This window comes from Miscanthus floridulus, chromosome 11 (genome assembly GCF_019320115.1).
Source record: "Miscanthus floridulus cultivar M001 chromosome 11, ASM1932011v1, whole genome shotgun sequence".
Lineage (NCBI taxonomy): Eukaryota > Viridiplantae > Streptophyta > Magnoliopsida > Poales > Poaceae > Miscanthus > Miscanthus floridulus.
In genome coordinates this window covers 64,802,076-64,946,254 of record NC_089590.1, presented here as the reverse complement: position 1 = coordinate 64,946,254, position 144,179 = coordinate 64,802,076, and the positions used below count along the sequence as shown (strand labels likewise).

The window sequence follows — 144,179 nt, the reverse complement described above, 5'->3', positions numbered from 1 at the left end:
AGAACTTGGTGGCCGTGAAGGACTTGGAGGCCATGAAGAAAGAGTGCAATGGTATTGAGGGTTATTTTTGTTTCTTTTTGTATTCAAACTTTTCCTTTTTGCTGACTTGTTGTCTGCTGCTTCGTCTAGCTCTCTGGGTCAAAAAGCAGAAACTCTCAGAGGGCGTTGAAGAAATGAAAACTCTTGTTCGTACAAGTCACAACAAGGCTGAGGAGGTAATTACTCATGCTGAAGAGGAACTTGCGCTTGCTAAGTTGATGAGGCATGGAGCTGATAGAGATCTTGTGCTGGCTCAAAAAACCATTGAATACTTGTCTGGTAGGTTGGCGACGGCTACTGAGAACTAGAAGGCTTTGTGGAAATCCTTTCGTTCAGTAGCCGACGTTCTTCGAACTCCAGCGGATGACGGGCAATCTTGGGCTCAGTTGATTCCTCGAATTCTGACTCGTTTCCAAGAGTTTATGAAGAGGTGCGCTCAACTGTGTACCAAGAATGTTTTGGCCCAAGTCTGGGTTCTTGCTCTAGCGGTTCCTTTGTTCAAGATAGCAGAGGAATCTGATAGTCAAGAATACATCGATGCTATTGAGAGGATGGAGCCTAAAGTTGAAGATTTAACTAGTAGGATAGTAGATAATCTTAATATCGTCCTCCCTTCTCCTGATAATGAGGCTTGATGTATTTTGACTTTTATGCCCGTGCCTTGTAATATGACATTATACTTCTTTTTTGAACGGAAGTCCTTTTTGCTGATGTCTTCTTTACCTGAATGCCCTGCTTGTTCCTCGAACAATTTGTCGAGTACTTTTCTGTTTAAGTAAACAACTCGTGTTGACGACCTCTCTTGATCTGTCGAGTGCTTGTCTGGCCTTCTCTTATGCCCTGTAAACAACTCGTTCTATGTAGATCTTTTGTGTTGACGATCTTTCTTGACCCGTCGAGTTGTAAACAACTCGTTATATGTAGATCTTTGTGTTCTTGGTTATCTCTAGTGTAGCCCCCGAGCCTCTTGGTATTTGGTACAAGTAGCTGGAGGGTCTTGCTTTTGATATTGCTCTGGTCTTATGCCCAGGCTTAGTTTCAGTCTTTTTGATTTTATTTTGGGTGTTAGCTTGTTAGCTACCCTCATCGGCGGGCTCAAGTGTCTTTTCAACTATTTTGCTCTCGGCCAGGATGCTCATGCGTCTTTTTAGCCATTTTGCATTTTATTTTGGGTGTTAGCTTGTTAGCTACCCTCATCGGCGGGCTCAAGTGTTTTTTCAACTATTTTGCTCTCGGCTGGGATGCTCAGGTGTCTTTTCAGCCATTTTGCATTTTATTTCGGGTGTTAGCTTGTTAGCTACCCTCATCGGCGGGATCAAGTGTTTTTCAACTATTTTGCTCTCAGCCGGGATGCTCAGGCATCTTTTCAGCCATTTTGCATTTTATTTCGGGTGTTAGTTTGTTAGCTACCCTCATCGGCGGGCTCAAGTGTTTTTTCAACTATTTTGCTCTCGGCCGGGATGCTCAGGCGTATTTTCAGCCATTTTGCATTTTATTTCGAGTGTCAGCTTGTTAGCTACCCTCATCGGCGGGCTCAAGCGTTTTTTCAGCTATTTTGCTCTCGGCCGGGATGCTCAGGCGTCTTTTCAGCCATTTTGCTTTTAGGAGACAACTCGGATAGAGCCATGACATATATGTTTGTCGAGAAATAATCATCTTTATTGATCATGAATATTGGTGTGTTACAATGGTACACTGCGGTATCTTTGTTGATCATGAAAGTTAATCTCTTGTGTCTTGTATACATATTCTCCCTTGAGTTGTTTTTATGCATAGAATCTTCGTAGCTGACTGATGTGCCATGTATTGTTGACTTCGTTTTCATCTTTAGTTATGAGCTTGTATGTGCCTGGTCCGATGACTTTTGCGATGATAAAAGGACCTTCCCATGTACTGAGTAGTTTGTGGCATCCATTGGTTTTTTGTATTCTTCTTAGTGCTAAGTCTCCGACTTGTAATGATCGAGACTGAGTATTCTTGTTGTAGTGGCGCCTTAGTCCTTGGAGGTATTTCGCTGATTGCAGGGTAGCGTTTACTCTGACTTCTTCTGTGCTGTCAAGTTCTAATCTTCGGGTGTGTTCAGCTTCTCCTTCGTCGTACTGTTCTGTCCTTGGTGACGTCCAGATCAGGTCTGTGGGTAGTACAGCTTCTGATCCGTATACCAGGAAGAAAGGTGAGTATCCGATGGCTCTGCTTATTTGAGTTTGTAGTCCCCATACAACTTTGGGTAATTCTTTGATCCATTTTGATCCATAGTCTACTAGTTCTTCATACAGTCTTAGTTTTAATTTGGCTAGTATGAGTCCATTATCCCTTTCTACCTATCCGTTGGCTTCTAGATGTGCGACTGATGCGTAATCTATACTAAAACCACAATCCTATGCCCAACTTTTGAATTCTGTAGCTATAAAGGGAGAACCCAAATCTATGATGATTCGATTAGGCATGCCGAAGCGGTGCATAATATCTTGGATGAACTCGAACACTTTGGCTGCGCTGTATTTTGCGAGTGGTTTGTATTCGATCCACTTGGTGAACTTGTCGATTGCTACAAAGATGTACTCAAAACCGCCCTTTGCTTTCTTGAGAGGTCCCACTTGATCTAGCCCCCAGCAGGAGAAAGGCCAAGTAGGTGGAATGCAGATGAGGTTGTGGGCTGGCACATGAGCTTGTCTTGCAAACATCTGATAACTTTTGCATCTTCTAATGAGTTCTTCCGCATCTTTTAAAGCGGTTGGCTAGTAGAAACCAGTGCTGAATGCTTTGTCGACTAGTGTTCTTGAAGTGGCATGATTTCCGCAGCAGCCTGAGTGTATTTTGTCTAGGATTTGTTTGCCTTCTTCAAATGAGACGCATTTTAGGAGTACTCCTGATGATGTGGCTCTTCTGTATAGCTTGTCTCCTACTAGGACGTAATTCTTGCTTCTGCGGATGACTTGTGTGGCTTGCTATTTTTCTGCTGGCAACTTATTCTCTTTGATGTAATCAATAAAAACCTGTGTCCATGATGTGTTGATCACCAGAATCTGGTTGCCTTTTGTTGTGAGTTCTGTGGTTGTCTCACCGGGTTGTTTGATAGAAGGAGCTGATAACTCCTCTATGAATACGTCAGGTGGGACTTCTGCCCTATCGGATCCAAGCTTGGCAAGAACATCTACTGCAATGTTGGAGTCCCGCAGGACATATAGAATTTCTAGTCCTTGGAAGTGTTTTTCGAGTTTTCAGATTTCAGCACAGTAGGCACCCATGTTCTCTTTGGTGCAATCCCAATCTTTGTTAACTTGGTTGATGACTACTGCTGAATCACCGTGTATGAGTAGTCGCTTGATTCCGAGTGTAATAGCCACTCTTAGCCTATGTATGAGAGCTTCATATTCTGCTTCGTTGTTGGTGGCTTGCCATAATATCTGAAGGACATACTTTAGTTGTCTTCTGTTTGGTGAAATTAGGAGGACGCCTACACCCGCTCTGCCTAGCTTAAGTGATCCATCAAAGTACATCTTCCAATGATCAAGGACGGTGCTTGATATGGGTTGTTGAATTTCTGTCCATTCGGCAACAAAATTAGCAAGGGATTGAGATTTAATTGCTTTCCGCAGGGTGAAATCGATGTTGAGAGCACCGAGTTCAACTGCCCACTTGGATATGTGTCCTGTTGCGTCTTTGTTGCGTAAGATGTCTCCTAGTGGGAAATCTGTCACCACGGTAATCTTGTGGCTCTTAAAATAGTGACGAAGCTTGCGTGAAGTGATCAGTAGGGCGTAGAGTAGTTTTTGTACATGTGGATACTGGATTTTTGATTCTGATAGCACTTTGCTGATATAGTATACTAGGTATTGTACTTTATATACGCGCCCTTCTTCTTCTCTTTCCACTACTATTGCCGTGCTGACTACAGTAGTAGTTGCTGCATGTATAGCATCTTGTCTTTGTCTTTCTTTGGAGGTGTGAGGACTGGTGAGGAGGTGAGGTATGCTTTAAGTTTCTTGAAAGCTTCATTGGCTTCTTCTGTCCACTCGAACTTGTCTGTCTTCTTTAGTAGTTTAAAGAAAGGCAGCCCTTTTTCACTGAGTCTTGATATGAAATGGTTGAGTGCCGCCATGCAGCCTATTAGTTTTTGTACTTCTTTGATGTTTCGAGGAGGTCCCATCTCTGTTATTGCTCAAATTTGCTTGGTGCTTGCTTCGATTCTGCGATGACTAACCAAGAATCTGAGTAGTTGTCCTGAGGGAACTCTAAATACGTACTTGTTTGGGTTCAATTTCCACCTCCACCTCTTTAGGTTCTCAAAGGTTTGTTTTAAGTCTTCAATCAGTGTATCCGGGTTCTTTGTTTTTACAACCACGTCATCCACGTATGCTTCTATGTTTTCACCGATTTGATCACCGAGGCATGTTTGGATGGCTCTTTGGTAATTGGCTCTAGCATTCTTGAGTCCAAACGACATTGTCTTATAGCAGTAGGCGCCGAACGGAGTGATGAAAGATGTCTTGCTTTGGTCTTTTTCTTTTAATACGATCTGGTGATACCCGGAATAGCAATCGAGAAAAGATTATAGGGTAGATCCTGCTGTTGAATCAACTATATGATCAATGCGTGGTAGTCCGAATGGATCTTTTGGGCAGTGTTTGTTGAGATCTGTGTAGTCAACACACATGCGCCACTCGTCTGTGTTCTTTTTCTGTACCAAAACTAGATTTGCTAGCCAATCCAGATGGAGAATTTCCCTGATGAATACAACTGCCATTAGTTTTACAATTTCCTTTTTAATTGCTGCCTTCTTGTTGGGAGAGAATCGTTGTAGTCGTTGTTTTATAGGCTTGGAGCCTTCATTGATCTCAATTCCGTGCTCAGCCAACTCTCTTGGGACCCCTAGCATGTCGGCCGGCTTCCAAGCAAAAATGTCCTTGTTGTCCCGAAGAAAGTTGGTGAGCGCGAGTTCCTATTTTGCCGATAGGTAGGCACTGATTGTTGCTATTTTTATAGGATCACCGGTGCCCATGTCGATTTGCTTCACGTTGGCTTCTTTTGGTGGTGCTAGGATGCTTGGTCTCTTAGCTGGTATCTCTAGTTCTTCTTGGCTTGTTTCTACGGCGATAGTGACTATTTCTTTTCTTCCATCGTTTGCCTATGCCTTTGCTGTAATTTGGATCGCTTGTACGTCGCAGTCAAATGCGTGCTTTAAATCGCTCCAAAGAGAAAGAACTCTGTTAGGTCCTGGCATTTTAAGCAATAGGTACGGATAATGCGATATTGCCATGAATTTTGCTAGTGCTGGGCGCCCAAGAATTGCATGATATGAGGAATCGAAATCTGCGACTTCAAATTTGATGAACTCTGTGTGGTAATTTGAGGGAGTCCCAAAGGTAACCGGTAGAGTGATTTGTCCAAGTGGCATCGCTGCCTTGCTGGGTACTATGCCATAAAAAGGTGTGCTTGTTGGTGTGATCATCCTGGCGAGTTGTAGTCCCATCTTCCTTAGAGTTTCTGAAAAGATGATGTTGAGTCCTGCTCCTCCGTCAATTAGTACTTTTGTGATAGTCATGCCGGCAATGGTTGGATCTAGAACCAATGGGTAATGGCCTGCGTTTCCTATGCTGCTCCACTGGTCTTCTCTTGTGAATTGGATTGGGTACTCTGACCAGTTGAGATATCTTGGTGTAGCGGGTTCTGCGGCCATAATTGTTCGTAGCGCTAACTTTTCTTGATGTTTGCTTCTGGAGTCTGGAATCTCGGCAAAGATTACTGCTACTGTCCCTCTGGATTTTTGGAATCCCTTATCATCATGGTTGTCTCCTTCTTTTTTCTGATTGTCTTCTTTATTGTTTCCCTTGCTATCTTTTCTAGTGTACCTTTCGTTGAAGGTGTAGCAATTTCCGATGGTGTGTCTCCCATTGGGGTGCAAAGGGCAACACATGTTCTCGATGTCGTCATATCTTCTAGGCTTAGTAAATTTCTTTGATTTGTTAGCCATCGCTACTGTGTTGTCTGGACCTCGCTTTCTCTCTTGATGTCTGTTGTTTCGAGGATTTTGCCTGTCCGGGTTGTCTCTGTTGTTCCTTTATGAGAATCTTTCTTTTGTTTTTTCTTTTGCAGTAATCATCTTTTCTACTGTTCTTCTAAATTCTTCGTTATTTCTTGGGTTTTCTTTGCAGAAGTCTTGGAATTGCCACCTAGCCACGATTCCGTGAGAGAAAGCTTCGATTACTTCTTGTTGTGTGATGTCATGTACTTGAGCTCATAGTTTGCCAAATCATCGATAGTAATTTATGAGACTTTCACCTCCTTTCTGCTTGAGTCCTTTTAATTCTGCATGGGTGATTGGATGTGTAATGATTCTCGCAAAATTTTCACAGAAAGCTCTTTGTAAGTCTTCCCAATTTCTGATTGATCTAGGATTTAATTTGTCAAACCATTGAAGCGACATGGTTTCTAGGGCCATGGGGAAGAATAAGGTTTTGATGTCATCGTCTCCTCCGGCTAATTCAATCGATTGAGAGTAGATCCTGAGCCATTGCTTTGGTTCGGTCTTGCCATCGTATTTGGAGTGGTTGGATGGTTTGAACTTGTGAGGTAGTCGAATCGAAGCAAGTCTGTTTGCAAAATAGGGAAATCTATCGTGCGTTCTGGCTTCTGTATATTCTGACTCTACGCCCCCTTCTTGCCAACTGTCGTCTTGGCAAGAGTAGCTTTGTGTGGCTGTCCGAGTAGGTGCTCTGCTTCTTTCCTTTCTTGGTTGCTCTACTCGGTTATTTTGACTGTGATTTCTTCGGCTTCCTCCATTGTGACTTCCACTTGGTCCTAGTCTATCGAAAGCAGACTTCCTTTGATTTTGATCTTCCTGTTCATGAGATGTTGCCTTTCCATCGTTTGTTCTAAAGATTGTTGATCAGAGGAAATCTCAGAGCTGTTCTTGTTTTTCATTGGGATGTGAGGTCACCTTGAGTTCTTCTAGTGCTTCCTGGATCTTGTCGTAGGGAGTATTCGCTGCTCGTCCTTCTTTGATTTCTCGTTCTAATTTTCTTCTATTGTACTCTGCCAGGTCTGATTCGTATTTGATCCATGTGTCTTTCCACTATTTTGCGTGGCGTTGTCGTCCTTGTTTCAATTTGTTCTGTCTTTCCCTTGCTTGCCTCTGGCTCTCAGTCTCACCATCGTATCCCTAGATAAATGGTGATATATTGGACTCGGATTCGTCTGAAGATCTTACGTCGGGTGCTTCTAGGGGGATCAGCGGTGATCGAGGATGGCAAATCATGAGCACCCCTCTAGCGTGAGTTGTTCTATGATCATCGTTGATTTCTGTACCGGTAGAGCTATTGATGACCTCAGTAGAGGTCTCAAAGTCATAGATGGAATCTCCTTCTTGGTAGGGTAGAATTACTGTTGTCGTGTCATCGACTAGTTGGGCGTCGTTATCCTTAGGAACGGTTTTTGGCCAGTGAATGATGCAGTCTTGAGATGTTATGGTTAAAATGAGACCTTCCTGGGCTCCCTTCAGTGGCATTCTAAGCATGGGATAAGTGGATCCTTTGTGCCATGACTGATAGGATGTTGCCATGTTGTGGAGTCCAAACAGAAAAAGACCTGACTTCTTTGAAGTATTTTGGGCGTACTTCGAGTAGTATTCTTGACAGGTTGACATCATGTCTTGGAGCTTTGTTAGAAAAGAACTCGGTCTTCCGAAAGAACTCGGATAAGACTTCCTTTCGGAAGCGGAACTTGAGTTTGAATCGAATATGTAATCTTGCGAGAACTGAGTCGGATTGAGCTGTGCGAATCTTCTAGCAAGCAGATCTATCGTTATCGTCGAAATAGGATGATCCTGATGATGATCTGATTCTTCAAGGAGATGGCCCTGGAGCTTGCCATCGTCACCTGCCTTGTAGATCCATGAACCGAAGATAAAGGTCGATTCCTTTGAGAAGATCATGTTGTCGCGGTCCATCAAGCTCTTGGTTGCAAAGTCGCTGAAGTCTCCTACCTAGTGCGCCAGCTGTCGATGTTTGACCACCGATAGCCTACCATGGGGGTACCCAAGGCAGTATGTTCGGGCTTAAGCGTATGCAGAACTTGATGCTTAACACAAAAGATAGTTGGTTTATCCTGGTTCAGGCCCTCGATCATAGATTGAGTAATAGCCCTACGTCCAGTCGGTGTTACCTTTTGCGTCGGATCAATTCTGAAGTGTTGTGTCGTACAATTGCTCTGTTGAACTCTCGATCCAAGGTACCCTGCCCTCCTTTATATAGTTAGGAGGCTAGAATCCTAGTCGGTTTACAATGAGAGTTCCTAGTAGGATTACCGAGTAATACTACTACTAAGATGTGGCAGAACCTCCTAAGAAATTGGGCCCACATGCACCTATCGTTGTCTTGATAGACCTCGGATAGCGTACACGAGTTCCCAACAACTCAACAGGTCTGTCGGGTGTCCTCGGGAAACCCGAATCATCCACGATTCTCTTTTCAAACAGGATCCCAATCACAGATATTGCAGATCACAATAGTTTATTCAAATATATACATCAGAGTAAAAGATAGCGAAAGTCTTAAGATGACATAGTTTATAAACCAGTTGTTTTCAAACTTACAATACCATAAGTGTCATACAACCATAGTAGCAGGATAATATTACATTAACATTATTTATCATACAAACTAGTGCCTTGTCCAAAGGCCATTCATCATTCCTCATCGTCATTGACTTCAAACACAGACATGCAGCAGGGACCAAAACAAGCCTGCGCATGCGACTCACCTGCAACAAGGGTTAACAAACCATGAGTACAAAAGTACTCAACAAGACTAACCCGATGTAAAGGGGTGTAAGACTTTTAGAGATGCAGGGGTTGGGGCAAGGTAAGGATGTAGCAAGATTCAAAGTTCTTTGCCAAAAGCTTACTATTCTTATCTTATTTTCAAGTTTAACCCCAAAGTCCTTTTAGTTCATTATCTCAACTAAATGTACATTTCCCATACTCCAATCCTTCTCATATTTTAGTAATTCACCAGTCCTGCATTGCTTCTATAATGAATTGAGTCTCCGTATCCACGGAGCACCGGCAATTCGAATTGATTCAAGTCCCAGCTGGGGATTCCTTATCACACGACATATGTAGAACTTAATCTTGCATATATCAACCTTGCTACTAGATCCTCCTATACTAAGCCGTCTCCACGCCACCCGAGAGCACAGCACACCTCAAATCCGGCCACATTCCAGCCACAAGGGTACACACTACTCCCGCCATCTCTCCACTCCCAGTTGCGTGGGCATTCGTCTTAGTATCGGATTAGCCGAAGTAGGCTTACCGGAGTATGTGACCAGTACTACAAAGTGTCTCATTCAGAAGATCCACAATGAGTGGCCTTTAAGCGACATAGTCGGCAACATTACCCAACATTCAAGATAAGTCACCCGACTAGTCTCTAGTTCATTCTATCATCTTTCTTTCTATGGCCAGTATGCCATCTTTGATTGTATCGAAACTTTTACTTTGAAAGCCTACCATAAAGCATACTAAGCATTCTACGCCTTTGTAAATGAAATCATTTTCAAGGATGGTAAACAATTAACAAGGTAGGCAATGCATCAAGTAGGTAACATTTGAAATAATCAACTTAATGCAATAGGTAACATAGGTGATAAACTTTTCAAAGTAAACAAGGTAATGGTTTAATGCATAAACCGGGGCTTGCCTTCGTTGACGATCTCAGGTTCCGGATCAGTACCACAATTATCGAATCCCGTGATAACTGGGGATTCTTCTAGAACTTCCTCAACTAGAATCGTTTCACTCTTAGGTTCTACACGAAATGATAACATATTCTTTAACATGATGATAATGTAAACATGATGCTTTCATGGTACATGAAATGTAAAAACACCTCGAATACGACTTTCCTTCACGGTATAGTTGCAAGCCAACAAAACCAACTTGTAATTCTACCATCAAGAACCACACATGTGACTTGACCAAATGAATCTTGAAACCCTACTAGTCACAAAACATGACCAAAACAAGGTCCAACACTAAATAAACACTTAGGGTTTGCTTTTATTTATTTTTGAATTAATTTGGAAATAAGCCCAAAAATGAACTTGTTCCAAATGACCTCAAAATTTTATGTAAGCTTCCTCATGTCAAATTAGTGTACCAAAACAAATTTCATAATTTTTGGAATTATATAGTGGCCTACAAAATCATGAAAATTGCATTTATCAATTAATGGACTGAATTTTTGAACATTACAAATTTATTCAAATTTCAAGTTTCATATTTTTAAACCATACTAGAGCATGTACAGAAGCTACACACAAATTTTCAGAATTTTTGGAGCTATGATTATTTTCCTACAAATTCCCAAAGATTCAGCACTATTCAAAATCAGAAAATATCAAAATCTTACTATTCTTCTCTTTCTGTCTCACTGACAACCCGACCCCACTCGTCAATGACACATAACAGGACACGGCGGCACTACCATCACTGGTCGGCCCAAAACGCGCCGATGGCGACGCTCCGGTGAGGCAGACCGCACCTAAATGATCTACACCATCCTACGAATCCATCCTAATCCTCAGAACGGCAGCAGGCGCATCGGAGGGAGCTCCACGCCGGCCATGGCGGCTTGAGCACGATAGTGCATGTCGTAACCCCGGCAACGATGCAGTAGAGTCTAAAGCGAAGTGAGCATCACATTCAATAGCTCACCGTGATCACGCCGGTGTGCTTGGTGAAGACGGAGATGGTCTGGAACGACGTGGCCACGATGAGGTCGATGGTGGCGGTACTCCGGCCGGCTCCGAGGAAGAAGACGTTGCGCCAGGCGATTTTGGCCAACCCAAGCAACACGAGCAAGCCGAAGAGGAGCGCAAGGCCGAGGCGATTGCGTTGGCGTAGCTAGGCACGACGGACGTGGCTCGACGGTGGCTACGGCGAGCGACGGAGCTGGCTAGCGGCGGAGCAGAGTAGAGGGGAAAAACAGGGACGACGGCGACGATTGCTGCTATTTATAGACGGGAAGAACGCGCTCGGCGTCGACAGATCACGCACGAGCTCGCCACGATGCTGGCTGCGTGTCAACACATGAGGAAGCGGTGCAAATCAATCGGCGGCGACAACTGCGTGGCGCCGACGGCAAGCAGAGAGGTGGCGCTGGCTGATTTTCAATTTTGAAGTATTTACAGAATTGCCACTGCGTTAATTTTGCAAATTACTCACAAATTTTCTAAAGAAGTTGAAAATCTCCAAAAATGAAAGTTGCTCAACTTTTCAAACTCTACAACTTTGCTTCAAGGAACATTTTCAAATTCTGCCTCCATTTTGAAATTTGAATTTGGGGTGCATTTGGGCATTTGAATCATTTCAAAATTACTCCAAATTTTATATGTAAACTTGAAAAACTTTGAATACCAAAGTTGATCCTTATAAAATAATCTTCAACTTTGCTTTTTGTCACAACCCCAAATTCCAAATGGATTTTGAATTAGACAAAAGGGGCAAAAATGACTTTTATGATTTGAATTTGAATTCAAATTTGATTTGTTTTCCTTTTTACTTTAACTTTGATTTTTGACCAGTAACATGGCCCATTAGTGTTATTTGAGTTAAATGACACATGGCCACACATGATCACATGAAATTTGACCCTTGTGGTCATGATCTTTATTTAGGGTTTTGAATCACAACACATATAAAATAACAACTTATGAAATAAAGCTTATTTAGTGAATGCATTCAAAATTTTCTATTTTATGAATGCTTTGCATTGCATATGATGACATGTCAAGTTTTAGTGCTAGGTTAAAACACCAAAGGTGTTACAACCCTTCCCCCTTAAAGAAATCTCGTCCCGAGATTTAAAACCTAAGGCTAAGTAATGGAAAAGGAAATGTGTCAATCTAACACATTATAACTTTATTCAAAAGGCTAGTGAGGGGGTTTTCCATTCTGTTGACAAACGAGACAAGTTACAATATGGACAAGGTATTGCAACTAGATAGAAGCGAAGAAGTTAGGAAAGTTTTCTTCTAAGTAATTCTTGAACTCCCAAGTAGCTTCATCCTTAGTATGTTGATTCCATTGTACTTTGTAGAACTTGATTGTACGTCTTCGAGTGACTCCATCTTTCTGATCTAAGACTCTAATGGGGTACTCGGTATAAGTCAAGTCAGGTTCTAGTTCTACATCACCAAAGTTGATCACTTGGTCAGGTACGTGAAGACACTTCTTTAACTGAGATACATGGAAGATATCATGCACAGCTGACATGTGATCTGGTAGCTTGACACGATAGGCGACCAGTCTACATCGTTGTTGGATTTGAAAAGGACCTACATAATGGGGCGCCAACTTTCCTCGAATCCCGAAATGATGAACTCCTTTCATTAGTGATACCTTGAGGTAGACATAATCTCCCACTTTGAATTCTAGCGGTCGTCTCCTCTTATCAGCATAGCTTTTCTATCGGGATTGAGCTACCTTCATATTGGCTTGTATGAGTTTAACTTTCTCTTCAGCTTCCTTGACCACATCTGGTCCAAAGAACCAATGTTCTCCAGCTTCTGACCAATTTAAAGGTGTCTAACATCTACAGCCATATAATGCTTCGAATGGTGCCATTTTAATGCTCTCTTGATGGCTATTGTTATATGAGAATTCGGCTAAGGGAAGGCATTCATCCCATTTAGCACCATAGGAAAGGACACATGCTCTTAACATATCTTCAATAATTTGATTTACCCTTTCAGTCTGTCCATCTGTTTGTGGATGATAAGCAGAACTACGGATAAGTTTAGTTCCCAAAGGCTCATGTAGACTTTTCCAAAACTTGGATATGAACGATGACCCTCTGTCAGAGACAATGGTCTTGGGTGCCTCATGCAGATTGAAGATTCTATCAAAATAAAGCTTTGCATACTGTTCCGCTCGATATTTATCTCTAACTGGTAAGAAATGAGCTATCTTGGTTAGGCGATCAACAATAACCCATATGGAATTGTAGCCTGCAGATGTCCTGGGCAATCCCACGATAAAGTCCATACAGATATCTTCCCACTTCCAAGATGGAACTGGCAATGAATGTAATGGACCTGCAGTCTTCATATGAACCGCTTTGACTCTTTGACAAATATCACACTTGGCTACATATTGAGCTATTTCTATTTTCATTTTGGTCCACCAATATCTCTTTCTTAGGTCATGATACATTTTGTTGCTACCGGGATGAATGGAGTATCTTGTAGAATGAGCTTCATCAAGAATCTGCTTTCGTAGCTCCAGATTTTTAGGTACTACCAATCTATCCTTGAACCATACAACATATGATTCATCAATCTTGAAACATGTTGATTTTCTAGATCTAACTTTATCCTTGATATGGGCTATGCCCTTACTTTTCCGTTGAGCATCAATGATCTAATCTTTGATAGTGGACTCAACTGCAATATTGGACAGGGAACCTTGTTCTATGATTTATAAATTCAGATGGCCCATCTCTTGACACAATGTTCATTACAGAGGTTTCACAGTCAGACAATGGCAATGACTCTTGCGACTCAGGGCATCGGCAACCACATTAGCCTTGCCCAGATGATAGTGCACTTCTAAGTCATAATCTTTGATAAGTTCTAACCATCTTCTTTGCCTCATATTCAACTCTGACTAAGTGAAGATATATTTCAAACTTTTGTGATCCGTATAGATATGACAGATATTGCCCAATAAATAATGTTGCCAAACCTTGAGTGCATGAACAACAACAGCTAATTCAAGGTCATGGGTGGGATAATGTTCTTCATGCTTCTTGAGTTGTCTGGAAGTGTATGCTATGACACTACCTTCTTGCATCAGAAAACAGCCAATACCAATTCTAGATGCATCACAATAGATATCAAATGGCCTCTCGATATCAGGTTGTGCTAAAACTGGTGCAGTTGTCAACAACTTCTTCAATGTCTAAAAGGCCTTCTCACATTCTATTGACCATACAAACTTAGTTTTATTTTTTAGCAGTCCAGTAATTGGCTTCGCAATTCTGGAGAAGTCAGGGATGAACCAACGATAATACCCTGCCAACCCCAGAAAACTACGAACTTGATGAACAGTGGTAGGCGCTTTCCAGTTAAGGACTTCTACCTTACTCAGATCAACAGCTATACCACCAGTAGATAGCACATGACCCAGAAATTGTACTTCCTCCAACCAAAATGCACATTTACTGAATATGTCATATAGTTGGTGATCTCTTAATCTTTGTAGAACAATGCGGAGATGTTCCGCATGTTCCTCTTTGCTCTTAGAATAGATAAGAATGTCATCAATAAACACTACGACAAACTTATCCAACTCAGGCATGAAAACTGAGTTCATCATGTACATGAAATGAGCCGGGGCATTGGTTAGCCCAAAAGACATGACTAGATACTCATATAGACCATATCGGGTAGTAAACGCTGTCTTCGGCACATCTTCTCGTCTGATCTTAATCTGGTGATAGCCTGATCTCAAGTCTATCTTCGAGAACACCTTAGCTCCCGCAAGTTGATCAAAAAGCAAATCAATTCAGGGTAAGGGGTATTTGTTCTTTATGGTGACTTCATTTAACGGCCGATAGTCAACACATAACCTTAACGTTTGGTCCTTCTTCTTCACAAAGATAGCAGGGCATCCCCAAGGTGATGAATTGGGTTGAATGAAACCCTTGTCTAACAACTCTTGTAGTTGCATTTTTAATTCTGCTAGTTCTTTGGGTGGCATCCTATATGCTCTTCTGGACACAGGTGCCGTTCCTGGCTTCAGATCAATTCTAAACTCTATATCTCGATCTGGTGGCAGACCAGGTAGATCATCGGGAAAGACATCCGTAAACTCACATACCACTAGAATTTTCTCGGCTTCTTCAACAATAGTTGCACAGACTGTTTCCATTGTACTCTTAGGAAAGGGAAGTTGGATGAGAAGTTGGGTTTTGCTGTCAGGTGCATTTACCCTTATGGTTCTACGCAGGACATCTATGATAGCCCCGTATTGGGTTAACCAGTTCATACCAAGGATCACATCTATATCTTGATCCTTTAATATCAGCATATTGGTAGGGAACTCATATCCTCCCAAATCAATAGGTACATGCTAAACTACCTCCCTTGTACAGATTCGTCCCCTGGGCGACTGTATATGATAGGGTTCTTTTGTTTCCCCAATAGTTATCCCATGCTTCATAACAAATGTACGATTGATAAATGTATGGGATGCACCAGAATCAAATAAGGTAATTGCAGGATGCTTAGCAATGGAAAACATACCCATCATTACTAGTTCTCCTTCTGGAATAGATTCCACCTGAGTATAGAAGACCCTTCTAGTTTTCTTCTCAGCCTGACCCTTCTGACTATTCTGAGCATTGCCCTTGTACTAATTCTGAGCTTGAGTAATAGGGGCTTTGGGTGCATCAGGATTGTTCTTCCTAGGATATGGACATTTTTGGGAAAAGTGTCCGGGTTTACCATAATTATAGCATGGATAATTATGATTCTAGGGAGTAGCATTGCGGTTTGCATTATTTGTATTATTTTGCTGCTGCGGTGCTTGATGAGGATAAGGCGTATTAGTTGTAGGGCGAATAAAGATTTGCTACCTGCCTTGGCCTTGTTGTGGGCGGAATGGCATACGGCCATGATTCTAAGGATGGTAGACTATCTTTTGACGCTTTCCACTCGACGATCCGAAAGCAGATATTTTCTTTTTCTTCGCCTCCTTGTGTCGGCGGTAATTCTCCTCTGAAGCGATAGCAATGTTGATTGTCTCATGATAAGTTGCGTTACCACAAGTTGCCATCATGGTCTAAAGTTTAGTGTTCATGCCTCTAAGAAAATGATTCTTCTTCTTCCTGTCAGTATTCACATACTCTATAGCATACTATGACAGGTGATTGAAGCGCCCAACATAATGCATCACCGAGTGCTCCCCTTGCTTAAGAGCCAAGAACTCTTCTAACTTCATGGTCATCACACCGTCTGGAATATAGTGTGCCCTAAAGGCATCCTTAAACTCCCTCTAGGTGATTTGGTGACCAGCGGGCTGTACTGCTACCAAATTTGCCCACCAGGCACCAGCAGCTCCTCGGAGTTGCTATGCCGCAAACCTTGGTTTCTGAATCTCGATACAGTGCATCAGCTCAAATTTTTGCTCTATTGTCCTAAGCCAATTGTCAGCTTCTAAAGGCTCTTCTACCTTAGAGAACATAGGCGGACGTGTGTTAGTAAAATCAACATAGGTTGACTCGTCATTTCCATTATTACGGCAGCCACAATTAGGGTATGGTGCCTGTTAGTTTTGCGCCAATTCCCTTAACAACCTAGCATTCTCTGCCGTTGCATTGATGAGTGCGGTGATGGCATCCGCCATAGTCGAAGGCATTGGTGGAGGATTTGGGCACTCATCATCATCATGCGAGCCACTAGCACCAGTTCGGGTGATAGGATGAGGCATCTACTAGAGAAACATGTTTACTTACATTATTCTTTATTGAAAGCATTTAAAAGGTTTCATGCTATAAAGGGTTACTTATTTAATTTACATGTCTTGTATCCCACAAGACAACCCTGGTATACTAGGAAAGCAGTAAAGGAACTATTACTACTTCGAGCTCTCAGTCATCGGCGTCCATGCCCATATCGGACAAAACCTCATCTTCATCTAAGAAGTACACTAACTCCTCAGGATCCTCCTTCTCTTCTTCATTCTCGACTTCTCCTGGATCTACAATCATTTCTTCATCTATAACTTCACCATCCCCATGAGGAGGATGAAGTTGAGCGTACAACATGTGGACATTCTCATGAAGAATGGCATTGTCCATCTCCAGGTCTTCTACGTAGAACTCCAACTCATGGACGCATTCATTGGCCACATCCTCTCGTGTCTAGGCTTCATTCCATAGCTCCATGGTCATGGTGATGCCCCTTTGCATTTCTGCCAGATCCTCTTGATCTTTGGCATGAGCTCAATGAAGAGTGTTGAGCTCCTTGGTAAGGTTCTCAATGTTGGTGGGGTTGCTTGAAGATCCTTCATCTCCTAGGTTCTTGGAACTTCCTTCACCAAGTTCATGGTTTTGTGGTGCCAACTGGTGATGAGGGACTCCATGAGGTCCGGTGGACTTGCGTGTGGTTACCTTGGTCTTTGCCATAGTCTGTAGAATTTAGGGTAGAACTATAAGAATAGCTTGGGGATAATGGAGGTTAGCAAGAATGGGATTGACATTACTTACCCAACCACTATTAAGGGGAATTATTATGCAAGGTGCTCAAGCATGATGCATGAATCGATCTTACGAATCTAGGTACAAAAGATTTATATAATCATAAGCACTAGATTTTTAATACATAGGACAAACCTAATCATATTATCCACCACAAACTTTCAAATAAGATAGGATAGAGTCTAGATCAAAGGTAAGAAGAAAGAAATTTGAACTTTAAAATATAAAGTTTAATTTCTTTGATCCAAATCAATTTGAAGGTTTTCCAAAGTAACCTACAATGATCTTAGATGGGAACTGCTCTGATACCAGCTGTGGCAGAACCTCCTAAGAAATCGGGCCCGCATGCACCTATCGTTGTCTCGACAGACCTTAGATAGCGTACACGAGTTCCCAACAACTTAACAGGTCTGTCGGGTGTCCTCGGGAAACCCGAATCATCCATGATTCTCTTTTCAAACAGGATCCCAATCATAGATATTGTAGATTACAATAGTTTATTCAAATATATACATCAGAGTAAAAGATAGCGAAAGTCTTAAGATGACATAGTTTACAAACTAGTTGTTTTCAAACTTACAATACCATAAGTGTCATACAACCATAGTAGCGGGATAATATTACATTAACATTATTTATCATACAAACTAGTGCCTTGTCCAAAGGCCATTCATCATTCCTCATCGTCATTGACTTCAAACACAAACATGCAGCAGGGACCAAAACAAGCCTGCACATGTGACTCACCTGCAACAAGGGTTAACAAACCCTGAGTACAAAAGTACTCAACAAGACTAACCCGACATAAAGGGGTGTAAGACTTTTAGAGATGCAGGGGTTGGGGCAAGGTAAGGATGTAGCAAGATTCAAAGTTCTTTGCCAAAAGCTTACTATTCTTATCTTATTTTCAAGTTTTACCCCAAAGTCCTTTTAGTTCATTATCTCAACTAAATGTACATTTCCCATATTCCAATCCTTCTCATATTTTAGTAATTCACCAGTCCTGCATTGCTTCTATAATGAATCGAGTCTCCATATCCACGGAGCACCGGCAATTCGAATTGATTCAAGTCCCAGCTAGGGATTCCTTATCACACGACATATGTAGAACTTAATCTTACATATATCAACCTTGCTACCAGATCCTCCTATACTAAGCCGTCTCCACGGCACCCGAGAGCACAGCACACCTCAAATCCGGCCACATTCCAGCCATGAGGGTACACGCTACTCCCGCCATCTCTCCACTCCTAGTGCGTGGGCATTCGTCTTAGTATCGAATTAGCCAAAGTAGGCTTACCGGAGTATGTGACCAGTACTACAAAGTGCCTCGTTCAGAAGATCCACAATGAGTGGCCTTTAAGCGACATAGTCGGCAACATTACCCAACATTCAAGATAAGTCACCCGACTAGTCTCTAGTTCATTCTATCATCTTTCTTTCTTTGGCCAGTATGCCATCTTTGATTGTATCGAAACTTTTACTTTGAAAGCCTACCATAAAGCATACTAAGCATTCTACGCCTTTGTAAATGAAATCATTTTCAAGGATGGTAAACAATTAACAAGGTAGGCAATGCATCAAGTAGGTAACATTTGAAATAATCAACTTAATGCAATAGGTAACATAGGTGATAAACTTTTCAAAGTAAACAAGGTAATGGTTTAATGCATAAACCGGGGCTTGCCTTCGTTGACGATCTCAGGTTTCGGATCAGTACCACAATTATCGAATCCCGTGACAACCGGAAATTCTTCCAGAACTTGCTCAACTAGAATCATTTCACTCTTGGGTTCTACATGAAATGATAACATATGCTTTAACATGATGATAATGTAAACATGATGCTTTCATGGTACATGAAATGTAAAAACACCTCGAATACGATTTTCCTTCACGGTACAGTTGCAAGCCAACAAAACCAACTTGCAATTCTACCGTTAAGAACCACACATGTGACTTGACCAAATGAATCTTGAAACCCTACTAGTCACAAAACATGACCAAAACAAGATCCAACACTAATCAAACACTTAGGGTTTGCTTTTATTTATTTTTGAATTAATTTGGAAATAAGCCCAAAAATGAACTTGTTCCAAATGACCTCAAAATTTTATGTAAGCTTCCTCATGTCAAATTAGTGTACCAAAACAAATTTCATAATTTTTGGAATTATACAGTGGCCTACAAAATCATGGAAATTGTATTTATCAATTAATAGACTAAATTTTTGAACATTACAAATTTATTCAAATATCAAGTTTCATATTTTAAACCATACTAGAGCATGTACAGAAGCTACACACAAATTTTCAGAACTGTTGGAGCTATGATTATTTTCCTACAAATTCCCAAAGATTTAGCACTATTCAAAATCAGAAAATATCAAAATCTTACCGGTCTTCTCTTTTTGTCTCACTGACAACCCGACCCCACTCGTTAGTGACACATAACAGGACACGGCAGTGCTGCCATCACTGGCCGGCCCAAAACGCGCCGACGGCGACGCTCCGGTGAGGCAGACCGCACCTAAATGATCTACACCATCCTACGAATCCATCCCAATCCTCAGAACAGCAGCAGGCGCACCGGAGGGAGCTCCACACCGGCCATGGCGGCTCGGGCACGACGGCGCATGGCATAACCCCAGCAACGATGCAGTAGAGTCTAAAGCGAAGCGAGCATCACGTTCAGTAGCTCACCACGATCACGCCGGTGTGCTTGGTGAAGACGGAGATGGTTTGGAACGACATGGCCACGGTGAGGTCGATGGTGGCGGTACTCTAGCCGGCTCTGAGGAAGAAGACGTTGCGCTGGGTGATTCCGGCCAACCCAAGCAACGCGAGCAAGCCGAAGAGGAGCGCAAGGCCGAGGCGATCACGTTGGCGTAGCTAGGCACGATGGACATGGCTCGACGGTGGCTACGGCGAGCGGCGGAGCTGGCTGGCAGCGGAGCAGAGCAGAGGGAAAAAACGGGGACGACGGCGGCGGTTGCTGCTATTTATAGACAGGAAGAACGCGCCCGGTGTCGACAGATCACGCACGAGCTTGCCACAGTGCCGGCTGCGTGTCAACGTGCGAGGAAGCGGCGCAAATCAATCAGCGGCGACAACTGCGTGGCGCCAGCGGCAAGCAGAGAGGTGGCGCTGGCTGATTTTCAATTTTGAAGTATTTACAGAATTGCCACTGCATTAATTTTGCAAATTACTCACAAATTTCTAAAGAAGTTGAAAATCTCCAAAAATGAAAGTTGCTCAACTTTTCAAACTCTACAACTTTGCTTCAAGGAACATTTTCAAATTCTGCCTCCATTTTGAAATTTGAATTTGGGGTGCATTTGAGCATTTGAATCATTTCAAAATTACTCCAAATTTTATATGTAAACTTGAAAAACTTTGAATACCAAAGTTGATCCTTATAAAATAATATTCAACTTTGCTTTTTGTCACAACCCAAAATTCCAAATGGATTTTGAATTAGACAAAAGGGGCAAAAAGGACTTTTATGATTTGAATTTGAATTCAAATTTGATTTGTTTTCCTTTTTACTTTAACTTTGATTTTTGACCAGTAACATGGCCCATTAGGGTTATTTAAGTCAAATGACACATGGCCACACATGATCACATGAAATTTGACCCTTGTGGTCATGATCTTTATTTAGGGTTTTGAATCACATCACATATAAAATAACAACTTATGAAATAAAGCTTATTTAGTGAATGCATTCAAAATTTTCTACTTTATGAATGCTTTGCATTGCATATGATGACATGTCAAGTTTTAGTGCTAGGTTAAAACACCAGAGGTGTTACATAAGATTTATAGGAGGAGAGTCCTAATTGGACTAGGTCTTCTGTCTTCCTTGCGGGGTATCCTGTGGGTCCCGTACCAACAGAAACCCTCTGCTTCCTTGATGCCTACTCCGGCTACCATCAAATCGCAATGAAAGAATTCGACCAGCTTGCGACATCTTTCATCACCCCCTTTGGATCGTTCTGCTATGTCTCAATGTCATTCGGTCTAAAGAACACTGGGGCTACGTGCCAGCGCTGTATGCTCAAATGCTTCGAGGACCTCATCGGGTGGATCGTTGAGGCCTACGTCGACGGCATTGTAGTTAAATCCAAACAGGCTGACCACCTCGTTGCCAATCTTGAGCAGACCTTTGCAAAACTCCAAGCGAATGGCATCAAACTCAACCCTGAGAAGTGTGTTTTTGGGGTCCTGAGGGGTATGCTGCTCGGCTTCATCGTCTTCGAGCGTGGCATCGAAGCCAACCTAGAGAAAATCTCAGCCATCACAAGGATGGGCCCAATTTAGAACAAAAAGGGGGTTTAGTGAATCATAGGGTGCCTCACCACCCTCAGCCAATTCATCTCGCACCTCGGCAAACGAGGTCTCCACCTTTATAGAATCCTAAAGAAAGCCGACCGCTTCAAGTGGACATCCGAGGCCCTGGAGGCACTTGACATGGTCAAACTACTTTTGACAAGGCCCCTGATCCTAGTTCCTCCAAGCAATGGAGAATCACTCCTGCTATACATAGCGACCACCACGCAAGTGGTTAGGGCCGCCCTAGTAGTAGAGCAGGAGGAAGAGGGGCACGCCCTCAAGGTACAGTGCCCTGTGTACTTCATTAGCAAGGTACTATCCGACTCCAAAACCCACTACTCCCAAACCCATAGAATCTCCATCGAGGAGAGGCCAACGGGCCACCTGAGCCTACCGAATGGCTCAGGCATCTACCAGGAGGCGGGTTAAGAAGTAGTGGAATGCCACATGAGGCTCTGCCGACCCCGTCAGTGAATGATGGACCCAGATTCCACACGAACATACCCATTAGCGAGCTCATTGAGCGCAACACTCGAGCCATCAAGGCAAGTGTCATCAACTCAACCCCTCCAGTTGTGGAAACCGAGGACAGGGTGATGCGTGAAACATGACCGACCCTTATCAGACCCTAAGGGGCTCGAGAGCTCGAGCCGCTCGATCTGAGATCGAGAGACCAAGGTTTGAAGGCTGACCCACAAAGGGTCTAAGACTGCCTCGCATCCAATAAGAGCCAGGAGAGAAAACACAGATGAGCCTCAGCGGCCTTTGCCCAACCCGTATTGAGGCGAGAAGGGTCATCTCAACCTTGTAAGTTCAATCTAGCCTCTTGCCGAGCCCATAGAGTCCATATTAAGGGGGAATCTATTGGAAGGCAGGTCAAGGAGCAACGGAACACCGCCCGAGAGCTTTGCCAACCCTGTCGCAAAGCAGCAGGATCAGATTTCATTCGAACATCACCGTTAGCGAGCTCATCAGGCACGTCACTCGAGCCATCGAGGCAAGTGACATCGCCTCAATCCCTCCAGTTGTGAAAAACCATGGACGGGGCGATAGTCACAAAATGAGCCGACCCTTGACAGAATCCCCACGATGCGCGGTGGATCGGGGAAGGCTGGGCCAGCGATAAGACCAAACACACGGTCACAGAACCATCACCAAAATCCAAAGTAAGGGGTACGTGTGAATACAAGAGCAAGTTCGCTACCCTCGTTTCGGTCTCTAGTAACATCCAGCCCCAACAGCTGCAAGGGGTCGGATCTTACCCGTGGGCTAACAAAGGTATAAATACCTCCTCTTTTTCGAAACATTCATTGCATCATACCTTTTCCTCGCACTAAGGATTGGCGACAAAGTTCATGGGAACAGATAAACGAGCACGCCTGGTAAGATAGCAAAAAACCCACGCCCCGACGGCTACGGTAACTTTGCTCACCAGCATAATCAAAATTTCCCCCTTATACACCTCGGGCCCTATGGTCTTAACAAACAGAAGGGTCAGATCGCATAAACCTTTTTTCTCGATTGCAGAAGGGAAGAAAGTAAGATCAAAATGAATGAAACAAAATTACGAAACAAAACTATTTTCGGACACGAAGGTATCAACACTTGCCCACATATTACAGATTAATGTTTGGCAAGCTTATCTAACTAACTACTTCCTCGAAGGGAGAACCATGTCTTTCAGCCTATTTGCTAGGTTTCGTGCAATGGGAGTCACCGCCTTCTCAATCTGATCCAGCTCAGAGTTTTCATAGCCAGGCGCGAAGCCGAGGCTCATTACCTCCAAGTTGATTTCTTGATCATAGTGAGAGCGGGCAACAGTAAAGGCTTGGGTGATCCTGGCATGAAAGGCATCCTCCTCAAGCTAGCCCACCCGTGCTGTGATACCCATGGCATGGGCCGCAAGTGAGCTGGTTTCCTCTAGCTACGCCACCCCTAGGTCATTGAAGACCACCCTGATGGTGGCACGTAGGAGATCATGCTCATCACTCTCAGCCTAAAGAATCCCCTGCACCTCAGCGAGCTCCGTGGCTAGCCCGGCAGAGACGTTCTCAGCCTCTAGCCTTTGGGTCACGATGACTCCAAGATCCACTCAGAGGGAGTTGACCACCTGACGTGTCTTGTTGTGCTCTTGGATGGCCCGGTCGCGCTCCTCGCGGACCAAGCTATGCTCCGACCAGAGTCTTTCCGTGGTCTGGCGCAACTCATCTCGCTCCCCGCGTAGTCGGGTGATCTCCCCGACGTCGTGATTCACCCTCTCCTATAGGGCTGTGGACCTTTCCTCAGCCCTCAGCTTGAGATCCTGCTCTGTCTCTAGCTCAGCTAGGAGGTCGACGGCCTACTGGCTGGCCTCGGCATCCTTTTGGAGCAGCTCATCCCGCTCCTTTTGAACCCTGGCAGCCACCTCCTCGTCCCGCTACACCCTTGTCGACAGATCTTGGAACATCTCGTGGACCTCCTCCGCGTCCCGACATGCCTTAGCTTCCCGCTGTTGGGCGACAGCAAGCTAGGTGCTCACATCTCCGCGTAGCTAGGCCTCCTTGGTGAGGCGGTCCTATTCCACCTTTTGCTCGTGGAGGAACTAGGATTTCCCCTGGCTACGAGCAATAAGGGACTAAAAAGAAGACCTGTATCAAAAATACAAGAATACATGAAGAAAAGAAGAAAGCGGGAGGGAAGATCAAGCGCATACCTGGCCAGTGGGAACAATGACATCACGCAGGATGCCTCTAGCCTACCTCAAGGCATCCATCATGGCTGAGAACCCAATGTTAAGACTCTCTCACTCCATGCTCTCGGAAGCATCGTCAAGCGAGAAGAGAGTCGACGTTGGGTCCTAAGGCGCCATCCACCAGAGCGGTGGCTCACCCCGCTTAGGCGACCCCCTGCTGATCCTCTCCACCACTACCACTACGCCCGGGGACCCTCTAGCCATGCCCTCCTCTATCTGGCCCACCTCGAGCATTACCGCTAGGGCCACTGGTGGCACAGATTGTGCCGCTCCCACGGACACCGCCGTGGCTGTGTCTGGCTGCTCCTAACTTGGCGCGGTCATGGCCACCTCCACTTGCGATTCCGGGGGCTTGACTTGCGATGCCGCACCCACCATAGGAGGCACCACAGGCGTGGGTGGTGGCTCCGTCCCCTCCAAAGTAGGCGGCGGAGTCACCTCTACCGTTGTCTGCCCGGCAACCCCCGAGGGCGCTTCCTCAGCCCCGGCGCTCACCTGACCTACCGAGGGCACGGGTGCCACCGCTGGTGGCACCTGACCGGTCGACAAGGCTGCAACATTAGCTTCGCTCTTGCCCAAAACAGGAGTGACGTCAAGCGACAACACCCGTTCTGCCTGAAGAGCGACACTCTTCTTAGGCGCCAGCGCCAAGGAACAACCCCGTCGCAAGAGTATGTAAAAAGTCAAAAGGCATAAGGTCACACTGAAAAACCAAAAAATAGAGGAATCGGTGACTTACTCTAGTGCTATTGGGCGACGACCTAGGTGCCATCAAGTACAAGGGGAGCGCGTGGCTCATCAGTGGTGCCACCTTCCGCGTGTGGTAGGCGCCGATGATCCCCGACCCCCTCACACCCCTCTCCTTCAGAATTTGGAGAGCAGCGAGATGGTCCTTGGTCCTTTTCTTATCTTTGTCCGGGACACCCCACTTCCACAACCCTGGGACCTCTTCGATGAGGCGCCCAAAGAACATCGGCAAGGGGGTGGCCATGTCGTCCTTAACGTAAAACCACTACGAATGCCACCCCTTATTTGAGGTCGATAGATGCATCAACGGGTTGTCATTCGCCCGGTTGTTGCGCAGATGAATGCTGACACATCCCATCGGCATGCTCAGCTCTTGCTTCCCAACCTGCTTCTTCGATAGGTTGATGGCAAAGAAATACCGCCACAGATCAAAGTGGAGACTAATCCCCAGGAACCCCTCACATAGGGCAACGGACGCCGCAATATGCTAGACCTCATTTGGATTAAGGTGCTACAACTCCACCTGGTAGTAATCCAACAAAGCCCGAAGGAACTTATCAGCAGGTACGGCGAATCCCCGCTCGTGGAAGAGAGCAAAGGACACGACATATCCTTCGGGCGGCGATGGCTCATCCTCATCACCGGGCAGCCGCCACTCCTTGACAGTGAACAATGGGCGAAGGAGGCCATGTCGGACAAGGCCCTCCAGGCGCTGAGGGGTGATGCTGGATCCACACCATGACTCCATTGAAACAATGGGGAAAGGGATGGATGCGAGCTTGATGGCGGCTGCGATATGGATGCGAGCTTGATGACGACAGCGATGTGGATGCAGAAGGCTTAGGTGATTGGCGGCGGAGGTTGTAGATACAAAGGCGAGGGGCGAAGTATGGAACCCTAAGGGCGAACCCCGTGGTTTTATAGGGGCGATGGATGCGAGAAGAGCAACCATCCGCCTCAATCTTTGAGCTTACCATGACGCTCCACCATGTCACGTCGGGGGATACGCGCCCGCTATCCCTATCCTTTCCCACCAAAACTGCACCAGACGGTTCGCCTTCCCAAGCGGACCGGACTCTTTTCCCATAGAGGGGACATGGGTAAAAAAGCTTCTTCTCTGACTCACCTAGGCCTAGGAGTCCAAGGGCTGGACCAATAGCCTCAATGGCCACCCCAACGAGGGATGGGCCCATGAGCGACTAGGGCTCAGGTACACAAGCATCAGTGGAGCCTTGATCCATAGTCGAGCCCCAGCCAGGCTGACCCTAAATGAAATTCCCACGAACAAGATACCAGGGTTTCCTTAAAACTATCTAGTTGACAAAAACCGAATCTCACAACCTTACCCGCGAAGGGTCTGAAATTACCCCTCGGCTGATTCTGTCCGAATCACCCAAGGGCTCAGGGCTACACCGACAGGTGCGCTCGCGTGCACCCTCTAGCGAATCAAAATACCCCCAGCCGATTCTGCTCGAATCACCTAGGGGCTTGGGGGCTACACCCGTCGGGTGCGCTTGCACGCACCCTCTGGCGAATCGAAATACCCCCTGGTCGATTCTGCCCGAATCACCTAGGGGCTCGGGGGCTACACCAGTTGGGTGCGCTCGCACGCACCCTCTAGAGAATCAAAACACCCTCGAGCGATTCTGCCCAAATCTCCCGGGGGCTCGGGGGCTACTGTTGGGGACCTAATACCGGGGTACCCAGTGAGGTAGAACTAATAACCATCGAACATTGACACTTCCGGTCAGACAAGAATGCTACCGCGCTTCTTGCCCAAATGATGGAAGATTGGTCCTGCCTCGCTCGACCCTCGAAGGCTAGACTCTACCTCGCTCGATGGCTAAGGGCTGGCTCTACCTCACCCGACGTCCGAGGGCAGGCTCCACCTCGCCTGACCTCGAGGGCTAGACTTCGCCTCGCCCGATGACTGAGGGCTAGCTCCACCTCACCCGATGACTGAGGGCTAGCTCCTCCTCGCCCAATGACTGCACCCTGATCCTTCATAAAGATGGGCACAGGGTACGATAGGACATTTGAGTCAACCGTAGTATCGAGGGCCATGCCCTGTACGCCTGTAGGAAGGCACCGTCAGGATACGATGGGATAGGCGCTTTAAGCCTTTTTTGACCTAACAGTGCCCAAACAGTGTTGTAGGCACCGACTTTTGTCCCACAGTGTAGTAGGCGCCGCCATCAGCCCTCGGATGTGGATACTAACACAAGCATGCGACAACCACTATGATCCAAGATAGAATTCACATCACCTACAATGACGGACGTAGGGTCACTTCCCCGTCTACTCCCCAAAGGGTCGTAGCTTGGCCCTCTAACACTCCGCACCATCCGCCAGCGTAGGATGGGACGCACCCACTTGCTGATAGGGGCTAGGGCATGGCCCTATAAGGATCAGCGAACACGCCATCCCTGACATGGTCTGCCATGTTAGTAGGGCAGGCACATGGGAAAAGGAATACCAGACTCCCCCAAAGGATCTTCTCTACCTTTGATTTTTTCCTCTTTCTCCCATCTGTAACCCCTGCTCCCCCTTGGTCTATAAAAGGGAGGGCAGGGCACCCCACTAAGGGGACTGATTTTTGATTGATCGTTTTTGACACACAACACCCAGCCAAGCAGCAACCGTGCTCTTGACATCCTTTCGATCTTTCCATCAGAGACTTGGGACCTGTCCCTCTCTCAACCATTTGTACCCCCTACTACAAACCTTTTTCGATACTAATAACATAAGCAGCCATAGACTGGATGTAGGGACGTTCTGCCTGAACCAGTATAAACCTTGTGCCCTTTAGTACACCATCAGAGCCTAACACGCAACAATTATAAATTTACTAGCCGGTGCTTGTTCGAAACACTAACACCTAGTAGCCCACACCTTGCTATTGTCCTTGCCTCACTGCCTTCTGGCTGCTTGAATATGATGGTGCGCCCCCCTGCTCTAAAGCCATCAATCATCTAATTTATTTGCATCGCGTCGCATTGTCGAGTCGTTGTTTGCCCTTTCTTTTTCTCTGCTTGCCTACGTCGGCTTGTCTCTTGTTTGTGTACTAGATGAGCACAATAGTTTCATTTACTTTTCCTAGCATGGTGTGCAGCATACTCGCCTTGCTTTGCAATTATGCACCATCTCGTCTTACGTCGTGGCTCTGCACCTCGACGTGTCGTTTTGCACGCGTCACTATCCTTCACTCCCTCACTTGTGTCGCGTTTGAATTTTTAATGGGAGCACATGGCTCTGTCGTGCCCACGCCCCACTGCTCCCTCTCCTCATGCTCCTTCTTGTGCATGCCAAGGCTGAGTTGCTATCTGGCTCTGCTTGTCCATGCCATGCAGGCTGGGTCACCTCCGAGCTACTACTGCTACTCTAGCTCTGTACCAGCGCCCCTTCTTTTTCCTTGCTATAGCATCATCAATGCCTTGCTTGTCTCTATTTCTCTGATTGCCTGCCTCTACTTGTCTCTTCTTGGATGAGCGCTGTAGGCCACGTGCATTTGCTTTCTCACAATCTTGCTTGGGAACGCCCAATAGGAAGATTGCTAAGCCACTGCTTGCTCATTCCCTTCCTCTGCTTGCCTTTGCCGGGTCGGCGCTCACCATGCTCGCTACCTCACAGCGCCCGCCATGGCCACACTGCTATCGCCGGCCTTTCCCTCGTGAGCACACATGACCCATGGCCTCATGCTATGTTTCCCCCATGCCGTCGTCCTTCTCGCCCACTGCGGCTCCTTTTGTTCCCCCCCCCCCGCGTGCCGGCAACCCCTCCTCTTCCTCCTCCGCCGGCCGTGTGTGGCTCCATGCCCCGTCCTGGTCCATGCTAGACTGGCGACTCCACAGTGCTGCCTTCCCATGCCCTCCTCCCCATGTGCCCGCAGCAACTGCTATGCCATGCCCATCTCGGTCTGCGCATAGCTCCACCTCGCCTCGCTCCTCCTTTTCACGCTGCTGACTGCACTGCCCCGCGCCATCCTCTCGAGCGCCTTCCTCGCAGCCATAGTCGAGCAAAGCGCCATCCACCATAGCTGCTCCCGTCATCGGCCATCGCACGCGCAAGTGCTCCTAGGTTCTATGCCGCATCCCTATTGTGGTCGTGCTGCTATCGCAGCCTGCCTTAGCGAACACCTATTCGCAAGCAGCCGCAGCCACTGCGCAACCACCACGCTAGGAGCACCATCGCCATGGCTGCCCTCCCTTCCGATCTAAAATTCATCATACACAAGGTATATCCCTCCAATTCTTTGAATCCCTAGCATCGTGAGGAAGTTATAGAGAGCTTTGAAGTGGATCAGAAGCCATTAGTTCAACGGTGCACATGTGCATGCCATTTTCGTCGCTGGCCACCGCGCACAGTCCTTCCATGGACGCCGCCATGGGTGTGCCCATGGCTAGCTCGGCTCGGAGCACCCCATGCCTAGCATGACTAGTAGCGGCTCTACCTCGACCTCCTGAGCCCCATGCGTTTGCTTTTGGAGTTCTCCAAGGAGGAGCTCATGGACATGTGTGAGCAAGTGCATACTTGCTTTGAGATGAAGAGAAAGGAGTGCAAGGAATTGAACAAGAAAGTCAAATTTCTTGAGCAATCCCTTGATGAGCTCAATGCCACTCATGAGAGGCTAATGGAAGCCCATGAGAAGCTTCGCAAAGCTCACTCTAAGCTTGAGAAAGCTCACTCCTCTCTCATCGAGCAAGTCAAAGAGGAAGCCAAGAAGGAGCAAGTGATTGTATCATGTGATGTGGGACTAACATGTGATCTTATTGATGAATCTTTTTATAAGCCCATTATAGTTGCTCCCACTAACACTTCTTGTAGCACTACTACTACTTCACCTTTGAGTGATGGACTCACTTGTGATGCCTCATTAATGGTGGAAAATGAGACCCTCAAGGAGGAGGTGAATGAGCTCACTCGTGCCTTAGGCAATGCCTATGGTGGAGATGCCCGCTTGCTAAAGTGCTTGGGTAGCCAAAGGTTTTCTCTCAACAAAGAGGGATTAGGCTATACCCCCAAGAAAGGCAAGGCAGCCTTTGTCACTCCCAAAGTTAACTTTGTGAAGGGCAATGGTCAGTTTTGCAATAGATGCAAGCAAGTTGGACATGTAGAGCAATATTGCAAGATTAACAAGAACCAGCTACCTATTGTATCCTCAATTAAATTTGATTCTTGTTATATGCTTGTTAAGGGTGCCAATGGTGTGAAGGCTAAGTTCATAGGTACACCAATTGTGGGCCCAAAGAAGAATGCCATTTGGGTACCAAAGACCTTGGTAACTAACCTTTAAGGACCCAAGCAAGTTTGAGTATCTAAAAAGAATTGGTCTTCTTTTGTAGGTCAATTATAAAGCCGGAGGAAGACATTGGGTGCTTGATAGTGGGTGCACACAACACATGACCGGTGATCCAAAAATGTTCAATTCAATCAATGAAAACAAGAGCAATGGGATTGATAGTATCACATTTGGTGACAATGGCAAAGGCAAGGTCAAAGGGCTTGGTAAGATTTCAATATCCAATGACTTGAGCATTTCCAATGTGCTACTAGTAGAGAGCTTGAACTTCAACCTTTTGTCGGTAGCTCAATTATGTGATCTTGGTTTTAAGTGCATATTTGGTGTGGATGATATAGAAATTATAAGTGTAGATGGCTCTAACTTGATATTCAAAGGATTTAGATATGAAAATATATACTTGGTTGATTTCAATTCTAAAGAAGCTCAATTGACAACATGTTTGATCACTAAGTCTAGCATGGGTTGGTTATGGCATAGAAGGCTTGGTCATGTTGGAATGAAACAATTAAACAAGTTGATTAAGCATGACTTAGTTAGAGGCTTGAAAGATGTCACATTTGAGAAGGATAAGCTATGTAGTGCATGTCAAGCCAGAAAACAAGTTGGTAACACACATCCTAAGAAGAGCATGATGAGCACATCTAAGGCATTTGAGTTGATGCACATGGACTTGTTTGGACCAACCACATACACAAGCATTGGTGGAAACAAATATGGATTTGTGATTGTGGATGATTTTACTAGATACACATGGGTATTCTTTCTTGTTGACAAGAGTGATGTATTTGCAACATTCAAATCATTTGTCAAGAGCATTCACAATAAGTTTGAAACAACCATCAAGAAAGTTAGAAGTAACAATGGTAGTGAATTCAAGAACACTAGAATTTATGAGTTGTGTGATGAATTTGGAATTAGACATCAATTCTCGGCCAAGTACACTCCTCAATCAAATGGCTTAGTTGAAAGGAAGAATAGAACTATGATTGACATGGTAAGATCAATGTTGAGTGAGTATAATGTGAGTCATTCATTTTGGGCTGAAGCAATCAACACGGCTTGCTATTATAGAAACCAACTCTATTGTCACCCCATGATGGAGAAGACACCTTATGAGCTTTTGAATGAAAGAAAGCCTAACATAGCATACTTTCAAGTTTTTTTGTTGTAAATGCTACATATTGAAGAAAGGCACTAGATTGAGTAAGTTTGAAAGGAAATGTGATAAAGGTTTCTTGCTTGGTTACTCCACTACTAGCAAGGCTTATAGAGTTTGGAATTTGGCTAGTGGTACTCTTGAGGAGGTTCATGATGTGGAGTTTGATGAAACAAATGGTTCCCAAGAGGAAGACAAGAATCTAGATGATGTAAGAGGCATTCAATTAGTCAATGCAATGAAGAACATAGACATTGGTGATATAAGGCCTAGAGAAGTGATTGATGTTGAAGATGACAAGAATCAAGTGCTCTCTAACTCAAATGTGCAAGCTAGTGGTTCTCATGATCAAGTTCAAGCAAGAACTAGTGATGACAAAGTGCAAGATCAACAACAAGTGGCTAGTTCATCATCTCAACCAAGTGATCTATCAAATGTAAGTAATCAAGTGCAAGTGCTTCAACCAACCAATGTTGCAAGAGATCATCCCTTGGACACTATCATTGATGATATTTCAAGAGGTGTACAAACTAGATCAAGATTGGCTTTATTTTGTGAGCATTTCTCATTTGTGTCATCCATTGAACCTAAGACGATAGATGAAGCTTTGAAGAATGTTGATTGGGTCAATGCTATGCATGAAGAGCTAAACAACTTCACAAGAAACCAAGTATAGAAGTTAGTTGAGAGGCCTAAGGATCATAATGTGATTGGAACCAAGTGGGTCTTTCGGAACAAGCAAGATCAAGATGGGATAGTAATAAGAAACAAAGCAAGATTAGTGGCTCAAGGTTATACTTAAGTTGAAGGTCTTGACTTTGGAGAAACATATGCCTCGGTTGTAAGATTGGAAGCAATTAGGATCTTGTTAGCCTATGCTTGTGCCCACAACATCAAGTTGTACCAAATGGATATGAAGAGTGCATTTCTCAATGGGTACATCAATGAGCTTGTGTATGTTGAGCAACCTCCCAGTTTTGAAGATGAGAAGAAACCCAACCATGTTTACAAGTTGAGAAAGGCTTTGTATGGATTAAAACAAGCACCTAGAGCATGGTATGAGAGATTAAGAGATTTCCTACTCTCTAAGGGATTCAAGATGGGAAAGGTTGACACCACTCTCTTCACCAATAAGCTTGGAAATGACTTATTTGTAATGCAAATCTATGTTGATGATATCATTTTTGGGTCAACAAATCAAGATTTTTGTGAGGAGTTTGGCAAGATGATGGCAAGTGAGTTTGAGATGTCCATGATTGTAGAGCTTAGCTACTTCCTTGGTCTTCAAATCAAGCAAATCAAGAATAGCACATTTGTGAGTCAAGGCAAGTATATCAAGGACATGCTCAAGAAGTTTGGAATGGATGATGCTAAAGCTATTAATACACCAATGGGAACAAGTGGAAGCTTGGATAGTGATGCTAGTGGCAACATGGTGGATCAAAAGATGTATCGGTCTATGATTGGAAGTCAAGGCAAGTATATCAAGAACATGCTTAAGAAGTTTGGAATGGATGATAGTAAAGCTATTAGTACACCAATAGGGACAAGTGGAAGCTTGGATAGTGATACTAGTGGCAATATGGTGGATCAAAAGAAGTATCGGTCTATAATTGGAAGCCTACTCTATGTGACCGCATCAAGGCCAGATGTGATGTTTAGTGTATGCATGTGTGCTAGATTTCAAGCCTCACCAAGAGAAAGTCATTTGAAGGTAACAAAGAGAATATTGAGGTACTTGAAGCATACACAAAATGTTGGATTGTGGTATTCCAAAGGAGCAAGATTTGAGTTGATTGGATATTTAGACTCTGATTATGTGGGATGCAAAGTTAAGAGAAAGAGCACATCAGGCACATGTCAACTATTGGAAAGATCACTTGTGTCTTGGTCATCAAAGAAGCAAAATAGTGTAGCACTTTCAACCACCGAAGCGGAGTACATTTTGGCTGGTAGTTGTTGTGCTCAATTACTTTGGATGAAGGCTACTTTGAGTGACTTTGGAATCAAATTCAAGCAAGTGCCATTGCTATATGACAATGAGAGTGCCGTAAAGCTCACCAACAACCCGGTTCAACATTCAAGAACAAAGCATATTGATGTCCGCCATCATTTCATAAGAGATCACCAACAAAAAGGGGAAATTTGCATTGAGAGTGTGGGCATCGAAGATTAACTTGCCGATATCTTCACCAAGCCACTTGATGAGAAGAGGTTTTACAAGCTAAGGAATGAATTGAACATACTTGATTTCTCAAATATGTGTTGATACACCCCCCATTATATGACATGCCTCTCCTTTGAGCAAAGCAAGGTAAAGTTGATTGACATGTCATCCATCCATTGCTAAGGACTTGTTTAGTGCATCTAGTCATTCCTATCATGTCCTAGGCTCATTCATTAAAATCAAATGAATTTGATGCTTGTATGGTACCACTATTGCTTGTATGTTTGAAATGATCTAGTGGTAACATATGCCATGTTTGTGGGCTTGTAAACCTAGTATTTGATCTAGAAAATAAGCTATAAGTGTTTAACTCAACATGGTACAAGATAACCCTTATTTAGAGGTGTGAAGAAGCTTGTCCTTGGATCAAACTAAGTTAAATATCTTTTGCAAGTAATCTAGATTAAACCAAATTAGGAAAATGATCCTCATTTCACATGGTTTCACCCCAACTTATCTATAATTTGAGCTCACCTTTTGTGATAATTGTTGACAAAGGGGGAGATAAATTCACAAAGATAGTAAGATAGGAGAAGCAAATAAATGAAATGACATTGTAAAGGAAAAAATAAAAAATGCACACAAGTAGGGGGAGCAAGCTCATAAACTTGTATGTTGCATTTTGATGTGCATTTCATGTATTTGCTTGCATAGCACAAGTTCTAAATTTCAATATCCATGCTTGTGTGGTGTATGCTAGTTATATGCTTGAATGGTGAAATAAAAAACTAGCATGCATAGGCTAAAGTAACTAGACTTATGTTCATTTTATGGAAACTAGACCATTGCTTGTAATGTTGATCTCATGGGGTATTCTAATTTTTGTGTATATATAGTTACTAATGGTGCTAAGGATGGTATATTGGTACACTCCGATTGGTATCACGCTTCAAAGGTCCATCTCTTATATCTTAGCATCATACGGTAGAAATAGTCTCCTATATTTCCTATCTAAGCATATGTGCAAGCTACAATCCAAACTCTTAGCACATATGTAGGGGGAGCAATTGCTACCATTTAGGATTCATGAAACTTGTCCATATCCTTTACACATGGTAAATATGCTTGGGCAAGCAACATGGATTCAATTAAATTTCAACTCATATCTTTGTGAAAGGGTTGTCATCAATTACCAAAAAGGGGGAGATTGAAAGATCTAGTTTGGTTTTGGTTAATTGATGAAATCCTAAGTGCTAACCTAGTTTATCAAAGTATTTATGAGATAGGTAGCACTACTCCAAGTGATGAAGCAATGGCAAAGATCATGACGATGGTGATGGTATGGTGATGATCAAATGCTTGAACTTGGAAAAGAAGAAAGAGAAAAACAAAAGGTTCAAGGCAAAGGTATAAATAGTAGGAGCCATTTTGTTTCCATGATCAAGACACTTAGCGAGTATGATCACATTTAGGTTAGATAGCCATTCTATTAAGAGGGGTGAAACTCGTATTGAAATGCGGTTATCAAAGTGCCACTAGATGCTCTAACTCATTGCATATACATTTAGGATCTAGTGGAGTGCTAACACCCTTGAAAGTATATGTAAAAATATACTAACACATGTGCACAAGGTGATACACTTGGTTGTTGGCACATTTGAGCAAGGGTTAGAAACTTCACCGTCGCCCTACACAGAAAAGATAGGGGTTCACAGAGTGACCGGACGCTGGTGGAGCAGTGACCAGACGCTGGGTCTAGAGTCCGGTCAGTAGCAGCAGTAAGCACGTGTCTCGATCTTGTGACCGAATGCTGGTGCGAAGAGTGACCGGACACTGTCTAGGTGCATCCAATCAGTGCTGACGTACGCTGACGTGAGGCACAAAGAAGAAACGTTGAGTGACCGGACACCGGGTGAGTCCGGTCGAGCATGACCGGACGCGTCCGGTCATAAAATTTCGCATTTGGAACCTTACTGGAAACGATCGAACGCTGGGGTCCTGTGTCTGGTCACTTTCTAACTGACACATCCGGTCATCACTTGACCGTTGAGATCAGGCGATCGACGTTTGAAGCTGATGACACGTGGCAAGCATCGGGCGGCCGGACGCTGGGGTCCTGCGTCCGATCGAACTGACTGGAGCATCCGGTCACCCCGTGTTGTGCCCAGTGAAGGGGTACAACGTCTCTATTTCATGGGGGCTTCTATTTAAGCCCCATGGCTGGCTCAAGCTCACTCTCTTGGCCATTTGAATTGACATAGCAACCTTGTGAGCTTAGCCAAAGCCCTCCCACTCATCTCCATCATTGTTTCATCATCTTTGTGAGATTGAGAGAGAATCCAAGCGCATTGCTTGAGTGATTGCATCTAGTGGCACTTAGCATTCGTGTTTCGCTGCAGGATTCACTTGTTACTCTTGGTGGTTGCCTCCACCTAGACAACTTGGAGCAGCGAGAATCGTTGAGCGGAGGTTGGTGATTGTCTCCGGCTCTGATTGTGGTGATTGTGAGGGGTCTTGTGCCTTCCCCAGCGGAGAGCCAAAAGGTAACTCTAGTGGATTGCTCGTGTCATTGAGTTACCTCACTAGTGGGTAGGTTCTTGCGGTGTCCAATTGTGTGGATGAGGTTCGTGCAACACCTCTAAGCCACCGAACCACCAAGTGTTGGTCGACACAACAGGGACTAGCGTGCCGGCAAGCACGTGAACCTCAGGAAAAAAATTGGTTGTCTCTTGCCCTTTGGTATTCTCCCGGTGATTGATTTAGTATTCATCTTGTGATTGGTTTACTCCCCTACACAGCGGTATAATCACCCTACTCACTCATTTATATTCTTGCAAACTAGTTGTCGCAAGCTCTTTAGTGTAATTAGAATTGAGAGCTTGCTTTGTTATTTTAAGTTCATCTAGTGGAGCTCTTTAAAGTAGCAAGATTGAGAGCTCTTAGTGAGTAGTAACATTGTAAGTTGTGTGCCTAGTAATCATTGCAACTAGAATTGTTAGATAGGTGGCTTGCAACCCTTGTAGAGCTAGAGCAAGTTTGCATTTCGCTATTTGTCATACTAATCAAATTGCTCTAGTTGATTTGTAGATTTTTAAATAGGCTATTCAATCCCCTCTAGCCATATTAGGACCTTTTAGTATGGCACCTCTGTGGAGCCCCCGAGTGACCCGGGCCAAAAGTGTTCGGGCCAGGGTGCTTTATAGGAGCAAACGTTAAGTGAAAAATGGTTAGACCAAATTTTAGGGGAAGAAACAACATAGTTGTTTGATGTTCCAAGTTTTGGTGAGAATGTCACCGTTGTCATCCTTCAGTCGGTAGGCGCCCGATTGGATTACCTCGGTCACCATATAGGGACCTTCAGTCGTCTGAATTCTTGCCTGCCACGCCCCCTTTCTTGGCTGCTGCCTCCTTGCCTTTTCCTTCCTTTGGCCCACCGGACTAACGTAGAAAGCGTCTGAGGAGCTCACGGTCCTTGTAGTGGTGCTTGACGGGGTAGGCGTGGTTGGTGCACGAGCTCTCCATGAGCTCGTTGAAGTGGTCTGGGAGTCCCTACTAGGGCTGCTTGCCCATGTGATTAGCTGTGGCAACCAACGCAGAGTTGGTCGGTCGACGACGATCTTTCTTGTCCTTTTTGCCCCTTCGCATGGAGGGGCCCTTGTCCTGATCCTCGTGCTTGGCCTTTCCTTTGTCCTGGCCACCGTTGAAGACCGCTCCGACCACCTCCTTGTTAGAGGTGTGGTTCATGGTGACGTCAGTAGGTCGCGGGTGGTACGGGGCTTCAGGCAGCCAAGCTTGTGGATTAGTGCCTTGCAGGTTGTTCGGAAGAGGAATACGCTGATGATGTCTGCGTCGACGACATCAGGGAGGGAGTTGCATCTTTTGGAGAACCCATGGATCTAATCCTGCAGGGGCTTGTAGGGCTCTTACTGGTAGCTTTTGAGGTCCTAGAAGTTCCTAGGGCGGACATACGTCCCTTGGAAGTTCTCGATGAAGACCCTCTTGAGGTTCGCCCAGTTGCGGATGGTGTCGCGCGGGAGGAATTCGAGCCAAGCTTGAACATGTTCCCCAAGGTAGATAGGGAGGTACTGAATGATGAAGTGGTCATCATCTACTCCACCGGCTCGGTAGGCGAGCTAGAAGTCTTCAAGCCATATACTGAGGTATGCCACCCCGGTATACTTGGCAATGTTGGTAGGAGGTCAGAAGCGCTGTGGGAACGGCACTCTCTAGATGTGTCGGTCAAAGGCCCATGGTCCCAGGCCATCTAGGCTAGGACTCTGGTCGTCCGGCTGGCGACCGCGCTTGGGGTGCGTTTCACCACTCCCCGTGATGGTCTGGTCAGGGTCTGTGTCACCCGCCCTCACTACTGCTCGATGGACGTCATCATCATGTTGGGCCCGACGCCAGTTGCTGATGACGCTGCGAGCGTCTTGGTTCAGCCCAAGCCGCTCGCGCATAGAGGGCCGGTGTGGAGCGGGCGCTCGGTCAGACCATGGCGCGGCTATGGCCTCCTGTGCCACGCTCGGTGGCCGTAGCAGTGAGCGGATGGAGCGATTCATCTAGTGCGTCCCTACTCCCTTGGTGGGGAGAGAGGCCATGAGTCGGTGTCACGACGCGGAGCTCTCCGCCTGTTGAACGACGGTGTTCTCCACAAGCGCTCGGAGGTTTCGGTGGACCGTCCGCTCCTGGAGGTCGATAGGCTCGAGGACACCGCACAAAAGTATCACTGCAGCGGCGATGTTCTGATCGGCCCAAGTGAACTATGGGGGATCATTCCCTCTGTCCATGATGTTACACTAGACCTGGCGAGCGCGACCTCGGGCAACGCTCACCGGGTTATGTGCATGGAGCGCAATGTGGTGCGCTGAGCGTGCCAGCTGGTTCTAAAACCACTGTCGTTGCTCCTCACCTTGCTTTTGTGCCAGCGCGAGGGCCCCCGCATGAGGGTTTGAAGGGGTGTGAGTCTATAAGGACTCCGCTACCACTGACGGCTATCCCGAAGCTTCTGCCATAGCGCACTCCCAGGACGGATAGTGGCTAGGTGCCATGTCACCGATGTTGGAGCCATCGCTCTCAACCTTGTCATCTACGAGTTCATAGAAATAGGTGGGAGCATAGCTCGCCATCCCCATGAATTCAGATGTGAGAGGAGGCGGTGTCAGCATTTTTCGAAGCCCCGGGCATACACATCCACAGGGGACGTGAGGCCATAAGGGAACCGGTCATACGGTGGTTGCGGTGCGGAAAACATGGTCCCTTCGGATAATCGGTGGAAGATAGTAGATAGCGAGTAAATAATAGTATGTACATTACTCACAGTGGGGTTTGAGCAGAGTGTTTGCTCGGAATGAAGCACAGGCACCTCGGCGTCAAAGTCGTCGGGTATCCCAGAGCCGATGGAGGGCGCCCCTCCGACGGGCGGTGGAACAAGTGCCTCCTCGCGGAGGTGTAGTACGCCGAGCCGGTCAGCGATGAAGTCCAGGCTTCCAAAGAGGAAGGCCTGGGATGGCTCGAAGATTGGAGGCCCCCACATCACAACAGCTAGGAGTGCAGGGGACTCTAACGAGCTGAAGTGAGTCGTATCGCTTGAGCCCGCCATGGCAAAGATGGCAGAAAAGTGGGCCATAAGATGACCAAAAGTGTGAACGTACATCTTCCCCACGGATGGTGCCAACTATCGGTGCAAAAAGTGACCAACACATAAATATTTGTAGTTTTGCTATACGTTGTGATCGAAGGTGGCCTAGCACTCAATGACACAGGGTTTATACTGGTTCAGGCAATGTGCCCTACGTCCAGTTTGAGTCGGTCGATGACTTTATTCCTGAGTCCAGGTGCTCGAAGTTTGCTGTGGGGTTACAAACGGAAGGGAGAAAGATGGGGGGTACGAGAGGTCCGGTTGAACTCTGGTCTGAAGGGCCGAGAGTGACGGGAGCTCCGCTATGTGCTAAGTATTCGAGCGTGTGCTCAAGGTTTGAACTTGGTGGTTCTATTGTTGTGTGCGAGTGAACTGATTTGATCTCCCTTTTAGGAGAGAGCGCATCCCCTTTTATAGATGAAGGGGATGGCCTTACAAGTGAGAGAGGGAGAGTGTACGTATGCTAAGTCTTGTTGCTCACGCTGTCAGGTACAAGATGATTGTAGGCGCCCATAACACTGTTAATGTTAGATGCACATGGGAGGTTACGTCGTCTTCTTCTGGTATGGCAGACGTCTGTGCCTGCCATACTGTTGATGCCCTAGAGGCATGTAGGGAGTTTTACCATGTTCGTTTGGTATGGTAAATGTCGACACCCACAACACTGTTGATGCCTAGAGGCATGTGGGGGGGGGAGCCTTGCCGTGTTTGTCTAGTATGGGAGTTGATGGCGCCCACAACACTGCTTGAGTTTTGATATGCTAGGAAGGTTGTAGGGTACTCTTCTAACATGCCCTGTTGGTACTGTCCTGCAGGTGTACAGGGTATGGTCCTCGGTATTACAGTTGACTTGTGTGCCCTACCTTACATTCTCTGTCCGTTTCTTGGTCCTCACCGAGCAGGTGTCCCCGATCGGTTAGTCCCAGTTGGCTTTGATTGCGTTAGTCGAAGAAGAGCTGTAAGCAAGGGTTCAGCGCATCCCTGTTCGGAGACACGGGTCAAAGTCAGGAGCGGTGTTTGGCCAAGCCTTCCGGTCGGAGAGGCCGTCCGGAGGTGGGACAGAGCTAGAAGTGAGCGTTGTTCCTCCTTAGTGAGGCCTTCTGGTCGAAGAGGCGGGCTAGAGTCAGAAGCGGGCGTCGTTCCTCCTCGGCCAGGCCTCACGGTCGGAGATTGGATCGTCCTTTTGGCCTGTCGTTTAGGTATTTAGGCTGGTCTAAGAGTTGCGCGTCGTTCGCAACGTTGTCTGCTGGGCCGAGCCTTTGTTGGGAAGCCGGTCCATGAGGGACCTCGGGTTTATGAACCTGACACTTGGAGTCTTTTCTTTTCTCCTGTCGGGTAAGTCTTGCTGAGTACAATTGAGTACTTAGGGTTTTATTTCCCCTGTTGCAGGTGACAGGTGGATGCTAGAGCTGACTCTTGTGTGTGGATTCCTTCTGGTGGGCTCAGAGAGGATTTTCTTTACGCTGCGATCATAGTTTTTATTTATAACTCTCACCAAATGTTTTATTAAATAGAAGTTTTATAATATGTTGTCATTATTTATATATCAATATTTCATCATGTCATAAATAAATGTTTAATTCCACTGTAACTCTGTTCACATATTTATATTCTGTTGTTCAATTAAATTGTTCATAACTTTGATAATATGATTACATTTCACTGTTATAACAATAAATAATCTACTCTGATGTTGTATTAAAAGTGATGTAAGAAATGGCTAAAATATTGTAAACTTTATTCTCTCATTTGTGATCCTGATGGGAAAATATGGATTTTCGGGTTCTCCCTTGGGGTGTGCCCAACGGGACTGCGTAATTTAGTGTCCTCCCTTGAGTACTTAGTGTCTAATGAAAGACGAGTACTCCTGTGAGGCATTAGATTAGGCGATTCTGTCACACCTTCTCTGTGGTAAAAATATAAATAACGATACCTAGAATACTTCCGGGTGAAATGCTACAATGGTATATTATCTGTGCGCTTGCAGATCCCCTCATATATAAATATTCTTTCTAGTCACAATAAAATACTTAAGTACTTCTTAGTGTCATTCTAAAATTGACGCTAAGGAATGTCAACAAACATTTCTGGCATCATAGTTAGGGATGACAACTTAGCAAAAGTGATGTTAAGAAATGTCAACAAATATTAGGTGACTATGTAAACAAGTGACAAGTTAATAAATACCAACAAAGAACAAATGCCCCTTTCCAGTCTTGAAATGGCCTTCAAGTCTCTAGTCAAGACTCACCTTGCCTCCTTACTAGAATCAAAGAGAAAGTACTAGAAACAAAGAAACACTGTTAGATGGGTTACTTTGGGGGATGAAAATACTTCTTTTTTTAGGCAATGGCTACTCATAGTCATACCAGAAAGCATATTGGCAGCTTGGTCACTTCTGATGACATTCTTATCACTGACCATGAGCAGAAGGCTGGCATCATTTGGAATGCTTTTAAAGCAAGGTTGGGTACTAGTGACTTTCAAGGCATTTCATACAATCTGGATTCACTTCTTTAGAGTCATGACCTTGAATTCCTGGCAGAAGAGTCTAGCACCACAGAAATCACAAATGTGATCAAGGGTATGCCAAATAGTCATGCTCCTGGCCCAGATGGTTTTAATGGCTTCTTTATAAAAAATGCTGGTCAATTATATGACTTCCTCAGGTTTGTTAATGACTTTTTAGAAATGTTATTGATGTCAACTGCCTCAACTCCTCTCATATAGCACTGGTCCCCAAAAAGCCCAATCCTGCTACACTGGATGACTACAGACCCATATGACACTTGAACTACTCTTTGAAATGCATCACTAAGCTAATGTCTTCCAGGCTCCAAACTATTTTCCCACAACTTGTTCATCAGAATCAATATGGTTTCATCAAGGGGAGGACTATACAAGATTGCCTTGCATGGGCTTTTCAATTTCTACATATTTACCACCACTCCAAAAAAGAAGTTGTTATTCTAAAACTGGACTTCGAGAAAGCCTTTGACAAGATTGAGCACCAAGTCATCTTGGATGTTCTTAAGTATAAAGGCTTCCCAGACAGATGGATTGAGTGGGTGCATATGCTCCTTAGCACAGGTACTTCCTCAGTATTGTTGAATGGCATACCTGGAAAAAACTTCAGATGCATGAGAGGAGTTAGACAGGGAGATCCCTTATCCCCCCTTCTTTTTGCATTGGCAGCTGATCTACTTCAATCAATTGTTAATGGAGCTTGGCAGGCTGGAGTGCTAAAACATCCAGTTAGTGAAAGCTTTGGAGGTGATTATCCTATAGTTCAATATGCAGATGACACCCTTTTGATCCTGCCAGCCAATGCCACCATTCTTTTCAACCTCAAAGGACTGCTTAGATCTTTCTCTGACTCAACAGGGCTACATATCAATTTTTATAAATCATTCCTGGTCCCTATTAATATAGATAGCAGCAAAACAACTCATTTAGCTAACACATTTGGCTGCAACATTGGAACCATGCCTTTCACCTACTTGGGCCTTCCCTTGGGAACTTACAAACCTTCTCCACAAGATTTCAGTCCTCTCCTCACCAGAATTGAAGCTAGACTCAATGGCATTAGCAAAATGCTCTCTTATCACGGCAGGTTAATCCTTGTCAATTCTGTCTTTTCAGCCATGCCTACTTTCTATATATGCAGCCTCCTGCTCCCTACTCAAGTCATTAAACAGATTGACATGTATAGGAAACAGTCTTTAGAGTGGTGGGGATATCAAGAAAAAGGGGTCCTGCTTAGCTGCCTGGCAACCTGCATGTAGGCCTAAGAATAAAGGAGGTCTTGGTATTATTGATCTGAAAACCCAGAATAAAGCTCTCCTGCTGAAATATCTTGATAAATTTTACAATCATGCTGAAATCCCTTGGGTTCAGTTAACTTAGGAAAAGTTCCATGTCAACAATAACACTCCCCCACATGCAAGGTCCCCTGTCGGTTCTTTCTGGTGGAAGGATGTGCTCAAACTCCACCATGATTTAAGCACCACGACAATTTGCAAGCCTAATTTGGGTAACTCCATTCTATTTTGGAAGGACAACTGGCTGAACTCCAGTCCTAGTGATAGATTTCCTCATTTGTATTCTTTTGCCAACAAGCAGAAATGTTCTTTAAAATTTTTCGTGGAGAGTGAAGCTAACAGAAATTTCACACTTCCCCTATCAGTTCAAGCATCAGAAGAGTTGGCATCTCTTCAAGTCCTTCTGCAGCAAGAAGTTGGTGATCAACAAGTTTGGGATACTTGGACATACAGGTGGAACTCACTAAATTTTAGCTCCAAGAAAGCTTACAAACTCCTGCAAGGAACTCAAGACTCCTCACCCTTGTTCAGATGGCTGTGGACTGCAGGCAACTTAGGTAAGCACAATTTTTTCTTCAGGCTCTTGCTTAAGGACAGATTGAATACTATGAACCTTCTGAGAAGGAAGAACAAATACTTGGAAGACTACTCTTGTCCTATTTGCAACAGAGGCCTCGAAGAAACTTGTATGCATCTTTTTTTAGTGCCCTTTCAGTCAGGATTGCTGGGCCTATCTTGGTATTGGTTGGAACCTGAATCTCCCTCCATTAGACATGATGATAGAAGCTAGAACTGCTTTTGGGAATGTCATCTTCAGAGAAATTGTTATCACAGCCTGCTGGGTCATATGGACTTCAAGGAACAGATTGATTTTTGACAACAATCCTTGCAACATGGACAACTAGAATGCTCGGTTTAAGGAAGAGATTGGCCTGATTTGTATCAAGGTCAAACTGAACCTTGTAGGTTCCCTGTATATGTATCTAGAGAATTTAGCATAATGTTTTTGGTCATTTTCTTCTTGAGCTTGCAAGCTCCTTTTTGCTGCACAGCTTGTGCACCTATAATTCCTTGTTTTGTAACTGTACTTTGTCATTTCATTTAATAGAATACAAAGAAATAAGTGGGGGGATTCTCTCACTGAGCCTTCAAAAGAAATCTAATTTTGAAACATCCAGATGATATATTTGCAACATACGTCTGGAGACAGATGAAACACTTGAAACATGTGAATGAAACACTTAAAAACACCTAAAAACACTTAAAAGCCATTGCAAAATATATGCAACATCCATATAAAACACTTGCAACATATGCGTAAAACATACGCAACATCCAAATAAACACACTTGCAACATACGATTGAAAAAATAGAGGAAATATTTGGAACAGACGCTTGCAAATACGTGTATAGCCATTGCAATATATTAACATCCCGATCTACTTTTGCAAATTCATATGAAACACTTGCAACATACCTCTAAAATATCTTAAACACTTGAAACATACGCTTGCAATATGCGATTTTAGCATAACATCTCCTTACTGGTTGGTAGAATGGAGGCTCATCAGCATGTGGAGTTCACCGGATGTAGCGGCATCGGCAGCGCTTGTAGGCGGCAGGCCGGCGGCAGCGGCGGTTGCGCGACTAAAAGGATCTAAACAATGCCTAGATGGGGAGGGTGAATAGGCGTATCCAAAAATTTCTGTGTAATCTCAAAGTCAAATGTCAGTGACAGTCGGAAGTCCCAACAGTTTGGGCTAGAACTTCCGATAGCCGAAAGTTTCGACGCAAACAGCCGGGAGTTCCAGCGCCTACGAGAATTTCACTACAACTGCTAAAATGAACTTTGAGTGCGAAATATCTTACAACCCCACTTCCTAGTGGTAAGATAAAGTATTGGGGCTGCTCCTTTGACGCCGGAAGGTCACCACTCCGTAGATCGAGTCCAAACCCTAAGAGGAGAGTTGGGGGAGAAAGATAAACCAATAAGAACAAATATGATAGCACAAATCTCAACAACAACAAGCACGCGGGACACAATGATTTATCCCGAGGTTCGGTAAACCCACAAAGGAGCTCCTACGTCCTCGTTGTTGAGGTGACCACAAAGGTCGGAGTCTCCTCCACCTCCTTGCCTCTCTCAAAGCAACCACAAAGATCACTCGAGCTTTCCACTAAGAAATCAAGGGTAATACAAACTTTTCAAGGCTCTTCCATAAGATGGAAGCTCTTGGGCGATGCCTAGCCAGCTAGGAGCAAAGCTCCAAGAGTAATAGATGCAAATCGAACCGGCTTGATGAAGAAATCGAGTGCTCAAGCTTGCTAAAGTGATTCTCTCACTCAATCCACTCTCCTTTCACTCAAAACCCTAGGAGAATCGAAGATTGGAGCAAAGGGGAGAGGAGAGGGGCGCCTTGAATGCTTGGAAGCTATTTTGGACGAAGGTTGATGAGTAATGAATGAGTGGGTAACGGTTAGAAGAGAGGAGAGAGCTATTTATACTCATAGGCAAATCCAACCGTTCAGATCTGAGTCGGAAGTTCTGACACAGATCGCCGAGACTTCTGGCCCTTCTACAAAACATTGTTCGCTAGGCGCGGACCAAAGGGCTGGCTCGGCTGGAGTCAGAACTCCCGGCGGCTGCCGGGACTTTCGGCTTGAGCTGGGACTTCCAACGGCCAGCCGATCCTGGCGGCTAAGTCCAAGAGCGCCGGGACTTCCAGCTACCAAAAGTCCACCGGCTACATCTAAGCATTCATGAGGTGATTTTGTGTCTCTCTTTTGATTTTATTTATATGCTTGAGCACTCTATCTTCCTCAGACCACTTACACTTGCATCCCTCTTTATAGTATGGCGGAACCTAAACTCAAAACACAAGATAAAACTTTGGAGAGTGCATTGAGTTCGTCCGTCTTTTCAACTTCAAGAATTAAGGGATACCATTTCATCTTGGATCAACATTTTAAAATTTTTTTTATGGAACTAAAGCTGCAATATATCTTATTAAGATCTCATTAGTCCCTAAATTGGATGTCATCAATACACCAAAACTCACATAGGGGGCAAATGCACTTTCGACGACGCGGCAGGGAGGCAACGGCCGCATGATTGGGAGAGGGCGACCGCGTGCCGTGCCTGGCAGCCTAGCACCATGACTCGGAGGAGGCCACGCGCTGTGGCTGGCAGGGCCAGCGACGGAGCGCTATGCCTCGTAGGTGCAGGCGGAGGTGGTAGCACAGAGATGAAGCAACACAACGAGCCACTCCTTGCGGCTGAGAAGGAGCGAGTGAATCGGTGTGTGGACCTGTGTGGAGAAGCCCAAGCGGCAAGCACACGTTTAGATCTGACGAATGCGTCCGATGAAAAGCATTGGATGCACTATCCTAATCATTTCGTATTATTAAAAATCCGGCACTACAAGCTTATATGTTAATACATGCCACTATCTCTCTTAAATTATAGGTCATTTTGGTAATGTACCTAGATATATGATATGTCTAGTTATATAATAAATATTGTGCATCTAGAAAATTCAAAACGACTTATAAATTAAAATGAAGGGAGTATATATTTTTTTAAATTGATGGTCAAAGAAAAAAGTAGTGACGCGGGACAAAACAAATAAACATATAAAAAGTGTGTGTGAGAGAGTAAGAGACAAACTTTGCTTATATTGAAAGTACATAAGAGTTCTCAACCACATCAAACTAAAAAAGGAAAAGAAACCAAGAAACTGGGAAGGGCAGTTGACATTCAAGGTTCCAAATACGGATTACAACTTACAAGGCAATGCCAAAATGCATTCCAGTGGCAGGGCTTGACCTAATACTAATATTGAGGAGGGTCAGCAACGGTTCTTCCACCTTGGGCGCTCAAAGCTACTCATAAGATCCGTTGGAGTTTTATTAGAGGAAATAAAAGGTAAATGATAGACAAGTGATTTATAATTTGGAACCGAGGGGGTACATGTCATTTATGGGATATTAGCGGCGGGGGGGGCAACATCTCTCTCCTGTGGGGGTAGCCTACATGCCCATAGCTCGGCATCTTCGTGACACTCCATGAAGAGGCATGAAAGCAGGGAAAGGAACACAACATCGTGCATGTGCTGCTTCTAGAAATGCCAGCAACAAAGTAGAAGAAATGAATTGGAGTGGGCTGCAGGGATGGTGGATGGCGGCCAAACGCATCAAAGAGCAGCGACATCGTCTTCTCCAATTTGCACACAGAGCCAGTGCCAGAAACCAACCGCAAAGGCGCAACCAGCAATAAGGTGAGCTGTGGCTTTTCAACCTGAGTGCTGCACAACTCACATAGGTCTGAGTCAATGCAGTGTTTCTTGAGTAAATTCTCCCACGTTTGGATGCATTCTTGGACGAGTAGCTGCAACACCTCTGGTGTTACGAGCTCGCTAAGCACTGAGATTATGGCCTAAGAGATGGATCTAATTAATATAGTGAGCTAGCTTACTTAAATGCCTATATGTGTTAAATGAAAAATCCTAACGCGAAGAGTAGAATAAGTAGTTCTAAACAATGGCACGTGTATCTTATATGACTCACTTCTGTGGTTAAGAAAAATTAAATGAGTGTTGTAAGTTAGTTTATTTTAGGTGAAAATACGCTAACGAGATCCTAATAAGAAAAATAGGAGGAAACAAAATACATTGTTAAATAGAATATATATATATATATATATATATATATATATATATATATATATATATATATATATATATATATATAGCTTTTGAATCTAATTTAAATTCGAGCTTTGGTGAAATTTTTCTTGTAGCTAGATATCGCTAATTGTCTAAATTAGTAAACCGATAGAAATATATATAGGTATATATACACTCATGTGTTTTATTTTGATAAGCATGCTGCTATATTAATTAAAGTAGTGTCCAAACTTATTTCTTTCTGAGTAAATCTCTATAGATAAATATATATACATAAACGTACAGTGGGTATATGCATATGTGTACGTAGATTAGTGAAAGGAATGATGGCATATTTATAATTACATAATTACATATATATCTAGTAAAAAAAAAAGAAAAAAGAAAGAAAGTTGCACACTCACACACGCACTGCACCACACGTTGTTGCTGGCCGCTGGTGCATGTGCTGGTCTGATCTGGACTGAGAGAGAGACACTGCTGCCTTGCACGTCGAGCAATCAAAGCTGTTGCTGCCTGCCTACCCCTCAGCCGGTCATGAAGGAGAAAGGGTAGAGTGTGCACGACGTCCAATTTATTTCCTTGCTGTGCATAGAGGGAGAGCTGCCGCTGCCCTGCATGCCGAGCAATCAACGCATGTCTCGCTGCACCGCTGCCCGTGCTGCCACCGTCCGCGTTCCGCCAGGGTCGAGCTGTCCCAGCGCTCCAGGACGCTCTCTCTCTAAACCCCGCCCCTGCGGACGTCCTGCTTCATTAACACTATTGGCGTAGCCTTGAAGAACTGCTGCATCGTCTGCCCGTGCCGACCGAAGAAATCGCACTGCTTCGCGATCTTAACACTTGCTGTACGCGGCCTCTCACTTCGCTCCAGCGCTTCAGCGACTAGACATAGAAGCTAGCTAGCAGCCCGACCCGCATCAAGGCGTAAACAAGCTCCTCCAGTCAGCGGTTGGACGTCTTGCTCGACGCCGATCATGCACGCCGCCGTGATGGTAGAGTTGGGGGTAAGTCCTTCGAGTTCAATTGCTCACGTCCCCGAGTTCGTCTTAACTTTCTCTGCACGGTGCTCGCCTTATTTGGCCAGGGCGCTCGCAGGAGACGTGGTGATACGCCGATGTTCATCCTGGAGCACCGCCAGCCCTGCCCAGTCTTCTTCTGCCTCAACCAACACCATAGCGGTGTCTTTGGTGAGCTTCCGATGCTGTATCATTTTTCCTTTTGCTCTAGTATCGCTCGTGCTCACCGGAATGGCTTCGTCATCGTCGGAATGGCGCTGTTTCCGCCTGCTGCCGTGGCCAGACCGTTGTAGGGCCCCGCTAGTCGCCTAGCCACCTCCCAGGGTCCCGCTTTGGTTAGGTTTAGGTATTAGACCCCTTCCGGCCGCCGGGTAACCCTGTCGTTGGCCGGTGTAATCGTCGTATGCCGTTGGTGCGCTGCGCCGTTGCGCGCACGCTCGGGGACATGCCCGTCGCAAAGATGAGTCTTTGCAGGGTGTTGAGCGCAAACCCCTTCTCTATTGGAATAGTGGCGCGTTGCGCCATGTAGTTCTTATAGTATCCAGGTTCCTTTTTGCAAGGTTGCCGGCGCTCGCGGGCTCCCTGCCTTGGGCCGCTTGTTAGGCCGGCTTGCCGCGCGTGGTCGCGCCTCGCGCTAGGCCGAGTGGGCCGCGGTGCCCTTTTCGTTTTCCAGGGAATTAGAAAAGGTTTTCTAAAATAAATTTTGAGCTGATTTTTGTTATTTAGATATAAAATCATTTAGGGATCTAAAAATAGTGAAACCAATTTTGTTAGGTTCCTAAAATCAAGATCTATCTGTTAATGTATTTTGTTCATCTCGTTGGCGCTATTTTTAGGGTTGCTCTGGTTATTTTAAAGTGCTTAGTATCATTAAGATATCATTTTGTATGAATTATTGTGATCAAATGATGCAAGTGATAGACTTGAAAATTTTACAGTAGTTTCATTGTATTATTATGAGTTCTCTGTAATTTTTTGTAACTTGGGATAATTAGTTTACTAAGGTAGCTAATGAGTCCTAGTTCGAATATATATTAAATCAACGAAATAGAGGAACACCTTGGGGTTGTAGAACTAAAACATTTGTTGGGAAATAACGCCTTATTCGACAACATGGATACATGGCCTAGTACGTTAGTCACTAGAGCTAGCTCGTTAGCGTGAGAGGCGTAAACGTAGTTTAAGGGTTGCGGTTGCCTTTGATTAATTACGTCTCTGCATTGCATCCACGTATGTCATAATAGGAACAATGATAGATCATGGAGTCGACCGGAGTAGCAGAAAAGATGGTGCCTTGGTGATCATGTCGCCACGATGGAATACTAATTTTTGGTTATATCTTACCCAGGCAAGCCCCGGTGCATAACCCCTATTATTCTGCACTTTAATTTATGCTTGTGCATTAAGTTTAAGGAGTTGAATGAAACTCACTTGCATATATATATATATATATATATATATATATATATATATATATATATATATATATATATATATATATATATATATATATATATATATCCTTATCCTATGAGTTTTACTAGTATGACAGGATCGTGTAGATTGCTATGCTATAGGACTCCGGTACAAGTCGAGTGATTACCTGTCACTCGCGAGAGATAGGAAAGATATTATTATTACTATTATGTTATTATCACCTAGAAAATATATATGAATGGTAATTGGAGACCGGGCGGAATGGTACTTTGGATCTGGACTTGGTTGGCATTCGAGCGAGGCTCGGGTTGCACTTGTTCCATCTATGCCAGTTAAGGACCGACCGTTGCATTGGATTCTAGTCAAGTCACAGACTTATTATCATGAGCACATACTTGTTTATGGGAGCAGGGAAGACTCATTGCTCTCTTGTCGTGGGTTTTGGCTCTTTCCGGACCGACTGATTGGAGATGGGGATGGTGGACATCTAAGCACCACACTAAGTTTGGGACTCAGGTGTGGGGGCTTAGAGTCCAAATTTGGACAGGAACCTGGACCCCTTGATAGGAGAGTGGTGGGTTGGTCCTGCTTATGCCTGGGGTATAAGCGGGACGTGTGTTTTGGGGTACCCAGCTGAGCACATTAATTCGTAAATCGCCGGGTAATCAGGTACGAGTTGTCTATGATCTAGCACGTAGCCCTAGGCATTTGGTACTATCGAACCGAACCGAACCGAATCCTTGGTTCCTCGGTTCTTCGGTTCCTAGGAAGGTCGGTACCGATTGGTTCTTCCAAAATATCAGTACCGACGAAGTTCGGCTTCGGTTAGTTCGGTTCGGTTCCGATTCTGAACCGAACTAACCGACCAACTCCGGCTTCCAAAAAATCAGCGACTCAGGATGGCGCGTCAGACTCTGAGCGGGGATGTGGCGCTGCGGGAGGTTGGCTGTCGCAGGGGGCGTCGGGACTCTGGGTCTCTGGGAGGCGGGAGTTCAGTTCCTCGATTAGTTCGGTTAACCGAGGAGAGGAACCGAATTAACCGAACAAATTTTGGTTCTTAGGAAATGGGAACCGAGCAGGGAATCGAGATTTTGGTTCTTGGTAAATTCGGTTCGGTTCTCGGGTTTTTTTGGTTCGGTTCTCGGTTCTCGATAAAATTTGCCCAGGGCTACTAGCACTGTAGTAAGAACTAGAATATAAAAGATGATAAAATGGTCTGATTGCTAACCACCTGTTTGAAAGTAGCATAGGTGCTTATATAGAATGGTTAGTTAATGAACTAATGGTGACTGCTAATGAAATTGAATATAAGGACGCACTTTTAGTACTGCTTCCTACAGATGCAATAACCACGAGCCAGATAGCCTTGCATATCCTTAGAGTCTTTTATTTTCTCCTGACAGGTAAGCCTTGCGGAGTACAATTGAGTACTCAGGGTTTATTCTACCCTTTGCAGGTGACAAGAACATGTGGAGCTGGCACTTGTGTGTGGAAACCTCCTGGTGGGCTTAGCGAGGATTTTCTTAACGTTGCGGACATAGAGTTTATTTGAAATTTTCACCCAAAATGTTTTACAATGGAAAAACTTATAACCTGCTATGATGTATATAATGGATCATCATGTTAATGTTTAACTTGTCATTAAATGATTTTATTTTCACTGAGACTCTAATAACGTGATTATATTCCGCTATTATAAATAATACATATTATACTCTGATGTTGCATGAAAAGTGATGTAAGAAATGGCTAAAATGTTGTAAGCTTTATTCTCTCATTTATGATCCTGATGGAAAAATATGAATTTTTGTGTTCTCTTATGGGGTATGCTCGACGGAACTGTCTGATGTAGCTCACATTCGAGGTGCTTAGTGTCTAGTGGAAGACAATCGCCTCCGTAAGTGTGTTATTTTGGACGGTTCTGCCACAATATGTAGCCAAAAAACTTAACTTTTGGAAGGGGCACAGTTCTCCCAAATGAACTTATAATAGTCATAGCTACCACCTACTACAATTGTAGACATTGTTTGGTGGCTTGGCTTAAAGTCAGCCGTTCATCAAGTCGATTTTGTTGCCATGATTTTTTTCGCGATGTTGCACTGCATAATAAATGAATTTTGATATGTTTTTATCGAGATGGAGATGTGTATCTATATGCATTTGTTTTATTTTGTAGCAATTATAACTAGATATCTCGACAATAAGTTGATTTTGCTACGAAATGGCATGTAGCCTAGTAGTTACAAGGGTCCGAGTAGCACTTCAGGTCCTAGGTTCGACTTTCCGTAGGAGTAAATATTTAACGGCGTTGTGTATTCAGTGGTAGACGACGTTCCTGTCAATAGTGCTCATAGGTTCGTCAATCTCAATCTCGAGGATTTGCTGGCCCAATCTTCGAAGATGCTCATAGGGGTAGAGTTTTTGTGCGTGCATTTATAGGGGTGAGTATGCGTACGTTGTGAACGTCTGTGTTGCACTGTGTAATTCTAAAAAATATATGTTGATTTTGTTACAATTACATTTTATATGGATGTTACTGTTTTGTTTTGATCCAGACAGAAATAGAGATCGAGAAGTGTTTTGTGATGTTGCGGTGACTTGTTTTCCGATGGTGCAATAAGTGGGGGTGTTTAAATTTAGGGGCTAAAGTTTAGATATGTCACATCGGGTGTCACATGTGGAGTGTTTGGATAGTAATAATAAAATAAATTACATAAGTCCTCAGTAATCCGCGAGACGAATTTATTAAGCCTAATTAATTCATCATTAGCACATATTTACTGTAGCACCACATTATTAAATTATGGGCTAATTAGGCTTAAAAAATTAGTCTCACAAATTAGTCTCAATATATGCATTTAGTTTTGTAATTACTCTATATTTAATACTCCATACATGTGTCTAAACATCCAATATGATATGGACTAAACTCCTAAACTTTGGTCCCTATCACATCGGATGTTTGATACATGTATAGAATATTAAATATAGACTAAAAAAAATAACTAATTGCATAATTTGTGACTAATTTGCGAGATGAATTTTTTAAACCTAATCGGTCTATGATTTGACAATGTTGTGCTACAGTTGCATGTGCTAATGGCGGATTAATAAGGCTTAATAAATTTGTCTCGTAGATTACCGAGGACTTCTATAATTTATTTTATTACTACTATCCAAACACCCTGACGTGACACCTCTAAACTTTAGCCCCTGGATTTAAACACTAGTTTGTTCAATCATTCTCTAGTGTGCTGCGACAGGGTTCCTCTAGCTGTACTCCCTCCATCCCAAAAAGAGTGATGTTTTTTTTTTACTTTTAGACATCGTGTTTGATCGTTCGTCTTATTCAAAAATTTTGTGTAAATTATAAAATAAATAAATCATTATTGAAATAAAATAAGTCATAACAAAATATATAATATTTATAGAAAAAATTTGAATAAGACGGATGGTCAAATAAAATGTCTGAAAGTAAAAAACGACACTCTTTTTAGGACGGAGGGAGCACATGAGAAGGACGACGAATGCATGGTGTGTGACATGAATGGGTTGATTGTTACGCCCTTTATCCCAAAATAAGTCATTCTCGCTTCTCGAGAAGTCATCTTTTTTTAACTGTAACTATTTACACATATAAAAGAATAACATACCTAGATCGTTTAATATATTCTCGTAACAAACTCATCTAGTGATATAGATAATATTACACGTATTTTTTATAAATCAGTTAACGTTGACAGTATCCCGTAACGCCTTTTATTATGGGGAGGAGGGAGTATCAGTTATGGGACCCATGGTCCGACGCGACGCGCCAGATTGGACGTCCAGGTCTCCGGTGTCTGTCACGTTCACGTATAGCTCTGCCGCATGTTTTTTTTTTTCACTGGGCGGAAGGAATCGTGAAGGACAGGTTTTGGCAACCGTCAATTCGATGTCTGCTGGTGGACAGAACGGAGACCACACAAGTCACAAGCCACGGAACTGTTGGCGTGTGTATCACGTTCCAGTGTTCCACAAATCCACGATCTTATCGTTTGTCCTAGCTAGTTCACGTGATGGTCGACTGCTTAACACTGCTAACCACCAAGCTTTCGAAATATATCATCGTCGACGAGATGCGTGTTCATTCTCTGTTCTTCTCTAACCACATATATCTGGCCAGACCGATCAGTTTTGGAGCAAGACAGCTCCCATCCCTGCTGCTCGAGCTCGCAGCTAGCGCACGCTCATGGAAGACGCTATCTTCCGTCCTCGCAACACAAGGTACGTTCATGCCATATATGATATCGCCATGCTCAATGCTCGCGTGCCGTGTCCTAAGAAGATAGTAAAAGAGTGTATCAGAGTCCCTTAAACTTTTTCCTGTATGCTCACCGAACTTAATAACCGTCAAAGTGAGGATCTGGCCGAGGCGCCGAGCTCCCAGTACCAGGTCCCTGCAGCATCCGGCCTCCGCTCCAGCTTGCCTTCACCCTCTCCCCATGGGATTTTTTTTTTTAATTTTAACACTTTTTGAAAACTAATTCTAATTTTTTTTAATTTTAACACTTTTTGAAAACTAATTCTAAATCTAACACAGTCGGATTTTTTTTAAACTAACACTTTTGGCCGCGTCTATTGCTCTGGTGCGGCCAAATGCCTGTGCCGCGCCATGCATGGTGGCGCGGCAACGGGCTGACATGACGACGATCGAAATAGCTGACCGCTGACGCGGCAGGGCCTGCCGTGCCACGGATCTTGGCGCGGCTGTGAGACTGCAGGGCACCGCGCGGGCGATGGAGTGGGCACGCCTACTCTGCAGGAGCTGACACCTTTCCGCGGCGTGCACAGTGCCGCCTCAGAGGGCATCGCGGCCAATGCCAGAGGTGAGCAGTAGCGTATGGGCTGAGCCAGGGCATCGTCGGCACGTGTCTCCTGCACCACGTGCGGCACGCTGACGCCTGCGCGACTCCAGAAAGGGTCACGTCAGAAGGCAGTCCCCTGGTACGAGTGCTGACTGACTGCTCGCGCAGGCGTTAGCGTGCCGCACGTGGTGCAGGAGACACGTGCCGACGATGCCCTGGCTCAGCCCATACACTACTGCTCACCTCTGGCATTGGCCGCGATGCTCTCTGAGGCGGCACTGTGCACGCCGCGGAAAGGTGTCAGCTCCTGTAGAGTAGGCGTGCCCACTTCATCGCTCGCGCGGTGCCCTGCAGTCTCACAGTAGGCGTCGTGGGCTCTGCCGCGCCACGGATCAGGGCGCGGCACTGCCGCGTCAAGATCGGTGGCGCGGCAGGCCCTGCCACGTCAGCGGTCAGCGATTCCGGTCGCCGCCACATCAGCGGTCAGCGATTCCGGTCGCTGCCACGTCAGCCCGTTGCCGCGCCATCATGCATGGCGCGGCACAGGCATTTGGCCGCGTCAGGGCAATAGGCGCGGCAAAAAATGTTAGTTTAAAAAAAACCGACAGTATTCGATTTAGAATTAGTTTTTAAAAAGTGTTAAAATTAAAAAAAAATCCCCCATGGCACATTGTCGCTGCTAGAAGGCTGTGTGACGGCGAGGCACTTAATTTTGTTTCTCTCAGATCCGACGAATGCCACGCATGAGGGATAAATGTGGCAGGCCCATCCTTGGGAGCGGCTCATCGATCTGGGGCACCTACAATCGGACCCTGGGGAGGCTAGCCCATGGGTGCATGTTGTAGCTCTACCTAGCTTTGTGCTAGTGTCGGCACACTTCTAACCTCCTGCCATGGATCTTCAGATTAAAACTTTAACTCTGGCATGTATGAAGACCGCCGCTGACATCTTTGATGTCTTGGAGGCCTTTCGGTTCAGCGTTATTCCTCAATGGCAATAAGGTTTCTTTCTAAGTGTCTTCTTAGGCGTGTAGTTGTTGGGATGTGTTTTTGAGTTGTTTAGTTCATGCTTAGTGATGCATCTTGTGCAAGTCTTTTGAGTTGGGTTGTTGTGCCCTAAGTTACAATCCATAATAGAGTTGTGGTGTTGACCTATTGGTTGGGTGGTCGTGAAGAGGATTTTAGCCCCCCCCCCCCCCCCCCCCCCCCCCCCCCACCCACACACACACACACACAAAAAGAGTGTGCATCTAGTTGAGTTGAATGACCCGGTGTACATTTAATTTACTCAAAATTACTACAAGGATCAGGCTCAGTACTATTGTGGTTGGTGCTTTAGCAGAATTGCCGTGGTCACCGGTGCGAACAGAGGTATCGGGCTAGAGGTGTGCCGACAGCTGGCCGTCAATGGCATCACCGTCGTTTTGACAGCATTGGACGAGGGGATGGGCGCGGAAGCCATCGAGAAGCTCAAAGGGCTGGCTCTCTCCGATGTTCTTTTTCACCAGCTTGATATCACGGACGTTTCTAGCATTGCTCGAGTAGCAAACTTCTTGAATACCCGATTCGGGAAGTTAGATATCCTGGTAAGGCTGAGTATCAACTCGATGTACTGCTCTTTGGTTTAATAAAAGCTTCCGATTCAAAAAAAAAGAAAAGATACCCTAGTAAGTCATCATCTTCTGGCGTCTCAAAAGCTTGACTGGCCCGCCGGTGATCAATAGTACTTCACTTGTATATTTGTAGGTAAATAATGCCGCGGTTGGTGGGGTCGTGTACTCTCAAGATCCTGTTGATGATCTAGAATCGAGAGAGGAAAAGGTGAGGTTTATATTTTCTCCTAGTGGTAGACACTAGGATATGCTAGTCCATATACTAGTGCTACCTCATGGGTCAGTAATTATAAAGGATATAAGTATTACAAATTTATTTACATATAGATTTGGAGCCATGACTAGTCAAAATTCTTTATTTTTTATTTCTCTTATTTGCTTATATTCTAATACAATGCTCATGTAGATACTTTTTTATTTGTATTGAGTTGTGATATTTTAGTTTACCCATTGTTCTATACACATTTCCATCCTAATTCATAATTTTCTGCTCTACATGACACCTTCATGTGTTAACCTATGTTTAGTTTAAAACTCTCTCTCATGTGTTCATATTCTAACACATTATTGATAAATACATTTCTTTTTCTTTGTTGATACAAGTATAATTATTTTATATATTTTTCCATCCTCATTTCATGTTTTCTCCATTTGCATCACATTTCCATTTGTGTTTGACATATGTTCACTAGATACTCCATGTGTTGTATATTATAATAGAATACTTATATTGCTACTTTCTGATCTTTCTCCACTTGTGAGTTGTGACAGACTTTAGTTATCAATTATCTTATATACTTCCCCATTGCTATTAATATTTCCCCCTTTACATGACACCTTCATATACATGTACTCAATATGTGTTCAGTTGAAACCGTTGATTCAGCTATGTATTTGACTCAATTCAATGTAGATGCTTATAGGATCTAAATAGTGACACACATTTATGCATGCATACTTTTCGAATTTTTATATTAATAATGATAGAAGTGAGTAACAACTTTGGTATAGGCCATATCTACATCCGAGGCTGTTTCAAAGTTCAAAGATTTGAATTTTTAAAAATATAATATCTTAAAAAAATATTTGAGCCCTAAATGATCTAAACTACAAAGTTGTAGATCGGATCAAGATCTACAATCTGGATATAGATTTATCTTGATTCGACTTCATATGAAATGTTATGATTTTTCAGTTAAGAGTAAAACAAGAGAGAAAGAGAGAGACCATCTGACATGTGGGCTCCATTACCACGTCAACAAAAATGGCTGGAAAACCATTTTGAAATGGTGAAGGGGGGGGGGGGGGGGGGGGGGGTACTTTTGTTCGGTTTCAAAAGTCAGAAGTGATATGATTTCTGTTATGGAGTTTCTTAGGGATCAAAATCAGATAATGGATTGTAGTCTTTCTCAAAATGGGACGTGTGGATAATTTAGATAAATATTAGGGTTACTTTGTGTTATTTTACATAATGGCAGTGGTAGGTAATCTGGATCAAGATTAGGCGGTTACTTTAGACCTTTTTAAATAATGGAAGAGGTGTGTAATTATTTAGAAAACAAAACAAATATAATGGTTACTATTTTTAGTTGTAATTAGATTACGCTAAATAGACGGCTTGGTGTTTCTGATTTTTGTAAGGATCTATGAAATTTATCTTTTTTCTAGCACGTCTTGAAAGGATCAACGTGAAGGCACTATTAAAGCCCTGAATTAGTAATAGTAAAAATGATGTCTAGTGGAATGACGCTTGTTAGTATCCAATGATTAATTTTGTAAGGCAAGGTCTTCATGACACATTATTATAGATTTAGTTTTGATTCTAAATCGTCCACTTCCATCGTTATAAAAAGTATCCTAAAGTAACAATCTAATTTAGTATGCTTCCAAATCATCCACATCTATTATTGTAAAATTTAACCTAAAGTAATACTCTAAGATTTGCATCTAAGTTGCCTACCTCTACCATTATAAAAAAATTAAAGTAAGCCTCTAATTATGTATCTAAATAACCCATATCTTTCATGGTTAAGAATAATCTAAAGAAACCCTGAATCTATACCTTAATTGTCTACTACTGAACAAGCTTTTCTGTTCATGTGTGCGACAGTTCAATCTCATGGATAGGGATCAGAGGCTTGAATGGTTGTGGCGAAACTGCCGGGAGACCTACAACGCTGCAAAGGAAGGCCTGCAGACAAACTACTACGGCACAAAGCATGTGATCGAAGCCTTGCTGCCTCTGCTGAAAGCCTCCGACGATGGAAGAATCGTTAATGTCTCCTCCGACTTTGGGTTGCTAAGGGTACCTTCTTATTGATCAAATTCAACATCCAATCCAGCCATTCATAGGCCACTCCCCAATTGGCTCAGTGGTCGTCAGTTGTCTTAAAAGAAGTTCTTCATCAATACAGCATTTCAGAAACGAGGATCTGAAGCAAGAGGTGAACGACGTGAGCAAGCTCACCGAGGAGAGGCTGGACCAGCTGCTGGACCAGTTCCTCAGAGACTTCAAGGCCGGCACAGCAGAAGCACGCGGGTGGCCAGTAGCGTTCGCGGCCTACAAGGTGAGCAAGGCGGCCGTGAACGCGTACTCAAGGATCCTGGCGGCGAAGCAGCCCGCGCTGCGCATTAACTGCGCGCATCCCGGCTATGTCAAAAGTGACATAACCTTACACTCGGGGCTCCTGACGCCGGAGGAGGGCGCGAGCAACGTGGTGAAGGTAGCACTGCTACCGGACGGCAGGGTGACCGGCGCTTTCTTTGAGGAGGGCAAGAAGCTGGCCTCCTTCGTGTGATTTCTGGATCGGCCTGGCTCGCTGCGGCTGCTTCTCACGGTGTATTTGGACCACTTGGTATCATGCATGGTATGTTGCTTGTTTGAGAGTGTGGTAGCGAATGGTGCTGGACGATTCTGGTAATAAATTGATTATGTTTGGGAACGTTTGTGGTGATGACCTGATGATGCATGCCATTTGATTTTTTGAACGAGTTGGAGGGGGTTTTGGCCCCTACTGACCTGGTAATACATATATAGTGGCACTGACCTTTTTTTTAACGAGTTGGAGGGGTTTTTTGCCCCTACTGACAGTCTGACACAGACCCTTTTTGCATGGCAAGATAATCACCCTGTTCGTTTGATCGTTTCTGTGGCTTATAAGTCGGCTGGTGCCGTTTTGTTGTGAGAGAAAAATACTGTATTATGACTGATAAGTCTGCGAACAGGATGGGGGTGTGTCAGCACTCTGCAAACGCAAGGAACGTTCTCTGCTTTGGATCTAGGAGTCATGGTGCAGCAGGAGCAGTGTGGCACGACATGACACACAAATGTTCGGAGCAATCCGAGTGTACCTCAACTGATTAGATTAGATTTTTTTTGTGAAATCTCCCATCTGAGTAATTTCTTAACTTAATGCAGGTGTCTATATTTTTCTAAATTTATTTTAGAATCTAACAGCGTTTTGCTTTTCATGAGTCCAAGAGGGAGGGAGTGAGGTCACTTTAGCTTAAAACCTTAACATTGGCTCAACCTGATCTACACAAGAAAACATAAACTAACTAGTATGTATGCACCTTAGACTTTCTAGTGTGACCTATCTTAACCAACTCACAAAGAGTTTTGCAAACTAAACTAGAAGCATTTCTATCAACCAACCAATGCTAATCTAGAGATAAAAGCCATGCAAAACAAGCACAATGCGAAAACTTAATGCGTAAGGTAAAGAGAAAGTTAAGAGAGGACAACCTTTTGAAGACAAGGATGTATCCCATGGTATGGGTTACCAAAACACAACCTCTGGTCCATGCTATAGATCCATAAAGAATATGTCACGGTGTTGAGCTTGCCACAAAAGCTTGTGTAACCAAACAAGTGCCGCAAGCCACACTAAGGCTCACCGTCGCTACTTGATTCTCCCAATCACCATACCATTGTCATTCTCACCGGATTGTCCTACCAAATGTCTCCTAGGGAGGATCCCGTGTGCTAGGACTGGTGTATTGTTCTTATTACTACTTAGAACATTAGGAGAACTCCACCATTTTGGTAGTGTTTAGACACAAATTTAAGAAGTTATTATGAATTATATTTCATAATGGTATAGGTAGGTAATTAAATGTAGGGAGTAGTTTATGGATTTTCATAATTGTGTGGTAATTTTTTTTTATAAAACATAATAAATTCATTGACTATTGTTGGTAACGATGATTAGAGTCTATTAGTTGAAGGCCAGATGTTTATGATATTTATAAGCAATTATTGTATTTATATTTTTCTATTACATCTCATGAGTAGTTTGTTTTTGAACTGAACATCTCATGAGGATTAATGTAGAGATTTTGCTGGATATATCTAATTTAGTAATGTTAAGATTTAGATGCATGTGAACTAAGCATAGCTTAGCTGGTTGGCTTCTTTGTGGTGAAAACATATTTACTCAGGTTTAAGTCCTTGATTTGACGTAAGTGCTCGTATTTTTCTAGATTTATCTTAGGATTTAACGGCGTTGTTCTTTTGGTGATAGGCGACGTGCCTCATGACAGCGAGATGCCTATGGTAATCTCGAGACCTGTCGATCCAGTTTTAGTCTTTAGAAGGTGCTCATAGGGAGAAAAAGTTTATGTGTGCCATCATTAGGGTCTAGCCTTAGTTTTTCGGATGTGCTCATAGGAGTAGGTGTGTGTTCTTAGGGTTTGAATATGCCTATATATACATAAATGTCTATGTCTTTGCTATGATTTACAGAAGGTTTAGGTGCCCTTTGAATGGGATAAAAATTCTTGGATTCTAAGTATCCCACGGCTTCCAAGTTTCGTAGGATTTTGGGATTCTAAAAGTATGTGAGTAAATAATGCTCTAAAATCTCTCCTGCATAGATGGTGTAGAGTTTTTTCATCCAAATTCTCATAATCCCAAATGGTAGAGCTAGCGGATGGACGCTCGCGCCTGGTCTGTGTCGCGTGCCCCGCCCGCTCTGATTCGTAGCTCCGTTTCCCGTGGAACGCGCCAAATTACAGCATGAGGAGGCGGTGGGAGAGGAAACCACCTCCGTGCGCACCGCGCTGTGGCTACATGCGCGCGCTTTTTACTCCACCGTCTGTTCCCAGCCTCAGCCTGGCGTGTGCGTGCCGACTGCCTACTACGCTGCCGAGGAAGAAGGCCACGCGAGGACCGCCCACGTGTGCTCCGCTTCGCACACACATGCAGGAATCCATGCGCCCCTCCGATCGTACCTCTGAACATGAAACACTCAACATGAAACAAATGCAATATATGTCTAAAACAACCGAAACATTTGGAACATGCACTAGCAACATATGCGTGAAACATATGCAATATCTAGATAAAACACTTGCAACATACATCTGAAACAGATGAAATATTTTTATATACGTATTGCAACATCTACATGTATTTTTGCAACATCCAGGTAAACAACTTGCAACATTCATCTCAAACAGTTGAAACACCTTGAACATACACTTGCAACATGTTGTTGCAACGCAATGTCACCTTGCTGCTTGGGCGAGTGGATACTCGTCGTTGCGGAGCTCGACGCCGACGCGGAGCTTGCCGGTGTGGCAGCGACGCAGGTAACTCACAAGTGGGGTGGCGTCACATGAAACTCCTCTTGCCTGCTTGCTGGAGCATCCATCATGGAAGCTCGCCGGCTCGGTGGCGCATGCGTGGAGCTCGATGGCGCGCCGGTGGCTATTAGCGTGTGCAAAGTTCGTCGGCACGACCGCCGCAACCTATGCCCCATTGTTCCGCATCGAAGTCATCAACGATGGGGCCTGTCGTGTAGCACCCGCACGACCGTTGCTGCGCTCCCTTCTGCCCTGCGGCCGGTGCGTTGATGGTCGTCTCGTCTGCGCCGCCGCTCGCCTCGATTTGGGGGCGAGGGAGGTAGTGAGGTGAGGGCGTATCGAAGGGAGAGGGAGGAGTTGTTGCGCTCCTAGGAGCAGACTATGTTGGCGGGCTCAGAACAAATGGATAAGAACGATTTGATCGGGCTTAGAACAAATGGATAAGAACGATTCGATCGGAAGCGACGTTGGGCTATATCATTATCGAATCCCTAATGATTCAAACGGCCCTTTCGATGCACAATCTTTTACCAGCACGTAGGCAGTAGCTGCGGGCAAACCGGCACATGGCTGCTGCAATTTGTCATCTTGAAGATGATCGAACCGAAAGTTACTGATTTCTGTTTGTTTATTACCAGTCGACAACAACGCATACCAACCGTGCCACTGCTACATCTGAGCAAGTCATCCCCTTTCTTCTTGTTCGAGCTCAGCTACGCATGGAAGGAGCCGTCTCCAGTTCCGTAGCCACAAGGTATAGTAGATCGGTCGCTCTTGGCCTCTTGCCGTGGAGCGATCCTTCCTATAAATCTGAACTGTATCACGCTGTCATGGTCGCTAGGCAAGAAACATTGGTCCGTGGCTCCGCTGTTGCCAGGATTGCTGTGGTCACCGGCGGCAACAAGGGAATCGGATTCGAGGTGTGCCGGCAACTGGCCAGCAGCGGGGTCACCGTCGTTTTGACCGCTAGGGACCAGACGAGGGGTGCAGTGGCCGTCGACAAGCTCACAGGGCTGGGGCTCCCCGATGCCATTTTCCATCAGCTGGATGTCAGTGATGCTTTGAGCATTTCTCGATTGGCTGGATGCTTTGAGCATTTCTCGATTGGCTGGTTTCTTGAAGAACCGTTTTGGGAGGCTAGACATCCTGGTGAGTTTCCATTTCCCCTTTGTGAGACCCCGCTAAATGGGCCGATTTGATGGGCTAGGCCAAATGACCGAGTATTGTAGCTACGGAAATTTAGTCCCACATCGAAACAAGAGGCAGTGCCGAACCAGCTTAAAAGCCCGAGCCTGGAAGGGAATTAACTTTGGTTTGATTTTTTTGCGTGAAGCGAGGACGAAAGCGCAAGAGAGTTAATTAGCAGGCGTAGTCCATTCAATGTGTAGAGTGGATCTTAGCCGCCATCTCGGGTCGGAGCGTTACTAATGGTATTCAGAGCTAACTCTCACGGTTTCACGGACATATGGCTCGGAAGCTCAGACAGGTTTCACGGGACATATGGCTCGGGAGCTCAGACAGGTTGATCCTGGACATTTGTCCCGTTTGATAGGTTGGCTCGACCCTCGACGAGGACGTCGAGTCTTTAAGAGTGGGTGTATGTGAGACCCCGCTAAACGGGGCGGTTTGACGGGCTGGGCAAAACGACGAGGCTGTAGCTCTGGTTTGACGGCACTGTAGCATCGGCACTGTAGCTACGAGACTTTAGTCACATATCAGAAGTTGAGGGGAAAATGAACCAACTTATAAGCCTGAGCTCTATGAGAGAATTAACTCCGGATTTATTCTTTTGCGTGGAGCGAGGACGAAAGCGCATGGGAGTTAATTTAGGGCCCGTTCGGTTTGGCTGAAACTGGCTGGAAAACACTTGTTGGCTGAATTATTGTGAGAGAAAAACACTGTTCCGGCTGAAAAAACAAACTAAATATGGGGTATAAGCCAAACGGGGCCTTAGTCCCACATCGGAACCAGAGGCAGTGCCGAACCAGCTTAAAAGCCTGGACCTAGGAGGCTATTAACTTCGGATTGATCCTTTTATGCGAAGCGGGGACGAAAACGTAAAAGAGTTAATTAGTAGATGTAATCCATTCAACATATAAAGTAGATCTTAGCCGTCGTCCTAGGTCACGGCGTTACACCCTTCTGAGCTCCGGTGTCTGCATGGTGCTAGATTTCGACATGGTCACATGGCCACTGAGTGCTGGGTGCTTTATTTGACCTGTAGCCGTGTAGGTGAATAATGCTGCAATCGGTGCGGTTGAGCTTGTAGACGATCCCTCTTTTGGTCCGCCGCAGCCAACGGTGGAAAAGGTAAGCGTTCTGGCATCTCCACAAAACCTGACAATTGATAAAAAATCACGGCGGTGTTAGTGCTCAGTGGTGCCTGTTCCTTGGCCCTTGCAGTTGAGTGACATGGATCGACATGAGAGAGTTGAGTGGATGTGGCAAAACTGCCGGCAAACTTACGCCGCCGCAAAGCAAGGTCTGCAGACGAACTTCTACGGCGTAAAGCACGTCACGGAAGCCCTCTTGCCCCTCCTACTGTCCTCCTCCGACGGAATAATTGTCAACGTCACCTCCGGCTTTGGGCTGCTCGGAGTAACTCACCACCGAACCACATCAATTTTTCAGAATTCTGATCTCTGAACCAATCTTATGTGTGCCTGAATCCTGAGGCAGTTTTTCAGAAGCGATGAGCTGAAGCAAGAGCTGAACGACGTCGACAACCTCGACGAGGAGAGGCTGGACGAGTTACTGGACGCGTTCCTGAAGGACTTCGAGGCCGGTGCGGTGGAGGCCCGCGGAGTTCTCGGCGTACAAGGTGGCCAAGGCGGCCATGAACGCGTCCTCGCGGGTGATGGCGAGGAGGCACCCGGCGCTGCGCGTCAACTGCGTGGACCCCGGGTACGTGAGGACCGACATGACACGGAACTCGGGGCTCCTCGCGCCCGAGGAGGGCGGCGCAACGGTGGTGGCCGTGGCGCTGCTTCCGGAACGCGGCCCGACCGGCGCGTTCTTTGACGCCGGCGGCGGCAAGGAGACCTCGTTCGTGTGATCGGTGGCGGATGTTTGGGCACGGCACGGCTGGTTGGTGGTTGCGGCTGCTCTCGCGTCCGCAGGCGTTCTCACGACCTCAGGGTTTGATCAGTCGGCGTTGCGTGTAACAGGGCTCTGGATGGGCTTCTATCTAAAGCTAAAACCGCTGAGAATTGGCCAAAAAAAAAAGTAATCAACTTGTGCCAAATTTTGCCATCAACTGCCATTATTCTTGGTGCTAACTGCTAAGAGAGCTCTTGATGGGGCCTGTATACAGAGCGGCTGCCAAATGCCAGCACGTGACTACATATGGGAGTATTAGACGAAATTGAATTCGTTGATTGCGGCCAGCGGCCGAGACGAATGATTACGGACTGGTTGGTTAGCTTTAGCTTTACGTATCCATCAAGTCCTGTTGGCTGGTGCGTAGAGAGTGATCACTAGTTCACCTCCACGGCTCCGCCTCAAGAATAAATCGGCAGTAGTAGGCTGGTACTGGGAGTCCTTTCAAGTACTCAAGAGAACTGTTTCCACTGCCAAAGCGAAAGCGAGACGTATTTGCTTCCGATCCAGAGCTACAAGATGGAGGGCGATGTCCCCTCTACTGAGAACGCTAGGTACGTGACATATCTGATATCTCCATGCTGCGTTTAAGTAAGGCGTGGTACTAATTAATCTATTGTCATACTGGTTGCGTCTGGCAGGGTCGCCGTGGTCACCGGCGGCAACAAAGGGATCGGGCTGGAGGTGTGCCGGCAGCTGGCCGGCAACGGCGTCACCGTCGTCTTAACAGCCAGGGACGAGGCGAGGGGCGTGGCGGCCGTGGAGAAGCTCAGAGACCTGGGGCTCTCCGATGTCCTTTTCCATCAACTGGACATTACCGATGCTCCGAGCATTGCTCGACTTGCTGAGTTCCTCAAGACCCGTTTCGGGAAGCTAGACATCCTGGTGAGTGGTGATGGTGACCAAACCGTCTATATGAGCTTTCAGTTAAAGATCTCGCCGGATAGCTGACAGATTTCCATGTCACGATATGCGTGGTTGTGCCGTTTGTAGGTAAATAATGCCGCGATTGGTGGGATTGAGTATGTTCATGACCAAGATTGTGGCTCAGTAACGAGCGAGGAAAAGGCAAAGGTGAGCTTTTTTTTTCCCAAGACTTTTCTTCTTCAGCTGTGTGTGTGTTGATCAAACGATGTAGCAGGAGGACTTGTTTGTCAAACTCTCTGTTAATTGCTTGTACTCCAAAGTCCAAACTGTAACTGTAGTTCTTATTGTATTGGCACACGCAACAGCTCAGTGGCATGGATATGGATCAGAGGCTTGGATGGCTGTGGGAAAATTGCCGGGAGACTTACGACGATGCAAAGACAGGCCTGCAGACAAACTACTATGGCACAAAGCAAGTAATCCAAGCTTTACTGCCTCTGCTGCAAGCCTCCTCCGATGGGAGGATCGTTAACGTCTCCTCCCACTTCGGGCAGCTAAGGGTAAGATAGATCTGCTGATCACTTTGTGCAAAAAATCTAATGGCAATGCATCATGCTAAAAAGGAGAGGTCAAATTCAGAATTTCAGATATGAAAATTTTCTTCCAAATCTTACCAAGCCTGATCGAATCTCATGTTCGAAGGATCCTGTCCTCTAGAATTTCCAAATTAAAGCATTAAAAACTGCAGTAACAAAAGTTCCCCCTATGCAGCTTTTCCGAAACGAGGAGTTGAGGCGGGAGCTGAACGACATTGATAGCCTCACCCTGGAGAGGCTGGATGGCCTGCTTGACATGTTCCTGAAAGACTTCGAGGCCGGCGCGGTGGAATCCAACGGCTGGCCAATGTATTTCTCGGCGTACAAGGTTGCCAAGGCGGCCATGAACGCGTACTCGAGGATTCTGGCGAGGCAGCACCCCGAGCTGCGCGTCAACTGCGCTCATCCGGGGTACGTGAAGACCGACATGACCATACACTCGGGGCTGTTGACGCCGGAGGAAGGCGGCAGCAGGGTCGCCATGGTGGCGCTGCTGCCGGAAGGCGGGCCAACCGGCGCGTTCTTTGAAGACTTTGAACAGTCGTCGTTCGTGTGATGTGCAGCTGCTCCCATCTAGAGATACGCATAAGATGCTACAATTTTTTTCCCCAGTTGCGTTTACATTCTGCGCTGAACTTTTGAACCCATGGGCAAAGTATTTTCATCTGGAAGAAAAGACTTGTTACGATATTCAGTTACCCAGAGAAAGTATACCTCAAACAAATCACGGCCGTTGATTTTTTGAAAATCTGTAAATCAAATAAATAAAAACAAAAGGAAAACCCCAGGATACCCAGAGAAAGTAGAGACGCATCACTTGGTACAGACAAACGTGCAAGTATGCAACGACAAAGATAGCACTGTGTGGCCACCAACGACATGCAGCACGAGAAAAAAAATATATCCGGACATCGGGTCACGGCTTCCACTCTTTTCTGTCACTGAACCCTGAAGAGTAGTGTCATCATCCAGACCATTGTTACCCGAGTGCTCTGCTTTCGCTGCAGCCCGTGGTGCACGCTCATGGAGGCCGCCATTCCCGGTGGCCTGAATGGGCATGTTCGGCCGATATTAAAATCGGCGGATAAGCCGGCTGAAGCTGTTTTGTTGTGTGAGAAAAATACTGTAAATTTTAGCTGATAACCCGGCTGATAAGTTTAAGCGAACAGGCCATACCTCATGCTTCGTTCTTGCAGTCTTGCGTGCAGTCTTTACGAAAACAACTGCCGGTCCTTCAATTCATCAGGAACCTACCAAGTTTTGTTTAGGAAGTAATAGTTTCTACTGTATGTAAAAAAATGTAACACAGATACAACTGTTAGTTATGATCTCCACCGATTGGCCCAACGGTCAATTGGCCCTTGGATCCGCATCCTGATCGGGGACGTCCAACCACTCTATGGTTGGTGGGCCCCTGTCGCATAATACCATAAAAGGGAGGTGGGGGCTGGGGCACACGATACGAGGTTTTCCTGAGCTACTAGGCGCCCCACCGACCATTCCCTAACGTGAACTGATCTAGAGAGAAAGTGCTGCCAGCGACGGAAAGCCACCACCGACCTCACCGTCGCCTCTGCATCGCCACCACCGCGCCTAAGCTGCCACGACTCCGATGTCCATGTTGCTGCGGCGCCATGGACCCAACTGTGCTAGGGCGAGGTACAGAAATAGTTCCCCATCCAAGAGCAGTTTATCTCCTGATCTACGTTTTAGAGGTACTACAACCTTTCAATGGTATCGGAGCCAGGTTCATCTAATGTGTAGATCCAGATAGGGAGAGTAGCAATTTAGAAGGAGATGAGAAAGATCCAATTCGGATCGAAGGAGAGGGTTCCTAACCCAAACCCTAGAAGGGGAAGAACAACAGAAGAAAGAGGGCTCGATTCGGATCGACCCAGACATGAACCTTAACCCTAACTCGCAATTGATAAGCGGGGAAGATGAACAGTGGGTTCGGTCAAACCCTTACCAACCGAATCTGCGACCGGGGAAGGGGAAGAAGCAAAGAGACAGAGGGTTTGAACCCTAACTCAAACCCTAAGCATCAACCCGAACCTTAATTCCATTGGGGAAGATGAACAGCTAAACCTAACCCTAATCTCCAATCGACAAAGAACCAAGAAGAACATAGGAAGATCCAAAAACAGAAGAGGGAAAGGGAAAGAGGCCTACCTCGACGCTCCACCGCGCTGCCGCCTCGTCGGCGCGCGAGAAGTACTCGGAACCGATGCTCGTCGGGCCTCCGCGAGCTTCGTGTTAGGGCGCCGCGGCCAGGCTGCTCGACGGCAGCGTGCTCACCCGCTAGGGAGCACACGCGTTGATGAGGGGGCGGCAATAGCGCCATCTCTCTCTCGGCTCCGGGCTCTTTGCGCTCGCACTCGGTCTATGGTGCCGTTGAGAGAGAGAAAGGGAAGAGCGAAATGGGGGCTAGGGTTTCGGGGCAGCGCCGACCGAGCGTTTTTGCTCACGTGAGAACCACGCGGAGCTGTCCGATGAGATCCGACAGCCGGCATTGCTCGGGTTGTTTTCGGCCCCGGCGGGGAAGCGAATTCCCGGCCTAGGCCCAGGTTGTGGCCAGGGTGCGGGGGAGCGGGCGTGCGCGCCGTACCCAGATCCTGCTGGGCCGCAGCTAGGCCGCGTGCTGCTGCTGCGGACTGGGCCGCATGCTGCTGCTGCCGACTATTTTTGCCAGGCCGAGCCGAATGAGTAGTAAACGCTGATTTTTAGTTTTATTATTTTCAGAAGCAGTTTTGATGAATTTTGTCAAGTTTGGTATCTCTGTCAAAATTTGAACCAACGGGATAATTTTTTCAGAGAGTAGATGAATAAAGTAAAATGCTTCTGAAAAGTAGATAGATAATTTTTCAAGTTTCTGCTGCAAAGTTCAATGTTGATTATCTTCTAATTAAATTCAAACGAACGGAAGAATTTAATTTGAAAAGCAGTTATATTTAGTAAATCAAGATTATGTTTTATCGTCTGATTAAATTTAAAAAAATTTAATTGGAGGAGTAGCCAAAATTTATTTAAGTTAATTACGATATTGTTATTTTCTGACCAACGTTGATGATAATAATATTGTGATTTTATTTATAAGTTTTCCATGCATTAATTCTATTTCTGTCCAAAGATAATATAAAATTAATGTAGAAGAATGATGTATTTATGATATTGCTATTTTTCTGACCAAAGTTGATAATAGCAATATTATAATTAATTATGAGTTTTTCTATGCATTAATTCTATTTTCTGCCTAACGGTGATGTAGAATTGATGCAAAAGCATATTATATGTTTTATTTTAACCGACGAGATCGCTCGGCTACGTGTCAACGGGCTGCAGTGCTGGAGTATGTGAACGGAAAGGCTTGAGTCAAGCCAGTTCAGGACAATTCTTTGTTAGTTTACTAATTTTCTGATTAAATTGGATCCAATGGAAAGATTTAATTGAAAAATAAAGTATAAGTGAATGTTTTAGTCGTCATGACTAAGTTTTCGTATAGATGTATCCCGCATGGGGAGAAGTTTTGGCATAGTACTTATGCTAGCCAATCCTATATGTCGAGACAAGTTTTATCATGATTCACATATTTTGTATCCCACATAGCGAGAGAAGTTTGGGTAGCTCTTAGGCTATCCTAGTATTGATCATGGCACAATAAAAATGCATCATCATGGTCAATACTAACTAAATGATAAGGAAAAGATGCAAGCGTGACTTATAAAAGTACCGCTAAAGAAAGACCTCATTGAGTTCTTAAAGTGAATTAAGAAAAGTGTACTCCTAAATGGATGAAGAAATAACTTTGTTTACGTGACACAATCATATGAATGAAGTAAGTTATAAATGTCTCCTCGTTTACAGGTTTTTTGAATAGTTATCGAAATTATGGCAGTAAAGTTCATGCCATATTTCGAGAGGAGAATATAAAAATCAATTAAGAAAGATACTCTTCATTAAGAGTGAGATAAAGATTAATTAAGATGAATGTGACCGTCGGAGGAGTACAACAGTTACAACAATGATACCCCTAAGCAGAGAAATAGCTAGATTTCTAGACATTTTAAAGTTCTGACAGAAAAATAGTGTAGTCAGTCTCCAAGATATTAAGGTGGTGCTTAAAGCGCCATATGAGGTTTTAACGAATTAAATCCAAAATAAGAAATTTGAAGATATACTATCTTTAAAAAAGATGAGAAGATCTGGGGGAGCATGGTATGTAGAGATATGTAGAGACCTAAGACTTAAAGAGAAGAGGAAGGTATGTAGAGACCTAAGACTTGAAGAGAAGAGGGACTGCGTGCCCACTCCAATGACTCAGGAGCAACAAGTTTATTAATATCTGTTGATGTTGTATGACTAATACAACACCTGTTGTTGGATCTTCGAAGAAGATGAATAATGTAAACAAGGATCTTGTGATATAGGAGCCTGTAGAATCAATTGCCTCTTGGCAATGAAGAGCAACAACAGCCCCATATGAAAGTGCCAGTAGCTGAGGCCCCAGAAGGTCTCAATGAATTAGTAAACCGGGTTTTCCAATGACTATGAAGCCTATGTTAGTAAAGAAATTCAAATGAAGGGTGATTCCACCTCATTTAAAGAAGCCATGAGAAGCGTTTACTCGTTTAAATGGCAAGAAGCTATGAAAGTTGAAATGAATTAGGGCAATACCAATGATGTTTGAGACTTAGAAGTAATTTCCAATGGAACGAAAACAGTAGGTTGTTAATGAGTCTACAAGATAAAATGTGACTACAAAGGGAATGTAAAAAGATATAAAGTTGAAATGAATTCGATGAGTACCAACGATGTTTGGAACTTAGAAGTAATTTCTAATGGAGCCAAAACAGTACGCTGTTAATAGGTCTACAAGACAAAATGTGACTCCAAAGGGAACGTAGAAAGATATAAAGCACGACTTGTGGCAATATGCTTTAAGCAAAGAGAAAGATTAGATTATAATGAGAGTTTTCTCTCCAGTCTTATGTAAGGATTCTTTTAGAATCATAATGGTGTTAATGACACATTACGATTTAGAGTTACATCAGATGAATATAAAGACGACATTTCTCAACAGGGATTTATATGAAAACGATTACATGGCACAATCCAAAAGGTTTTGTCGTGAAAGAAAAGAACATATGGGATGCCGCCTGTAGAAATCCATTTATGGGTTAAAAGTATGTCTGTAGACATTAGTACTGAAGTTGATGAAAACAATAAGAAAGTTTGGGTTTTAAAGAAAATGAGAAGGGCGATAGCGTTTATGCGAGGATCAAGAATGGAAAATTCATTTTCCACATCCTATGAATAGATGGCATTCTACTCCTTAGTAGTGATGTTAATTTGTCATTGGAGAGGAAGAAGTTTTGTCCTCAAGTTTTAATTTGAATGATCTTGGTGAAGTGTCATTGGTTCTAGGAATCAAAATTCACCAAGATAGAAGAAAATGGGGTATTAGGACTATCATAAATGCATACTTAGAAAAGATTCTAAAGAAGTAAAGTATGCATGCGAGTAAACATATGCATGCTCCTATAGTCAAGGGTAATAGTTTTGAGAACTCTAAATGTTTTAGGAATCGATATGAGATCGATCAAAAGAATATGGTTCCATATGCTTCAGCTATTAAAAGCTTGATGTGTGTACAAGTACAAGTAAGAACTTACCCTGACGTAGTTTATGTATCCGGAATATTTTGGTAGAAGTCCAGTTCGGATATAGATCACTGGAATTGAGTTCAGAATGTCTTGCATTTTTGCAAAGTATTATAGGTCTCATGCTGACTAAGAAAGAATAAGAACTCTTAAATAGTTGAGGGTACAAAAGTTAAGTCTTGACGAGATGTATAGTGAAATCCATAGCAGTTGCTAACACTTACAGTTGGAGTATTATTGTGAAAAAGTTCCAAAGAAACAGTTATGATGTCATCAGTGATGCATACCATAGTATAGCTTGTCATGAGGCTTAAGGAACAGTCAAAAGAGGTTAAGGGAATATGTACCCGGACATAACAATGGTAGACAACGGTAATAACCATTTAAAGTAAGTTAACTCCTAAGATAACAAGTCAAGTGTGCTGTCAAACACATTGACACTAATGTATATGTTGTAAAGGAGAAAATCCAGAATCATTTTGAAAGCATTGAGCACATGAGTACCGAGTAAGTACTTGCAGATCCGCTTAACAAAGACTAACCACCCAGTGCGTTCAGAGAACACACAGTCGACATGGGTTTATGGGAAAGCCTATGATTTCTGGATACTAAGGGTCTAATTGAGTATATGTTTTAAAACAGAGAGGTGTGTTGTAGCTGTTTAATCTAATGGCAACAGACCGTGACGATGAGGCACGCTCTATGCACTGATTTATGATGAAATGGGAACAAGATAAAGTAAGTTAAATTTAAAAAATAAGGTGAGATCAAGGGGGAGAATATTAGTTATGATCTTCATCAATTGGCCCTTGGGCCCTTGATCCACGCCCTGATCGAAGGCGTCCAACCGCTCTATGGTTGGTGGCCTCCGTCGCACAGCACCATAAAAGGAAGGTGGTGGTCGGGGCACACGGCACGAGGTTCCCCTGAGTTACCAGGCGCCCCACCGACCATTCCCTAACGCGAACCGATCCAGAGAAAAGGTGCTGCCAGCGACGGAAAGCCGTCACCGTCCTCACCGTCGCCTCTGCATCGCCACCACCGCGCCTATGCTGCCACGACACCGGCGTCCACGTTGTTGCGGCGCCATGGACCCAACTGTGCTAGGGCGAGGTACAAGAACAGTTCCCCCATCTAAGAGCAATTTATCCCCTGATCTACGTTTTAGAGGTACTACAACCTTTCAATAACTTCTGATGATTGACCCTACCATGGCCTTGACAGGATTGCTGTGGTCACCGGCGGGAACAAAGGGATTGGTGGGATTGGGCTAGAGGTTTGCCGGCAGCTGGCCGTCGACGGCGCCACCGTCGTCTTAACAGCCAGGGACCAGACGAGGGGCGCAGCCGCTGCAGAGAAGCAGGGCTCTCCGGTGTCATTTTCCATCAGCTGGAGATCACCGATGCTCCAAGCATCGCTCGGTTGGCCGGGTTCCTGAAGACTCGTTTTGGGAAGCTAGACATCCTGGTAGGTTGCCTTTTTATAACTTGAAGAGGATTTATATGGCCACTTGGCCAGGGATGATAGGTGTCAGATACTATTTGTATAGATAAATAATGCCGCAATTGGTGCTGTTGAGTACGTCCAGGATCCTGTTGACAGTTCAACAAGCGAGGAAAAAGTGAGCTTTACTTACATCTTCAGCTTGTCAGAGGTATTAGAAAATAACGCTGGTTAATGTCCGGCGCTAATTGGTGAAAGCGGAACTACACTACTGGAAATAAAAGCGTCTTCTCCAGCACAAAATTAAGCCTTGGTGACAGGTCCTGAAATTTGGTCTTTGGCGATTTATATTAGGCCAAATTGATGAAAAGTTTGCTTGGTTGTTGCATGTGCCCAACAGTTCAGTGGCATGGATCAAAGTCAAAGGCTTGAATGCATGTTTAAAGGTGTCCGGGAGACCTACGACGCTGCAAGAGAAGGTGTGAAGACCAACTACTATGGCGTAAAGCATGTGATTGAAGCCTTAGTGCCGCTGCTGCAAGCTTCCTCCGATGGGAGGATCGTCAATGTCTCCTCCGAATTTGGGTTGCTAAGGGTAATATAACCAACTTCTTTTGTCAACACCTCCGATCTACTCCATCCATTTCAAATTATAAGTCACTTTGATTTTTTTACATCTATTTTGTTATGTATTTAGACATAACAAATTACTCTAATTTGTCCACGCCTGTGAATCGGTCGACATTTTATACAAATTTTACGAACAGTTCCATTTCGGTAAGATTATGGTAAGAACCGTTCGTTGGATAGAATGGATTTGAAAAAAAAACGTACTTTTCCTTTTCATTCTTTCATATACTAAGGGTTTTACTTGGAAAAGACAATATATCTAGATACATAGTAAAATAGATGTATTAAAAAAGTCAAAGCGATTTATAATTTGGAACGGAGAGAGTAGTAATAGAGCATCTTCAAGAGTACCCAATATTTTCTTCCAAAAAACATAAAGTTTTACAACTCCTAAAAAAGTATTGGAATGAGCAAAGAAGGACATCTCCAAGAGTTTCTAATGATCCACTCCTAAAATATACTCCCTCCATACTAAAAAATGAAGTCGTTTTGGATAAGATTTGGGTCAAACATTGAGAATATAAATCATGAATAACCACTACTAGAATCAGCAAGTTTACCTAGGGTTTATAATCCTAGAGAAAGGGTGAAAAAAGTAGGGAAACTATTTCCCTAGGGTATTTGGTAGGGAAAGCCCCCTAGGGAGGGGCATCGACGGGAAAGGTCATCTTTCCCTACGGTTTTGTGGAAAACGGTAGGGAAATGTTCTTTCCCTAGTGGGTTGTATCCCTAGAGAAATTTGTTGAGATGGTCTGGTGTATCCTAGGTGGAAAGATGATTTCCCTACGAATTTAATTCCTAGGGAAAGAATGTGACATGACAATGAAACTTCCCCAAGGAATCTGAACTGTAGAGAAAGAATAGATCATAAAGCATAGTATTCAAATTCAAATCTTTTACACATGATTATATTTGAATTCAAATACCATTCAGTTACAAAAAAATTAATTCGAATTCACACATGAACACAGTACTTAAGTACTTATTTCATCCAATCCATAACCGTATCCAGGAATCCATACATTTAGAGTTAATTACCATAATGCAACCTGATAGACTACTAATACAAATGTCTAGTTGGCATCACTACTTAGCTTGCAAGATTTGCTGCTCCATTTGGTGCTCACCGGCTCATTACTTCAAACAAATGTGCAACAAGCAATCTAAAGAACTCTAACTCATGGTTTGACAACAATCAAAAGAACTCAATGTGATCTCCCTCAGGAGGAGAGTACGTGCCTCCACCACTTGTAGTTCCATTCACTCTAGGACTAGTTTCATTCACTCCACCACTTGTAGTTCCATTAGCTCGACAACTAGTTTCATTCACTCCCCCACTTGTAGTTCCTGGATGGCCACGAAATACTTCACAAGCAATCCTACTTATTGTTTCATCCGGAGTTTCCACTCCAACACACAAGCCAACGGTACCGGCCTATGAGATTAAGCAAGTCGAAAGTTAGAAAAAAGGTCAAATTATTTGTACTACTAATTCATGACTTGCAGCTTCATTAGTTATTGATTCCACAACGAATCATTTACGCAGATCATGCTATGTTAACAAATTTGATATATAACAGACAATAAGAAGACCATATGATTTCTACTTGCTATGTTACACAAGTTTAACATGGACTGACTATTTTCAGACCAACACACAGAAAGCATAGCTCATAAAATTTTGTGAGTCCAATTAAGTCATCTCTATTTGTTGCTATCCAGTGCTAGTTTGCAACTTATTTAGAATCAACACATGTACAAGTTGCAAACATCATCAACATATTGAGGAAAAGTGACGTCTGATCATCAAACTTACATTGTCATGAGAGGGATTTGGAGTTGGGTAAACATCAATGTTTTTAAGGCGTCGCTTTGGCATCGCCTAATCGGCAAGGCGCTACAGGCGGGACGACTTGGTGGACGACTCGCCTTAGATTGGTATGGCGTCCGCCTTACTACCATGGCGTCCGGAAGTCATCGATTTGGCGTCTGATTCGTCGAAATCGAGCAAGGCGGGCGCCATAGGGGATGGCCATGGTAGGAAAGCACGGGCGCGGGAGAAAGGACAGGGAAAATGTAGGCGCGCAGGAAAGCATCGCGCGCGGGGGAGATTAGGCGCGCGGGGAGAGAGGAGCGTAGGAGAAATCAGAGAGCAGAGAGAGGAGCACTCGCAGGGAAGACGGACCTACCTGCTTGCCCACGTGAACACATTCGCCCGCGCCGCCAGTAGAAGCTGCTGTTGCCAAGGCTCCGCCTCCCCCTCCCCTGTTCCCCATCCGCGCGAGGAGCAGCCGCCGGTGGGATGCTGTTTCCCCGTCGCCTCTCCTGGTCCTCCATTGAGCAGGACACGAGCCGCTTCGCCTCTCCCTTCCCTCTTCCCCACCCGCGCGAGGAGTAGCTACCAGCGGACTGCTGTTTCCCCACCGCCTCCTCTGGTGAACATCGAGCAGGAGCAGGACCCGAGCCACCTCCTCTTGTGTACTAACCTGAATTGTCTCTCCATTGCAGTGTATTGTTGGATGCACACTTGGGGCTGCGGGCTGCACAGGAGAGGACAACACCAAGGTATGACATACTTCCAGTTCTCTAGTCTATACTACTGTTGGATGGCCGTAAGGCGTCGCCTCGCCTTACGCCTTACTCGCTTTAGTGTAAGGCGGTGGTTGGTCACCTCGCCTCGATTTACCGCCTTAAAAACCTTGGTAAACAACATATATTGGAGGCTGAGGTGGGTGAGACATGGGAGGAGGAACCTCTATAGCTAGCATACCAGTGTGGAAAGCAACACTCTACAGTTTAATAGTATAGGTTACAAGCAATTAGAAAGTAGCTAAATTGACACTCAAAAGAATACACAAGGATGTATGTCACATCTCACCTCCATAAACCTTTGTATACTTTCATTGTGAGCATGTACCATTCTCCCCCAGTCCAACATATTTTGGGCGTATTCCTTAGCCATACGACTACCACTAGCTTCTCTCCTCATACGGTCCTCCTCTTCTTGACGTTGACGCCTAGCAGCCGTGGCTGAGGCATGACTTGTTTTCAAGTTAGAAAGGGCTTCGTTGTCATTGATGGGCCCATTAAACAAGGCCCACTTCCCATGTGGCCGACCACAACTGCATTGATAGAGAGCTCTAGCATCAACTGGAGAGTGCAACCAGTCAAAATCTGGTCCATTTAACTCAATGTCCTTGACTTTGTATTTATCCTATGTGAGCATTTGCAAAATTAGTAACATCAAGTTATGCAAAATAAGTAACATTAAAGTTCTGCAAAATAAGAAATAACCATTTAGTAATTACCAAATATGTAGTGGCTTCTTCTGTATTCAGTGAAGTAATATCTTCAGGATTTGAGCCTCTATGAGTATGGACCCATGCCTCAATATCATTTACTTCTCTTCCTAGTTTCTTAGACTACATTAAATAGTAAGCCAAATTAATTGTGCACTTCCAACAAAAGAATATCTAATAGAAATCAGCAATTGAACACTAACCAACTTCTGTCGTATTGTTGCAATAGAGTTGGATCCTCCTTTGTGGGGTTTAAATTTGCGGCTACAACGATTTACACGATTTGTCTCAAGACTTTTTCTTGAATTCAGGATTGCTCCACTCTGTGGCCAATGCTACCCAACAATCTCTTTCAAACCAAGAAGGTTGCTGTGCAATGTACTCATCACGCGTCAAATAGAACTACCCAGCAATCTTGTCATAGATTTTTCTGCTCTCCACCTTCTGAAAATGATCTATTGTAGCTGTAATTCTTAAGTAATACATTATGCTCCCAAGGAGTTGTGAGAAGCACACACCAACATGTTCTCTTGAAATATCTTCTTTGGATGGATTGAATCTAAACCTTAACTATAGAAGTATTGAAAGTGAACACATTGGATAGTTCATTATTTAAAGTAGCAAGCAGTGAAAGTGTCAGGTTCAATTATTTTTCACTGGATGTCATTATTTAACATCAGTTCACTATTTTTCACTACATGGTTCATTATTTCTCACTGGATGTCACACTGCAAGGTTATAATTGAAACTAACATGTAATTAATTTTTTATTAGAATGTTTAAACCAACAAAAAAAATAGAAAATAGCTAGTACCAGGTGAAAGGTCCTTGTTTGGTTTTGGTAATTGAGTGACAACTTAGGTGGACTAATTGTGTTTATGTGAGATACGCAGGCGATTAGTCCATAGGTACATGTGTGTGAGCAACATATGCCATGAAGGTGAAAATGGCTTGGAGATGTTGCAAAGCTCACACATGTGATGGTGAAGGAGCTTAAATGCACATGAGACATGACATTAAGTCATGTGATCAAGGTGGAGAAGGTCAAGACAAGACTTGGCTTGATGGACCGGTTGCAAGCGTGAAAGGCAAGTCGGAGGCTTTGGAGTGATGGACCGCGTGGCGGTGAAGCTTGAGCAAGACTTGGCGCCGATGGACGATGGCAACGGTGAAGAGCAAGTAAAGTCAAGATCGATGAACCAATATGATCACGTGATGATATGAAGTGGATCATATCATTATTGATCGTGTTGGTGCATGTGTTGCATCAACATTGGAGGAGATGGAATGGAATGCGCAAGGCAAAGGTATAACCTAGGGCATTTCATTTCACTGGTCATAGGTGTGTAGAGAAGTTTATGACCGGGTTTAGGATAGATGGCCGTACTATCAAGAGGGGGCAAACTTGTTTGCATATCGGTCATCTAGTGCCACTCGAGTGATCTAACTTTGCATCGTCGCTAGGATCGAGTGGCGTGGCAAGTTGAGTGGCTAACACCTTTGGGAAATGATTGTGAAAATACTAACACACATACACATGATGGTGTACACTTGGTGGTGTTGGCACATTTGCAAAGGAGAAGAAGTTGGTGATGAAAACGAGTGAGTCGCGCTGGTTACAGAGTGACCGGACGCGTCCGGTATGGTGACCGGACACGTCCGGTATTTGGCGGCATACTCAGCGATCGGACACGTACGGTCGCCACACTGGACGCGTCCAGTGTGAAGTAGAGAAAGCAGAGTTTGGCTGAGCAGTCGATAGGACGCGTCTGGACGTCAGTGGGTGCTTACTATACTCGACCAGACGCTGAGGCTCAGCGTCCGGTTAGTTTCTAACTGTCACATCCGGTCGGCCCTGGAGGCTTACTAGACTCGATCAGACATAGCGGGTGAGCGTCCAGTCGTTTCGTGCTGAGCATCCGGTCAACATGTCAGAGAACCGTTGGAGGCAACGGTTGGACACGTGGCGGTCTGGCAGCTATCGGACACGTCTGGTATAGCGACCGAACACGCCCGGTATGCACGGTCGGTGCGTCCGGTGCAGCGTCCGGTGCTGCATCTGGTCGGCCCAAAAAACACCTAGTGAAGGGGTAACGGCTCTATTTGTTCGTGGGGTTATAAATAGAAGCCATGGTCAGCCTTGGGCCACAAGTAGAGCACACTAGAGCCTTGGTGGCTTATGGAGTAGTGCTTGGGAGCCCTCCATCTCACACATACTTGATAGTGATCATCAGATTATGTGAGTGAGCGATTCTAGTACGATTGCATCGAGTGGCACTAGGTGATCGAGTTGCAAGCCGGTGGTGCTTGTTACTCTTGGAGGTTGCCATCTCCTAGATGGCTTGGTGGTGGTCTTCGTCGAAGCCCGCAAGAAGCTTGTGCGGTGCTCCGGAGAAGAGCTTGTGAGGGGCATTGTGCTCGCCCCACGGGAGCCGCGAAGAGCAACTCTAGTAAAGTGTGTCATTGAGCTACCCTCACTTCCGGGGTAGGTTCTTGCGGCGCCCGACGTGTGGGCTTGGCGGGTGATGCCAATTAGCCGCCGAACCACCAAGTGAGCAGTCGACACAACGGGGACTAGCGTGTTGGTAAGCACGTGAACCTCGGGAGAAAAATCATCGTGTCAACCTTGTTCTTCCCGTTGGTTTGCATCCCCGTTACACAAGCTTGCGATTACTTTCATATACATTGAGCTTGTGTTGTTGCTTTTGTAATTAGTTAGCTTGTGTAGCTTGCTACTTACCTTCTTGCTTGTGTAGCATAGAAGTAGCTCCCTTGCGTGGCTAATTTGGTTTGTGTAACCTTGTTAGTCACATTGCTTAGTTTGTGTAGCTAAGTAATTGCGCTCTCTAATTTGGCATTGGTTGCCTTGTTATTGAGCATTGTTAGTAAGCTTAGTTGGCTTTGTGCTTTTGCTTACTAGCATGTGTAGGAGCTCCCTTGTTGCTTAAAGTACTAGTAGCATAGGTTTGTATGACCTTGCTCATAGAATTGGTTAGGAGAGCTCTAGCTAGCCCGGCACCTTTGTTGCTTGATTAGTATCTTTGCAAGGTGCTAGTGAACATAGATAGAGGGGTATAGTCTTGGCTAGACCGATAGTTCTAATTTCACACTTGTTTCGGTTAGCCGACGTGATTAATTTTAAAAAGGACTATTCACCCTCCTCTAGTCGCCATCTCAACCCTTTCAATTGGTATCGGAGCCTGGTCTCTCATTTGTGGTCTTCACCGACCCAAGAGGATGACGTCTAAAGGGCTAGATGTTTGTGAGGCACACATTTTTTATGGCACAAACTTTGTACTTTGGAAAAATCATATGCTTGATCATTTTCGTGCAAGGGGACCTAAATTTTGGTGGGTTGTCACTAGTGGTCTCACCCATGTCTTAGATCATAGAACTCTAACCAAAGCTCAAAGAGTCCTCTATGAATTTGATGTACATGCTTGTTGTTTTCTATTGGATGCTTTACATTTTGATTTGATGAAGCAAGTAAACTACAAGGGGACCGCTCGTGAGATATGGGAGTCCATCAAGGAAACCTTCGGTGATTCCTCCACATGGGATGATGGCAAATTCAAGAAGGAGGATGAGCCCAAGAAGGAGGTGCATGAGTGTGTTGAGCATAACCACAATTTGGTGATTGTGGAAGATTGCTCCACCTCACGGTCAAGTGATGATAATGATGATCAATCCACTACAAGTTCACTTGACAAGGTTGATGATGATGCCACAAGTGTTGCAAGTGATGATGCTACCCCATGCACACTTGATGGTAATGATGGTTCATGCTCAAACCATGATGAAGATGCTACTACATGCTCTCCAACCACGCCACATTGTCTCATGTCACAAAGTGACACTAAGGTATCAAATGATAATGTGGTTGATCATATTGATTCATATGATGAGCTTGTTAGTAGACTTGCTAGCATGTCCATGTCTTTAGAAGATGAGAAAGCTAAAACATTGAAATTAGAAAATGAAAACTCATTTCTAAAGAACTCTTGTGAAGAACATAAGAAATTAAATAATGCTTATAAATCTTCACTTGATGAGCTTAAATTGAATCATGAGACACTACTTGCATCTCATGATGAATTATTAGAACAACATGCTTCTCTCATTAAAGTGTTTACAAAGAAACTTAAAAATAATGAGAGCTCATCACATGAATCAAATGATAAATTGCAAAATGTTGCTAACCCTTGTGATGTAGGAAAGAAGCATGTATCCACCTCTTGTGATAATTTATTAGATATGCCATGCTCTTCACAATTACATGCTTGTTCTACTTCTATGTCTTGTGAGACTAACCTTTTGAAGGAGAACAATGAGCTCAAAAATGAAGTGAAGAAATTGAGCAACAAGTTAGAGAGGTGCTACAACTCTCAAGTCACCTTTGAGCATATGTTGAAGACTCAAAGAAACTTTGGTGACAAGAGTGGAGTCGGCTTCAAGACTAGCAAAGTCAATCATCAAGAAAGCCAAAATGATATAAGTGGCATTGACTTCAACAAGAGCAAGATCAAGGGCAAAAGATGGGGCAAGAGAAGATATAAAAGAGAGATGAAGAAGCAAGAACACGAGAAGCTCTCTCATTTCATGTGCTTTAAGTACCATGAAGTGGAACATCTTGCAAATGGTTGCCCCAATGAAGAAAAGCTCAAGTTGAAGAAAGAAGAAGAGAGGCTAAGGCATGTGAAGTGCTTCAAGTGCCGCACTTGGGGTCATCTTGCCTCAATGTGCCCAACCAAGCAATTGGTGAAGCAACAAGTGAAGCCTCAACCAAAGCCACAAGTTGAGCAAGAGAAGACACTCCAAGAGCAAATCAAGATCAACCATGAAGATGGTGGTGATTTGATGATAAAGAAGAAGAAAACAAGAAGGGGTGGAAAGGCAAGGCATCCAATGCAAATTCAAGATGCCAAGATAATGAGCAAGAATGAAGATGAGAAGAAAGATCATGCTCACATCAAGTGCTTCAAGTGTGGAAATATAGGACACTTTGCCTCTAAGTGTCCTACCAAGCTTGAGAAGAAGGCTCAAGCAATCCATGAGAGGCAAGGCAATGAGAAGCACCACATGAGCAAAGAAGAGAAGGCTCAAGCAAAAAGAAAGTGCTACTCATGCCGGGAAAGGGGACACATGGCACATTCATGTCCCCTAGGTGATATTTCTAAGCCCATTTCAATTATTGATAATAATTTGCTTAGAAAGGATGGTAATGGTACCTCTATGGTTGCTATTGCAAAACATCCTGCTATTCATACTAAGGATATGCCTAAGTATGTTGCTCCTAACTTGAGAGGATCCAAACTTGTTTGGGTACCATCAAAAAGTGGATGATTGATTGTAGGTACCATCGGCATTGGAGACTTGATTCAATTGATCTCACATTGTTCATCATATGTTGAATCAAGTTATGAAGCTTAGTGCACATCATTATCTCAATGCCATGACAAATTGAGTGAAGTCCAAATGTGCTACAACATACAAGTGTTATAATTCAAGTTGTTGGTAATTCATTGGATATATTTGATGACTTGGAAATAATTGAGTTGAAGCTTGCTAGTTGGATGATCATGAGCTAACCAAGGTATATCTCTTGTTGATCATTTCATTTGGGTGCATATGAGTTGATTGAATTGGATAAATATGCAATGTTGCTTGCTATGAGATGATTGAATGGATAATTGCTTAGTAATCAAGTTTGGATTGATTTGTGTTGGATAAATTCATGAGATGACTTTTAGTAAGTGGTTTGAATGGATATATTTCTTATGGAAGTATTCAAACAAGTTAGTTTCAAATTTGATTCATATTTGATGAAGTATAGCTCAATTGTTGAAATCTGTCCTATATTGTAAAATATGAGCTAGCTGTGATCTTAGCCACGTTTGAGTAATCAAAACTTATTGGATTGGCATAAAAATTGATGTATATGCTCTAGACTTATGGTATAAGATGCTGTACAATTTTCATGAGAATTAGATAAGAAATGCTTCGGTTTTGGAGTAGATCTTGTCAGCCATAGTGCAGCAGTTTTCAGCATGTAGCAGTGGTGGAATAATTGATATATAGCAGCAATCTAGAAGTCAAATGAAGTTCAAATTTTTACAGCTGCTAGATAACTTAGTAAAGAACATCTCCACCAAATTTCATGGTATTTGGATTTGTACTTTGGGAGATATGCGTATTTCTTTGAAGGGTACAAAATCTGTCAGAAAAGTGACAAATGTTGGATTGATCTAGAGTCACTTTGATTGAAAGGTCCTCAAGTTGGAAATATGTTTACAAGTGTTTGAGGTACCTGAGTTTGTTTTTGAGATGATCTAGAAGCATGATAAGATATGAGTACAAGGCCATTTGATTGTGGAGTGTACTTTGCACACCTTTGGTACTCAAGATGAAGATCAAGATCAAACTCAAGTTGAAGTTTAAGTTCTAGTGACTATTGGAAATCATTTGGTATAAAGAAAAGGACTTCAACAAGAAGAAAGAAAAGGACTTAAAGAAGGAATCAAGGTTACTCACCAAGTTAAGTCTATCACTTGGATCAATCAATCAAGTTATTTCAAGTGAGTATCAAGAATGATTCTTGGAGAGAGGTCACTTCTTCCTAGTGTAGGAGCTTGCCGCCTATGTGTAGGTAAAACCAAGTGTGGTACTTGGAAGGCTAATATGGAAGTGGTGATTCGAGGAACATTTGAGATGCTTAGTTGAAGCAATCAAAAGGGTTGATCAAGAAAAGCAAGCAACACCCAAAAGAGATCTAATCATGATATTTCTAGTGGTATTCTCAAATTGGTACTCTCATGCAAGCAAAGATCAAAAGATAAAGCAAGTCAACCACAACAAGAAAGTGCACTTGATCATAAGTGGTACTCATTTCATATGGGTGAAGAATGAAATTCCATATGATATCTATTGGTCTTCACCAAGCTTATAATTGGACTTCACATTGCTATTGGAGTAATGAATTGGAATCTATGTGACTATCCTCTACTCCAACATAGCAAAGGTATCATTATAATGTGCATGATCATTTCATCCCTTACTAGTATGCGGTTAGTGCATATAGTACATGCTTCATAGGATCATGCATAACAAATGAAATGTTTAAATTCATAGCCTACCACTATTGTTTGAATGATTACTTGATCTAGTGGTTAGTACATGAATTTATTCATGAGCTAGTGAACCTAAGTACTTGACTCAATTTGGATTGCTAACAAGTGACAAGTACAACATTGGCAAGATAACCCTTGCAAGAGGTGTGAAGAAGCTTGTCATTAGTTCAAACCAGACTTGGAAGCTCAGGCAAATCAATTTAGCTCAAGTAAATCATAGAAGCTCATGATAGTGATAAGAGTACAAGCACAAGACGACAATGCAAATGGATATCTAGTTTAGATGTTTCAAATGGTATCTAGACTCAAGTATTTTATCAAGAATCTACAAATAATGTCTAGATCAACTCACAAGTAATATCCTATAAGTGGTACTCATGAAGATAGCAAATGTTCAAGAAATAGTTTTTATTGAAAAATCCAACAAGTGGTTCCATACTAGAAGATTCTTTCAAGTGGTATCTACTTCATACAAGTGGTATTACATCTAAATATGATATCAACCATGAAAGACGATGGTTCCACAAGTGATCATCAAATAAAGAATGCATCCCTCACCTACAAGAGCTCAAGTGTATCAAATAGATGACCCATGCTATCACATAGGGGGAGGTGTCACACAAATTGATATCAAGATCAAAGATCCTATGAGTGGTATCTCAAGAAGCCCTATACAAGATACAAGGGGTACAAGTTACAAGTGGTATATACAAGTGGTGTCATTCCAACAAACAAGAGATGTCCATAAAAAATGCAAGATTCAAGCCTCAATCATCTACCCCAAACGTATACCTTTGCATCAATGAGAAGCACACCTTTTATGGAAATTGATGACAAAGGGGGAGAGATTGTACAAAGATATGAAAGCTTGATTGAATGGGGGGAGAGATTAAGATTGTACAAGGGGAGAGATGAGATATAAAAGAAATGGAGGTTGGACATGAACATGGACAAAGGGGGAGCAACATTGAAGAAAAAGAGATGGATCAAAATTCTTGGACAAGAGAAGCACACAAGTAGGGGGAGCAAGCTAATGAACTTTGATTGATTGCATTTGATATGTGCATATTCATGTGCTTGCTTGCATTGCATAAGCTTTCAAATTCAATATGCATGCTTGTGTGGTGTATGCTAGTTGTAAAACTTGAATGATAATTTGATAACTAGCATGCATAGGATGATAGCTAGACACTTGGTATGCTTTTTAAATAATGCTAGTACCTTGTTTTTAATGTTGATCTCATAAGGTATCTAGTGCTTTTATTTCCAAGTGATATCTAGCTAACCATGGTGCTAAGGATGAACTTAAAGGTGCAACTCCGATTGGTACATGCTTCAAAGGTTTATTCTATACACCTTAGCATCATTTTATAGTATTTACTCTCCCACATTTTTAATCTATGCATATGTGCGAGCTTCAAATCAAACACTCTAGCACATATGTAGGGGGAGCTAATACTACCATTTCGGGTTTGTGGTACTTGTCCAAAATCATTTTCACATGGTAAAATTGCTTGGGCAAGCAACATGAATCCAAAAGAGCTTAATTTCCATATCTTTATAGAGTTGTCATCAATTACCAAAAAGAGGGAGATTGAAATGTCCTTGTTTAGTTTTGGTAATTGAGTGACAACTTAGGTGGACTAATTGTGTTTATGTGAGATACACAGGTGATTAGTCCATAGGTACATGTGTGTGAGCAACATATGCCATGAAGGTGAAAATGGCTTGGAGATGTTGCAAAGCTCACACATGTGATGGTGAAGGAGCTTAAATGCACATGAGACATGACATTGAGTCATGTGATCAAGGTGGAGAAGATCAAGACAAGACTTGGCTTGATGGATCGGTTGCAAGCGTGAAGGGCAAGTCAGAGGCTTTAGAGTGATGGACCGTGTGGCGGTGAAGCTTGAGCAAGACTTGGCGCCGATGGACGATGGCAACGGTGAAGAGCAAGTAAAGTCAAGATCGATGAACCAATATGAACACGTGATGATATGAAGTGGATCATATCATTGTTGATCGTGTTGGTGCATGTGTTGCATCAACATTGGAGGAGATGGAATGGAATGCGCAAGGCAAAGGTATAACCTAGGGCATTTCATTTCACTGGTCATAGGTGTGTAGAGAAGTTTATGACCGGGTTTAGGATAGATGGCCGTACTATCAAGAGGGGCAAACTTGTTTACATATCGGTCATCTAGTGCCACTCGAGTGATCTAACTTTGCATCGTTGGTAGGATCGAGTGGCGTGGCAAGTTGAGTGGCTAACACCTTTGGGAAATGATTGTGAAAATGCTAACACACATACACATGATGGTGTACACTTAGTGGTGTTGGTACATTTGCAAAGGAGAAGAAGTTGGTGATGAAAACGAGTGAGTCACGCTGGTTATAGAGTGACCGAACATGTCCGGTATGGTGACCGGACACATCTGGTATTTGGCGGCGTACTCAGCGATCGGACGCGTCCGGTCACCACACCGGATGCGTCTGGTGTGAAGTAGAGAAAGCAGAGTTTGACTGAGCAGTCGATCGGACGCTGGCAGTGTCCAGTCTGGTGTGACCAGATGTGTTCGGTCGTCAGTGGGTGCTTACTATACTCGACCGGATGCTGAGGCTCAGCGTCCGGTCAGTTTCTAACTGTCTCGTTCGGTCGGCCCTGGAGGCTTACTGGACTCGATCGGACGCAGCGGGTGAGCGTCCGGTCATTTTGTGCTGAGCGTCCGATCGATGTGTCAGAGAGCCGTTGGAGGCAATGGTCAGACACATGGCGGTCTGGTAGCTACCGGACACGTCTGGTATAGCGACCAGACATGTCCGATATGCATGGTCGGTGCGTCCAGTGCAGCATCCGATGCTGCGTCCGGTCGGCCCGAAAAACGCCCAGTGAAGGGGTAACGGCTCTATTTGTTCATGGGGTTATAAATAGAAGCCATGGTCGGCCTTAGGCCGCAAGTAGAGCACACTACAACCTTGGTGGCTTGTGGAGTAGTGCTTGGGAGCCCTTCATCTCACACATACTTGATAGTGATCATCCGATTATGTGAGTGAGCGATTCTAGTGCGATTGCATCGAGTGGCACTAGGTGATCAAGTTGCAAACTGGTGGTGCTTGTTACTCTTGGAGGTTACCACCTCCTAGATGGCTTGGTGGTGGTCTTCGTTGAAGCCCGCAAGAAGCTTGTGCGGCGCTCCAGAGAAGAGCTTGTGAGGGGCATTGTGCTCGCCCTACGGGAGCCACGAAGAGCAACTCTAGTAAAGCATGTCATTGAGCTACCCTCACTTCCAGGGTAGGTTCTTGTGGTGCCCGGTGTGTGGGCTTGGCGGGTGATGCCAATTAACCGCCAAACCACAAAGTGAGCGGTCGACACAACGGGGACTAGCATGTTGGCAAACAAGTGAACCTCGGGAGAAAAATCATCGTGTCAACCTTGTTCTTTCTGTTGGTTTGCATCCCCGTTACACAAGCTTGCGATTACTTTCATATACATTGAGCTTGTGTTGTTGCTTTTGTAATTAGTTAGCTTGTGTAGCTTGCAAGTTACCTTCGTGCTTGTGTAGCATAGAAGTAGCTCACTTGCGTGGCTAATTTGGTTTGTGTAACCTTGTTAGTCACATTGCTTAGTTTGTGTAGCTAAGTAATTGCGCTCTCTAATTTGGCATTGGTTGCCTTGTTATTGAGCATTGTTAGTAAGCTTAGTTGGCTTTGTGCTTTTGCTTACTAGCATGTGTAGGAGCTCCCTTGTTGCTTAAAGTACTAGTGGCATAGGTTTGTGTGACCTTGCTCATAGAATTGGTTAGGAGAGCTCTAGCTAGCCCGACACCTTTGTTGCTTGATTAGTATCTTTGCAAGGTGCTAGTGAACATAGATAGAGGGGTGTAGTCTTGGCTAGACCGATAGTTCTAATTCCGCACTTGTTTCGGGTAGCCGACGTGATTAATTTTAAAAAGCACTATTCATCCCCCCTCTAGTCGCCATCTCGACCCTTTCACCAGGTGTCTAAACCAACCCAACAAATCTGGTTTGCCATTGCCAACACCATTCATGCGTAAATTATCTAGTAGTTTCAGATTTGGTGATCTTGCACGTCTCCATTGCTCTTGTTCAAATTTTCTATGGATTTAAACACAGAATAAATTATGGTCACGATAAATGGCAGTATGTTTATTTGTCAAACTTAGTATACTTACGGCACATATTCATCCATTTCAGTCTTGTTTGTGAAGATAAAAATCATTGTTGTCTTGTACTCTTCAACAGTTAGAAACCTGCTCACTCCTCTACTGATCTTCCATCCACACACTTGAAACAAGCTAAGGGTACAATCAGATGGAGGACCATTTGGAGCATAGCATTGTGGATGATTACGAGAGCTCGATATGAGTTGCGGCAAGTATAACGATGTGAAGTGAGATATCTCCTCAACAAGGCAGCCTTCTACTATTGAGGCTTCAACATGAGCATTGTTACAGACTTTTGCCCATACTTTTTTTAACAACCTACAAGAATTTAAGTTAGAATTAGTTTGCTGCTGCCTATGACAAGGCACAGTGATAAAGAAGAGAACTAGAACAGAAAGGTCACCTCTCAACTCCATACATCCATGTATACTTTACAGGGCCTCCTACCCTAACTTGATATGGAAGGTGCACTATAAGATGCTCCATTGGATTGAAGAAACCTGGTGGAAAGATTTTCTCCAATTTGCAAAGTATAATAGGTATGTTTGCTTTGAGTTGACATATTTGGGCACGATCAACCTCCTTGGAACAAAGCACCCCAAAAAAGTAACTTAGCTCAGCTAAAGCTTCCCATATGTCATTCTTGACAAAACCTCGCATCATCACAGCCAGCAGACGCTCAATGAATATATGAAAGTCATGACTCTTCATTCCATTTATCTTTAGTGTATCCATGTTTACCCCTCTCCTTAAGTTTGCTGCATAGCCATCCGGGAATTTTATATCCACAAACCACCGCATAACATCCTTTTTCTGGTCTCTCATTAGGGAGAAAGGTGCTCTAGGTCTATCCCACCTATCATTTGGCTTCTCAACTAGATTGAGATGTCTTCTATTGCACATCAAGGCTTGGTCAAGGCGAGCCTTGGGATTATCCTTGGTCTTATCAGCAATGTTAAGACATGTATAAAAAATAGCTTCTGTTACATTTTTTCTGTATGCATAACATCAATGTTATTATCGGGGACCTAATACTGGGGTACCCAATGAGGTGGAACTAATAACCATCAAACATTGATGCTTCCGAACAGGCGAGAGCGCAACTACACCCCTTGTTCATACAACCGAAGGTTGGCCATGCCTCGCCCTGCCTCGAAGGGTTGGCCCCGCCTCGCCTGACCCCCAAGGGCTGGACTCTGCCTCGCCTGATCCTCGAGGGCTGGGTTCCACCTCGCTCAACGTCTAGGAGCGGGCTCCGCTTCGCCTGACGGCTGAGGGTAGGCTCTGCCCCGCTCGACACCTGAGGGCTAGCTCCGCCTCGCCTGACAGCTAGGAGTGGGCTCCGCTTCGCCCGACGGCTGAGGGTAGGCTCTTCCTCGCCCGATGCCTAAGGGTTGGCTCCGCCTCGCCCAATGGCTGAGGGCAAGCTCTACCCCGCCCGATGCCTGAGGGCTACCTCTGCCTCACCCAACGACTGAGGGCTAGCTCTGCCTTGCCCGATGTCTGGGATCAGGCTCCGCCTCGCCCGATGTCTGAGCTCTGGGGATGGCCTCGCCTAGCCCGACATCTACACCCTGCCCTCTCATAATGATGAGCACAGGGCAAGATAGGACACTTAGGTCAACCACAGTACCGAGGACCATGTCCTGCGCACCTGCGACAAGGTACCATCAGGATACAATGGGACGAGCGCTTTAAGCCCTCCCAGGCATGGCAGAGCCCAAATAGTGTTGTGGGCACCGACTTTTGTCCTACAATGTTATAGGCGCCGCCACCGGCCCTTGGGCATGGATCCTGACACAAGCATACGACAACCACTACAATCCAAGGAAGAACTCACATTATCTACAGTGACGGGCGTATGGTCATTTTCCCGTCTACTCCCCGTAGAGTCATGGTTCGGCGCCCTAACACACCGCACCATTCGCCAAGAGAGGATGGGATGTGACCACTCGCTGAAACAAAGCCAGAGACTAGCCCTATCAGGATCAGCGAAATATGCTATCCCTGGCATGGTCTGCCATGTCAGCAGGGCAGGCTCAAGGGAAAAGGAAGACCTGGCACCTTCGAAGGACCTTCTCTACCTTTGGTTTTTTCCTCTTTCTCCCATCTATAACCTGTGCCCCCCTTGGTCTACAAAAGGGAGGGCAGGATGCCCCACTAAGGGGATGGATCGATTCCACATACAATGCATAGCCAAGCAGTGACCGAGCTCTTGACATCCTTTCGACCTTTCCATCAGAGACTTGGGACCTATCCCTCTCTTGATCATTTGTACCCCCTACTACAAACCTTTTTCGGTACTAATAACATGAGCAACAGCAAACTAGACATAGGGACATTTTGCCCAAACTAGTATAAACCTTGTGTCCTTTAGTACACCATGCGAGCCAAACGCGCAACAAATATAAATTTACTAGTTAGTGTTTGTTCAAAACACCGACAGTTGACATGCCAGGTAAGGGCCTTTGCTCATTCCAAATCAGGCCTTGGATGGCTAGCCACGCAATCAGCTAGGTCCTGGGCGCACATGTGCGTTTCAGTGACCTGGACTTCATTGTCACGGTGGGAGGAGAGTTGGTGTTGGCCCATGCTACCATCCAACCTCTCCCCTCCATCGGCTTCAACTATGGGAGGCTTGAGCGCCAGCCCAGCATCTCCTCTAGACCCTAGCCATCTAGGGAGGACCCTCACTGCCTCACCCTCTCTCTAGAGCACTCTGCATGGAGTGCCCCGACGGCGCTTCCGTTCGGCCTCTGCAACGCCGCGGTGACCATTTGCCACCCTATGGTACAACGTACGATCCCGTCCCCCATGAACAATGAGTTTGTGGGGATGATCAAAAACGTTACAGAATCCATCCATGGCATCCTTACGGAGGGGCCAGGGTTAGACTCTGGCTCTGACTCCAGTAGGGGGAGCCATCACCCCTCCCGGGAATGTGTCATGGCGGGTACCCCCGAGGGACACGTCGAAAACATCTCCACAGAGGAGGCTACCCCAGTAGGCAACCTCGGTGGTGAAGCTGAAGGGGAGACAACAGCCCCACCCCGCATAGGGGTGGAGTAGCTGAGAGCCCAAAAGTGGGAGATCAATGAAGCCAAACTCCAGCTTTAGCAGGAATACGTGGAGGTTGATCGAAAGATCGAACACCGCGAAGACGGTGGGCGCACGCGTCGTGGCCTGCGATGTGAATCGAAGGATCATCGCCGATGATGAAACCCTTCCTCACTTTGCTCGGGTAAGCCAGAACATCGTTGCCACAACAGCCTTGCTCTATGGCCTTCTAGAGGCCACAATGCTCGAGGATCATCGGGCCCACCACGAGATTCGAACGCCGCTCGAGCGTGCGGCGGCGCAACAGGCAGAAAGCTCGTTGTCTCGGTGATACGAGCTCGACACCAGCCAGCGCATGCCCTCGGTGTGCCCCACCAGGGATGCATTAGTCCATAAGGTGGCAGGCAGCGTTGCGGCCTAGATACATCAGTGTCTCGGCCGTAACCACGATGCACGCAGCACCCTCAACGCTCGTAGATGCACCTACATCGACCCAAGAGAAGGAGCCCGCCACAGCTATCATCCTCATCATGGTGGACGCTACAACAGCGGCGAGTACCGAAGCCTAAGCCCCGGCTGCCAGGCCTTTAGGCCTTCAGCTGGCACATCCTTAACGCTGCTTTCCCGCCAAGGTATCAACCACCTACCAATATCCCTAAGTACTCTAGGGAGACAAACCCCGGGCTTTGCCTCGAAGACTATCGGCTTGCCTATCAAGCCGGTAGTGCGGATAATGATGACTTCATTATCCGCAACCTTCCACTGTTCCTGGCTGATTTGGCACGAGCGTGGTTGGAACACCTACCGTCCAACGCATTTCAGAGTTGGGCGGATCTAAAGGAGATCTTTGTGGAAAACTTCCAAGGCATATATAAGCACCCTAACAACCCATGGGACCTCAAGAACTGCCATCAAAAGGCCGGTGAGACCCTCCACGGGTACATCCGGTGCTTCTCCCGATATTGCAACGAGCTCCCTAACGTCGCCGACGTCGACATGATAGGAGCCTTCCTGTCCGGGACAACCTGTGAGTCCTTGGTTAATAAGCTAGGACGCAAGGGCCCGTGAACCACCAAACAACTCCTGGACATCGCCACCAGCCATGCCTCAGGGGAAAAGGTGGTCGGAGCGATCTTCGATCACCTCGAGGGCAAGGCAAGGCGGGACGAGGATGCCGACGAAGGCACCTCCAATCATTCTGCCAAAAGGAAGAATAAGAAGCAATGGTGTGGGAACTCGCTCGTAGCCGCCGCTGACCGCAAGGGTGGTTGGAAGCCCATGGAGGGCACTCTAGACCACTTCAAAAAATTACTCGAGGGGCCATGCCCGAACCACGCCTTTCCTATTAAGCATCTGTTCAAGGACTGTGGCCTCATGCGGCGGTTCATGTCCAGAGGCTCCAATAAAGGGGAGCAGGGGAAAGACGCTGCCCCACTACGGACGACACTGAGGAGAAGGACAACAGCTTTCCAACGCCGGATGGCTGCCTTATGATCTTCGGAGGATCAGCGGCCTACGACTCCAAACATCGTTAGAAGGTTGCACGCCGCAAAGTCTACATGGCCAACCGGCCACACCTCCCTTCCTTCGGTGGTCGGAGTCCACCATAACCTTCGATCAGACCAACCATCTGGATACCGTCCCGCACTCGGGGAGATATCCGATTGTGGTCGACCCAATCATTGGCCCAAAGAGACTCACCAAAGTACTGACGGACGGAGGCAGCGGCCTCAACATCATGTACACCAAGATGATTGACGAGATGGGCAACGACCGGATAGGGACCTGAGGCATCCCACGAAGATGCCATGGACCAGCTAAATGAAGCCAACAACATCGCCCTCCTCTGTTCGGCCAAGTACCAGTAGACGCTGCGATGGTACCACAGCCGACGGGTGCGGGACCGAGCCTTCAACGTTAGGGACCTAGTTCTCCGCCTCGTGTGGAGCAACAAGGACCGCCACAAGCTCTCCCCACCTTGGGAGGGGCCGTACATTATCGCGGAAGTACTCCAGCCAGGCGCCTACAAGTTGAAAACCATCGACGGCGAAGTCTTCACCAACACCTGGAACATTGAGCAGCTACATCGTTTTTAACCTTAAATAAACGCATACCTTCTCTTGTCAGTTTTTGTCATAAAAAATCCCTGATCTTTAGTGACATCCGACCCCGGCAAAGTGCGAGGGGTCGGACCTCACTCGGGGGCTGATATAAGTACGTTTATCTTGTAAACACTCTCTGTGTTATCTTTGCAAACATTCTCTGTGTTTTTCTCTTTTCTCATGGCAAGTCCTAAGGGCTAGGATTTTGGGAACAAAATCTAAGTATAACTGGTAGGGTTGCGGGAAACCCACGCCCCAGCGGCTATGGCCTCCTTGCTCACCAGCGTGATCAGAATTGGCTTGCCCGTACTCCGAGTTTTTTGCAACCTTAACTATGGGTAGGGTCGGAAGGCACCAAACCTCTTTTACAAAAAGATAGAGAAGAGCTTAAAAGTTGTTTGCCGTAACGAAAGTTGAAAACTTGTTCATTTTTTTGCACAAATTCATCGCTTACAAAGTGATTTCATCACGAAAATGACTGATGTATTCATGAATACATAAAACTATTCACACAGGGGCTCCCCCACAACTTATTCGATTACAGTTCCTGATGAGAAATCGAGGGGACGCGCTCTGATCGACGAGACATCGCCTGGTGAAACAGGACGTTGCCTGGGTATGGCCCACCACTACCGTACGCCGGGCGCGAGAATCAGGGAGCACCCGCATGCAGGTGGCTCTCCGCTTCCCTAGGCAGGACCATGGAATGACCCAACGATGGAACCCCTATCAAGGGGGGCCCAACAGGCCTCCTAGGTCGATCGGACGACCCAGGTAAAACGACGAACGAACGGCCACCGAAAGATAAGCACCTCTGTTTACTTACTTTGCATGTTAATTTCATTACCGAGCCTCCGACCCCAGCAACAGTAGGGGCACGGACATCGCTCGGGGGCTGCCGAGAGTGTCTACTTGTTTAGACACCCTCTTTGCCCGACCCCTCCTTACATTGAAAACCGGAGACACGGGGTGCAGGTGTAAAACTTTGAGTAAAACTAGACGAACCGCTAGACCCTACGCTCCGGCGGCTACGATGTTTTTATTCACCGGCATAATCGAATTCACAGTTCCCCGCACCTCGAGCTTTAGCATCCGCCTTCTCGAGAAGGGTTCGGAGGGGTCCGCCTGCAGAATCTCCCTCAAGGAGAAGCTGTCAGGTCGCCTAAGTCAATCGAACAGCTTGGATCGCCGCCGAGAGATAGAAACAAAAAATTGCGATGCTCGTGCAAGATACACCGGCCCCATCATGAACGTCGGACTCAAACCCCGCACGGACATGTCCGGTAAGAGCTTCTTGTCACTCATACCACCAAGGTAACATTACTGACCCCCGCTTTCGTTTCAATTAAATCGTATCTTGATCCCATACATCCAAAACGGTGCATATGCAATTGCTGCATCTCAACGCTTCATGTCGCATCACGAAGCGGTAGTCACCTCATTCGATATGGGCGCCAACTGACCGAGGTTCAAAGGTCGGCCCGCAAAGGGCTCGAGCCCGCCTCGTGTCAAACAGAGCCAGGGGAGAAAAACTAAGATGAGCCCCAGCGGCCATAATGTATAACAGTGTACTACTGCAAACACTATAATGTACCAAAGAGACGAGAAGATAAATTTGACCCATACGAGTAGGCCACAAATCTTGGGTACTCACAAATTTGACCTGGATCTATAATATCAGTACCTGATGATACCTAACTCAGGTCAGGAATCCTACTCCAGAACCCGTATGAGCAAGCTACAATTAACACTCACTAGATCGAGACGTCAGAGTCAAGAAGAAGTGGCGATGGGGCTGCGTCTACACGGCGGAGCCTTCGTCGTCCTCGTCTCGGAGTCGGAGTGGAGGCGTGCTACGTCTCTGTGGGTCTGGCCACGCGTGCTAGAAGGAGACACGTGCGGCGCGGAGGACGGAGAGAGCTGCGCGGCGTGCGGCCCACGCCACGAACGGAGCGAGCTGCGGCGGCGCGCACGGAGCGAGCTGTGGCGGCGCACACGGAGGGAGCTGTGGCGGCGTGTGACGCGCTCGGGTGGGGCGTGGCTGTGGCACGCGGTGTGCGGCGCTCTTAGGTGGCGCGCGGCGTGCGGCGTGGAGCGGTCTGAGATGCCGACGGCGTGAAGGGAGATGCGAGCGGCGCCAAGGGAACCGTAGCGAGGGGATTTCTGGGTACCAAGCGAGGGAAAAGAGCGGCGCGAAGGGAAATTGTGCGCGGGGAATTTGTAGGAGGGTGTAGGCTAGGATTTCTATCTCTTTCCTAGGAAACAAGACACGCAGGCATCGACGTGGTTCAGCCTGGGGTCTGTTCCTTCGACTCATCCCGACGAAACCATAAGCTCCCTAGGGAAAGAGAAGTGTCCCTACGGTTTTGCTAATTAACTCTAGGAAACATATATTTTCTTAGGATACTTAAAAAATGCTAGGGAAAGAAAATACTCTAGGGAAACTTGTTGATTCTAGTAGTAGACTTTTAAGTTGTTGAGTTTGAAAATGTGAAAACCATATGTATAGATTTATCTTGAAAAATACTTTTACAAAAATTTACATATATCACTTTTTGATAAACATCTTTATAAAAATAAGTAGTCAAAGTTATGCTTTGGAGACCGTGTCGCTGTCCAAAACGACTTTACATATATCCCTCTATTCCAAATTATAAGTCATTCAAAGAATCTTGGAGAGTCAAAACATCTAAAGTTTGACCAAAATTATAGAGAGAATTAAAAAGATTTATGACATCAAATAGGTATACTATGAAAATATATTTAATGAAGAATCTAATGATATTTATTTGACATCATAAATGTTATTATCTTGTCACATAAATTTGGTCAAAATTGAGATGGTTTGACTCTCCAATATTCTTAGAATAACTTATAATTTAGGATGTAGGGAGTAGAATACAATTTTACATCAGGAATCTTATACAATTTCTAAATTATCCTAACCGCTTTTATATATCCTTTCTCTCTTTATATTTGTATCAAAAATTATTTTCTACTCTTTATTCTTTTCACGTCCTTTCACCTTTAGATTGACGGCCAAACACGCGTAGGGAGAGAAGATACGTGTGACTTCGAAGCGCGTAATTTTACGCAGAACAGAGTGACTTTTCCCAAATTTTAAAAGATTATGAGGATATATTAGGAGTTGTTGAAGATTGGTTTTTTTTCTCATCGTCCTAAAATCAGGGATTTAGGGGACTCAGATGCTCGGTAGTCTTCTTTCCGGTGTACTATAGAAGGTGGTAAATGTTTTTTTCCCGTGTAGCTAATAAAAAACGAGGAGCTAAAGCAGGAGCTGAACAATGTGGAGAAGCTCACCGAGGAGAGGCTGGACGAGGTGCTAGCCCCGTACCTAAGAGACTTCGAGGCCGGCGAGGTGGAAGCGCGTGGGTGCCCGATGGGTTTCTCGGCGTACAAGGTGGCCAAAGTGGCCATGAACGCGTACTCGAGGATCCTGGCAAGAAGGCACCCCGAACTGCGCATCAACTGCGCGCACCCTGGCTACGTGAGCACCGACATGACCATCCACACGGGACCCTAACGTCGGAGGAAGGCGCAGGCAACTTGGTAATAAAGGTGGCGCTGCTCCCGGAAGGCTGGCCGACCGGCGCATACTTCGCGTTGGGAAAGGAGGCGCCCTTTGTGTGACAAAGCACCGTCGTTAACGTTAAGTTCTCTTAGGTGGATCGAGCAGCAGCGTAGAGCAGCAGTGTAGAGCCCCCTACCCAAACCGAATCAGTGCAAATTACTGTAGAGCCCCTATGAATATTTAGGCAAAGTTCTATAGTATAGGGGGGCTGAGATTTAAGATCGAGCAGCAGTGTTGTTTAGTCCCCCCTAAAATATTTCCTGGATCCGCCGCTGCCTGTTGTCAAAGTTTACTGCTGGCTGCTTTTTACTGCTGGCTGCTTTGTTCCTCTCCATGTCAAGTCCAAAATGTTGTCACACGACGCTGGTATTTTTGTCCGTCGAAGTGTACGTGTCACCGGTGTCGGATTGAAGTTACATACCACGAATGGTTTTTCTTTGCAGCCACACGTATGAAGAGTAACACTAATTACCAGCATGACCTCACAATTGTTCATGAGAAGGCATTTGATGGGTGGATCCTTTTGAGCATAGCTTAGTGCTACCTTGTTATTTGTAGGATTGGTCTTAAGTCAGCCACTATAATTCTTCAAAAAAAAAGTCAGCCACTATTAGTTTCATGTTTTGGATTGTATTTCCCCCCTTGGTCACATGAACCATCTAGGACCATTGTGATGTTGAATTTGTGGAATGTTGCAAATTAATTCATTTATCAATTGCCTATTGCGAAAGCATGCCATTGTTTATGTCGCATATTGGTTGCTGATGCTATAGAAGTGCCATTCCAATATAAAACTATTAGCGATAAACATGTGGTTGTTAATGCTATAGAAGTGGCCACTATACCCTCCATAGTACCTTGTAGACAACTAGCGACCACAAATGTGGTAGTTAATCCATTATGCTAGATGTCACTATGATATTAACGATGACAAATGTGGTTGTTGTTACTATAAATGTGGTTGTTAATGCTATAGTAGACGGGAAATTGTGTTTGGTCGTTAATTGTATTAACGACGGAGTCTTTAACGACCATGGATGACCACATTTTTGTGGTCGTTAAAATATTTTAACGACCATATATCTCGTCGCTAATATCACTTTTAAATAACTTATCGAACTAGTGCATAACTAGTTAACTAAACTAGAATTCATCATCAGCACCGAAATTAACTTATCTATGCCAGCTTGATACTAATTATAGTAACAGATATCAATATGTCATACACATACACCTGTCACATGACCTATCATTAGTGATGAGTCTTTATTGGACCTGATCAACGTAAGCGATGAGTTGTTACTAGCTTATTAGGATGTTCACAGTGACAATGGCTACGTAGTCACATAGAGTTGAGAGAGAAAAAAAAAAGAAATACTAATTTCTATATTCGAATTTGTTTAGTTGCTACCGACTCGTGCTCCTCACTCATATTTTTCAACACCCTGAAATAGATCAGCAATTTTTTAAGGGACATTTTGCTGTGGGGCATTGGACAAAAGTGGTATTTGCCGGTGGACACCGCCAACTCGAAAATATGCTCAGTACCATTATGAAATCGCGTTTCTTTGCCACCAGACACCGCAGCAATTAAAATATTAATTTTCCCAGTTCGGGATTGAGAAAGGGCAGTGAAAAGACCATATTGCCCCCGTGGTCATCTTCCTCCTCAGGCTCCACCCCATGAGGTCCGTCCATGTCCTCCAATCGCCGGTGGGCAGGAATCGCTCTGGCCAACTCCAGCACCACCTGGTCCGCCGAGTTAGCCACCACCACATTCGAATCTTCCGCCGCCGCTGCATCTGACGGCTGTGCCCGTGCCTTCGCTGCCCCAGCAGCGCAGTCCGAGGCGGACCTCGCGCAACTCCAGTGCCTCCTGGCCGACATCGATGCCCAGGCCGCAACACCGGGCGCTAGCCTCCATCTGCCCCGTGCCCAGCACGCGCTCCGTCCATCGGCGCCTACCTAGGCCGCGTGCCTGCGCCCACCATGGCCAACTCCGGCGAGGCCGCGGGGCCGCCCGCAACTGCCTAGGCCGCGACGCAAGACGCGACCTCCGTCGGCCCCGCGCCCAGCCCATGCTCCGTCAGCCCGCGCTTGCCCAGGCCACGAGCCCGGTCCCGACACCGACCGCGCCCACCATGGCCAGCTCCGGCGAGGCCACCCACACCTGCCCAGGCCGCGACGCCGGCCGTTCCACGCCCAACCTGCGCTCCGTCCGCCCGCCCGCCTAGGAAGTGAGCCCGGGGAGCTCGCACTGCCGCCCGCACGAGGCCGGGGAGGCCTCGTCGCCACCCGCGCAAGGATGGAGAGGCCCGCACCGCCGCTCGTGTGAGGATGGAGAGGGTCGCGTCGGTCGCAAACGTTGTTCATCGAAGAAGGACGACCAAATCGGCGGCGGCGGTGTGTTATAGCAAATAGCCGGTGAACAACGGTTGAAGATGAGGGCAGTTTAGACATTTGCCATACCTTCTCTCTCCTCAAAACTGAAAAATGAATAAAATAATTAGCGCGGTGTCTCTCGGCAAAGAATCACAAATTTGTAATGTCCGCCAGCAAATTTCGACGTTGGCGGTGTTCACTGGTCAATTTCCTGTTTCTCTATTGTCCCACGGCAAAATTTCCCTTTTTTTTATCACTAACTACTGCTCTCTTCTTCTTTTTATCCATTCACGTCACAGGATAGTCCCAACTAGCCAAATAGCTGATTCCTTCACTTCTGGGGATGAAACCGGATTTTCTTCCATTTGAAAATAGGTTGCCGTTGAGTACGCCCTTATATAAGACCCGTCACACCATTATGGCATTATTCATTTAGGGACGAAAATGTCGTCATCTACGTCACTGCGTGCGTCCTTCACTTGCCTGGACGTAGTCATTGCCCCCATGCCGTTGCGTCTTACCTCGAGATATTTCCACCGTTCTTTGGACGCCGGCAGCACATTCAATGGTTCTGGCCACAAAAGTTGCTGGCGGAACTACCATCGAACGTCCTGTGCTTCGTAAATATTGCTAACCACCACCAACCCCACCTCGCTAGGCAACATAAATAGCCAGCGGCTATACCTGTTCGTCCCCACTCTTGTGATCTTGTCGTCAAGATCACCGAGTGGCTGAGGAGTGAGGAATTCATCTCTGATTCTCTGATCCTGTTGCTCGAGCTCGTGGTGCACAGGCTCATGGCGGCCGCTATCTCTAGTCCCCACAGCACTAGGTACGTGCCATGCGACGTTCTCGCGTGTAATCTATACATAAGTTGAACTTTAGCACTGGGAGTTTCTTAAAAAAAATGGGAGTCAGTAAGCCCGGTTCTTTTTTAGAGAAATAACATGCAGTACTGTCGTATACTTTGGTAGGGTTGCTGTTGTCACCGGCGGGAACAAAGGGATCGGGCTGGAGGTGTGCAGGCAGCTGGCCAGCAATGGCATCACCGTCGTCTTAACAGCCAGGGACGAGAAGAGGGGCGCAGCCGCCGTAGAGGAGCTCACAGATGCAGGGCTTTCCGATGTCATTTTCCATCAGCTGGAGGTCACCGATGCTCAGAGCATTGCTAGATTGGCCGGTTTCTTGAAGGCGCGTTTTGGGAAGCTAGACATCCTGGTAATAAGTCCTCTTTCGAACTTAATTCTGAAGGTTTGGTAGGGCAAGGGCCGGTGACTGTGACTGATAAAGAAAAGCCATTGTTTCTGCTTTCCAGGTGAATAATGCCGCTATCGGTGGGGTTGAGTCACTTCCCATCGAAAATCCAGCTGAGGTTACATACATGCTCCGATATGTATTCTCAGATTTTTCAGCTCGTAGGCCACAATCTGAATTGATTTATACATGTTGGTGCGTGGAACAGATCAAGGGCATGGATGCATTTCAGATGGCGGAATGGATGTGGAAACAATCCCGGCCCACAAGCGACGCTGCTAAGGCAGGCATTCAGACAAACTACTACGGAATGAAGAACGTGACCGATGCGTTGCTGCCTCTGCTGCAAGCCTCCTCCGACGGAAGGGTCGTCAACGTCTCCTCCGACTTCGGGCTGCTACGCGTAAGTTTTTCTGATTTCCCATCACATAAACCACTCCAAAGTCGAGTGAGGCTGCTAGATCTGACTGAAACAGGAAGATCTATCTATCAATCTTTCCAATGCAGCATATCAGGAGCGAGGAGCTGAAGCAGGAGCTGGACGACATCGAGAACCTAACGGAGGAGAGGCTGGGCGAGCTGCTGAGCACGTTCCTCCGGGACTTCGAGGCCGGCGCGCTGGACGCCCGCGGGTGGCCGACGGAGTTCTCGGCGTACAAGGTGGCGAAGGTGGCCCTGAACTCGTACTCGAGGCTCCTGGCGTGGAGGCACCCCGAGCTGCGCGTCAACTGCGCGCATCCCGGGTACGTGAAGACCGACATGACCAGGCAGACGGGCCTGTTGACGCCCGCGGAGGGCGCGGGCAACGTGGTGAAGGTGGCGCTGCTCCCGGAAGGCGGCCCGACCGGCACTTTCTTCGCGTTAGGCCAGGAGGCGCCGTTCGTGTGACCCTGCCATGCCCCAGACTGGCAGCGGTGCATGGCCCAGCGCTAGTGCGCCACCGCCGTTCTCCGACTGCCTGGCGTGCCTGCTATCTACCTGCGCAGCTTAATTAACTAGTAATTTGCTGGTTTGAGACCGCGAATAAAGAATTGCTGCAGCTTCGGTAATAACTAATAAAATCCCCCAGATGTCTGTGTGTGTGTGTGTTTTGCTAGTCTGAACTTAGAACCGTGCAGAGTTTACTCCCTTACCAGTGGGAAAAAAAAATTATGCAGTCATGATGCACAGCATCTCCGTGCAACACGGCTCTGTTGCCGTCGATCCATCCTCATCGATGGTCCTGATCCTTGCATGCGCGGACCGCACGTTCCGTCGAGCATCGGCTGATGGGCTAAACATCGAGATTCATACAAACGGATACACGGACGGCCAGCAGTCGGTGCTGCACTCGAGTCTGGATACAACACGACTCCAGAGAAAAATTTCCGTACCAGTGAGGGTCATTGGGCATTATTGGTGCTCAGCGGCCGCCAGCGTTCCTAGTGAGCCAGTGACAGGCAGAGTGCCGTGACGAACTGACGGTAAATCTCCTGCCGCACGCGGGTCAGCGGGTGGCTGTCACGAACAGGCAGGAATTTCACGGAGGAGAGCTCATTCTCACGCGCACCCGCGTGCTACTGCGTTGGCTTGCTGTGCCTGCCCGTGTGCTTCACGCTCCACGCGTGCTGCTGCTGCTCCTGCTGGCTTGGCGCATCCCGAGCGTGCCGCTGCCGCCGCGCCTCTCCGCGTGCTTCGTGTCCCACGGCTGCTGCTGGGTCCGCGCGTGCTGCTGCTACACCTGCACGGGAGAACATGTGTGTGGGACTCGCCTAGCTGCATGCGAGAGACGTGGTGGGAGCACGCGCGCATACCCGTGTTGACCCCGACTGCATGCTCCACCGTGAGGGGCCAAGTCTGGTGGTGCAGGGGCGCTTGGTTCTGTATTAGTTGGGTGTTGGCCCGCTCTGGGGCTTTGCATGCGCGCATGCACTTTGACCATGGAGTGATTTGCCATTTGGGCACACACGCCCGACACTTGGAGCTTGGCCCGCATGGCAAAGATAGGCAGTGCTGGATGGGTACGTGCAGCGCGTGCGTGCCCACGATCAGAGCGCGTGGAGAGCAGCACCTGCTGCAGCATACTAAAACTAGGTGAAACAATTAAAACATACATTTGCAACGTATGTGTATAACAACTGCAACATATGCAAGATAAAAACACTTGCATCATACGTCTAAAATAGGTGACATATTTGGAACATACACTTGCAACAAACGAGTATAGCCACTGCAATATATGCAACATCCAAATGAAAACATGCAACATCCAGATGAAACAACTAAAATATTTAAATACACACTTGCAACACACGTGTATAGCCACTGCAACATATGCAACGTCTAGATAAAACACTTGCAACATATGTTTGAAACAGTTGAAACATATACTTACAAAACATGTATATAGACATGCAACATATGCAACACCATATCTACTTTTATAACATCCAAATAAAACCATATGCAACATACATCTGAAATGCATGAAACATATGGTTGCAACATGTGCTCGTCTACTTACTGTCGCCTAATGAAGACTCGTTGACGCGGGCGCGGGGAGCGCAACGCGCCCGGGCGGCGCGAGGCATGAGGCACGAGCGGGGTGCATGGCATGATGCGGATTCGGCGTGAGGCGCAGGGACGTGCAGCGCGAAGTGGGTCCGGCGTGAGACGCGAGGCGCAGGGGGGCGCGACCCGAGGCGGTTCCATCCCAATGGAAGCGTCTAGATTTTTTAATAATGGGCCAGTTAGACCTTGTCCGTAGGCCCAGCGAAGGCGCGCGTCCGACCGGCCGGACGCTCGATAAAGAGCATTTCATCATAATAACTGCAACCGTTTCGGTACAACAGCTTTTGTAAGTCACACGAACCGACTCCACCTGGCCCGAGCCCCTACGCCTACTTCGGCCAAGCCCAATACTCAACCAAAGGATATCAACAATGCAACACAATGCGCGCCCTTGTTGTAAAAAAAAGGAAAAAGTCCATTTTATCTCCCCGAACTATCCTCAAAGTCTAGTGTTTCTCCCTAAACTCTAAAACCAGGTAAACCACCTCCCTCAACTTTTAAAACCGCTCATTTTACTCCCTGACATGGTTATAGTAGTTTTCAAAGGCGGTTTTATCTTTATCTTTTTTTTTTATTTCGGCTGAATTTTTTAAAAAAACATAGTAAATCATAGGAAAATCATAAAATAGAAAATCCAATTTTCTTGGACCCCACATGAGTACATCTACATATCGAATATATAATATGGTATGCTTTAGTGCAAAGTTTTTGCTGTAGCTTTATATATATGATTTTCTGTAGTTAATTCAAAGCGTGAGTTTCTAAGGTCTAATTGTGGTAAAATTTTTATGGTATGCTAATTATTATATGATTGAACTGTAGTAAAAATTTTAAGCTCATTGGATCATGTATAACTGAGTTATAAATTTATTTATCTTTATACTTGTTAAATAGTTTTAAAGTAGTTAAAAGTGTGTAAAATAGAAACAAGTATGAAATTTCAAATACAATTAAAGCATACAATAATTAGACCACCATTAAAATTTTACCATAATTGGATCTTAGAAACTGCAGCTATGAATTAATGGTCCCATTCGCTTGGAGGAATTCTGGAGGAATCTGGAGAAATTTGTGAGAGGAAAATACTGTTTCGGATGGAAAAAAAAAGCGGATCAAGCTAGATTTAAGGACATGCGAACGGAGCAATTACAGAAAAGCATAGATCTAAAGCTATGATAGAAACTTTGTACCAAAGCATACCATATTATATGTTTAATGCGTAGATCTACTCATGTGGAGTCCAACAAAATTGAATTTTCTATTTTATGATTTTTCTGTGATTTACTATGATTTTTCAAATATTCAGCCAAAATAAATAAAAAAGAAAAGACAAAACCGTCTTTGAAAACTACCTATAACAGGATCAGGGAGGTAAAACGAACGGTTTTAAAAGTTGAGGGATGTGGTTTACCCGATTTTCGAGTTCACGAGGAAAACTAAACTTCGAGGACGATTCACGGAGGTAAAATGGATTTTTTTTTTAAAAAAAAAAAACACACACACACAATGCGCGCCGACACGGTCTTCAGCCACGCAACGCCATGTTACAGCCCACGGCCTGTTTCCTGACAGTGGCAGGCCGGAACTTGAAAACTGACAGCATGCCAGGGCATAGCGGGCCGCGGCAATTTGCTGTGGCAAACCGAACCACACGTACACGGTGAGTTTACTCCAAAAAAAAAAACGTACACGGTGAGTATTTTGTAAACACAAAGCTTTTTAGTTCTTGTGTCTAAAACAGATCCGGCAGCTTGTAATCCTTGGTACATAATTTCTCCCACGCTCTGATTTTCTCGAACTTGTTCTCCGTGGCTAGCTCGCTATCATGGTAGAACGAAGTAATTGTCATTTCGATGAATATATCGTGCAAGATGAAGTGATAGAAGTCTGCTATAATCATTTTTATACATTTTTCATAAAAAAAAGTCTCCGGTGCCATGCTTTTGTATTCTTTAACACCTTGAAACTCTTGCTGAATTTCCCAGATAGCACGTGATTCCGTGCAACAAAATACTACTGTAGAGCATTGTTTAGTGGTGTAGAACACTATAGCAAATAGAAAAATGGCTGACTCCATCTACAAATGAACTGGCAGAGAGAGAGAGAGAGAGAGGGGGGCTAGAGCCCGGAGGAGCTGCATTTTGGGGGCATTCTCCAGGCTCCACTACAATACTGACACCAGAGCGGGGAGAAGTCCCTCGAAATGGGCCTAAGAAAACAACGTTCTTATGTCACATGGCTTGCTTCCTAAAATAGAAAATTTAGGAAAATTTTGAGAAAGCTTTTCTCCTTAAACCTTTAGCTTAAATTCTTGTCTCACAAAAATTTCACCCACATTCAAATCGGTTTTTCATCACAATTTTTTAGTTAAAAAGGTTACAAAAAAAAACTTAATCCGATTTTAACATGGAAAGCAGCTTAAAATGAAATGAAAATAAAAGAAAAGATTGAAACCAGCGATAGACAAATAGAAAGTAACAGAGTTAATTTGACCATGCCATCAAAATTGACATATTTTTGACTTCTGCCAAAATTATTCAGCTATTTGAAACCGTACCATCATAATACTTGAGAAATTGGAACTATGCCATGCCATACACTGGGGATATGGTTGATACATTTTTGAGGTGAACATTGTTCATATAACTTTTGGTTAACCGTATGGCTAGATCTACTACTCGCATGCTTGGAGTCTGGCTTATGCGCACGGAGAGGGAGGATAAAAATCTGATTTTTGTGGGGGTTGCTGCTATTATTTTGACAATTTGATGTATTCATGATGATATTGTTTTTGGAGAAAAGAGATAAATGTTTTTTATGCAAGCTATATTCAAGATACAATATTGGCTACGGTTTTAGGCATTGCTACAACATAAAAGACACAAAGTAGAAGATTTTCTTGGCAGGCAAAATATTGGAAGTTGTCGCTTTGGATCTATTTGGAAGAATAGATGGCAAAGTAATAATAATATTTTTTTTTACATTTCCTATAGTTCAGGCACCTAAACAGTTTTGTCTTTGTCCTTCCATAAGACAAAAATTGTAATTTGTTTATTGTGATTTATGCTAATAGATTTGGACCGTTGGATGGAGATATGATGGTTGTTAGTTGTCGCCGCAACAAATGCTATTCCCTCCGGTACATTTTATCTGACGTACACTTATATCAAGATTCAAACTTTAAAAACTTTGACCAATAATTAGGCTAATAATTTTTAACTATTATAATATAAACTTTATATGATTAGATTTATAAGGAATTATACTATCCAATGAATATAAGTTTATAAGCATAAATAATATAATATAAAGTAAATGAATAGTCAAAGTGTAATCTAAGAGACCGTGTCAATGTAACTTGCGCAAGATAAAATGGACCGGAGGGAGTATATTTCAGGCACCTAAAATATAGCATATCTTATAATTTTTACATACAATTTTGTTTCCATCAGAGTTTGCTCTTTCCCCTTTACTTTTATTAGAGAATAATTTTTTGACTGTATGTTTGTATGCAGTTACAGGGTCCGGAGTTTTTCCTATTTTCTATTCTATTTGCGCGGCCAGCAATGCATTCAAACTTGGCAGATGTTCAGCATTCACATTAAGCGAACATCTAGATTTTATGACCAGACAAGGGCGCGAGACCGAACCAGAAGGAATCAGCTGAGTACGATACCTTGTCAGTATCCACAGGCTGGCACCAATTACTCATCTAAGAAAGAAGACAGGCACCAATTGTCCGTTGAACAGCTGCGGACAGACGACCAAACGAAAACCGCACAAAACTAGAAGGTTTGGAAGCATGCCATTGCATCCATCAAACGTGATGGGAGAATAATCTCCGGTCATAGCTGTGGTCTTTTCTCTCGCTGAAGTATATATATACCCGTTAGTATCGACAAGATCTGAGCGAGGCAAATTTCTTCAAAAAATCCTCCTTCCGCTCAAACTCGCGCCGGTGAACGCTCATATGGAGGGCGGTATTCGCAGTCCCACTCCCCCCAGCACAAGGTACGTGCCGTATCTCCATGTTGCTTCCTTGCGTGCAGGTGCAGCCTTCAAGGGAAACAAGTTCAGATTCGGCTGCTTATTGTTATAAATGATGTGATAGGATTGCTGTGGTCACCGGAGCGAACAAAGGAATCGGGCTAGAGGTGTGCCGGCAACTAGCCGGCAACGGCCTAACCGTCGTCTTGACAGCCAGGGACGAGGCGAGAGGCTTAGCCGCCGTCGAGAAGCTCAACGAAGCAGGGTTCTCTGATGTCGTTTTCCATCAGCTGGAGATCACAGATGCTAAGAGCATCGCTCGGCTGGCTGATTTCTTGAAGACACGTTTTGGGAAGCTTGACATCTTGGTAATAAGTTGCCTCTCTCAAACTGTTGAAGGTTCTCTTGATATATACAATGGCCGTTGGTTGATAGGATTAGTGAACTTTTCCTAGGTAAATAATGCCGCCGTTGGTGCTGTTGAGTACGTCCAAGATCCTGTCAGTAGCTCAACATCGAGCGACCAAAAGGTGAGCTTCACACATCTTCAGCTAATCGGAGTTAGTAGGAGGCGATAACGTCGTGAGATACTAATTGAAACCAATACTCTCTGGAAATTACTTGCATCTCTTGTACAACGAAAAACGTTCCGACTCGTTTCTGAACTCTTCTCTCTGCTCCCGTCTCTAGACGTGTGTTCTGAACTTAAATTTAAGGGTAAAGTGCATTTTTCAACCTTCAACTTGCATGAAAGTTCGATTCTCAACCCCCAACTATGAAACTGGATACTGTACACCCTCCAATTGTCGAATCTGGACCATTTTGATCCTCTCGCTAGTTTCAATGGTGGTTTTCTATTATAAAAAATAATAAAAACTGGTTTTAATCTCTAAAAATTCATAACTTATTTTAAATAAAAAAAAAGTGAAACTAATACCATTTTTTCTCTAAAATATCATTTATCATTGGTCATCTATTCAGAGTCATTTGAATCTTATTTGTTCATGTTTCTAAACTAGTCCACAAGCAATAAAACAATAGGGACAAAATTAAATAAGTTGCAAATAATTGTTCATAGATTACCAAAAGTAATTAATTTTTAGATATTAAACAGGTTTTTATTATTTTCGAAAAGAGAAAACCACTGTACCTTTAAACTAGTTAAAGGATCAAATTTATCTGGTTTCGAAAGTTGAAGGGTGCCCGTTAACTGGTTTCATGGGAGAGGGTTGAAAAGCGAACTCTCGTGCAAGTTAAAGGTTAAAAAATGCACTTTACCCTAAATTTAAGGCTAAACTGAACAGGTTTTTATTTGTTGTTGCACGCTCCCAAACAGTTCAGTGGCATGGATGAGCTCCAGAGGCTTGAATGGATGTTTCAAAATGTCCGCGAGACTTGCGATTCTGCAAATGAAGGCGTGCAGACGAACTACTACGGCACGAAGCATGTAATCCAAGCCTTACTGCCCCAGCTGAAAGCTTCCCCCGATGCGAGAATCATCAACGTCTCCTCCGGGTTCGGGCTGCTACGGGTAGTAATCCATTAAGCCTTTACCTCAAAAAATAATCCATTAAGCCTACTGGGCCTGTACGCCATATGCTACAACGAGCAGACAGTAAACCTGAACACTTCTTTTGTTCTGAACTTCTGATGTGTTGTAGCTATTCAACAATGAGGAGCTGAAGCAGGAGCTGAACGACGTGGAGAAACTCACCGAGGAGAGGCTGGACGAGGTGCTGGCCGTGTTCCTGAGAGACTTTGAGGCTGGCGCGGTGGAGGCGCGCGGGTGGCCAATATATTGCTCAGCGTACAAGGTGGCCAAGGCGGCCATGAACGCCTACTCGAGAATCCTAGCTAGGAGGCACCCCGAGCTACGCGTCAACTGCGCTCATCCCGGCTACATCAAGACCGACATAACCATGAACTCCGGGCCCCTGACGGCCGAGGAAGGCGCAAGCAACGTGGTGAAAGTGGCGCTGCTGCCGGAAGGCGGGCCGACCGGTACGTACTTTGCGTTGGGACAGGAAGCGCCGTTCGTGTGATATTTACCGGAAGCCCGGACTGGACACGGTCACACGGCTGGCACTCGCCAGTAGCCTCCCATATATTGATAGAGTTATGTTCGGGCTCTATCTGATTGTTGTCTCTTAACATTTTTTTCCAAATCTTATTGCCAGACCGATCTAGAACTAATATAACTAGAAAGGCTAGTGTGTTTTTTTTTTACCGAAACGGTAGGTGAGCCCCCTACCTAAGTCTAGTTTTCTTTTTTTTTAATAAGGGAACATAGTTTCAGCCTCTGCTATCTGCGTGGTATATAAATGAAAAAGGCTAGTTTTGTAGCATAATAGCATTTAGAGTCTTTTTACTTGAAAAATAGTTTTTGTAAAGAGTCATGTTAATTTGCTATATAATTGCCCTCTCTCGGTACACCCACTCTACACCCATTGATACGAAGTTTGTTTAAGCATTTGTTACCAATCTCCTCTCCTCATTCAATTCGGCGTGGCTAATCAACGAACGCTCACTCGATCTCAAATGAGCGAATAATTTTCGGACATCAATAATTTTCTTTTATGAAAAAAAAAATAAATCCCACTGCTAGGATAGTAGGCGTGTGCTGTTTGCCTCTCAGCAGCGCGCGGTGCACTTCTGCACCTGCTGCATGGCTGTGATGTGACAGCGTGAAAAAAACAAATATTTATTTTAAATTGGTATAACTTCTAAACGATTAATCTATTTTCAGTTCCGTCTGCACCGGTGTATTCTACACGACGAGGCGAACAAAACTAGACCCAAGTTGCATATGTTTCGAAGAATTTTTTTTCTTATAGCAACTTATGTGTACTAACTTATAACATATAACTTATGTACAAAAACTTATATGCACTAATTTAAACCTGTTGAAACTTGCGGTTTCAAACTGCGTGGAAGTGGCCAAGGCCTCCGCATGACGGACGGTCGGCCTCGGGCGGAGGCTCGGGAAGGAAATGATAAAGGGGGAGAGTGTTGAGTAAGGGAATGACTCGGAAAGCTAGGGTTTCATTAATTCATCCATCAACCAACCCTCCATGGTTACAAGTGTCTCCTATTTATAGGACTCAACTACCACATAACAGAATTTATTACAATGCCCCTCAACTACTACAGTACATTCCTGGAATATTCTGCTGCTAGCCTTTTATTCGCAGGGCAGTCCCGTCACACAGTTTCTAAGCAATGGGCCTCCACGAGCGGTCGGCCCACTGTAGCTGGTCTTCGGCCCAAAGGCCTGACTCCCCGGCGCCGGCCTTCATCCCCACGGTGCGCCGCTCCCTTGGCGGGCCTTCGCCGGGCGGTCGGAGACGCTCTCCGCGCGCCGCTGGCCTTCGCGTTCAGGGGCGCGCTGTTGCCTCGGAGAGTCCCCGCCGGTCCGGGCGGAGACATCACCAGCTGGTTTCCGCCCGGCCCCTGGCCTCGGAGCCTTCGCCCTTAGTGGCGCGCCGTTGCCTTGGAGGGTCCCTGCCGGTCCAGGCGGAGACATCATCTGTAGGTCTCCGCCCGGCCGAGCAGGAGCCATGCTGGCGCGCTTGCGCCCACCGCGAGCGCCCGCGCTTGAGTACCTGGCCTCGGCGGAGTCCACGATGACCCCTCGAGCATGGTCGAGAAATCTCCTAGTCAGCGCCCGGTCTCCACCCACTCGAAGACGCCTTGGCGACACCCCGCGGTCAAGGGCCTTCGCCACCCGCCAGGAGCCATGCTACAACAGTTCCCCCCTTTTGAGACCATGGTTCGCCAGAGCGTGCCGTGAGCTCAAAACGCCTTAGCCGAAGGCGTGCGCGGGGGCGGAGGCCACTTTCGGCGTCTTCGATCGAGACCCCGCTACTTCCCCCTTGGCCCGCTCTGGCGTAGCCGTTGGTCTCATCGAGAATAGCCGTTGGGCGGCAAATGTAGCCGTTGCCCCACGTTGCGGCCGTTTCTGCTGTGTCAGTGTCCGTTACGTTCTCCGCGATTTTTTTGGAGGTGACCGTTGTGCAGCGGGCGAAACTTCCAGAGATGACCGTTGTGCCCGCTGCCTATATAAGGGTGCTCTTGGTGGCGGGGTCCCCCCACACACCGCTCACTCGCTTTCATTGCGTCCGAGAAAACGTTCTCTACCCTCTTCGCTTTCGCCTCTCGCTGCCCTTGCTCGCTCCGTCTTTCTGTTCGCGTCTCATGCTTAGGTTGCTGTTGCGGTGGCTCTCCTTTCTGCTTCCGCCCAAACTCACCGGCCCGCCTTCTCCGGACCCTACCGCCACCTTCTCGGCGTTAGGGCCGTCGGCTAGGGTGCTCGCTTTGAGGAGTGCATGCTTGCCTCTGCCTTCGCGTTGGAGTTGGAAAAGCTGGTGGAGGAGGATTTGGGGAGCGTCTCTGCGTCCATCGGAGACCTAGTCGCTGCGGACTCCGGGGACATGGCGATAAAATCTTGGGACTTCGGCCCATCCTCTATTACTGAGGAGGAAATCACGGAGATGCTGAAGGAGTCATGTTTTCCTTCTTCCCGGGTGAAGATCCCTCCGCCAGGTCAGACTGTTCCGGAGCCAGAGGAAGGATACGCGGTGGTCTTCTAGGACTTCTTCACCTGCGGCCTCCGATTTCCTTACATTCCCTTCCTCCGCCAAGTGTTGGAGACCTTCAACGTTCATCTCCATCATCTGACTCCCACTGCTTTCCTGACTCTTAGCAAGTTTTGCTGGGCGTGCGTCTCTTATGGTGCCGAGCCGGATGTGGACACCTTTTGCACGTACTATGAACTGCAGAAGCAGCCGAAGAGGAAGAAGGAGGTGCGAGATGGCAAGGAGATGGAAGTGACCTATCAGTACGGTAGTTGCACTTTCATGTCCAAGAGGAACCAAGGCGTGGATCGTCTGGAGGTATCTTTTTGCTAGAAGGGCAAGTGGGACCGCGGCTGGCTCGAGCAATGGTTCTACGTGAAGACTTATGGGGTCCACAGCACAACTGAGGATGGCGAGGAAGTCTCAGAGTATCCACTGACTTCTCGGATGGAGGAGATGGCGCCACACATGCGCGTGGATCCGCCGAAGGAGGTGTCTCCAACGCGGGAGGCCTGTGATCGGGCTTTTGTGGCCGCATGCCGCTACTCTGGTGGTCGCGATCTGGTGGAGGAGATCATGGCCTCCAACTACTGGCCCTTGGGCAAAAACAACCCAGCTTTTCAGCTGGAACAGGTCAAGGTCCCCGTCTTTGGGCCGGAGGCCGGGATTCCATTCCCCCGCTTTGGTCAGTCTTTAGGGGAGGGGTGATGGAGGACGGTTTTGTCTCCGAAGTCGAGGAAGCCACCATAGGACTGGTTGGCAAGATTTCCGAGCATGAGTACACGTCTCGAATGGCTGTGGCGAGCACCATGCCGCGGCTTAATAGAGTTTTCGAGGAGGTCGGTATCATATACCGGGAGCGCGAAGTTCCTGCTGAGGTCCTGGCCTCGATTGAAAAGAAGAAGAAAGCCTACGCAAAGAATGTTACAGCGGAGGCCGAATCCAAAAAGAGGAAGGGCGCCGCCGTATCTTGGGCGCCTGTGAAAAAGAAAAAGAAAAACGGAGCCCCGCTGATCGCGCCGGCTTTGTCTTCCGCCGGCAGTGCGAACGCTGTCTCCGCCGGCAGTGAAGACGTTGAGAGCTCCTCCGCCCCATCAGCGGATGCTCGAGTTGCGAGCGGAGGGGATCGCGGCTCTCCCGTAGCTCCTACGTGCCCGTCGAGCGTGGTGGTGAGTGGCACCGGGCAGCCAGAGAGTGGCGTTATCCCGGCGCGCCCCTCGCATGGTGCTACGAGCGTCGGCGATCGGCCAGAAGATAGCGCCACCGAGCCTATGCCCGACGTTCTTGGTGGGCTATGCTCAAGCTCTGAAGAGGACATGGAGGTTGTCCCGTGGCGTGTTCCTTCGCCCTCTGCCACTATCGCGCTTTCGCCCGCACCTGCGGCTGACGTAGGGTGGCCGGAGGCCGCTCTTGCTGAGGAGGCTCTGGCGGCTTGGTCTTCTTCGAGCCCTCCGCCCACCGGGCCGCTAGCTGGGGAAGTCCGTCCCCTTGGGCCCTCGTCACATGATGCGGCGGAGACCTCTGCTTAGAGGGCGCGGCAAGCTGCTCTGCCCGGGCTCTTTATGAGTAAGCTCGTTTGGTGGACATCTTTATGTTTATTGTCTTCGCCCGGTCTATCCCTTTGCGTGTTGCGCCAAGTGCCAATACTATGCACCTGCTGCTTTGCAGGTGATGTTATGGCTGGACTTCTCACCCCAGAGGAGCGAGCAGCTGCTGCTGGTGCTAGGTTCGGTCCAGGGCAACCGGGGCTGACGACGCCGGGTCCGAGTAAGTAAAAATATTTTCATTTTGATCGTCATCTGGTTTGTTTGTGATCTGCCCTCCGACCTAAGCTATTGTTGTTTCTTTTCTACGTAGGCTCCTCCAACACTTCTATCTCAGGATGGGAGGAGTGTTATCTTGCTGTTCTTGGGGACGTCGGAGGTTGTCTTTGGCTGTTGGTGCGTTTAACATGAAATTTGCTTTTCTCACCTCATCGTTTCTTGTTTGTTTGTTCCTCTTTGAATAGATCGCTTCAAACAGCATCTGAGGGATATGGATTTCTTCCAGCTTCTTCGCGTTCACCTGGAACACCAGAGCCTGGTGCACCTCCGATGATTTTACTCCTTTCATTGTTTTATTATTTTTTGCGTATGCTCGTTTCTAGTCTTGTTCTTGATTCTGCTGTTGATCGCTTTGGGTTTTTCTTGTCACAGGGGTATCACACGGGCGTTGTGATGGAAGAGCGTTGCACCTAGGAGGTCTCCGATCGTGACACCACGATCGAAATGCTCAAGGTGGAAATCGAGCGCCTGGAAGGCGAAAAAGGGGGTCTTTCAGACTCTCTCACAGCTCTCCGCCTGTCTCTGGCGGAGAAAGAGCGAGAAAGGGATGGCTTGAGGGTCGATCTTGCCAAGGCCCGGGAGGCAGAGGTTTTGTTCGCCGAGCAGACTCATAAGGTGAGTGAGTTGGCCGAGGGTCTCCGGTGAGAGCTTGCCTTCGAGAAGGAGTCCGCAGCAGCGGTGAGGGAGCAACTTTCTCTGATGATGAGGCGTTTGGACTCGGTCAAAGGGGTCCTCGCTGCGACTGTTGGTCACTACCGGGCCACCGTTGCCAAGCTTGGAGGCGAGACCTCCGCCCCTCCGGAAGAAGACAGCGTGTATGCCCTCGCTTCCTGGCTAAAGCATCATCTTGCGAAGCTCCCTGGTCTGATCAACGGTTGCACAGACTACGGGGCACTAGCGGGAGTGGCGAACTATGCCAAACTCTTGGCACATGGTGGGTGTATGCACACCAAAAGTATTCCAGAGGGGGCGCTGCCCGGTCTGGAGGAGCTCGGTGAGACCTCTCTTGGCTTGCGAAAAAACTTAAGAAATTTCATCGGGCACTTTTGGGCTCCGTTTGGGAGATCTACTGTCCAGAAACTGGCGGAGGACAAGAGGGCGAAGGTACTTACAGTTTTTGTAGTCACCCTTTTTGTCCTTTGCTTTTTTTGTTGCTTTTGGCCTTGACATTCCAGCCTATGCTGCAGGATGCGCAGAAGGGTCTTGCGGGCAGGCCTCCGTCGATTCCGCGATCGGTGTCTGCGGTTGGTGCCTCCACCGCTAGTGGCACTCCGGGGGGGATCTACCATCAGCGGGTCAGTGGTTGGAGGCCATAGGCTCCGTCTCCGCCCACCGCTGATGCGAGCTCCGCTCTAGGGACTTCCACCGCCGCCGATGCACCGGAGGTCTAGGCTCTTTGTAGCATTTAGCTGTTCTAGCGTGTACCTCGCAGTCCAACTGTGCTTTTGTGAATAAAGTTTATTTTGTTCTGAATGGTTTTGTGCAAAATTTTAATCTTGCGCAGGTTCCAAATCGGGAGCCTACGCAAGACGTTGCTCCTTTGGCTCTCTACAACGATGGTATTTACGTGAGCGGAGAGCTTTGGGAGTATTGGCATTCGGCCTTCCCTCGTAGCATTGCGCGCGACGTATTTGAGTCAGTTAGGTTTGACATGGACGACGAGCGCGCTGGGTTTACTCGCGCGCTCGCTTAGCGCGGACCTCCGCCACAATAGTTAGGATTTTATTTCAAGTTGGTGTTCTGTAAGAATGTTTCTCGACACCTTATGGAATACAAGACAGGTTCACTTTCTTGATTGTTTGTGCGGTATCTTGATCCCGTCGTGGTGGTTTACATATCTTGTCTAGTCCCGAGCTCATGCACCGTTGTCCTTCGCCTTGGCGATCGAGCGCGATACAGAGGTGGTGGCTAGGACCTTCGCCCCAATTTTTCTCCTTCTCTGTGCTTGCTTGATGGCCGGGGTAGAAGTCTTCGCCATTTTTCGACCGGTGGAGGCGTACTTGAAGTCCGCCTGGCGAGGCTTGCCGGATCATTGTTTGATCCGACTGGAGGTTTGGTGCAGCTTGGGCAGACGGCGGAGACTTTTGATGTTTCTTTAGCTTGGTGTTTTAGCTGTCTGGAGGCATGGGTCTTCGACGCCGTACTCTCATGGGACATGGTTGATCTTTGGAGATGGCAGGTTAGGTCTCCGGAGTCGGGGGGATGTTACGAGTTTTCGTGCGATATCCCCCTGCTTCCGTAGGCCTTCGTTGGTCATCACCGTGCCGTAGGCCCTCTCTCTTTTCCCATTGTCTCCAACTATCTACCGTTGCTTCCGCCCTTACGAGTTTTCATACAATATCTATAGTCGAGTTGGATATTTAAGGAGACCCCTGCCTCCATGGCTATTGCTGTGGCTTTTGCCGGTGCTGCGCCTTGCTCCCCCCTTGCGCCCTTGCGCCTTATGCCGACTGAGTTTCTTTGGGGTATGGGGGGAATCCATTTTTATAGTGTGGTGGTTGCCTTCGTGGGTTAACATTTTTGTACGTTGTTAGTTGGAACATATCTTGGCTTTGATGGCCTGTATCTTGCCTTATTTATTTGTTCCCCTTGAGATCTTTTCGAAGTAAAGAGGTCTGGCGCCGCATTGGTGGCAGTGTTTTGTCGGGCATTTATTGGTTTTCCTATTTTGGATGGCGGAGACGTTTTTCCTAGGTTGGATGCCTGTTTTGCCAAAAGAGAATTTTGCCTTGATGACTGACTTTTGTCATGTCTTTGTCAAGGGTCGGAGGCCTCTTTGACCAAATGAAATTTTGCCCTGATGCCTGTCTTTGGGCAGGTCTTTGTCAAGGGTCGGAGGCCTTTTTGGCCAAAGGAAAATTTTGCCCTGATGCCTAACTTTGGTCAGATCTTTGTCAAGGGTCGAAGGCCTTGTTGGCCAAAGGAAAATTTGCCCTGATGCCTGTCTTTGGGCAGGTCTTTGTCAAGGGTCGGAGGCCTTTTTGGCCAAAGGAAAATTTTGCCCTGATGCCTGACTTTGGTCAGGTCTTTGTCAAGGGTCAGAGGCTTTGTTGGCCAAAGGAAAATTTTGCCCTGATGCCTGACTTTGGTCAGGTCTTTGTCAAGGGTCAGAGGCCTTGTTGGCCAAAGGAAAATTTTGCCCTGATGCCTGACTTTGGTCAGGTCTTTGTCAAGAGCGAAGGCCTGTTTGGCTGTAGAGGTCGTTTCAAATTGCCCTTGCCTATGGCTGGCGCTTTGAAAGGACCTATTGTTTTTGTTTACCGAATATTGCGGCGCCATAGCTGGCCGCTTTCGGTTTTGTGTTATTTGAGGCGTTATTTTGGGGAATTACCTCTTTATACTTGTAGAGGATTTTTACACTGAGCCTGCCTCGTTAAAAACCTCACCTCCGTTTGGAGTTCCCCTGTGAGGAAAAGAGTGCAGGCTCTTTTACATTTTGTTTCGAATGAAGTAAAAAACTTAGGTAATTGCATATAGGGGCCTCCGCTTATATTTTGCGGAGGTTGCCCTTTGGTGCATTGCCTAGATGTAGTATCTCCAAAGGCTGTCGATATTCTATGTGTGGGTTGTTGTGACACCTTCGCTGTCGGTCAAGTGGAAAGAACCAGGTCGGCCTGCTGCCGTTGCTGTGTATGGGCCTTCCCATTTCGGTTGCAACTTACCGACAAGTTGTGCGTTTGGTTTTCTCCTGAGTATGAGGTCTCCATGTTTTATATCTTTCCTTACCACCTGAGAGTCTCTCCACTTCTTGGTCTATGACTGATATTTTGCAATGTTGTCGATTGCTTCCAGTCTGGTGGCTTCTATTGTTTCTTTTGCATACTCTTCATCTTTGTAGCGGCCATATTGGAGGTATAAGCTGGGTCTCCGCCGATGGTTTTGACTGTCCTAGAGAGAAAGTTTGGCATGCTTTGCATGTTCTGACCGTCTGCTCTACGTCTTGTATGTGTGTTGGCCAATAAAAGCCTTGTCTTATTGCCTTTGCTGATAAAGCTCTAGAGCCAATGTGCGACCCACAGATTCCTGAGTGTATTTCTTGAAGCAGTTCTATGCCTTCGCTCTGCGATATGCATTTGAGGAGAGGCTGGACTACTCCTTTCTTGTACAGTTTGCCATCTACAATTGTGTAATTTCTTGCCCTGGCCTGTATTCTTGCTGCTTTTGCTTCATCTTCTTCGGTTGTTTTGCCTTCTAGGAATTCTGTTATCACCTTTCTCCAATCTTCATTTTGCAGGTGTAGTATGGGTTTTGGTGGTTTCGATGTCTCCGCAGTTGCCGGAGCCTTCAAGATCTGGTAAAAAGTGTTTGGAGGCAGTGGCAGTTTGTTTGCTGCAGCCTTTGCTAATTCATTTGCCTTTGCGTTTTCTAATCTTGGGATGTGCTTCAGGGTGAAGCCCTCGAATCTCCGCTCCAAATTTCTAACAACGGATAGGTATTTGATGAGTTCTGGCTCTCTTGCTGTGTATTCTTTCTCTACTTGGCTAGTGACCACTTCAGAATCTGTTTTGACTGTCAATGTTTTTGCCTCTAGGGCTTTTGCTTTGCTCAGCGCTAATATCAGGCCTTCGTATTCTGCTATGTTGTTTGTTGATTTGAATTCTAGCCTTACTGCGTATTTTAGTCTGACGCCGAAAGGTCCCATTAGGACAGCGGAGGCTCCTGCTCCAGCTTGGCCCTAGGCTCCATCCGTGAATGCTATCCAGCCTTGAGCTGTAGGTTGTGTCTTGGGCTCTGTCGGAGGTGTCCAATCTGCTACAAAATCAGCTAATGCTTGTGATTTGATTACTGTTCTGGGGACATATGAGATTTCAAATTGTGATAGTTCTGTAGCCCATTTGCCTATTCTACCGGAGGCTTCTTTGTTTCTGAGCAAGTCTTGTAGTGGTAGAGATGTTGGAACTGAGATTTCGTGGGCTTGAAAGTAATGCTTTAGTTTTCTTGACGCATCAGCACTGCGTAGGCGATTTTCTCTACCTCTGTATAGTTTAGCTTGGCTCTAAACAGTGCTTCTAAGATGAAATAAACTGGTTTTTGAGTTTTGCCTGATTCTTTTTCCATCTCGTGGACTAAAACTACGCTGACTGCATGGTCTGAGGCCGCCACATACAGCAATAGGTGGCTGTCCGATTCTGGGACGGAGACCATCAGTGAGTTTGCTAGATACTCTTTCAAGTCATGAAATGCCTCCGACTGCTTGGGCCCCCATTCGAAGTTGTCTCCGCCCTCCAGGGCTTGGAAGAAAGGTAGGCTACATTCTGCTGATTTTGAGATGAATCTGTTGAGCGCTGCTATTCTTCCCGTTAGCCTTTGTACTTCCTTCTTGTTTTTGGGCTCTGCCATTGCTATTATTGCTCTGGTTTTGTCCGGGTTTGCTTTGATGTCTTCGCTGCTTATAATATAACCGAGCATTTTCCCTTTTGTAACTCTGAATATACATTTCTCTGGGTTGAGGCGGAGGCCTGCTGTTCTGAGGTTGGCGAAGGTTTCCTGTAAGTCGGAGACATGATCGTCCTTGTTCTTGCTCATGACGACTATGTCATCGACATAGGCTATGATGTTTCTATCTAGCTATGATCCCAAAACCTCCTTTGTCATTCTGGCGAAGGATGCTCCGGCGTTCTTTAGTCCCTCCGGCATTCTGGTGTAGCAGTATGTCCTGAATGGGGTGGTGAAACTTGTCTTGTCTTCGTCTTCTTTTTTCATCCAGATTTGGTGATACCCAGAGAAACAGTCGAGGAGGGAGAACCTCTGGCATCTGGCTGCCTTGTCGACGGAGGCATCTATTCTTGGCAATGGGAAAGGGTCTTTGTTGTATGCTTTGTTCAGATCTGTGAAATCTATGCACATTCTCATTTTGCCATTTTTCTTTGGTACCAAGACTACGTTTGCGAGCCATTCTGAGTACTTGACTTCCCTGATCACTTTTGCATCTAGCAATCTTTGCACCTCTGCCTTTGCTGCCAGGATTCTATCCTCCGACATTTTTCTCTGTTTTTGCTTTCTTGGTCTCATGTTTTCGTTGATATCCAGTTCGTGCTGTATGATGTCCCTGCTGACTCCCTGGAGGTCGGAGGCTGACCAGGCGAAGATGTCCTTGTTTTTGACTAGGGTTGCCATGAGCTCTTCCTCTTCTGCCTTGCACAATTTTGAGCTGATTGTTACTTTTCTGTCCGGTAACTCTTTTTCTAGAGGGGTCAGCTTTGTCTCTTCTTGACCTGCCATATCTGTTTCTCCTTTGGGCATGTCCGGAGGCTCTAGTTATTTGTTCGTCGACTCGACTGCATTGATGTTTCTTTGGGCTCTGTAGATAGCTTTCTCTATGTTTCTTGCTTCTTTCTGGCTACCTCGAACTGTAATAATACCATGGAGTGCTGGTATCTTCATGCACAGGTAGGCCATATGCAGTGCTACGTTGAATTTGGTTGTGAATCCTCTTCCCAAGATGGCATTGTATGGGTAATACAGATCGACGACGTCGAAGGTTATGTACTCGGTTTTGGCATTCGCTTGGGTTCCGAACGACACTAGGAGTGAGATTTTTCCTAGTGCTTGTATCTACTTTCCTCCGAATCCTATTAAAGGGGATTCAGAGGGTTGTAGTTGATTTCTGCTGAGCTTCATTTGGTCGAATGTATTTGCAAAGATGATATCTGCCGAGCTGCCTGTGTCGACCAGTATTCTGCTTATCTCCCATGCTGCTATGTTTGCCTTGATCACCATTGCATCCGCGTGAGGGTAGCTTTCTAGCTAGAGATCTTCTTCTGCGAAGGTGATTGGGACTCTAGACCAATCTGTGTGTTTCGCCGGGCCTTGGACTGCTACATTGTTTACTAGGCGGAGGTAATCTTTTTTCTGTTTTTTCATTTGAAACTCCATCAATGATCCTCCAGCGATTGGCAATATCATGCCTATTGTTGGCAGTGCTCCATGAGGGTTGACTTGGTTTTCTGGGTTTGGCTCGTTTTTTGGTGTTGCAGGCTGGTTGTGTGGTGGTGGCGGAGGCAGTTGCTGCATGTGGTGCTGTGGCTGCGGAGGCTCGAACCTTATTTGGTTCTGCTCCGGCAGGTTTGTTTCGAGGTAGGTTATATGGGGAGATTTTGGGTTTATGTTGGTCAGGCTTGCCTTCGACTTGTAGTTGCTCGCCGGAGTCTGCTACGAGGGTGATGACCGCCATGCTGGTAAGAAGTTTGGGTAATAGGCAGAGGCCAGTGTGGAGGGATGTATTTGTGTTGCGTTTAGCGCTGAGTACATTGGGCAGTACTGCTGGTGGCCAGTTGTGTATGTGGTGTTGACCTCTCTTGCGCTCTACTGAGTCGGAGGTTGGGCAGTCTGCTTGTTCTTCATCCTTTCTTGTGTTTCTTTTGTCTCCAGACAATCTTTGGTGTTGTGCCCTGTATTTTCGTCGTGAAAGACGCAATATGGCTTGCGTTGTTTCTGGCTTTGGTTTCTGTTCCAGTTTTTTCCTTGGTAACCTTGGCAACCTTGGTTCCTTGTTTGGGTCTTCGGCCGTGTTGGCGCTGGCTGTTGCCCTTGCTCGTGTTGGGGTTGACCCTCGATACTGAGCACTTGTCCCTGGCCTGGCTTCTGATTTGATACATTCTGGTTTGTATAGGTTTTCTAGGAGTTTTTGCTACTGTTTTGTTATCTATTCTGACCTTGCTCCTCCAGCCTCTTGCATAGGTCATTGTCTAATCTGCAGTACTTCTCAAACTCGTTGTACAACTGCTGAATGGAGATTGGTTTCTCTCTTGCTAAGTGTGCTACGAACGGCCCAATTCGGAGGCCTTTGATCACTGCTTCAATGGTGATCTCGTCTGGGACATCAGGTGCCTTCGCATTTAGTTGCATGAATTTCTAGAAGTAGTCGTGTAGTGTTTCTCCCTGCATTTGCTTGCACTGAAATAGATCTATGGAAGTCAATGACTGTGCTGTTAGCCCTTTGAAGTTTGCCAATATCTTATCCCGAAGGTTCTCCCAAGAATAGAGTGTGCTTGGTTTGAGGATAGAATACCAAGCCAGTGCGTCGCCTTCGGCTGCAATGACAAATGACTTTGCCAAGATGGCATCGTCTCCGCCGGCGGAGGCTACTGCTGCCTTATAACTCATGATGAACTGATGGGGGTCAGTCTTTCCATTGAACTTGGGTAGTGTGATTGGCTTGTACGATGTTGGCCATGGCGATTGTTGTATGCCTTCAGATAGTGGGGACTTGGGATCGATAGACCTCCGCATTACCTGAGATGGCATTGTCGACTGGCTGATCACTGCGTAGAACCCTAAAGCATGGCTGCAGTTGTTGTTGCTGCGGAGGCTGGGATTGCGGAGGTTATTGCTGGTACTGCATGCTGCATACTTAGCATCTCAGCATGTAGGACTGCCAACTGCTGCCTTATTTCTGCTGCTTGTGCTGATCTTGGATAGCTTGCTGATTAGCTGCGAATGCTGCTGCCATTCTGTCCCTCTCTTGTTGCGCTCTTTGCAACTGTGCTTGCAGCTATTGCAGCTCTTGCTCGGGTGCTATGGCTGAGTTTGGTTGGGCCTCCGGATCTTGAATCTCTTGGTCTTGGGGTTCCAGTGGTTGACCTTGGGCATCTGCTCTAGTGTCATCCTCCTCTGGCGAGGTTGCGTAGGCGCTACGAATGTTGCGCCTAGGCCTTCCTCGCTGACCTGAGGCCGCTACTGCTCTAGAAGTGGTCTTTCTTTTCCCTGCCATCGTTGGTTTGCCTTGGCTCAACCACGGTGGGCGCCAATGTTGAAACTTGCAGTTTCAAACTGCGTGGAAGTGGCCAAGGCCTCCGCCTAACGGACGGTCGGCCTCGGGCGGAGGCTCAGGAAGGAAATGACAAAGGGGGAGAGTGTTGAGTAAGGGAATGGCTCGGAAAGCTAGGGTTTCATTAATTCATCCACCAACCAACCCTCCATGGTTACAAGTGTCCCCTATTTATAGGACTCAACTACCACATAGCAGAATTTATTACAATGCCCCTCAACTACTACAGTACATTCCTGGAATATTCTGCTGCTAGCCTTTTATTCGCGGGGCAGTCCTGCCACACCGTTTCTAAGCAATGGGCCTCCACGAGCGGTCGGCCCACTGTAGCTGGTCTTCGGCCCAAAGGCCTGGCTCCCCGGCGCCGGCCTTCATCCCCACGACGCGTCGCTCCCTTGGCGGGCCTCCGCCGGGCGGTCAGAGACGCTCTCCGCACGCCGCTGGCCTTCGCGTTCAGGGGCGCGTTGTTGCCTTGGAGAGTCCCCGCCGGTTCGGGCGGAGACATCACCAGCTGGTTTTCGCCCGGCCCCTGGCCTCGGAGCCTTCGCCCTTAGTGGCGCGCCGTTGCCTTGGAGGGTCCCCGCCGGTCCAGGTGGAGACATCATCTATAGGTCTTCGCCCGGCCAAGCAGGAGCCATGCTGGCGCGCTTGCGCCCACCGTGAGCGCCCGCGCTTGAGTACCTGGCCTCGGCGGAGTCCGTGATGACCCCTCGAGCATGGTCGAGAAATCTCCTAGTCAGCGCCCGGTCTCCGCCCGCTCGAAGACGCCTTGGCGACACCCCGCGGTCAAGGGCCTTCGCCACCCGCCAGGAGCCATGCTACAACAAAACCTATAACTTATACGAAAAATTTAAAAACTCAAGAGTATGAAACACAACTTATTTACAAAAAAAGTTATTAAACACAAATGAACGAATTAATTTATAACTTGTGCCATATTTGCGAACATAAATTATTAACACACAAAGTAGCGAATTAACTTATAACTTATACCAAAACTTTGAGACACAAAAGTTACGAAAACACAACTTATGTACAAAAGTTATTCGATACAACTTGCGTGTATAAATTGTAAGTTATAAGTTATAGAGTACTAGTTATATGTTACAAGTTAATATGCATAAATTACTACCAAAAAAATCGTAGAAAGCAAGTGGGGTCTAGTTTTATGTGCCTCGTCGCGTAGAATGCACCGGCGCAGACGGAATTAAAAATGGATACACCGTTCAAAAGTTATAGCATTTTTAAAATAAATGTTTTTTTATGATGTCAGCCTGAGAAAACGGCAGGGAGGGAGAGGTGTGGTCGGATCATCGTTCGCTCGGCTCCAGATGGGTGAACGCTGGATGCAGTGGAATTGGGCATTCAGTTGTAACCGATCGATATTTCCCGCATCAACCTTTACACGGCCGGCACAGCGGAAGCAATCGAGGAGATGGCAGCGGTACCGCCACACCAAGATCTCCCCTAAGAGGTCATTGAGGGCATCTTTGCGTGCATGCCAGTCAAGTCTGTGCTCCGGTGCTGCTGCCTTTCCCGCGCCTGGGCCACCACACTGTCTTCAGACGCCTTTGTCGACAGGCACTTCAACCTTGCCACAATCGCCACCGCGAAGTTCCTAGGCTCTGCATCCTGCCGCGTCGACGGTGTACGCGTGGTCGCCGGAGCCCAGGAAGGGCGTCTTCACGCCGCTCATGACCGTCCCGCACAACAGTCGTAGCGGCAAACTACGCGCCGTCATCCACATGTGCCGCGGTGTCCTCCTCCTACGCGCGACGGCCGCAAGGATGTACTACCTCTGCAACCCGTCTGTGGGGCAGATCGCTGTGCTCCCCGATGACCACATCTCTCTGCATCGCATGCCGCCTTCCCATCGGCACCAATCATGCAGAGGAGCCCATGGCGAGGTGAGGAGAACCCCAGAGCTATGTTAGGCCTTCTCTTTCCCTCTCTTTTGAGTTTGCGTGCGCTGTTCAAGAAACGGTCGCCACCGTCTTCTTGTTCGCCGTGGAACGCCACCGACGTCGCTTTTCGGCCACAAGCAACATGCCGTTGAACTCGCGACGACGTTGCGGTGCTACAGAGCCCATTTGCACGCGCCGAGGAGAACCTCAGACAAGAGATCGCTTTCTTGTTGTGCTGCATACATGGCTGTGTTCTAGAAGCTTTGAGACACAGGGAAAGAGGGAGCTCGTTTCGGCTACTGGATCTGAGATGGAGGACTAGGATTGGTTGTTGACTCTCAACGGCGCTAGTCAACAAGGAGACCGCCAGACAGCCGACGTTGGTTTGAGAGAATCCCCCTGCTATTTTCTATTTTTACATGAGAAAATGTCAGAGTCTCAGTGATGTATAGAGAAAGTTCCAAAACATCATTTTTCTTAGGAAAAATGCCCTACAACTTACCTATAGTATATCTTTCATGTTTTAAATCCATTTTTTATGAAACTTGCGCTCACGAGTTCGTATAGTGACAAGTTTTCCCATTGCAACGCACGGGTGAGCCCTTAAGCAACTAACACCTTGACGGACTTTATTCAGATATTATAATTTTATTTTTATGGGTCCACAAAGAAAGTCGTTAACTCAATGTTCAACCGTATCAATGCATATATACTATGAAATAAAAATTTATGATATATTTATATACGATTAAATATTTTCTATGTGCTTTGCAACGGGATGAAAAACTGTCGAGATATTATTTTAAAACTAATATAGGCTCATTGGGCGTTATTATATTATTGCCGATGTTAACTTATATTATGGATGTTATATTCATCATATCCTTTTCTATGAAGATTCAGTAGCTTTTTTTCTCTCCCGTTGCAACGCACGGGCATATTTACTAGTATAACTAACTAGAAAGGCTAGTTTTCTTTTTTTTTTTACCGAAAGCACACATTCACTCTTAGCACAAGAAAAACTTTTTTTTCACGACCATGCATAAACATGTTTTCCATTAAGAAGATAGTTAGCACAACAAAATGCTAAGGATATATAAGGAAACTCAACTACATGCAAGATGCTCATATGATACATGATGCAAATGCAATGCTAAAAAGGACAGGATTGAACTCAAGATCAAGAAGCACTTAGGAAGGTTCAAACAAATCATTGAAATTAATCAAAAGGGGTCCAATTGAGTAACATATAAACGATACCAATTGAACAACCAAAATATGATACCACTTGAAAGGATAGAACAAATGATACCAAAGAAATCTCCTTGACAAAAATAGAGGATAAGTTAAACCCACAAGGAGAAGGTTGGAAACAAACACAATGAAAGCACCAGATCGAACCAACTCCCCCTCAGATGAAGCCGGAGTCCCCCTCAACCAAAGATACCTAGCAAAACTTTTTCCACCACTGGCTCGCCTTATGATCCGGCGGTGATAACCACCACGATTTTCACCACTGGATCGATCATCCACCGACTTGGTGATGAAAACAATTTTCGCTGCCGGTTTCTCTTTCCACTGTGACCTGCCGTCCTTTGAACTAGCGTGATAAAACCTATCAGCATCGATTCTAAACAATCTAGCAGTGAAAACTGTGATGCAAAAATGAGATATGTAGTAGTGGACGCGCGCTTTCGTGGCTGCGTCCTTCGTGGGCGGCGAGCAAGTGTGGCCTGAGTACAATTCAGTGTTCACATAGTTTTAAATATTAAAAAGTGGCAAATTTGGAGAGGGTTGAAGTAGTCTTTTTTTAGGGGTACCTATTTTAGAGAATGGATAAATCATGATTTTCGTGGTCTATTTTTAGCTGCTCTCTTGAGTTACTTTGAGAAGGGCAGGCCTGGTGTAGTGATGAGAGCTGTCTCATTGAGTCACTAGGTCGTGGGTTCAAAGCAACCTCTCCGTAGATTTACGGGGAGAAGGCTTTCGATTTTTTCCTTCCCCAGACCCCCACTCACGTGGAAGCCTCCGGCACTGGGTCTACCTTTTTTTTTCTTGAGTTGCTATGACTACCGCTTTTTTTTTTTTTTTTTTTTTTTTTTGCGATGACTACCGCTGGCTGATCAATGTTATGTGTGATGCATCACATCGACAGCTACTAGCCAACAAATGGCACCGGCCAGTTAAGAAGGATATACTTGTGTCCCTGTATATTTAAGTACTTTTGTGATTTCAAAAACGGTTTAAAGAATGAAATTAAACAAACCTATAGTTGCTTGTAGAAGATGGTTTTCTGTTAAAAAAAGATATTATATAACCTCATTTAGTTAGCATTATACTTATGATCAAGGTTCAAAATTTCGGCAAAATTTGATCGAAATTTCGTGAATTAATTTTGGTGGTGGTCGAAAGAAAAAACTGAAATTTTGTAACACACCAACATATGTGTTATGTAACTCTAGACTCATATTTTCTATGGTTTATGTTGCAAATTCTTCTACTCAATAGATATGTAGTCATAAATCATGCTAACATTTGTTTAGATCTAATTTTTTTAGAAAAACATACTTCATGTGCAAGTCTCTAAAAAAATTGTTAAAATTTTGAACGAATTTCGTGAATTTCGATAATTATGGGGATGGCCAAAAAAAATTTAATACCAAAATTGAAAACCCTGCTAAAGATAATAAGTCAATATACTTCATCCGTAGCAAATTGGAGCCTGCTTTCGTCAGTTTTATTCCTAATAAAGAAAAACCTCTTGAAACTAGAAAAAAACTAGTTGTCATTAAATGCAAATTGACAGCTCACTTGGTTGCAAATTGACTAGGTCACACGGGCCGAGGCTGATCGAGAGACATTCTCGGCGAGTCACCGTCGCCGGTGGCTGTGGTGGCGGCGAAGGCAGAACCACACCGAGGAGAGGCCATGAAAATTGTAACAGGCAGTTGCTTTCATGCTGCCTCGGCCTCAAAAGTGACGACTTTCTATGGTCAGGGTTACATCACTAGCCTGCAAGAAGGCCACCGGCGCCAAATCATGATTGCTCGTCGTGGGCGTTTTCAACGATTCAGGCTCAGGCGGCAGGCCTCCATCAAGCTTCGTATAAAGAAATATCAGCCGGCTGGGAAGAATAATGCAACATACAGTAGATTGCAATTTCAGCTCACCGTCGTATGGCAGATCTGTTTGCCTGTGTTATTTCTTATCATCTAATCTAATGTAGGCACTGACAGATACTACTGGAATCTGGTTCATCAACCAACGCTAGAGATATGGAATAATGCTCTGAAGCTATTCCTTAAAAAGAATGCTCAGATGCTCGTCAACTTACATTGGAGCCTGCCTCCACCACAAACTTAAATATAGCGCATGGGATGAATGAACGCTAATCCTTTGCCATCGGTCTTCCCGCTAGCCTTGCTCCAGTACAGAAGGTCTGATAGATGTTGCTGATGGAAACAAGCGCCTGCCCCGACCCTTCTGATAAAAGGCATCCAACCAGATTAGCTTTTTGTTCGTGTGTACGAGTTACGAATCAGTATTCACATCTCAATTTCGTGCGGATTTTTTTCAGGGTTGCTGTTGTCACCGGAGGGAACAAAGGAATTGGGCTTGAGGTATGCAGGCAGCTAGCTTCCAGGGGTGTCATGGTGATCCTGACGGCGAGGGACGAGAAAAAGGGATCAGAAGCAGTGGAGATGCTTCATGGATCCGGACTACCTGATGTACAGTTTCACCGGCTGGACGTCAGTGATCCAACTGACGCTGCCCGTCTGGCTGAATTTATCCAAGAGAAGTTTGGTAGGCTCGACATACTGGTGAGCTTCTTCTAACTTTCTGAATAGTAACTCATATCACATACACCTTGCTTTTCATGGAGTATGGACTCACTCAAGCAACCTGATGCTGGTACCTCCGCAGATCAATAATGCAGGGGTTATAGGTGTAACTACAACTGCAGAGATTTGTACCACAACAACAATTCAGGAACTAGTAAGTCCTTTGACTTCTTGGAGATCATTGTTCACAATTTTCTCGGTAGCGTCACTGCTTCTCTACTGAAAAGACACTACTGTCTGTCTGCAAGATTGCTACTTGCAGCAGCATGATCCCTTTGTAGTTTCCCTTTTCTTGGTCCCTTGAGCTGAAGTGGGAAACTAGGCTTAACCCAGCGCATCGAATAGCTGGCAGGCAAGAGCACGACGGAGAGGCTACAATGGTTGGTGCAGCACTCCACGGAGAGTTATGAGGAAGCAAGAGAATGTCTGAAAATAAACTACTTCGGCACCAAATATGTGACCGAAGCTCTCCTCCCTCTTCTATCCTTTTCTAACGGACGGCTCATCAACGTGTCATCCACCTACGGACTACTCCGGGTATACTTATCTGAAGTTCTGAACAATCATACAGACTAGTCGGTCTTTTCTCATGTACTAAACCTTCTCCTGCAGTATTTCAGTGGTGAGGACCTCAAGCAAGAGCTAAACGATATTGACAACCTGACGGTAGAGAGGCTAGACGAGATGTCAGGTTTGTTCCTGAAAGACTACAAGAACGACCAGCTGAAATCTCATGGATGGCCTGCTGATTCTGGGTGCCTGGCCTACAAGGTATCCAAGGCTCTGACCAATGGCTATACCAGGATACTGGCGAAGGCGCGCCCGGAATTGCGCATCAACAGCGTGCACCCTGGCTTTTGCAAGACTGACATCAACTTTGACACTGGCGAATACACCGCGGAGGATGGTGCCAGTTGCATTGTTGCGGTGGCGCTGTTGCCGGAAGGAGGCCCAACTGGCATGTTCTTCTCCCGCACAGAAGAAGCACCCTTTGTGTAACTTTTGAAGGGTTACTCACTTACTCAGTAATGTGGTGGCATCAAGCTTGAACTATGTTATAGAATAACTGCACCACATTGGAAGCTTCTGTGTTCTCTTGAGAACTGAAAAAAAAAAAGAATCCCTGGCATTTGTTTACATGTGGATCTCTGATTACCTGAACTATGTTTGGTCATCTGAAATGTTCATGGTGGCAAATGCCATAGAAATGAAAAAAATATTGTCTAGGTTAACAAAAGGAAAAAAAAAAAAGGGTAAGGGCAATACTCCCTTTACCTGCTACTCTGTTAGGAGGTAATATCTCAAATACATCTAAGCCGTTGATTTTTTGTATTTTATGAATTAATTAATGAAATTATCAATTTATAGAAAAAGAAAAACAAATCCCTCCGATTCCCTTAATCACGGGTCACAGGAGAAACAAATCTTTCTCAATCCTCCTTTATCCTCGTGTAGACATTATATGGTATCTAATTATTACCTCAGCGTCAATTCAACGCCAATTTTTGTTCTTCTCTTATCTCTATAAACATATATATTTATATTAAAAGTGGTTACTCCCCTAGTACGTAAAAAAACAAATCTCACTTTGATTTTGTGTCATGCATGTTCCAAGACACAATTGGCTAACATTATTAATTGTAGTCAATGAATTACATGCACATGGCACGTTACTAAATTGTGTTATGTCGTAATGTTGGCTAACATAATCACACGTGCCACGTACACACACGCTAACCACTACACTGCATGCAACCACGTACACACACCAACCCTAAAGACGTTGGGTGCTTTCATAATTCTCTGCAACAATAATGCTCTGATCGTCAACTTAGTACGTGTGGCACTCTAGCATTGGAATATTGGAGTCTGCCTCCGCCGTGCTGCCTCTGCCACACCGGGGACGAGCCAAGAAAATTGTGACAAGTTGTTGCTTTTCTGCCGACTCTAGTAACGACTGGACTTTTATGGCCAGGGTTACGTCAAGCTTCGTATAAACAAGTCCAAGGTTACATCAATCTTCGTATAAACAAATCAGCCGGCCTTGGAAGGATAATGCAACAGACATTGCAATTTCAGCCTTTAATACCTGTCTCCACTCCCACTCGGCAATCGGCATTGGAATATTGGAGAATGCACGCTAATCCTTTGCCAAAGCCCAATTAGCAAGCTGCCTGTCTTCCCTCTAGCCTTGCTGCAGTATTAAGGGTTGCTGATGGAAAGAAGCACCTGCCCTGACCCTTCTGATAAAAGGCATCCATGCTCATTAGATTTTTTGTTCGTGTGTACGAGATTACGAATAGGTATTAACATCTCAATTTTGTGTGGATTTGTTTTCAGGGTTGCTGTTGTCACCGGAGGGAACAAAGGAATTGGGCTGGAAGTATGCAGGCAGCTAGCCTCCAGGGGCGTCATGGTGATCCTAACGGCGAGGGACGAGAAAAAAGGATCACAAGCAGTGGGTATGCTTCATGGATCCGGACTACCTAGTGTACAGTTTCACCGCCTGGATGTCAGTGATCCAACTGACACTGCCCGTTTGGCTGAATTTATCAAGGAGAAGTTTGGCAGGCTAGATATCCTGGTGAGATCTTTTCTTTTCAGAAATATTAGAATTGATTTAATATGGTCAATCTATTGCTGAGTCTTGTGAAAAATTACATACAAGTACATTACTTAGAGCATCTCCAATACTTAAATGATCTCCTATCTCCAATTTGGGTAGTGGAGGCCACCAACTCCAGTAGACCCTCTACTGGACTTTCCCAATTTATTGGCTCCAATTTTTCCTGCCACCACCCATTCCTGTTGGCCCCCTACTCTGCTACCCAAACCAGTAGAAATGGCTTCAAGTTTTTGTTTTCCCCAAACCAGTTGTCAAACATTTGTGACACACAGGTTTAGGTCCATAACAAATGATCTTAGGCTGTGTTTGGTCCAAACTTCTGGAAAGTGTCTCTGTTGCCACAAAACGCTAAATTTCGCAGCATCTTGGACCCTATTTTTGGCTTTTAGCTTTTAGTTTTTTTAAATTGGTGAAAATTGAGAGACGTTTTACAGCTGTTTCAAGGGAATTGAAGAGAGAGGGTAGATTTTTTTTGTTGTTTCAACCAAACAACTTACAGCTTGTTCAGAGCATATAGCTCACAGTAGCTTTTCAACAGCTTACGACATCTTTTTCATGGCTCACGGCCCCTTAATCTACTATATGTAGATATATTGTCCCAGTATAGTCTTAGACTTTTTGCTTTGTGTACGAAGTATGGACTCGACCTGACGCTAGTAACTGTGCAGATCAATAATGCAGGGGTTATAGGTGCAAGTGCAAGTGCAGAGATTGATACAACATCAATTAAGGAAGAGGTAAGTCCTTTGAATTCTCGAAGATCATTGTTCACAATTTAACGGTAGCGTCACGGCCTCTCTACTAAAAAGACACTACTATGTATCTGCAAGATTGCAACTTGCAGTAGCAGTGGTCTCTTTGTAGTTTTCCTTTTCTTGGTCCCTTGAGCTGAAGTGGTAAACTAGGCTTAACCCGGTGCATCAAACAGCTCGTAGGCAAGAACGCCATGGAGAGGCTACACTGGTTGCTGCAGCACTCCACGGAGTGTTATGAGGAAGCAAGAGAATGCCTGAAAATAAACTACTTCGGCACCAAATATGTGACCGAAGCACTCCTCCCAATCCTTCTGTCCTCCTCTGACGGACGGCTCATCAACGTGTCATCCAACTACGGACTACTCCAGGTATATATACCTATCTGAAGTTCGGAACAATCATACAGATTAATCTGTCTTTTCACTAACCCTCAGAAGGTTTACAATTTTCGTTATCCAATTCTTCTTCTTTGTTTTCCAGTATTTCAGTGGCGAAGATCTTAAGCAAGAGCTAAACGATATTGACAACCTGACGGTAGAGAGGCTAGATGAGATGTCGGAGTTGTTCCTGAAAGACTACAAGAGTGGCCAGCTGAAATCTCATGGATGGCCTGCCGATTCTGAGTACCTGGCCTACAAGGTATCCAAGGCTCTGACCAATGGCTATACCAGGATACTGGCGAAGGCGCTCCCGAAATTGCGCATCAACAGCGTGCACCCTGGCTATTGCAAGACTGACATCAACTTTGACACCGGCGAATACACCGCGGAAGACGGTGCCAGTTGCATCGTTGCGGTGGCGCTATTGCCGGAAGGAGGCCCGACTGGCGTGTTCTTCTTCCGCACAGAAGAAGCACCCTTTGTGTAACTCTTGAAGGGTTGTTACTCACATACTCTGTGATGTAACGAATGTGGATGTGGTGGCATCATGCTTGAACTATGTCATAGAACAACTGCACCGCTTTCTCTTCAGAGCCCTGTGATTTCCTTTTTCTAATGTCACTCTTCAATCGATGATAAGTAGAAAACAGTTCCCCAGGGAAGCATTAAAACACTGCTTATAAGGATTACATTGTTAGGATCATATATTCAAAGTAGTAGTTCTGCTTACAAAGTTACAATTTTTCCGCGAGGCTAACACAGCTCCATGCCAAAATTGCCATTGTCATGAGCCTCAGACGTAACGAGGGCATCTGGTACACTTACAGCTTGATGACAAACCGAGTTCACAGAGACATTAAGAAAGAAAGAAAAAAAGAGGAGAGAATAATGAAGCGTCGTAAAGAAAAATGGCAAACGCAAACTTCTGTCTGCATGATATATATGGATCATCGCTTGCTACTAGTTGTCCTCTCCTTTCTCATCTTGCGGTGGCGCTGGTTCTGGCGGTTGCTCCTCGGCAGCCACGTCCGGCAGCACCTCCTGGGACGTGCTCTTCTTCTTCATGTGGTTATAGCTCCCCTTCTCCATGAACAGCTGCGCGAAGTGGATCTTGCAGTACAAGACGCCGTTGAGCGCGGCGTAGGAGGAGGTGGTCAGGATGCAGCCCCCGTGTGAGCACTTGAAGCAGCTCTTGTGGTAGGACTCGCCTTCCAAAGTTAACTGAACAACAGAACAATTTTGTTGGCATGCATTACGCTGTCATTTGCCAAAGGAGGCGTAGAAATTTGGCATTATTTGGTCTTGGGAAGTATATACTAAGAAAAAATATCATCATTTCTGTACCTTCTCCAGCGGGTACACTGTTTTCTGGCATGCTGCACACTTATCCTGAGTACCAGAAAATGCAGATGATAGCTTGCTTGGGGCCCTTGACTGCAAAGTGCAAAGGGATTCCAATTTGCATTGGAAACATTTATCCAGTTACAACAATAAACAAAGACATTCCAAAAGCAATCATGATGATACTAGTTTTGTGAGGCTAGCTGTACCAGTTCACCCTTCTCTGAAGATTTGCAACCTGAATTACACAACAAAGCTTTCAGCATAATGTTCTTTCCGGCACGACAAATTAAACAGAATTGCTGTGGCAACTGAAGATCACGTCGTGGTGCTGCATTACCTGGCGAGAACTTCTTGGAGAAGCTCCCGGTCTCCTTGAAGAGCTGCTCGAAGTGGGTCTTGCAGTACAGCACACCGTCCATGGAAGAGTAGCTGCACATCTGCAGATGGCCAATGCATCATCAGCGTCAGAAACTCTTATTTTTTTGTATCTTGCAGAGATTGGATGCAACAAACCCGATCATTTTTCTATGCATGCACGCACGTACCGACAGGATCCCTTTGCAGTGGCTGCACTTGAAGCATGTTTTATGGTAGGTGACGCCGTCGGCGGTGAGGAGGTCGATGAAATGGACGGTCTTGTCGCACGCCGTGCACTTGTCCTGCGTGCCGGTGAAAGACATGGTGCCGACGCCTGTGGCTGCACGCACGCACGAACTCGCCCTCAATGCAATCCCAGTCGCTTCTCTCCTCCGATCGGGTAAGTGAGTAAATAGACGAAGCTAGGATTGGGGATAATAAGTGATGGCTACGGAGAAGCCGCGGCAGGGAACGAGAGCTCCGGAGCAAGCATAGGGCGCGGGCGGGCTCTGCGCCGCATAGACTTGGTCAAGCGAGTGCTGCTTGATTTAGAGTGACAGGGGTGGTGCGTGATCTCAACTCAGGATCTTGCCGGGACAAGAATAATGCGCCACCCGTCCCCCATTTCGTTCTGTTCTCTAGCGTGGCCCTCTCCTCCCTTCATTTCGGAATTCGGACGAGTCGAATGAACTGCTTGCATGCGTTACACACGTCAGCTATGTATGTGCACACAATTAGGGATGAAAACGGTCGGGAATATCCCGTACCGTCTGGGTATTATTTTCTACATTTGATCCGTTCGAATTCGTATTTTCGGATAAATCTACAATCAATACGAAATATGGTATACTAAATTTAAAATCGGGATGGAACGGTTTAGGTGTTATCACGATCGTTTTTTACTTTTCTGATTTTTTTTCCTGATATCCTATTTTTGAAATGTGGTATATGATGTTTGGCCCCACTAGAAATCCAACTCAACTACTCGAGGGTCAAGGCACTGGCGCACAACCCAACCCAATCTAAACCTAGAGTTACTAGAGTTACTTTCCTGTCCTCTACTCCTGTCCTAGTTTTAGTCACTACTTAATTATTTGTTCTAGACTTCCGGTTCCAGTATTTGTGTGTCGGCGATTGTGTTAAGACTTAAGACTAAGTGTTATGCACTTGTTAATTATTCTTATGCACTTGCTCAGCACTTATTAATTGTTATGCACTTGGTCATATGGATTGGTACGTTCGACATAATTCCGCTCGAATTAGTTCGTTTTCGAAATTCTCTATATTCCATAAGTTCATGTTCATTTTTGTGTCCTGTTACCGCTTTCGTTTTCATATTCAAATGTAGAAGTAGAAAAACATTCGATGATTTTTCAACCGTTTCTGTCTGTTTTCATCCCTACACGTAATGGACAAAAAGATTTGGTGGTAGTTGTTCTGGGTTCTTGTTTTTTGCCAAATAACTGTTTTAGGTTTCTTAGATTATTATTGTTGCACATATTTTTTAAGAGACACTATTATAACATGTCTATTTTTTGGGGAAAATGCAATATTCCTGTGTAAGAAAAACATCTTCCGGCTATGAAACAAAATGTTCTATGTAGGGAGATAAAATATTATGGAAGATCAGGGCCAACAGATTCTTTTGGCAAAAAAAATGTCCGATCTGCAATGTTTCGTTCTAAGCAAAAAGATGTTCTAGTGAAATATTCTTTTTGTTCACAAGTGTAAGCATTTCTGAATTTGTCTTACATCGAACTATCCAAAGTTTCACTAAATTTATAAAGAATAGTATTAACAACTACCACATCCAAAAAATAACTAGGTTGGAGCCTAATACAAATGAAAACCAGGTGCACATAGTAAAGTGCTACTAGAGGTGTCAGTCAGGCCAGCGTTCAATTTCATGTTTGGTATTTAGATCTTAAATTTTTAGTTTATTTCAAATTTTTGTATAATTACATGGCATATGTGTGTTAAATGGCTATAAGTGTAATATAGAGATGAGGAATGCTCCCCCTACCACACCCAACCATTGTTCCTACCTGTCACCGCCAAAGCAGCGCAACTTAGTGGGATTTACTCTTACTCATAAGACCTGCTTGACCACTGCCACCCCTTTGAGATTCACCAAAATCAAGTCACCAGGGGCGGATCCAGTGGTGGGACGGATGGGGCTGAAACCCCCCCCCCCCCCCCCCCCCCCCCCCCTCCCCTCCCCTCCCAACCACCTCCCACACAATAGGGCCCCTCCTCCATTTTTTTTGGAAAGGGAAGAGGTAGGAAGAAGAAAGGAATGAGGAAAATCATAGGAGGAGAAAAGAGAGTAAGGAGCAAGCCCCCCCCCCCCCCTATCATCCCGGTCTGCATCTGCCACTCCATTCGTCGACAAAAGCACCATGCCAGCCGCTCCAAGGACACCTATGCTAAGTCCGTTTATCGCCAACACCTCTGCTCGACCGTCGCCACCCCTTTTGGGTGAGCCTCCACCTTCAATTCCAGTCACCCTCAACTCCATTCACCAGCGACTGAGGTAACATCTCGACTTATTTTACATCAGCTTGTTTACAAAGCCTCCCCTATTAGTCTCAATTAGTTGGGTTTTGCCAACTAGTGGACTAACAATTTGTTAGGGGCTTAGCTAAAGATTAGTCCATCTATTAGCCCACCTGTTTGGATCATTTTATGGACTAAAAGCTAGTCAACTAATTATTAATCACATAGATCCAAAGAGGGCCTAAGCCTTGTAAAATAGGACCAATATACCCGCTACTAACTATGTATGGTGTTGGTTACAACTTCAGGTGACGTTGCATAGCAACTTCATGAAACAATACACAGATGGCAACTTTATGAAAAAAAGAAAAAGGTTTCTGCTATTTCCTTAGCAGTGTCCTAAGGCCCATCACGATTGGCCCAAAAGGCCATGCTTTCAGCCAATTAGGCTTCTCTCAGAAAAAAAAATACAGCCCAATAGGCCCAACAGGCCTACATATAGCTTCTACTTTAGCCTTCGTTTCTCTCTGGTGAAGCCAATATCCGTCTGAGACCGAGCGCCAGCTCGGACGGTTTGTTCGCTGGTGTGGAACCGGGGCAGGTATGCCTCGCGCTTATACTTAGATATATGTCCTAGAACTAGCTTACGCACTAGGAGATGTGTGTGCGTGCGTGTGGTGTCAATCAGTGTGTGAGTTTAGATACACAGCTTGTACTCGAAGGTTGAGGCAATAAAAAAAAGCCAATATCCGCCTCCTCGCGCTTCTTGATTTTCTTTTTGCGATTTGTGAGTGCGTTATCCATGCTCAAACGTGTGCTTGCTACAGTACTGTTCTACCAAATGATGCAAGCCTAGTATTCAACACATGGGGCACTCGATCAACCATCAACACGATACAATAATAGCACAGTAACGTGCAGTGCAGTGATCAACTTTACTTAACGTGTGTTACTGTATTGGGAGAATGACAGTCCCTCCACTAACGATGACACTAAACTTTAGAGGCTGGCAGGCTGCAATAAAGGGAAACGGAAAGAGAGAGCACACGCAAGGCTCACACGGTTTGGAAGAAGAATCTTCCTATTCGTTCAAGCTTATTTGATTTATATGTCGTATTTCTTTCACACTAAATCAATCAATATTATTTTTAGTCATGACTTATCAGTCAAACAAGTTCAAACAAACGGGACGAAAATTCATGCATCAGCCGAAAAGCAAGACTGCCGGATTAGCCATGTGTGACACACTGACTGACTGGCAGGGTCACACTGCAGCCTGCAGGGGTGGGGAGGGGGCGGCCGGCGGCGAAGATGATGCCGTGTATGACAGGATGATCGTGCCAAAGCATTCAATAATTGGAGCTGGAGGTGACTGCAGACACACGGCTGGCCTGACCCTGAGCTGAGCAAATGGAACACAGACACACGGCTAGTATTATAATAACAGGATGGCCATGCCAAAGCTAGCATCCAAAACTGTAGCCAGCGTTCATGGAGAGTACGAGTGCTCTTCTTCCTTCTTTCGACCCTACAAAGAAATTCGATCCAGTGACCCTGCGCAGAGGCTAGAGAATGAATGATTGGGGCATCAGACAAACTGAGGTGTGAGGACCCGTACGCGAAACGCAAGGGCCTTGGACAAACTTTGGACGGCCAATTCGTCAGGGAACAAGATATCGACACGCGTCACCGGCCGAGAAAGGTCGCCGGGTGACTTGGCCATCAACAAATAGACACTCCTGCTCCTCATTGTTGACACAAATTATTTGCAGCTCTTATCTTAAATACTCTGTACCGTCGCTGTTCAATTCGTCACCAAGCCGCAGTGTTCTCAGAGTTCCACGGCATGATGGAAACAACTTGACATACACAACCACTAGAAGTGTATGCGGTAGAAAAGGTATAGCTGAAACTCGAGAGAAACGCTTGGCAAATGTTAATTTGCTTAACCCTAGAATTATGATACTGGTACCAAGAACTCCATGGGCTAGAAAAGAAAATTCAACGATGATGCCGATTTGCTCATATTCTCCCCGACACTGTGGCGGTCGCACTTGATGTCCGGGACACACGCAGAGATGCATATGTGCCCTTTTCGTTAGGGCTTGTTTGGTTTATAAGCCGTATCTTTTTAATTAATGAATAATATTTTTATCTAACATCAAATCAGCCAACAGTACTTTTAGCCATGACTTATCAGCCAAACAAGCCAAAACGAACAGGACGATGGTGCGTGACAGCATGTTGCATACCTTGCTGATTTGGGGCGCACGACTTCTGAATGCATGATTCGGGTTTTGGCTGGTAATGTGTCTCTCCAAATTGTACCTCTTCCTTGTAGTGAAAGTTCAGATCTAGCCGAAAGTTGAATATTTCGACCAAAAATCATCGAAAGTTGTTTTTCGTATGCGAACGAGAAAATATACTTTTGGTAAAAAGAAATAGTAAGCTTCACCTAAACAGCGTCATATGGGTTCAATAAGCTAGTAAACAGGTAGCTACTTGTTGAAACATTTATCTTGCAAGCACAAGCAAGAGATTTTGGGTGAAACGAGCGTGGAACTGGTTAGGTTCTATGTAGTGGCGCCTGCTCCCGTACGTTTGTATTTTTCTGGATTTATTGATACGGCGTCATGCTTTTCAGTGTAGGTGAGATGTCTGTTAACTAAGAGACACATGTAGTGACTTCGTCAACTTTTGAGATCTGTCAGGTTAGTCTTTTGAAGATGCTCATAGGAGTAGGGGTGCGTGTGTATATTCATAAGAATGAGTGTACATACGTGTTTGTAGCTATATGCATCTTACTATGTAATTTGCAAAAAAAAAATAGAGACCCTTGTATTGAGATTTCTGGATTAGACACTAATTTTGCCCACAATTTCTTCTACTGACCAACATAATTTTCAGTAAAAAGAACTTAAGAGTTTAGATTTGAAACTAGGACTGCCTGCCCAATATTACAATTGCTGATTAGAGACCCCTTTAGAGCTTTTATAAATTACCTGTGTCCACTGTTATGAAAATATCCTAAATTAAGATGGTACGGTCCTGTTTGTAGAGCAGGCCGTTAATTAAATTTCAGTTGGTATGGTTGTTGTTCGTTGGGTCAAGTCATACCATGACCAAGCTAGCTAGCACAACCCAGTGGACAGGAACAACGAACATGTGTATCCATCTTTTAATTTATTATTATCCCCCCGCCCCCACCCAATCTCCGAAAAAAAATTTGCCACTGTCCCGCGTGCCCAATCAATCACAGGATTCTTTTTAGTACACGTAAAACAATTGCACGACTTAGTTGCGTTGTGTAAACCAGTCAATGTCGCGTAGGCGAAGCCTTGAATCTCCATCAGCCTTGGCTACCTCAGCAAGCAGTTACGACTATATAATACAGGTGTTGACACTAACAAGAAACTACTACTGAATCACTACACTGCTCAGTCTCTAAATTGGTGCAGTTACATTCTTGTAGGAAAGAACGGTGCAGTAGATCTAAAATAAGTTTGTGCATACCTTATTATTTGTGCTAGCTACATAGTTTTATAAGTCATTTTGATTTTTCTAGGTACATAGCTTTTACTACGTATCTGATACAACTTAGTATTTAGTTGCATAACAAAGACTATGTATCTAGAAAAACCAAAACGACTTATAAATTAGAAGAACAGAGATGTCTTTTTGTTCATTTCTTCATGATGAGACAAAGTTGGTGAATCCGGCGATATATGGTATCTTGCATTGTGCAATAGTTTGTGACCCAGTGAGATCCTGCCATTCTGGCTAACAAAAGCATATGGAACAGTTCCTTTCTGCACAATGGATGCCCATATTTGTCTGCACGTGTATAAATGACTGTTGGAATAACAACTCTCTGCTATTATTGATTAGATATATACAAGCATACGTATATTCACCTAACTGTAGCTGCCGTCTTCTGTGATTTGTTTCTTTCTTACAACCAATAATTGCTGTAAATCAAACTTCTATCTTAATAATAATAGGATGCAGCTATTTTGTCTGTTCAAATGGGAAAGAACACAGCAGCAGCAAGTCTTGTTCATGGTGTCTGAAAACAAAAATCCTCGTGGGAGGGATGCAATCTTTGCATGATATACATTTCCAAAGAGGAGCTACCGACAGTTCTGTAAAAGTTCCCAAATAGCCCTACCAAACTTCCTGTCCAGAACTCCAGATTCTTCAAAAGATATGGTATCATTTAGACCGACTGTGTTCTTCTGTCCTTGAAAACCTGTGTTGTCACTTTCACGACAAGTTATTCTTTTCTCTCTGAAAAGTCGATTTCATAACAAGTCTCAGTCATGAAAAGAAATTTAAGAACAAGCACGAGAGATTCGGGCTCGGGCAGATCGAAAAAGTTTGTGTGTAGTGCCTGTATTGGCCCATCAGATAAGTCCACGATCATCGTTTTAAATATGACATATTGCAAGTTCCAAGCAAAATGATAAGGTATTTTCTTATGCTATTGGCCAAAGCACATTGCAGCCAACCACAAGAATTAATAAATGCTTCATCATTTGCTCAAGCAGGATCATCTTTTTGGATTTGTCTGCCTTAAGTTATATCCCATTATACCAACCACAGGATTAACGTCACGAACCCCTACATCTCAAAACAGGCATCTTCGATCTGTAACTCTTGCCGATTCCCGAATGTTGTCATTTTGCTGCATTTCAAAACTGACATTGTTGTTGTGTTACATTGACACCGTGCTGCCTGAAGTAAGACTGCCGTTGTGAACTTGTTTAACCAAACAACTTTCAGTTTTTCTACAGCTCACAGCTCACAGCCCACAACAGCATTTTTCCACAGCCACAGCTCAACCAAACACACCCTTATGTTTATCTAGAACAGTTGACATGCATGCAGAGAAATATTTCAGTGTAGTCGAGTTGTGTAAAATACAAAATAGAGCTCAATTAGGCATTTTGAAATGATTAGGTCAGCCGACTAATTAATAATTGGTCAAAAAGTTCGATGTCAAACTAATTTAGGGCATATAAATCATCTATTTGATCTGTGAAAAGGGTTAATTTAAGGTAAGGTGCATGCAATGAACAAAGTATAGATTCAGTACTAAGGGACCAACGAACTTTTTTATTTCTTGAACAGAGTATATTGTCTGACAATGTTGACCGTGTCGACATACAAAAGTAACTTTGATTGAAGTCTATGTATCAAAACATAATTATTTTACACTTGAAAGGACATTAAATCAAGTAGTAATATCTTAAACAAATGTCCTGCCTTGAATGATTCAGAATATACACAGAAAAATGATTTGGCATGAGGCAGACTACTACTACTGACTGCCTCGGCATATATAGTTTAGGGTGGATCTGGACATACGGAGATTTGGTTGAGAAAAAATACTTGCTCCGTACATTTTAAAATTTATTTTTCAAAAAACCCATGACAAGAGCATTGCCGGGCATACAATAATAGAGAAGAAACATTATACAAACATAAAAATATAAACTGATACACACCAAAAGGAGGTGACAACAAAACAACCATGGTAACAAATACAACGCTAGCGCAACAACCAAACAAAGCAATGGCCATCAAACGCCACCGTGCATGGCATAGGAGACAAGCTTTGTAACTAGGGAAGGAGGAGAATTTGATTCTGTAGCGAATCCTGCAAGCAGGGGAACAACATCAAGGGATGCCACAAATGCCGAACGGAGAACCCTAAAGGAGAGGAGGCCTCACGGTAGTGCCTCTAACGAGGAGACACTGGTAGAGAACAGACCTTTGATCCTCGGCCAAAATGGACTCTAGTCCCGGTATTTTTTGCGTCCGGGACAAGAGATACCTTTAGTCCCGGTTGGTGGCTCCAACCGAGACTAAAGGTCCCTCCCAACGGCTACTGCGCCAGACAGAGGTAGCAGGGACATTTAGTCCCGGTTTGAGCCACCAACCGGGACTAAAGGTAGACTTTTACTCCCGGTTGGTGGCTCCAACCGGGACTAAAGGTCCCTGCCACCTCTGTCTGGCGCAGTAGCCGTTGGGAGGGACCTTTAGTCCTGGTTGGAGCCACCAACCGGGACTAAAGCTCCCCCCTTTATATCCCGGCCGTCTCCTTTCTCCCCGAGCCCGAGCTCAGCACATTTTGAAGCTCACTGCACTAGTGTTCTTGCTTCCTCCCTCCATTGTTCCTCCATCCATTCTTCGATTCCTCCGTCGATTTCTTCGATTCCTCCGTCGATTCTTCAGTTGTAAAGGTTACCAATCTCATACTCTCATTTTTCACCATTGTCTTATCTCATTTTGTTCACTATATATATGTGGTTCTTTATTGTGGTTTTTTCATTTGTAAGCAATTTAAGCTCAAAATCACTTCAAGCTTGCATATTTACATGAACGAAGGTTAAAGTAGCTAGTTGAACTTACGGACCGTGTTCATCTCGGCGAGCATGTTCTCTGCCGAGCGGTAACGGACGTCAAGGAGGAGCCTTGATTCTACGAGGGAGAGCGGCAACGGTCGTGGAAGACCGTGTTCCCTTCCTCGTAGAATCGGAGCTCTTCCATGGCCAAGTACGGTGCCATCCGGTGGAGAAATGCTTGCCGAGATGATCACGTAAGCAAGGTCAACTAGTACGGATGGTTATTTATTCACACTGTAGGGACCGTGATGCCTAAGAGGGGGGGGTGAATTAGGCAACTTAAAATTCTAACTCCAAAACTATGGCCTCTTTTTCTAACCCTAGCAAAACATATGCAATAGATAAACTATCTAGATGTGCAACTATGGTTTTGCTAGTGTATAGCTATCTCTACCGCAAACGTAATAAAGTAAACAATGTAAATGCGAAAGCTAAAGAGCAAGGTAGAGATATGCAAACTCTCGTCGATGACTTCGGTATTTTTACCGAGGTATCGAGAAGCGCGCAAGCTTCCCCCTAGTCCTCGTTGGAGCCCCTCGCAAGGAATCCCTCGCAAGGGCCAAGCTCCCGGTCGGGTAACTCCATGGATAGCCTCAGGTCTTCCCCACGCGCAAGTGGGTCTCCGATGTGCCTTCCGGCAAGCCTCTCCTGGATACTCCCCGCCGTCTTCACTATCAAGCTTTCGGCCG

General features: G+C 45.4%; 3 protein-coding genes, 1 long non-coding RNA gene and 3 pseudogenes across 4 annotated transcripts; 6 read left to right on the top strand and 1 right to left on the bottom strand.

The window, feature by feature from the left end:
• The first annotated feature begins 48,480 nt into the window (after positions 1-48,480).
• On the top strand, positions 48,481-52,101 carry LOC136490763 (uncharacterized). Its single transcript, XR_010767850.1, has 4 exons — positions 48,481-48,889; positions 48,970-49,072; positions 50,146-50,249; positions 51,795-52,101. It is a non-coding gene; the product is annotated as an uncharacterized lncRNA (long non-coding RNA).
• Positions 52,102-54,412: 2,311 nt separating this feature from the next.
• LOC136492082 (uncharacterized) lies at positions 54,413-65,776 on the top strand (annotated as a pseudogene).
• Positions 65,777-65,865: 89 nt separating this feature from the next.
• Positions 65,866-98,098, top strand: LOC136491018 ((+)-neomenthol dehydrogenase-like; annotated as a pseudogene).
• Positions 98,099-101,101: 3,003 nt separating this feature from the next.
• On the top strand, positions 101,102-110,580 carry LOC136491021 (uncharacterized; annotated as a pseudogene).
• An 18,075-nt stretch (positions 110,581-128,655) lies between these two features.
• LOC136491022 ((+)-neomenthol dehydrogenase-like) lies at positions 128,656-130,164 on the top strand. Its single transcript, XM_066487229.1, has 5 exons — positions 128,656-128,776; positions 128,861-129,104; positions 129,208-129,279; positions 129,471-129,662; positions 129,738-130,164. The coding sequence occupies exons 1-5, from the start codon at positions 128,730-128,732 to the stop codon at positions 130,122-130,124; spliced, it is 942 nt and encodes a 313-aa protein (XP_066343326.1). The 5' UTR covers positions 128,656-128,729; the 3' UTR covers positions 130,125-130,164.
• A 1,062-nt stretch (positions 130,165-131,226) lies between these two features.
• LOC136491019 (salutaridine reductase-like) lies at positions 131,227-133,487 on the top strand. Its single transcript, XM_066487226.1, has 5 exons — positions 131,227-131,378; positions 131,466-131,709; positions 132,420-132,488; positions 132,680-132,874; positions 132,987-133,487. Exons 1-5 carry the CDS (start codon positions 131,341-131,343, stop codon positions 133,371-133,373), a joined length of 933 nt encoding a protein of 310 aa, XP_066343323.1. The 5' UTR covers positions 131,227-131,340; the 3' UTR covers positions 133,374-133,487.
• A 73-nt stretch (positions 133,488-133,560) lies between these two features.
• LOC136491020 (LIM domain-containing protein PLIM2b) lies at positions 133,561-134,992 on the bottom strand. Its single transcript, XM_066487228.1, has 5 exons — positions 134,776-134,992; positions 134,568-134,667; positions 134,437-134,465; positions 134,231-134,320; positions 133,561-134,107 (listed from the first exon to the last, which is right to left on the bottom strand). The coding sequence occupies exons 1-5, from the start codon at positions 134,908-134,910 to the stop codon at positions 133,847-133,849; spliced, it is 615 nt and encodes a 204-aa protein (XP_066343325.1). The 5' UTR covers positions 134,911-134,992; the 3' UTR covers positions 133,561-133,846.
• Between the last annotated feature and the right edge of the window lie 9,187 nt (positions 134,993-144,179).

Excerpts from the sequence above, each read along its gene's own strand:
- LOC136491022 (XM_066487229.1), top strand. The coding sequence starts at position 128,730 with ATGTTGCTGATGGAAACAAGCGCCTGCCCCGACCCTTCTGATAAAAG. Across the intron at positions 128,777-128,860 it reads CCCGACCCTTCTGATAAAAG|GGTTGCTGTTGTCACCGGAG; the intron begins GCATCCAACCAG and ends GATTTTTTTCAG. Across the intron at positions 129,105-129,207 it reads TTGGTAGGCTCGACATACTG|ATCAATAATGCAGGGGTTAT; the intron begins GTGAGCTTCTTC and ends GTACCTCCGCAG.
- LOC136491019 (XM_066487226.1), top strand. The coding sequence starts at position 131,341 with ATGGAAAGAAGCACCTGCCCTGACCCTTCTGATAAAAG. Across the intron at positions 131,379-131,465 it reads CCTGACCCTTCTGATAAAAG|GGTTGCTGTTGTCACCGGAG; the intron begins GCATCCATGCTC and ends ATTTGTTTTCAG. Across the intron at positions 131,710-132,419 it reads TTGGCAGGCTAGATATCCTG|ATCAATAATGCAGGGGTTAT; the intron begins GTGAGATCTTTT and ends GTAACTGTGCAG.
- LOC136491020 (XM_066487228.1), bottom strand. The coding sequence starts at position 134,910 with ATGTCTTTCACCGGCACGCAGGACAAGTGCACGGCGTGCGACAAGACC. Across the intron at positions 134,321-134,436 it reads CTTCAGAGAAGGGTGAACTG|TCAAGGGCCCCAAGCAAGCT; the intron begins GTACAGCTAGCC and ends TGCACTTTGCAG. Across the intron at positions 134,108-134,230 it reads CAGTGTACCCGCTGGAGAAG|TTAACTTTGGAAGGCGAGTC; the intron begins GTACAGAAATGA and ends TCTGTTGTTCAG.